At 52.6% G+C, this 135,150-nt stretch overlaps 10 protein-coding genes and 1 pseudogene across 28 annotated transcripts in view; 9 read left to right on the top strand and 2 right to left on the bottom strand.

Moving 5' to 3' along the window:
• ZNF865 (zinc finger protein 865) overlaps positions 1-10,372 on the top strand; it is a 10,731-nt gene extending 359 nt beyond the window's left edge. Inside the window, exons 2-3 of one of the 3 annotated variants that reach the window (XM_058706510.1) lie at positions 684-759; positions 6,292-10,372. In XM_058706510.1, coding sequence (XP_058562493.1) covers positions 718-759; positions 6,292-9,537 — 3,288 coding nt within the window. In that variant the 5' untranslated portion in view covers positions 684-717 and the 3' untranslated portion in view covers positions 9,538-10,372. Of the gene's footprint in view, positions 1-623; positions 760-6,291 lie in introns of those variants that run through there. The other 2 variants (XM_058706511.1, XM_058706512.1) reach the window with 2 other exon arrangements.
• A 1,738-nt stretch (positions 10,373-12,110) lies between these two features.
• Positions 12,111-15,353, bottom strand: ZNF784 (zinc finger protein 784). Its single transcript, XM_058707223.1, has 2 exons — positions 15,223-15,353; positions 12,111-13,997 (listed from the first exon to the last, which is right to left on the bottom strand). Exons 1-2 carry the CDS (start codon positions 15,298-15,300, stop codon positions 13,107-13,109), a joined length of 969 nt encoding a protein of 322 aa, XP_058563206.1. The 5' UTR covers positions 15,301-15,353; the 3' UTR covers positions 12,111-13,106.
• A 6,501-nt stretch (positions 15,354-21,854) lies between these two features.
• Positions 21,855-38,072, top strand: ZNF580 (zinc finger protein 580). 4 transcript variants are annotated; one of them, XM_058707671.1, is made up of 2 exons: positions 21,855-21,959; positions 37,127-38,072. In XM_058707671.1, the coding sequence occupies exon 2, from the start codon at positions 37,139-37,141 to the stop codon at positions 37,655-37,657; it is 519 nt and encodes a 172-aa protein (XP_058563654.1). In that variant the 5' UTR covers positions 21,855-21,959; positions 37,127-37,138; the 3' UTR covers positions 37,658-38,072. The 4 variants fall into 4 exon arrangements, with proteins under 4 accessions (XP_058563654.1, XP_058563652.1, XP_058563653.1 ...); XM_058707669.1 differs by lacking the exon at positions 21,855-21,959 and adding an exon at positions 34,090-36,111; XM_058707670.1 differs by lacking the exon at positions 21,855-21,959 and adding an exon at positions 36,218-36,341.
• On the top strand, positions 21,867-40,708 carry ZNF581 (zinc finger protein 581). 2 transcript variants are annotated; one of them, XM_058707667.1, is made up of 2 exons: positions 21,867-21,959; positions 39,181-40,708. In XM_058707667.1, exon 2 carries the CDS (start codon positions 39,200-39,202, stop codon positions 39,794-39,796), a length of 597 nt encoding a protein of 198 aa, XP_058563650.1. In that variant the 5' UTR covers positions 21,867-21,959; positions 39,181-39,199; the 3' UTR covers positions 39,797-40,708. The 2 variants fall into 2 exon arrangements, with proteins under 2 accessions (XP_058563650.1, XP_058563649.1); XM_058707666.1 differs by lacking the exon at positions 21,867-21,959 and adding an exon at positions 38,120-38,395.
• A 355-nt stretch (positions 40,709-41,063) lies between these two features.
• CCDC106 (coiled-coil domain containing 106) lies at positions 41,064-45,874 on the top strand. 10 transcript variants are annotated; one of them, XM_058707661.1, is made up of 6 exons: positions 41,237-41,349; positions 42,698-42,773; positions 42,921-43,028; positions 43,123-43,299; positions 44,380-44,586; positions 44,968-45,874. In XM_058707661.1, the coding sequence occupies exons 2-6, from the start codon at positions 42,743-42,745 to the stop codon at positions 45,282-45,284; spliced, it is 840 nt and encodes a 279-aa protein (XP_058563644.1). In that variant the 5' UTR covers positions 41,237-41,349; positions 42,698-42,742; the 3' UTR covers positions 45,285-45,874. The 10 variants fall into 10 exon arrangements, with proteins under 10 accessions (XP_058563639.1, XP_058563638.1, XP_058563644.1 ...); XM_058707663.1 differs by lacking the exon at positions 41,237-41,349 and adding an exon at positions 41,768-42,041 and having other exon boundaries at positions 43,125-43,299; positions 44,486-44,586; XM_058707660.1 differs by lacking the exon at positions 41,237-41,349 and adding an exon at positions 41,772-42,045.
• A 1,467-nt stretch (positions 45,875-47,341) lies between these two features.
• On the top strand, positions 47,342-64,130 carry U2AF2 (U2 small nuclear RNA auxiliary factor 2). 2 transcript variants are annotated; one of them, XM_058707653.1, is made up of 12 exons: positions 47,342-47,552; positions 51,400-51,535; positions 52,288-52,332; positions 52,605-52,708; positions 52,997-53,148; positions 54,443-54,559; positions 54,704-54,842; positions 59,327-59,406; positions 59,489-59,611; positions 59,926-60,024; positions 60,247-60,495; positions 63,373-64,130. In XM_058707653.1, the coding sequence occupies exons 1-12, from the start codon at positions 47,504-47,506 to the stop codon at positions 63,505-63,507; spliced, it is 1,428 nt and encodes a 475-aa protein (XP_058563636.1). In that variant the 5' UTR covers positions 47,342-47,503; the 3' UTR covers positions 63,508-64,130. The 2 variants fall into 2 exon arrangements, with proteins under 2 accessions (XP_058563636.1, XP_058563637.1); XM_058707654.1 differs by having other exon boundaries at positions 47,343-47,552; positions 59,926-60,012.
• A 499-nt stretch (positions 64,131-64,629) lies between these two features.
• On the top strand, positions 64,630-79,447 carry EPN1 (epsin 1). Of its 2 annotated transcripts, XM_058707650.1 has the most exons (11): positions 64,630-64,891; positions 67,712-68,037; positions 72,286-72,535; positions 73,488-73,612; positions 74,347-74,421; positions 74,873-74,956; positions 76,263-76,554; positions 77,160-77,270; positions 77,426-77,509; positions 78,476-78,733; positions 78,829-79,447. In XM_058707650.1, the coding sequence occupies exons 2-11, from the start codon at positions 67,810-67,812 to the stop codon at positions 79,035-79,037; spliced, it is 1,716 nt and encodes a 571-aa protein (XP_058563633.1). In that variant the 5' UTR covers positions 64,630-64,891; positions 67,712-67,809; the 3' UTR covers positions 79,038-79,447. The 2 variants fall into 2 exon arrangements, with proteins under 2 accessions (XP_058563633.1, XP_058563634.1); XM_058707651.1 differs by lacking the exon at positions 74,347-74,421.
• Positions 79,448-82,292: 2,845 nt separating this feature from the next.
• Positions 82,293-90,212, bottom strand: RFPL4A (ret finger protein like 4A). 2 transcript variants are annotated; one of them, XM_058707389.1, is made up of 3 exons: positions 89,993-90,212; positions 84,650-84,944; positions 82,293-83,192 (listed from the first exon to the last, which is right to left on the bottom strand). In XM_058707389.1, exons 1-3 carry the CDS (start codon positions 90,038-90,040, stop codon positions 82,615-82,617), a joined length of 921 nt encoding a protein of 306 aa, XP_058563372.1. In that variant the 5' UTR covers positions 90,041-90,212; the 3' UTR covers positions 82,293-82,614. The 2 variants fall into 2 exon arrangements, with proteins under 2 accessions (XP_058563372.1, XP_058563373.1); XM_058707390.1 differs by lacking the exon at positions 89,993-90,212 and adding an exon at positions 86,333-86,396.
• A 4,210-nt stretch (positions 90,213-94,422) lies between these two features.
• Positions 94,423-116,233, top strand: NLRP9 (NLR family pyrin domain containing 9). The gene is made up of 9 exons (XM_058707613.1): positions 94,423-95,241; positions 100,681-102,241; positions 104,382-104,543; positions 105,504-105,671; positions 108,728-108,898; positions 112,410-112,580; positions 113,969-114,139; positions 114,601-114,771; positions 115,719-116,233. Exons 1-9 carry the CDS (start codon positions 94,962-94,964, stop codon positions 115,849-115,851), a joined length of 2,988 nt encoding a protein of 995 aa, XP_058563596.1. The 5' UTR covers positions 94,423-94,961; the 3' UTR covers positions 115,852-116,233.
• A 4,127-nt stretch (positions 116,234-120,360) lies between these two features.
• On the top strand, positions 120,361-121,708 carry LOC131499544 (vomeronasal type-1 receptor 1-like). The gene has a single exon (XM_058707617.1). It carries the CDS (start codon positions 120,503-120,505, stop codon positions 121,409-121,411), a length of 909 nt encoding a protein of 302 aa, XP_058563600.1. The 5' UTR covers positions 120,361-120,502; the 3' UTR covers positions 121,412-121,708.
• Positions 121,709-133,980: 12,272 nt separating this feature from the next.
• On the top strand, positions 133,981-135,057 carry LOC131499691 (vomeronasal type-1 receptor 2-like; annotated as a pseudogene).
• The last annotated feature ends 93 nt before the right edge of the window (positions 135,058-135,150 follow it).

Genomic DNA, 135,150 nt, shown 5'->3' with positions numbered 1-135,150 from the left:
CAACGGGGGCGGGGGGTCCCGCCCTGGCCCGCTCTGGTCCCCAGAACGTCCCCGTCAGTGCCTCTCCAGCCGGGCCCTCGCCAGGGGTCCCCCCAGTCACTGCTCCCCCATAAGACCCTTCCAGACATCTGCCCCATTAACGCCCCCATGCAGGGCGGCTGCCAAAGCGTCCTTATTTGTGGCGATCCCTTAAACTGCTGCCAGGGCCCCCATGAATGCTTTCTCATAGGATCGCTTCTGCGTAACCCTCGTCATTGCTGCCTCCAGGACAGCCCCCCAAATGCCACCAGCACTGCCTTCCTTCATGGAGGGCAGCTGCCCGTGAACCCTCCGTTAGTATTCCCTATAGGCTGCCTCCAAAGAGTGTTGCATTAGTGCTTCGCTGCAGAACTGCCCCTCTTATCTCTGTCCACACACAACAGCCCCCAAATCTCCCACATTTCCACTCCCCCCCCACCCCCCCCCCCCCGCCTCCTCCCGATGTAAAAATACTTTCCATTCTGGTCTGCAGCAGAAAATACCTTTTTTTTTTTCTTCTGCCACCCCCCCCCCCCACCCGGTACCGTAGTGGTTGAGAATACCCCTTTCAACCCTCCCCCTCCCTCCCTCTCCCCCCCCCCCCCATAGAACAGCTAGCTCCCTCTAGAGTTCTGCTCTCACACCCACATCCTCTCCCCATTCAGGTGGAAACAGCTGCCTGTTTAGCTCCAGGCTCCAATGAAACACTTCTGCTGTACCTCCCTCCTCTCCCCAAGCCAGGTCAGCTCCTGTCCCCAGTCCTCCCACAGAGCAGTGCCCCACAGTGAGCCTCTCCCTCTCAGACCACCTCTTTCTGTGGCGTTAACCTCTCCCACTTCGCACCCAGCTTCATTTCATCCTCCTGGACGCCCTAGAGCAGACCCCCATCTTTACTATGGCCTGACCTCTTTTTTTCCCCAGGCATGTGTTCATTCATTCATTCATTCATTCACTGTTCTAGGTACAGGGCATACAGTGGTGAAGGAGAGAGATACACATGGTCTTTGATTTTGTGGGTTTTACGGTCTACTTGAGAGAGTTCAAACACAAGTGAACGAATAAGATAAATCCTGTTTTCTGGGTTCTCCCAGAGCCCGATGGTTTACCTCAGAGGTGAAAACTGAATTAGCAGAGGTGACTTAGCCATGTAGAGATCTGGGTGGACGGTTTCAGGCAGCGAGAATAGCAAGTGCAAAGGTCCTGAGGTGGCCGTGATCATGGTGAGTGGAGGAGCATCAGGGAAGCCAGTGAGGTTGGAGCAGAGGAAGAGAACAAGAGGGAGAGGGTTTGATGTCTTAGGGCACTGGGGATAAGGGCACTGTGATCAATTTTCTCGCCCTTGTCAGCTCTACCAAGCCCACACTGTTCTTCATGTGTTCATTCGTTCATTTGTTCAACAAGTGTTTGATGAGGACCTGTTACACGTGGGGGATGCAGCAGAGAACCAAACAGACAAAAACCCTTGCCCTCATGGAGTGCATATGCTAGCTGATGGGACAATTAAAAAACAAAATGTATGTGTGTGGATAAAATACAGCAGGATCAGGGTATAGTCACAGAAGAGGGTGGCAAAAAGGCCTTCTTCAAAAGATTCCCATTGTCATCTTGTCGCTCCCCAAAGCCACACACACACCTCTGTGTAAATCCCGACCCTCCTGGACAACTGTGGCCAACCGGGGGCTGCTCTTACCAGCTCCCCCCAAGAGTGAAGTGGTTAAGAGGGTGAGTCCGGGATTCCACTGTGTTCATACCTCTGAGCAAACCACTCCCTCTTTTCCTAGCCTCATTCATTCACTTATTTCATAAATATTTTTGGAGACAGGCACTGTTCTAGGTCCTGGGATAGAACAGTGAACAAAACAGGTAAAAAATCGTTGCCTGTATGGAGCCCACCTTCTAGAGGGGGAGGCCAGCAACAACAAGACAAGCAGAATATGTGGTTTATCGGGTGATGCTGACAGGTAAGGACAGAAACAAAGCAGGCTGGGAAGAGCCGGAATGTTGGTGTGGATGACAGGTTACAGGGGCCATGGAGAGCCTCACTGAGGAGACAGCCTTTGGGCAGAGGTGTGAAAGAGGTGAGGGAGAGAGAGGTATAGAGGTAGCAGTCAGAGGATTCCAGACAGAAGCAACAGCCAGTGCAAGGGCCCTGGGGTAGGAATGCTGGCACGTTGGAGGAGCAGTCAGGTGGCCATGGAGGGTATGTAGGTCATCATAGAGACTTTGACTTTAAGTGGGATGGGTGTCATTGCAGGGTTTGAACAGAGGAGGGACGTGGTTTGGCCTTAGTCCTCCCGTCTGTTAAATGAGAATAATAGTAATGTTTATCTGATGAGTCTGTTATGAAGTTGGAGACAAACCACATAAGATACGTAGTACGGTGCTTATTAGTGTTCAGAAAATCCTGGTGGCTGGTTCTGGGCTCGGGTATCAAGGAAGTGGGTGCGGCGAAGTGTATTTCTAGTATAAGGCAGAGTGGGGGGCCTTCCTTTATTTTGGAGAGAGAATGTTGAAAGACAGCATGCTGTAGTGGGTAACAGCACGCACTCTGGGGCCCTGCTGCTTGCCTCCTATTCCTGGCTCTGCCACGGCCTGTTACTGGTTATGACGTTAGGAGATGAATTTATGTCTCTGGCCCTCAGTCTCTTCCTCTGTGAAACAGAGTTGAGAGTGGTCACCATCTTCTTGACTCAGTAGGAAGATTCGTTGAAGGATTTAGAAGAGCAGTAGGCAGGTAGAAAGCACTTCACATTACACGGTACCGTGTGTCCACGTTACTGTTATTAACAGAGTACAGCTTCATCCCAAGTCGAACCTGTTGTAGCAGAATGGCCCACAGGTCCTGGTATCAGAGAGATTTGGAATCTAATACCTACTTTCCCCTTGACTGGCTATGTGACCTTGGGGAAATGACCCCCCCCCCTCTCAGTTTTCCCACTTAAAAAATGGAGCTGATAACAGTACAGGACCATCGTGAGGCCTCACGATGCTGCACCTCAAGCTGGTTGAACAATAAACACAAACATGAGCTGTTACGATTACGAGTGCCGTTGCTGGAATGACAAATACTGTAAAGGAGGTGCCCAGAGACTGCCTGCCATTGCACAGGAGGCAGGGAAATCCCCATTGTCCCCTTGGGACATGCCCCCATCATGCTTCTCTCCACAGGATGCGTCTCCCCTTAGAAAGACACCGATTTAAGGCTGGGATCCCCTGAAAGAGGAAATGCCTCTTATTTCCCAGTGGAAATACTGGGAGCGTGATCACTTCCACCCCCCAGTGCTCCTCCCTGCTCTTCACAGCAGTAGCCCTTCACATCTTCCCACTCACCTTTGGGTCCCTCCTTACAACATCACCGCCCTTGAATTCCTTCTTCTGGGGACCTCCACCCCGTGTCAACTCCATCTCTGCTAAACGTCCCCCTCCCTCCCTCAGGGGGTTCTGGTCAGCTCAGTCTTGTTCCTTTGCTCATTTAACAAACACTTATCAGCATAGGCTATCAGTTTACCTCTGAACCCTACTTTGGCTGCATCTTCCCTAAGTTTTGGTACGTTGTGTTTTCATATTTATTCATCTGGGGTTCCTTGTTTCTTGTGGTTTCCTCGTGGGTCTGCTGGTGATTTAGTTAGGAGGGTGCTGTTTAAGTCCCATATATCAGCAAGTACTTAATCAAACAACCGCACTGTACTGGGTGCTGTGCTCGGTGCTGGGGGCACAGCGGCAAACAAGACAGACCAAATCCTTATTCTGTTAGGTGGGGATACCAGACAGTAAACACACAGTCAAAGAAATACACACAGCAAGTGGTGGCAGTGACAGTAATGAGAAAATGCAGCAAGATGAGGGGTTAGGGAGGATTGGGTAGGATGGAGAGGACATCTGAACAGGGACCTGAAGCAAGCACAGGACTGAACCTTGAGATCTGAGGAATAGACTCACCACATCACTGCTCCATCCGTTCAAGACAGAGACCCCCTTCCCCTCCCACCCAGCCCCCTACATAAACTCCCATCACCTAGGTAACACCCCCCAGTAAGGCTCCAGGCCCCACAGTCCACCCCACCTTTGTCCACCTTAGGAAACAAACAACCTGGTGGGGGAAGTGGGGAGGCTGAGCCGCAGACTTGCTCTGTGACCTTGGGCAATTTACTTGACTTCTCTGTGCTTCTGTTTTGTCAAAAGGGGATAATAGTCCCTATGTCATAGTCTCATAGATTTTTGGGGGATTTGCTGGGAACACACTGGGCTTGTAGGAAATGCCCAGTCAACATTAGCTGTTATTTTTTTTTTTTTTAATTTTTTTTTTCAACGTTTTTTATTTATTTTTGGGACAGAGAGAGACAGAGCATGAACGGGGGAGGGGCAGAGAGAGAGGGAGGCACAGAAGCGGAAACAGGCTCCAGGCTCTGAGCCATCAGCCCAGAGCCTGACGCGGGGCTCGAACTCACGGACCGCGAGATCGTGACCTGGCTGAAGTCGGACGCTTAACCGACTGCGCCACCCAGGCACCCCAACATTAGCTGTTATTAATATGTACCCTGATGGAGGCAAGCCAGGGCGGTGGTTTCTTCCCTAAGACACCTCCTTCCCCTGCCCCTTGCACTCCTCTACCACGTGCTTTCTGCCCACCCAGCCCGCTCTCCCGGTCTCCTGGGTTTAGGTTTCCCCCACAGGCTCCCACCACCACTGCAGCCATGCCTTTGCTCCTTCTGGAGAGCAAATTAACCAGAGGGGGTGTGAAGGGCATGGGATGTTGAGTCTCGTCCAAGGACACCCAGAGCTAGAGGCTAAAAATATCGACCTCTTGGCGGAGGAGTGGAGGAGACACTCACCTTTCACCTGTGGGGGGGAGAGAGCCAGCTGGCTGGCTGGGGGCAGATGGGCCCTGGCCTTGGTAGGCATCGCTGACCCCTGTTGTGGGCACAGAGCCAGGCCCCCATGGGCCAGGGATTATGGACAAGAAGCATGCTACACCTTGGGGGCTCTTCTCCCACTGATTGTCCGCGGACTTGGTGGAGGTGTTTCCCCGGCCCCCTGGGTGGCTCAGGTTCAAAAGTCCATTGTAGGAGCTGAGGTTCTGGTGGGGGCCGGGGCGCAGACATGGACACCTGCCTTCTGGAATGACAAATACTGTAAAGGAGGTGCCCAGAGACTGACTGCCATTGCACAGGAGGCAGGGAAATCCCCACCTGGGGCGAGGACGGAGACCTGCACCCCTGGGCATCTGCTGTCGGTGTCCCCCAGGTGTGTGAAGTCACCGAAGATACACATAATGTTTCCTTCCGTGCAGAGTGAGCTCCCTAAATTCCCCCTGCAGCCTAGGGGTTACCGCCTCCTCGTAGAAATGGAGAAAGTGAGGTTCGGGAAGGAGAGGGAATGTGAACCCAGGTCTGCCCAGGTGCAGTGCCCACCTGTTTCCTGCTGCGTCAGGCTGCCTTCTCAGTGCCAGGCCTCCCGGTGTAACTTGCTTCTTCCAGGCAAACACCTTGTGGTAAAAGAACACGACCCTCCCCAACACTGATTTCATTCCAGTTCTCTTGGTCTGTCTTGACCTTATCTACTGCCAGTGCTGAGAGGGTATCGATATAATACCACTTACCACATGCTTGCAAAGTGCCAGGAAGCCTCCACCCAAAGGCCTGCTATTTGCTTGCTGGAGCCTCACATCGACCCTGAGCAGGAGGGGTGTGCTTTGTCACCTCTGTTTGTAGATGTGGAAATCCGGGCACAGAGAGGTTCAGGAACTTGCCTGTGGTCACACAGCTGGAATGTGGTGGGGCTCAGATTCCTATCTGGCACTCGAGCTCTAGAGTCCACCCTCTTATCATTTTAGAGGCAAAACCTGAGGGGATTGAGAACGGGGCTCGTGTGTGTGTGTGTGTGTGTGTGTGTGTGTGTGTGTGTGTTTAGGAGGGTGCTGATACCCAAGAGTTTGTAAGGGGACTGCCACCAGAGGCAAGGGGTGCTGGGAGAATTAGATTAGGGGTGCGGAGCTGAGGGCCTGGGGCATGGGGAGAAAGGATGTGGGAAGACCCCAGAAACAACAGGAACGTGGAAGGGATGGGAGGGCAGGAGCAAAGGGGCCCCAGCAAGGAGGCGGACGGCTGAGCAGGCGTCTGTGGTGTGCTAGAGCCACGAGGGGGGCTGCCCTGTGCGCTGGAGGGGCGGGGGGGCCCAGAGGAGCAAGGCTGGGAGGCAGACTGTGGCTCCGGCAGATGACCATGACTTCCGGCGCCCGGTCCCCTTTCCTCAGCCCTGTCCTCTTCTCCACAGGGTCTGCCGTCGCCCACCCCGCCCGAGATGGAGGCAAACGCAGCGGGCGGTGCCGCCGGGGGCGGTGGGGGCAGCGGCATAGGGGGCGAGGACGGGGTTCACTTCCAGAGCTACCCCTTCGACTTTCTGGAGTTCCTCAACCATCAGCGCTTCGAGCCCATGGAACTGTACGGGGAGCACGCCAAGGCGGTGGCCGCCCTGCCCTGCGCCCCCGGGCCGCCGCCCCAGCCCCCGCCCCAGCCCCCTCCACCCCAGTACGACTACCCGCCCCAGGCGACCTTCAAACCCAAGGCCGAGGCGCCGTCCTCGTCCTCGTCCTCCTCGTCGTCGTCCTCGTCGTCGTCCTCGTCGTCCTCGTCCTCCTCGCAGGCCAAGAAGCCCGACCCGCCCCTTCCGCCCGCCTTCGGGCCCCCTCCGCCCCCCCTATTTGATGCTGCCTTCCCCGCCCCGCAGTGGGGCATCGTCGACCTGTCTGGACACCAGCACCTTTTTGGGAACCTGAAGCGCGGAGGGCCCGCGACCGGGCCGGGGGTGACCCCGGGGCTGGCCTCTCCCACCGGGACCCCGGGGCCGCTTCCCGCCCCCTCACAGACCCCTCCGGGGCCCGCCGCAGGGGCGGCGGCCTGCGACCCGGCCAAGGACGACAAAGGCTACTTCCGGAGGCTCAAGTACCTGATGGAGCGGCGCTTCCCCTGCGGCGTGTGCCAGAAGTCCTTCAAGCAGTCCTCGCACCTGGTGCAGCACATGCTGGTGCACTCGGGCGAGCGGCCCTACGAGTGCGGCGTCTGCGGCCGCACCTACAACCACGTGTCCAGCCTCATCCGCCACCGCCGCTGCCACAAGGACGTGCCGCCCGCCCCCGGGGGCCCGCCGCAGCCCGGGGCGCCGCTCCCGCCGCTGGGCCTGCCGGCACCCTCGGCCGGCGCACCCCCCGCCGCCGCCGCCCCCGCCCCCGCCCCCGTGCCCTCCGGCCCTCCCGCCCCGCCCCCAGCCGCCGCCGCCGGAGCCGGAGCCGGAGCCGGAGCCGCCGTGGCCGCCAGCGTGGCGGAGGCGGCCGGAGCCCCCGCTGGGGTGGGCGTGCCCCCTCCCGCGGCGGGGGGCGGCGAGGGCCCGTTTGCCTGCCCGCTGTGCTGGAAGGTCTTCAAGAAGCCCAGCCACCTCCACCAGCACCAGATTATCCACACCGGTGAGAAGCCCTTCTCCTGCTCCGTGTGCAGCAAGAGCTTCAACCGCAGGGAGAGCCTCAAGCGCCACGTGAAGACGCACTCGGCCGACCTCTTGCGCCTGCCGTGCGGCGTCTGCGGGAAGGCCTTCCGCGACGCCGCCTACCTGCTCAAGCACCAGGCGGCCCACGCGGGCGCCGGCGCGGCAGGACCCCGGCCCGTGTACCCCTGCGACCTGTGTGGCAAGTCGTACTCTGCGCCCCAGAGCCTGCTCCGCCACAAGGCGGCGCACGCCCCGCCCGCCACCGCCCCGGACGCGCCCAAGGACGCGGCGGCCGCGGTCGCGCAGCCCCCGCCAGCCTTCCCTGCAGGCCCCTACCTCCTGCCCCCGGACCCTCCGGCCACGGACAGCGAGAAGGCCGCGGCGGCCGCGGCGGCCGTGGTGTACGGCGCCGTGCCCGTCCCGCTCTTGGGGGCGCACCCGCTGCTGCTCGGCGGGGCTGGCACCAGCGCGGCGGGCGGCGCGGGCGCCAGCGTCCCCGGAAAGACTTTCTGCTGCGGCATCTGCGGGCGGGGCTTCGGGCGACGCGAGACTCTGAAGCGCCACGAGCGCATCCACACCGGCGAGAAGCCCCACCAGTGTCCCGTGTGCGGGAAGCGCTTCCGGGAGTCCTTCCACCTGAGCAAGCACCACGTGGTGCACACCCGCGAGCGGCCCTACAAGTGCGAGCTGTGCGGCAAGGTCTTCGGCTACCCGCAGAGCCTCACCCGCCACCGCCAGGTGCACCGCCTCCAACTGCCCTGCGCCCTGGCTGGGGCTGCGGGCCTCCCGGCCACGCAGGGTGCGCCCGGGGCCTGTGGGCCGGGCGCCTCGGCCGCCTCTGCCGGGGCGGCCGATGCCCTGAGCTATGCCTGCTCGGACTGCGGCGAACACTTCCCGGATCTCTTCCACGTGATGAGCCACAAGGAGGCCCACATGGCGGAGAAGCCGTATGGCTGCGATGCCTGCGGCAAGACCTTCGGCTTCATCGAGAATCTCATGTGGCACAAGCTGGTCCACCAGGCTGCCCCCGAGCGCCTGCTCCCGCCCACACCCGGGGGTCCCCAGCCCCCGGATGGCTCCAGCAGCGCCGACGCGGCCAGCGTGCTGGACAACGGGCTGGCGGGAGAGGTGGGGGCGGCCGTGGCTGCCCTGGCGGGGGTGTCCGGGGGTGACGACGCCAGCGGGACGGCGGTGGCGGGGGGCGGCGGGGGTGCCAGCGCGGGCCCTGAGCGCTTCAGCTGCGCCACGTGTGGCCAGAGCTTCAAACACTTCCTGGGCCTGGTGACTCACAAGTACGTGCACCTGGTGCGGCGGACCCTAGGCTGTGGCCTCTGCGGCCAGAGCTTCGCCGGTGCCTACGACCTGCTCCTGCACCGCCGCAGCCACCGGCAGAAGCGGGGCTTCCGCTGCCCGGTGTGCGGCAAGCGCTTCTGGGAGGCGGCCCTGCTGATGCGCCACCAGCGCTGCCACACGGAGCAGCGGCCCTACCGGTGCGGCGTGTGTGGCCGAGGCTTCCTGCGCTCCTGGTACCTGCGGCAGCACCGCGTGGTGCACACCGGCGAGCGCGCCTTCAAGTGCGGCGTGTGCGCTAAGCGCTTCGCGCAGTCGTCCAGCCTGGCGGAGCACCGGCGGCTGCACGCCGTGGCCCGGCCCCAGCGCTGTGGCGCCTGCGGCAAGACCTTCCGCTACCGCTCCAACCTGCTGGAGCACCAGCGGCTGCACCTGGGGGAGCGCGCCTACCGCTGCGAGCACTGCGGGAAGGGCTTCTTCTACCTGAGCTCGGTGCTGCGCCACCAGCGCGCCCACGAGCCGCCGCGGCCCGAGCTCCGCTGCCCTGCCTGCCTCAAGGCCTTCAAGGACCCCGGCTACTTCCGTAAGCACCTGGCGGCGCACCAGGGCGGACGGCCCTTCCGCTGCTCCTCCTGTGGGGAGGGCTTCGCCAACACCTATGGCCTCAAGAAACACCGCCTGGCGCACAAGGCCGAGGGCCTCGGGGGACCTGGGGCAGGGGCGGGCGCCTTGGCCGGAAAGGATGCCTGACCAGGAGGGGGTTCCCATCCGCCACTCCAATCAGATGTCCCCTCCCAACCCCTCCCTTCCTTCTCTCCAGTTGCTGATCAGACTCTTAACCCCTCCTGGCTGTTGCCCAGCCATCCTTCAGAACTTCGGACAGACTAGCCTCCTTGCAGGCTCATGCCGCACAGACTCCGGTCCCGGACGTCTCTGGCCCTCCCCTCAGCCCGTCAGACACTGAACTTGACCCTCCGTCCAACTCCGTTTTGTAACCTTCATCAGCGCCCCCTCCCCCAGCAGCATTCTGTCCCCCGATAAGCTTTGGTGGAGGATGTGGGTCTGAACTGCCCCTCCCCATTCCTTTGGGATCTGGCTGGAACCGAGTATGCGTGGAGTTGGGAGGGCACAAGGGGGACTGGGTGCTCTTTTGGATTGTGGGGGTGGGGGCGGGGTGGTAGACGCGGCTTGTACAGAGCGGAGAATAATAAATCGTATCAACAGGGCCACCGGAGTCCTTTCTTGCATCCCAGGGAGAGGGGATTAAGCGCTGACGAAGTTGAGAACTTTTGTTTCCCAGGGATTTGGATTCCCCAACAACCTCTGCCTCACCCTCAGGCTTTCTGCTTTGCCTCATCCAAATGATAATTACTGAGGATTTACCGTATCCAAGCTTCAGTCTGCACGTTGGGCAAAGGGAGATGAACAAGACAGGTAAGTTTCTGTTCTCAGAAACTCACAGTGTGCCTGGACTCCTTCCCCCTTTGAGATGTTTTTGGCGTTTGTTCGCCTGGCCCACATTTCCAGAAGCCCTCCCCCACCCCCCAACGTCTGCTGGGTCCTTCACTGGATGGCGGGGAAACATGAATTGGACACGTTCCTTGCCCTCAATGGAGGAGAACCCCTGTGTTCCCGCGTCGCACAGACTCCTCGTCCATCGCACCCATCCGTCCAGGATAATTGGGAGGGGCTTCAAAAGCCCTTCCACGGCGCTCACTTCCGTTGTTGGAACAGTGAGCCAGCTATGTGCTCTCTGTGTTGTTATCCCATCTGTCAGAAGAGGAGGTGGAGGTCCTGGAGAAGAAAGAGGCTCCAGGGACTGCCAGCAAATCCACAGTAGAACAGAGACTGCAGGCCCAGGGTGCTCAGTGCTGGGACTGGAAGACAAAGCTGGTTAAGGGGGCATGGCCTGGGCGGGTTCGGCTTGACCCATTCCGGGGCAGCAACCTAGTATGGCCAACCTATGTCAATGCTGAAGACCAGGACTGAGAGAGTCCTTGTGCCAGGGCCCCAGGGTTCAAAAGTCCCAGGGACCCAGAGCCACACCACAAAACGTCCACAGAATTATCCCTGAGGGCAGAGAGCATGGAGGAGTTGCTTTGTGAGACTGGGGGGTAGCCAAGCTCCCTGGAGGAGAAAGTAATGCCTGAACAATAACAAGCCACAGAAGCTTGCCAGGTAAAGTGGGCACAGAATTCTGGGTGGAGGGTTGAGTGTGTTTAACTGAACCCAGCTGTTACAGAGAATTTCAGTGAGGAGTATGGCTGGGAGGTTGGGCGGGGGGGGGGGGGGGGGGCGGTGTGGGAGGCTGGATCCTGAAGGGCTTTGAATTCCAAACAGTAGAGCTTGGATGATCTTGTAGGCCAGAGGCCGGAAGCTGGCAGCTGCTGGAGGCAAGCCACTGACATGCTTTGTTTAGCCCATGCATTAAAAAATTAATAATAAAGTTTGATAGTTGCCGACATTTGAAAATCAAAGGATTTTGCATAATATGAACTAATGCAACTGCTGAAAAATTGGGGAGATCTAGCAACCCGGTCTGCACTCTCCCAGAGCTGAGTAACCATTGCCCTCTCTCTAATCTGCCACCAAATTCTGCCATTTCCCCTCCCTGGTGCTGGCACTTTGCCGTCTCACCCAGCCACCTCCCTCATACATTTACATTGCCACCCAGAGCCTACAAGCACTCAGGCTTGCGATCCCATCTTGAAGCTACAAGGAGTAGTGGATTGGTAACAAGGTGGGGATCTGTGTTTTTGGAAGAGCCCGTGCTGCCGCGTGGCTCTTCAAATGTGGGATCATTGTTGGCTTGGCCCACGAGAGTAGTGACAATGAAAGTGTTTAGATTCCAAAGATACTTAACCAGCTCAACAGCGGGGAAAGGATGAAGGCAGGGATTAGATAAGTGGATGAGGGATCAAGGCGACTTAAAGAGTCTGCCCAGGTCTCTAGCTTGGGTGGTGAGGCCAATGACAGGAAACACAGGTGTTTCTTTGGAGAAAACAGAATGAGTTCTGTTGGTGCTCTGACCTCTCGAAGGGCTATCTCGGGGGAGATGCTGGCAAAGAGGAAGGTGAGCAAATCCGGGGCTCTCCCTTGTTGATAAATATACTGATCACTGGAGTCCCTTCATTTTGTCAAACTTCCCCTGATACCCATTCCCACAGGTGAAGCACACAACATCTCTGAAGAGCCAGACACTGTCCACCCCCATTGTAAAGATGAGGAGACAGAGATTTGGAGAGAGATCTGCAATTCACTGCTCCTGGCAAGACCACAGTGCGGACCCTCTACTCCCACCCCCGAAACACAAGACTGACAGAGACCCTTCAGAAAGTCCTTTAATAGGAGAACTGGAGGCTCCCCACCTCCAGCTCCCAGGTCCTCCTTTTGCCCCCACCACAGTGACTCAGTTCATTCCACACCTGCCGTACACAGGCCAGCCCACCATGCTGCCTTCCCCAACACTTCCGTGGGATAGCATTGGGTCAGGCAGTAAGCTGTTTGCTTCAAACAGGGAGTGGAGGAGATCAGAGAAAACTGAGGCTACTCTGTAGCCCTGGGGGCCATGGGCTCTGAACCTAAAGGCCTATGATGGGGTATTAGGTGGCTGTTTGGTGTCTGTTGTAATGTTGTTGCCTCAGAGTCAGTGGGTTAAGGAGGGCCCACCATGGGAGCAGGGAGCAACTCTTAGAGTCAAGATCCTTAGGGTCATGCTTACATCCTTGAGGCTCAAGTGCTCTCAGCTAGGACTTGGGGACCCTCTGGCTTCGAGGTGATGGGATCCCAGAGTCTCTTCATGGAGGACCTGGTGGGTGTCTTCTGCCTGAGGGTGAGTAGGCATCCCAGGTTCAGTGCAATCCAGTGAGGTAGGCAAAAGATTCCATCCTGGTCCACCCTAGGCCCCCAAGATAGTCCAGGGTTCTGTAGATGAAGGACTGACCCCAGTTCTGCCCCTTCCATTCAACCCTGGCTCACCCTCTTTGGTGCCCAGGCTCTGTGGGGACAAACTGTGTCTTGCATGAGGACAACCAAATGAGCAGGCAGCTTGGGCATGAAAACCAGCCTGTGTTCCTCACACGTACCTGGGCATCCACAAGTCTGTGTCTGTGCCTTTCTGAGTCTCATGGAGGTGCTGTATGGGTTTGTGGGTGTCCCGAAACCTGTTCTCCTGTACTACTGCTCATGGCCATCACGGTTAGCTCTTTTCACCTCTACCCCCATCTCCTCTCTCCTGCCTCCTTTTCCCACCCACCCCCTCCCTTGCAATGTGCCTCCTATTTCCCACGTTGATGCCCCCATGTCCCTGCTCTCCCAGCCTACTGGGCGACCTCCACCTTCACCTTTGCCGTCTCCCCTTGGCCTTCTTCCAGACTGTCTCCTGCCCCACAGCCACTCCCTGGCTCCTCGGCCCCGGACGCCAGCTGGCTGCCAGAGTCCCCCACCCCCGGCCCTGGCCCGTGGAAGTGGGTGCGCTGGTGTTTGCGGAAGTTAGAGGAGTTGTTGAAAGTGCGATCGCACAGGGCGCAGCGGAAGGGGCGTTCCCCGGTGTGGATGCGTGCGTGGCCGCTGAGCACCGAGGACTGGGTGAAGCCCTTGCCGCAGATGCCGCAGTGGTAGGGCCGCTCGCCCGTGTGCACCCGCTCGTGGTCGCGCATGTCTGATGAGCGGCGGAACGGCTTGGCGCAGAACCTGCAGGCGAAAGGCTTCCCCACCGCCGCGCCCGCTGCCGCCGCCGCCATCACCACCTCCGACCTCTCCTGGGGCACCCCGGGCCTCTGTTCCCGAGCCGCCGCCGCCTCCGGGGGCCTCTGAGAGCTCCCCGGCTCCACCCCGTGTCGGTGCTGGTGCCGCAGCAGAGGCGCCAGGGCCTTGAAGGCCCGGGGGCAGAGGGCGCAGCGGTAGGGCCGCTCCCCCGTGTGCAGGCTGTAGTGCGCGCGGAGGCTGGCGGGGCCCGGACAGCTGTGGCCACACACATGACACCGGCTGGGGTCCCCACCCTGCCCGCCGCCCTCAGCCCCCGCCAGGTGGCCATGTTCGTGGAACAGCAGCTCAGACACCAGCCGGAAGGCAGCTGGGCACAAGGCACAGTGGAGGGAACCTGGCTCCGGGGGCTCAGGTACCAGCGTGGTGTCCGTCACCTTCACCACCTGGATCTCGATGAGGTCACTCGGGGGTGTGGCGGGCCGGCCATCATCTGGCACCAGGACCTGGGGTGAGGGGGAGAAAAAACCAGGAGCCTGTGGACCCTGCCTCAGGGCCTCACCCACAAGCCCCCCACTTATTAAAACATCCATCTCCTTTGTAGCGTGCTGGGCCCCTCAGTTTCCAGATCCTGCTCTCCATCTTCTAGGATTCTGCAGTATCCCTATCAAGACTTCCCCTCCGGTCTCAAATACATCACGGATCCAGCCATTTCTCTCCCCTACCCCAGTTAAAAGCCAATTATTTCTTGGCTTGACAACGAAAAAGCCTCCTGAAGAGAACCTCTGTTCTTATGTCTGCTGACTCCCCAAAGCAGCCTGAATGACCTTTTGAAAATGGAAATCAGGTCGTCATTTTCCCACTCAAAACCCTTCCATGGCTTCAACTGCACCTAACATCCCAAACCGCCATCACAATACCCATCGTGATCCGGCTCCTGCTTGACTCTGACCCCAGTGTAAATATAAGCCAGCACGCAGCTGACTTCTCTCATTTACATGTAGCTCCCCTTACCCCTCACTCTAACAGCTCACTCTTTATTTCCTTCATAGCGTGTATCACAATAAATATCCTCTATTGTCTCTCTCCCCCGCTGGGCTGGGAGCTCCAAGAGAATACAGTCCTTATCCGTCTTGTTCACCTCTCTACCTACTGAGCCCCAGGAAGAGCTCAGTAAATGTTTGTTGAATGAATGAGTGTCTGTTACTCTCCAGCCCCTAGTGGGGAAAGTTCCAAAGTGACCTGGAGCGGTCATTTCTACCCCTGCCCCCCAAATCCCCCCTTAGGCATTGGAGACACATCACTCGGACCTTTGCAGAATCATTACCCCACCCCAGCGCGGGTGCCCCGACCATAACCACCCACCCTTGTCTTTCAGGGTCACCTTCCCAATCATCCATCCAAGTTCTCTAGCCCCAGAATATAGGAGGCCCCGCCCCCTTAACAACACAAACTCAATCTCTGAGATTTCTCTCCCCTTACCTATCTCCTGCCCAGATGTTCCACCCAACCCCCTCCTTAGGCCACACCCCACACAGGCCACGCCCCGCATTCTCATAGGCTCCGCGTTCGACCACGCCCCTCGCCCACCCCGAGAGGCCCCACCCCCAGACCCGGAGCCCTAAATACGTCCCCCGCCCAGCCCTCATAGGCCCCGCCCCGGCCCCGCCCCCTGCCCTGAGCCCTCTTCCCGCCTCGAGTCCCCCGCCGAGGCCCCTTCCCCGCCCGCACCAGGTCCGGCGTCTCCGGGGATCGCGGCTCCGGGGCCGCTGAGCTCGGACTCGGGGGCTCCGGGCGCGCGGCAGCCATCTTGTGCCCAGGCCCCGCCCCCAAGCCCGTGGTCTCGGCGGGAGGGGGCGGGGCTCGGGCCGGCGTCAGAGCTGCTGCGCAGGCGCACTAGCGGGCGGGGGGGCGGGGTGCGGAGCTCTACGGAGGCCGAGCCCCGCCCACCCGGAGGGAGCTCTGGGTCCCTTCTAATCACCTGTCAGCCGGGGAGGACCGCACGGTTGGGGCTCTGGGTGGCGACCGGCCAAGCGGAATTTCTCCTTCTAACCAGCATTAGCAGGCTCTGGCAGTCAGCCGACTCTGGCCTGAACGTCACCTTTGTTGTTTTCTATTGTTTTCCTACAGCATGTTTTTGTCGCCACCTCCGCGTGGCTCCTCGTCACAGAGCATGGCAACGTTTACGAATGTCAGGGTTTTTCCAAGTCGGTTTACAGAGGGTGTTCGGCAAACAGCGACACCGGTGGAGACGCCTGGGACAGGCATATCAGGAGGAAAGAGCCCACAGACGGTGGGTTTGGGCAGCACGGAGGACAGGACTGGGGTCTTGATTCCTTCCCTGGCCTGGCTGTGTGACCGCGGAGAAGTCACTGCACTTCCCTGGGCCATGTGCACATTTTGTCATGTATAAAACTGTGCAGGTGTTGTGGAAAAGAGGAAAAGAGATGAGGAAAAAGGAAAAGAGAAAAAGAGATATGGAACACCTTTGAACACCCCTTAGGCAGTTTCCTTGGAGGGCAGGGTAGGTGATGCTTAAACATCATATTAATTCCTGGATTTGCTGTTTTTCCTCCTTCTGGGTACATGATAAGATTGCACTTTCCTTTGAAGGTGGACGTAGCCCTGTGGTTCTCTTTGGCGAATGGCCTGTCAGGGACAGCGATGTGCTTCAACCTCAGTTGGTCGGGAGAGCCATCCAGCCCTTGGCCAGTTTCCATCCTGCCGTTTCAGGCCAGGGATCGGCTGGTTGAAATGGTTTCCATTAGGCCGAGTTCCAGAGTGTCTACAATGAGCAGAACCTGGCGCTGAGCTTCCTTGGGGATGTAGCATTTATTTATTTATTTATTTATTTATTTATTTATTTATTTATTTATAATGTTTCATGTTTTATTTATTTTTGAGAGAGAGAGACGGAGCATGCGCGGGGGAGGGGCAGAGAGAGGAAGACACAGAATCCGAAGCAGGTTCCACGTTCGGAGCTGTCAGCTCAGAGCCCCACACTCGAACGAGGGTTCGAACTCGTGAACTAGGAGATCATGACCTGAGCCAAAGTCGGACGCTTAACCGACTGAGCCACTCACGCGCCCCTAGTTTTATTTTTTTAAGCTTATTTTTATTTATTCTGAGAGAGAGAGAGAGATGGAGAACAAGCAGGGCAGGGACAGAGAGAGAGGGGGGCGGAGAAAGAGAACCCCACGCAGGCTCCACACTGTCAGTAAAGAGCCCAACGTAGGGCTCGAACCCACCAAACGTTAGCAGACCTGAGCATGACCTGAGCAGAAGAGCCACTTAATTGAGCCACCCAGGCGCCCAGGAGATGTAGCATTTAAAATAAACGTTTTATTTTGTGAGGCCCCTGGGCCATTGCCCTTGTTACTACAGCATAACTTAGTCTTCCTACACAGAGGGGGTCTTTTCTTTACATTTATTTTATTATAAACTATTTCTATATAAAAGGTGTTCAGAACAAGGGGTACCTGGGTGGCTCAGTCGGGTACGCATCTGACTCTTGATTTTGGCTCAGGTCATGACATTCGTGGGATTGAGCTCCGCCCAGGCTCTGTGCTGGCAGAGCAGAGACTGCTAGGGATTCTCTCTCTCCCCCCGCCGCTGTCCTTCCCCCCGCTCCATTTCTCTGTCTCTCAAAATAAATAAACCCCCCCAAATTTTTTTTAAAGTAAAAAAATAAAAATAAAAATTTTCTAATTGATTCTGTAATTTCAGTCTAACCTCTTTTTTTTCCCTTCTCCCCTTTTTATATTTGTATACATTGATACATGCAGTCTAGTTATTGCTGGTATCAATGCTGGTATGATAGCCCACTGAGGACAATGTCATGTTACATTTATTCGTTCTCCTATTGGTGGACATTGGGTTGGTTCCAAATTTTTATTATTATAAACAGCACTGCCGAGTGCATTGTTGCTTACGCGTCCTTGACCCCCAAAAGAGAGCTTTCTCTATATTATGCAACTGGGAGTTGAATTTCTGGATCAAAAACTATTACCACGTTCAGCCACTCTCCTCACTTTGGTTGCTATCAATCTCTTGCCTTTGTAACACCCCGCCACTAACTACCCGGGAGCTCTTCAGATCATTTAACCAGTGCTTTCTCCAGTGTGGTTTCATGAACCCTGCCATTTCTGCCTCCGTGGGCCCCTTCATTTCAAAAACTATATTTAAGATGATATTTTGTGACTGGGTTGGTGTAAAGATGAACATAAGCCAGGCTGGATTACATTTCTGATTTCAACATTAACATGTTTTTCATGGGCACCCAGAAGTGTCATGGGCCCTAGGCACTGTGTGTACCTGCTGTGTCTAATGAGAAAGGCAGTCCATTCTGTTTTCTTGCTTGTAAAGCAAACATAACACAGCAGTACTTATTTAACAGCTAAGTGCTGGGTGCTCTGCTGATCAGATGAGTCATTATATGTAAAGTGTCTTGCAACACAAAGTAGGCACTATGTCTTATCTATAATTACTACTGACTTCCACTTCCACCAGCTATGAATCGGAGCTCATGTTGCTTGAAATCTTTACTGCTATTTGATAGTCAAACTTAAATTTTTGCCAATCTGATGGGTGTAACATGGTTTCTCATTGAAATTCCTTTTATTAAATGAGATAATTCATGATACAGCGTCTAGCACAGAGCTCATCCCTGTTGTCCTTTCTCATGGGTGGGGTCCATTTCATCTCTGCACCCTCAGAGAGAAGACATATACATGCCTCAGTGAATGTTTGGTGAATGAATGAACAAACGGATGAATGAATGAGTAGCTAAATTAACGGAGATAGAAGAATTTATGTATCAGAGCTTGAGAGAATTAAATGTTGGAGAGGAGACAGTAGTTCAGTGAGATGAACATAAACTTTCAAGTTGGACAAACCTGGGTTCATATCCATGCATCCATTTGCTATGCAACTTTGGGCAAATGATGTCCCTTCTCAGGGTCCAGTTGTCATCGACAAAGTGGGCAGCATATTGCTACCTAGCAGGACTGTATTGAGAACACCATAGGTGGAGAATGCTATGGGTCTAGCGTAATTCCTGGAATGAACTGGTGCTCAATACACGTGGGTTCCTTGCCTTTTCCCCTATGTGCCTCTGAATCCATCAGAGCCTGACACTACATCAACAGTCTATTGCATGGTCTGATGCTAGAAGTCTATAAAATGGAAGAAAGAGTCCTGAACTTGGAAATAGAAGATGTGGGGTCTAGCCTCGCTTCTTCCTATCCCTACTGTGAGCACATCACTTCTCCTTGCTTCTTATTAAAAATTTAAATTTGTTTTAACAATTTATTTATCTTTGAGAGAGACAGAGACAGAGTCTGAGCGGGGGAGGGGCAGAGAGAGAGACACACACAGAATCTGAAGCAGGTTCCAGTCTCTGAGCTGTCAGCACAGAGTTCAACACGGGGCTCGAACCCATGAACTGTGAGATCATGACCCGAGCCAAAGTCAGATGCTTAACTGACTGAGCCACTCATCCCTCCCCCCCCACTTTTTTTTTTAATTTAAAAAAAAATCTCCTTGCTTTTTAAATGAATTGGCTGTTAGGGTTACCATATGACCCAGCAATTCCACTCCTAGGGATTGAAGAGAAATGACAATATTTGTCTACATAAAAACTTGTAAGTACATGCTTTACAGAACCATTATTCATAATAGCCAAAAGTGGAGACAACTCAAATGTCTATCAATTCATGAATGGATGTGTATATATATATATATATATATATATATATATATATATCCACATATATATATATATAACACAATAGAATATTAATTTCTATCCCATAAAAAGGAATGAAGTACTGATACATGCTACAACATTAATGAACCTTGAAAACATTATGCTTAGTGAGAGAAACCGGACACAAAACCCCGCATATTCTATTGTTCCGTTCATACAAACTATCCAGAACAGGAAAATTTACAGAGACAGAAACAAGATGTGTGTTTCCTTAGGGCCAGGTGATTGCTGGAGTAGAGTTGAGGGAATATAAGATCAATAGCTAGGGGGCACAGGGTTTATTCTGAGGTGATGAAAATGCTCTAAAATTGTGTTGATGGCTGCACTTATCTGTAAATATACCAAAAACCATCGAATCATCAATTAAATGGGTAAATTGTATGGTATGTGAGTTATGGCCCAATGGAGCTGTTAAAAAAAAAGAATTAGCTGACCATGATATTTTAGGATCAAACTGTAGATGATATTTAAAACTTATAAGCCTGTATGGTAGGTATATAGATGTGCAATTCTTGCAACTTTTCTATATGGTTGTAAATTTCCACAAGAAAAGTGTGGTTGGGGGAACCTGTAGATGATTTTCATTTATGTGTTAGTTAATTAATCTCTACATCCAATGTGGGGCTTGAACTCATGACCCCGAGATCAAGAGTTGCATGCCTGGGGCACCTGGGTGGCTCAGTCGGTTAAGCGTCTGAATTTAGCAGAGGTCATGAGGTTCACAAATTCAAGCCCCACACTGGGCTCACTGTTGTCAGCACAGAGCCCGCTTGGAATCCTCTGTTCCCCTCTCTCTCTGCTCCTCTCCCCCTTTCTTTCTCTTTCTCTCTCTCTCTAAAATAAGTAAACATAAAAAAAAAAAAACATAAAAAAAAAAAGAGTTGCATGCTTTTCCCAGTGAGCCACCAATGCACCCTGTAGATGATTTGTAAACTCTGACTTTTGAAAACGTCACATCAATTCATCAGACTGTAAGCTTTCTGAAGGTAGAGACCATGGCTGTATCATTTCCCACTGCATCTCCAGCACCCACACTAGTGTCTGGGATGTTACAGGTATTCAAAAAACATTTATTAACGAGTCATTACATAAGTATGTGAATGAATAAGTCGCTGGTGATTCTGGCTATCCGAAGTCTAAATCTAATTGTAATCACCCAAGAATAGATCATCCTTGCACCTTCCTATTGGGTCTCCAGATTAAAATAATAATGACAATAATAGCTAGTATTTATTGAGAGCTCACCGAGTGTGAGAGCAGGGGCAGATCCAGGTTTTGTGGGGTGTGAGACTTACAAACTGAGGATACAAAAATTTAAATATGAAATAAGGTATGCATGTGAATATTTCTTTAGCATGAGAAAATAAGTTCCAACCACTTACAAACTTAAAAGGTGACAATGACCACAGACAACCCCCCAATTTAAAAGTGGATATGGGGCACTGGTCTCTTCTGTCTCTTCTCTCTGCCCCTCACCTGCATGTGATGTCTCTAAATAAATAAATAAATAAATAAATAAATAAACAACAAAAAAGGAGAGATCAGATTATCTTTCTGTTCTGTTGATAGAAAATATTACAAAACTGTTGTTGTCATATAAAGAGCCAGTCAAAGAATATAGGGGGAAAGGATTATAGAGCTGAGTCAGACAGTAAATTCATAAAAATATTGTATCCATTTTAAAAAATGGTTATTTATTTTGAGAGGGGGGAGAGGCAGAGAGAAAGGGAGAGAGAGAATCCCAAGCAGGCTCCGTGTTGTCAGCACAGAGCCCAAGGTGGGGCTCGATCTCACCAATCAGGAGATCATGACCTGAGCCCAAGTCAAGAGTCAGGAGCTTAACTGACTGAGCCACCCAGGCACCCCTATGATCTCTCCTTTGATGTGGTTGATCAAAATTTTATTATTGGTAACTTAAGAAACCTTCATTGCAGACTCATCACTATTTTAGCTGTGTTGACAAATTTGGGAAAATCATAAGCAAGTTTCTTTCAAGTCTCAGCTTCATTAGCTTTGCGGTAAATCCACTTGGCGGATTTTTACCCACTTTTAAAGGAAAGAGAAAAAGAAATCAGCTCTGCCATGTGTGAAGGAGAATCCTGGTAGATGAGTCTGGGAACCAGACAGGACCCTGACCGTGAGGGCCCTGCACTGCCTCTTTTAGGAGCCCTCCTGTCACTTTCTACCTCAGCTATTTCAAGGGAGAAAACCCACAGAGATTCCGGAAACTCAGGGGCAAGGGCTTGAGATCCACTTGAGTCCTGGCTGACCACGTCTGAGCGACTTCCTTCCCCATTCTTGGCCGCATTTTCCCTGGTCTGTGTCACGAGGTGGGCATTTTCCCGATTTCCCTGCATGTCTCCAGCGCCGTCAGAACAAAAATGAAACAAGAGGTGGGAAGATCATCTGGAAACAGGGATCTTTCTTGGGATACCCAGTTCCTCAGGGCTGGGCAAGCGGAAAGCGGATCCTTCCTCTGTGCTTCGTGTTTCCAGCCGGAGCATTTTCGCAAAGGGCCTGAACGGCGCGCAGGCTTCCCAGGTTCTCTCCCTGGAAGTCACGGTCCTTCCTTCCCCGGGCCCTTCTTGCAGGCGCTCTCCCAGTGGCCGCCGCTTCCCGCCGGGCGGACCAGAGAGGCTGCCCCAGCTCGTCTTCAACGGGCGCTAGAAGCCGACGGCCGGGATTGAGTTATTTAGAGAAAGTGGGTACGGGGAGCGTTGCGGGGAAGGCGAACCATAGAGAGAGTGGCGACGGGTAGAGAGCAGCCAGGGTGGGAGGGAAACGAGAGGAAGCGTGTGTGCAGAAGGGCTGGAGGAACACCATAGAGAGGCAGGCGGAGGCTGGAAGGGCCACGGTGGTGGAGGGAAGGCGATCGGCCTCCGAAGGCCGGAACCAAAGCTATAACCACGGACACCCTTGGCTTAAGGGATTGGGGGGGGGGGGGGAGCGGAGGGGGGAAGGTCACTACCAGTGTGCGCTTGAGCAGTGAACTCCCTCTCTCAGCCTCAGTTTCCTGTCCTGTAAAGCGGGAATGGTAACGCGTTACCTCGCAGGGCAATCAAGTAGAACCAGGTATGAAAGCGCCAAGTAATGCCTTTGCACGGACATGGTGGGACACGCAGGGGCTAATGCCGTTATTGTTCTCGCGTGACGAGTTCCTCTCTGCAGCTCTGAAGTTCTTGAGGACATTAACATCAGCCTGGGTGGCTCAGTCCGACTCTTGGTTTTGGCTCAGGTCATGACCTCGTGGTTCATGAGGTTGGCTCTGCAGTGACAGCGCGGAGCCTGCCAGGGATTCATCCATATTCTCTCTCTCTCAATAAGTGAACTTAAGAAAAGAGTCTCTAGGGGCGCCTGGGTGGCGCAGTCGGTTAAGCGTCCGACTTCAGCCAGGTCACCATCTCGCGGTCCGTGAGTTGGAGCCCCGCGTCAGGCTCTGGGTTGATGGCTCGGAGCCTGGAGCCTGTTTCCGATTCTGTGTCTCCCTCTCTCTATGCCCCTCCCCCGTTCATGCTCTGTCTCTCTCTGTCTCAAAAATAAATAAAAAACGTTGAAAAAAAAAATTAAAAAAAAAAAAAGAGTCTCTAAAATCAGCCAATGGAATCTGAAAAGTGAGAATTTAGGGCTCCTCGTGTAATCGTTCTTGAAATCTCTCTATGTCTACCACCCTTTCTCTAGCTTGGACCTCATGCTTTCTCATGTTTGGATTTCAGCATCGGCCCCCCTCTGGCCTCTCAGCTTCCACTAGCCCACCAACACAGTCTGGTCTGGCAGAGCTTTCTGAAACTCAGATCTGACCTCATTCAGCTCAAGCCCCTTGCATGGCTCTCTTGAGTCAAGACAAAAATCCCAGCTCCTTGGCTTGACATTTAAAGCCCTTCTATGAAGTGTAGTGCCCACCAAGCCTTCTAGCCCCACCTGTTACTACTTTGTGCCCTGGTCAAATGCAGCATTTCATCCCCCCCCCCCCCAATTGAAATCTCACACTTTCATTCCTCAAGGTGTTAGGTCTCCATCTGTGACTGCCACTTGGGGTAACCCTTCTGGTGGAGCCTGGCGGGTTTTTTCCCCTCACAACTTACCTCCTCTGGAAAGCATCCTCTGACTCGTAACTGTTCATGTCTCCAGCCAGTATTGTCCCTGGCTTAGTACATTATGCTTAGTCACTCTGGAAGATGGGTAGTTCTCTAGGCTTATTCAGCCTTGGCTGAATAATAACCCTTGGAAAGGATATACTTACATAGGATTGAACTACTTCTCAGATGTTGATGGACATTTGTTTATATTACCCACATTTTGGCTATTATGAAGAATGTTGCTCTGAACATTTATGCCTAAGTTTTTGTGTGAACGTGTTTTCAGGTTTTTTTGTTTGTTTTTAAGGATTTTTTTATACTTTCCCTCAAAATCAATAAATATTTAAAAAAGATTTCATTTTTAAGTAATCTCTCCACACTCAGAGTCGGGCTCGAACGCAACAACCCCGAGATCAAGAGTTGTATGCTCTGGGGCGCCTGGGTGGCTCAGTCGGTTGAGCGTCCGACTTCAGCTCAGGTCATGATCTCACGGACCGTGAGTTCGAGCCCCGCATCGGGCTCTGGGCTGATGGCTCAGAGCCTGGAGCCTGCTTCTAGTTCTGTGTCTCCCTCTCTCTCTGCCCCTCCCCCATTCATGCTCTGTCTCCCTCTGTCTCAAAAATAAATAAACGTTAAAAAAAAAAAAAAAAAAAAAAGAGTTGTATGCTCTACCGACAGAGCCAGCCAGGTGCCCCCTGTGTTTTCAGTTTTGTTGAGGATTTATCTGCAAATGGAATTGCTGGGTCATATGGTAACTTTCATCTTTAACTTTTGGAGGAAACACACCACTTCTTATTCCCACGAGCAGCGTCTGAGGGTTCCAGTTTCCCTACATCCGCATCAAGCTCTAGTGTCTTTGGGTTTACTAAACACTTTTCCTTCAAGTCCTGCAGCACCTCCCACTTGGACTTGAACTATGCAAGTCCAAGTGCTCTGGAAGCACCCACTGTCATCTGTCCTGCTTCTTTTTCATTCTTGCCCTTTGGAGCACATCTGCTTCCCAGATTCTTGGTAAGTGCATTCAGTTGGGGAACACTTAGATGGGGCAGTATCTGGCCATATTCAGAGACCATTAGAGACTCAGGACCTAGCATGTAAGTGCCTGCTTTACTGTTTCCATAGACTGAATGTTTGTGTCTCCCTGTCCGCATTTAACTTATTGAAACCTAATTCCCAATGTGATGGTGTTAGGAGAGGGGGCCTTTGGAAATTGACTGGGTCATGAGGGTGGAGGCTTCATGAATGGGTTTAGTGATCTTATAAAAGAGACTCCAGAGAGCTTCCCCACCCCTTCCACGTGTGAAGGTGCTGTCTGTGAATCTGGAAGGAGCCCCTCAGCGGACACTGAATCTGCTGGCATCTTGGTCACAGTTCTTGACCTCCAGGACTGTGAGTACATTTCTCCCACCAGGTATCTGGTATTCTGTGATGGCAGCCTGATGGACTAGGAATGTTGTGTCACACGAACAAATTGTTCAGCTTTTCCAGACCTTGGTTTCTTCAACCCTCTGGGCCTCCTTCCTGGCCATCGAGAGAGATCCCTCAACTTAAAATGGGCCAAATATTTCAAAAGACATTTCGGAGAAGAAGCTATGAAAGTGACCAGTAAACACAGGCAGAAGTGCTCAGCATCATTTGGCATCAGGAAAGTATGAAATGTGACACTCTTCCCATCCATTAGGCTGAGGTTAAAAGGACTTTCGGTATCAAGTGTTGGGGAGGGTGTGAGGCAGCTGGAACCCACGTACGCTGCTGACAGGAATGTAAGTTGCTGCAGCCACTTAGAAGACTATTAATACCTACTGATGCTAAGCGTACATTTGCTCCAGGTCCCAACATTTCTGATCCCAGATACACACCAGAAGAAACAAGTCCTTATATCTACCAAACGACACGTACAGGAGTGGGTGTATTCTTAGGAGCTTTATTCATGATAGGCCAAAACAAATGTCCATTGACAGTTAAAGAGAAAAAAGAAGAGGGACACCTGGGTGGCTCAGTCGGTTGGGCATCCTTCCGACTTCAGCTCAGGTCATGATCTCATGGTTTGTGAGTTTGAGCCCCGCATCGGGCTCCATGCTGACAGCTCAGAGTCCGGAGCCTGCTTCAGATTCTGTGTCTCCCTGTCTCTCTGCCCCTCCCCATTCACACTGTCTCCCTCAAAAAAAAAAAAAAAAAAAAAAAAAAAAAAAATATATATATATATATATATAGAGAGAGAGAGAGAGACAGAGAGAGAGAGAGAGAAAAAGAAATTGTGGGATAGCCATACAGCAGAACTTACACAACATTGGTCATTGGTGGGGGGCGGGGGGGGGGACTATTGAAAACAACAGTGTGGCTGAGATATTGATGAGTGAAAGAATCAGTCACAAAAAGGTACAATACAATTATATTTACATGAGGTTTAAATTATAGAGAGAGGGGCGCCTGGGTGGCTCAGTTGGTTAAGCAGCTGACTTCAGCTCAGGTCATGATCTCTCAGTCTGTGAGTTTGAGCCCCCGTAGGGCTTTGTGCTGACAGCCTAGGGCCTGGAGCCTGCTTTGGATTCTGTGTCTCCCTCTGTCTCTGCTCCTCCCCTGCTTGTGCTCTATCTCTCTCTGTCTCTCAAAAATAAATAAATGTTAAAAAAAATTAAGTTATAGAGAAAACATGTGCAAGCAGGGGAGAGGCAGGAGCGGGAGAGAGAATCTTAAGCAGGTCCCACGATCATTATGGAGCCTGACTCAGGGCTTGATCTCACGACCCTGGGATCATGACCTGAGCCAAAATCAAGAGTCAGATGCTCAACCAACCAAGCTACCCACGTGCCCCTGTTTACATGAGTTTTAAAAACAGGCCAACGCAGTCTTTCGGAATTGAAATCAGAAAAAGTGGAGGCGCCTGGGTGGCTCATTTGGTTGGGCGACCAACTTTGACTCAGGTCATGATCTCATGGGTTGTGAGTTTGAGCCTTGCATTGGGCTCTGTGGGGACAGCTCAGAGACAGAGTCTGCTTTGGATTCTGTGTGTCCCTGTCTTTCTGCCCTCCCCTTCTCTCTCTCTCTTTCTCAAAAATACACATTTACAAAAGAAAAGAAACAAATAAAAAGTGGTTACCCTCCCTGGGGATTAATGGCTGATAGGAAGCATTTTGGGGGGCTCTCTCTGGGTTGCTAGTTATACTGCTACAAATACATGTGAAAATCCACTGATCTGTAACCTTAAGGCTTGTGTACTTTGTGTAATTTACGTCTTATATGTATTAAAACAACAACAAAAAATGGTGGCCTCTACATGACAAAGGGGGAAACGGAGTCACCAAATGGCCAAGGCTGTCACACAATGCTTCTCAGATTCACCCGGAGAGACTTGGAGTCTGATTGTTTGGAGACTCAATTGGGATCCTATCATTGCTAAACTGTTTGATTAAAATCTGAAGTTTGCCACAGAATCATGATGGAATGCTTAATCTTTCAAAACACTTAGCATTGAGTCTAGGTCCCGCCGTCTGGTTTTTCCTTGCCAACACCCACAGCTGGCATGTATTTGGCCAGGATCCACCTCTCTGCGTCACACTCAGGGAACTCTTTCCTGGAGGAAGCTCCCATTTACAATCTGAACTTTCTAGTTTCACCCCTTGTACCTCTCAGGGGCCATGGAACAATTTCCCTAGAATGAACATAATGGGATGAGAAATTGTATGGACTCCCAACTTTGAGTTGCCATCCCAGCTCTGGCGTCCACTTGCTGTGTGACCAACATTTCACTTAACCTCTCTGGGCTTCAGTGTTCTCTGCAAAACGGTAGGGCTGAGTTTGAGACACTAAAGGACCTTTGAAATTCCAGTCTCCCCTACATAAGATCCATTAGTGATGCTTTCAGTGTCCTGATTGTCATCCGTAACTGCTTCCACGTGCTTAGGTCGCTTGGGTTCAATGTTTTGGTCTTTGTCGCCCCCACGAGGCCCACAAGAGCGCCTTGCTGCAGCAGGTGCCCAATAAAAATAAGATTTGTCGCCTCTAAAGGGAACGAAGGGACGGACTACTTCGATCTGGTTTGCTCACTTTTATCCCCAGAAGCTGGCATGAAGGAGACACTTGACAAATATTTGGTGAGCGATTGATCGAACAAAAGGCGTTTGGAACCTTTCCTTGGAGGGCGTGTGTTTCCGCCCAGACGGTTTTCATGTGAACACCGCTCCCCTCCTTTCCGGTCTGAGTCGATGGCTCCATGCTCCTCAAAGACTCAGTTGGGCCGCCTCCCGAGAACCTGGGAGCACCCCTCTCCCTTCCCCGGAGTAGGGGCCCCGAAGCATAAGGACACCGGTAGGAATCGGTTGATAGATGCAGGAGGCCCGTATGAGTCCTGGCAGCGCGGAGAAGTGGTACAGTTAGCCTAGCGTTTGGCGCACAGAGGGCCACGGAAAACCCCCCAGCCCCTTGTCAAGATGGGGGGTTTAAGGACTAGAGGATGGAGGATGACATGGGTAAGCCACGACTGGGGGGATGCAGAAAAGGTCTTTGGTCACCACAACCCTTAGCTTAATTCTCCGTGCCTTCACTTAATGCAGTTTTTCCTCCTTTAGCTTCTCCTCTGGATTCAGTGATGCCCATGGCTTTGTTTTCATCGCAGAGGCTTATGTCCTCAACCAGTACCCGTCCCCTGAGTTTGCACCCCCCCCCCCCCCTCCTCCACACCCTTCTCCCCTCTCTCCAGGCTTTCAGGCTCGTTTCCTGCTCTGAGTCAAGGCCAGTACCTGTTCAGTGACCAGAAGGACATACCATACACCTACATATACACAGTGGGAGTGGAGAAGCCTGATGACAGCCTGGAAGTAAGGGAGCTGACTCCCACCTGGTTTTCAGCTATCCTAAGTGCCTGCAGGTTTTCAAGAATGCTCTCTGTCTCCAGGCTCATGGCCTCTTCCTCTTGGGTGTCTGGAACTTCATCTGTGAGGCTCGTGGCAAGGCCTTCAAGTAATCAGGCTTCCTATAAGTGTTCCTTCTGCCGCTGGTGGTTCAGGATTACTAGGGAGCAGGCGAAGCACATCCTCGTGCATTAGGGGAAGCTGAGTCTCTATTATTGACAGGGACAGAAAACTGATGCCTTTGTCTTCAAATTTTTAATTAAATCCTAGTCAGTGAACATACAGTGCAATCTTGGTTTCAGGAGTAGAATTTAGTGATTCATCACTTACATACAACACCCAGTGCTCATCCCAACAAGTGCCCTCCTTAATGCCCATCACCCATCTAACCCATCCCCCCCCCACCCTCAATTTTTCCCTATTAAGAGTCTCTTGTGGTTTGTTTCCCTTTCTCTTCTCCCCACCCCTCTCATATGCTCATCTGTATTTTCTTAAATTCCACATATGAGTGAAGTCATATGGTATTTGTCTTTCTCTGAGTTATTTCACTTGGCATAATACACTCTAGCTCCAGTCATGTCATTGCAAATGGCAAGATTTCAATCTTTTTTTTTTGTTTTATGTTTATTTATTTTGAGAGAGAGAAAGAGAGAGCACGAGCCGGAGAGGGACAGAGAGAGGGAGAGAGAATCCCAAGCGAGCTCTGGGCTGATAGTACAGAGCCCAAGTGGGGCTTGATCTCATGAACCATGAGATCATGACTTGAGCTGAAATCAAGAGCCGTATGCTTAGCCAGTTGAGCCATTGAGGTGCCCCTCACTTTTTTTTTTTTTTTTTTGATGGCTGAGTAATATTCTGTTGTGTGTATATATGTATGTATGTACATACATACATATATACACATACATATATACACACCAAATCTTTTCTCGTCCTCCACCAGTGGGTATACGGACTCTCCCCATAGCTTGGGTATTGTTGATAATGCTGCTATAAATACTGGGGTGCATGTGCCCCTTCACATTTGTATTTCTGTGTTCTTTGGGTAAATACCTAGTAGTGCAGTTGCCAGGTCATAGGGTAGCTCTATTTTTAATTTTTTGAGGAACATCCATACTGTTTTCCAGAGTAGCTGCACCAATTTGCATTCCCACCAATAGTGTTAGAGGGTTCCCTCTCTCCGCATCCTTGCCAACACCTGTTGTTTCCTGAGTTGTTAATTTTAGTCATTCTGACAGGTGTGAGGTGGTATCTCAGTGTGGTTTTGATTTGTATTTCCTTGATGATGTGTGATTTTGAGCATCTTTCATGTGTCTGTTAGCCATCTGGATGTCTTCTTTGGAAAAGTGTCTATTCATGTCTTCTGCCTATTTCTTCACTGGATTATCTGTTTTTTGGGTGTTGAGTTTGATACATTCTTTATAGATTTTGGATACTAACCTTTTACCAAATATGTCATTTGCAAATGTCTTTCTCCCATTCCATAGGCTGCCTTTTAGTTTTGATGATTGTTTCTTAAAACTGATGTCTTCAGTGAGCAGTGTGCCGGGAATCTTTCCCCAGCTCTTCCACATCCAGCTTGAGAGATGTCAGTTGCAGAGCTTGGCTCTGGCATCTCTACTAGAAAAGGCAGCATCCTTTTCTGGGTTGTTCTATCCCAAACTGAATGATCTCCAACCTTGAGGTGTGCTGGCCGTCTATAGGTAGTGAAAGCAGGAGAAATAATGAAAAAGATGCTTTCACCTCGTAAGGTGATGAATTAATCTTTTTCCCATAGGCCTCACCCAAGAGGGAGGGACCCTGGGTTTTAATTCTGTACCGGGCGCGATTTATGACAGGGGAGTTCACTCTCTGGCTTCAATAATCCCTCTGTAAATCACCAATGAATTCTCTACTTCCTGTCCTCAACCAGATGGTAATGTTTTGCCAAATCTGTTAGGACATCTATTTTATTGTCTTGGTCTTTGTTTCTTCCTCTCAGTTTTGAAACTGGGAAAGTCCTGGGACCCATCCCAAACCAGAGCAAGTGTGTCACCTATTCTGTCCTCACTTGTGCCCCCCACACCCAAGGAGTCATTTACTTATTGATTTCCATGAGGTACTCCCCACATGTCTTGTGGCTGTAGGAAGCAGCTCAGGATGCAAAGGGAGGTGGGCCAAGTCCCCCCAGGGTTCTGGTGTGCTTGCAAACCTGTAAGAATGCACTCCACGCCACCAGCACATGTCTCACGCTCGGTATTCTGGCCCTAAGTGTGTGGCCCCTGTGTAAAGACCTTCAAGCGCTCCAGCAACCTCTGCCAGCACTGACTCACCCAGCTGGGGTGGGACTGCAGGCCCCCTCTGCCCACCCCTGACCTTCCCAGGAGGTGGCCCAGCAGATCCGGGAGTATTCCTCAGGGAAGGGCTTCCCTGCTGGCTGTGCGGGTGGAGGCCCAGAGTTCAGGTGTGCTCTAGATCAGGGGGTCGTTTGCCTCCAGCGCTCCAGACCTATGGAGGAGCTGGCATTACCCTAACTGGCCCTGAGAAGCGTGTGACCCAGGGCCAGTGACGACCTCTCTCCGGCCTTGGTTTTACCAGCTGCACAGGGGGAATACTATTTTCTTACCGTGTGAGGTGTTAAGTGTCAAGGCCTGGGTTTCCTCAGCCGCCGCGGGGCATGAATAATTCCGGCCCTCGGTCTTTGCTGTGCGGCAACAGAGACACTAACACCCCTTTTCTCAGGCCGTTTCCCACTGCGCCGCCGGAACCGTTGTTTGGGGAGATCATTTCCGGTCGGGGCGGATTTCCGGGGCGCCATCCGGCCACATGGCGGCGGGAGCGGGCCCGGCGCTGCCGGCGCGTCCCCCCCCCCCCCCCCGCGCGGCGGGCAGTTTTGGGGGGGCCCCCGGAGCTCGTCCCACCGTGCGGGGCGCCGGGCGGTGCCGAGGAACCTGTGGGGCACCGGGTGGCGCGCGGCCGGGCTCGGGGCGCCGGGCCCGGGGCCGCGGGCCGCACAGGCTCAGAGGCGGTGAGTTGCGAAGGGAGAACTCTCCGAACTCCGTCCGTCCTGCCCCAGGTTCGGCGCCCTGAGGTCGGCCTGCCCCGGCTCTCCTCGGGGTGGCCCCCGCCGCTCAGCGGGTTCTCTCCTCTTCCTGCGCCCCCGGCGGCCTCGGACCCTCTCGGACCGCCGGGGTGCGCCCTACGCGAGCACAGGGAGGAGCCCCCCAAGCCAGAGCCCAGGCCCCGCCAGCGTGATCCGGCTCTTCCAGAGCTGCGCGCACCCGAGGAGCCACGGCGCGTCAAAGCCTTCGTCGCGCACCCGCTCGGGCGGCGTCGCGCTCGCTCGCCCGGCTCTGTCGGCTCTGTCCGCGAGTGTGAAGGATGCCCGGCAGCCGGCCCCGTACGTCCGGGACGACTAGGCCGGAAGGAACTTCCGGGACGGTGGAGAGGCCACGGAGGCTCCATAGCACCTCTTGTTTTTGGTACAGATGGTAGAGGCTTGCTGTGTGACCTGAGCCTCAGTTTCCAAATTCCTGAAATACGGAATGGCTTGTGGCCCCCAGCCAGCTCTGGTCAGGGGTGACAGGCGGGAGCCTCTTGTTGGATCCCGGACTCCACCACAACCCCCCTTTGTCGCCTGGGATCGATCACTGTCCCGCTCAGGAACTCAGTTTCCCAATCTGTAAATGGGATGGAAGTCTCATAGGCGAGCTACAAGTGTGAGGTACCGTTCAAAGGCAGCACGTACTGCTCCATTCCTTATTTGTGGCAACTCATGGGGCCTGCTGAGACAGGCTCAAATCAGTGTGAATTTTGAGTCTTCTTGAGTTGCTGGGGTCGGGCTGGAACCCAAATGGTGTAGGGACATTTCCTTTGTGGGTGTGAGTTCTTGGCCAGAGAACTTTCTTAGGCACACCTCCCTCTGCTTGGGAGGTTGGAAGCATCCTGGAACTCATCGTTGCAGCCCACACTGTCGACTACACCAGGGTAGGATGGCTGGGCCAAGGCTCGGAGCAGTGGGTCGGGGTAGGAGATGTGGCATTGTTAGGATCCTGCCCAATGGAGCGATGAGGGTTTGGGCGACTTAACGGTCTTGGGGCGTGGGACAGAGTGGCCCCAATGGCAGTGAGCCTTGGAAATTGAGAAGCCTTGTGAGGCAGGGTGTGGGGACCTGGGATGGGGTGCAGAGAGGAGGGCAGGAAGCCTGGTGAGAGTGGATTGCTAAGACCCAAATTGGCCCAGAGGCACAGGCTCGGCAGTCACTTTATTCCTAAAGGGGAGAAGGGCTTGTCGCGAGGGAATGCAAAATAATGTGGAATGGATGGTAGACGTTGAGAAGAGATTGGTCCAGGAACAGTTCCTGCAGGAGGCAGGGCTCAGACTGTAGGCTGGGGAGGGAAGTGGGGATACTGGACACCGGGTGTGAGTGCCGGCTCTGTCACTTGGGCTGGAGACCTGATGTAAGCCTCTTGCCCTTCCTGAGGCTCAGTGGAGGGTCTGCCTGACCAGATTACTAAGAGGATTTAGCAAGGCCCCATATGTGCTGTGTGAATGGAAGTTTGGGGACACGAGGAATCGGTTGCAGATGAAGTGGGAGAGATTGCTGAGCGCCAGGGATTTACTTGCTAGCAGAAGGGGGGTGAAAATGCCAGACAGTCAGCACCAGCAGAGACACAACGTTCCAAAATGTGAAGCGTGGACCAAGAATGGTTCGGTGCGGCTGACTGGTCAGGGTGGCTGGGGCACGTGGGGAGAGGCCTGGAATGCTGGGTGGAGCCAGGGAAGGTCCCGAGCAGACGAGGTATAAGAAGTCTCCTGGAGCTGACAAGCAGGGCGTATAGGAGGTCAGGACACACAGGATTCTGGAAGACCGAGGAGGAGGCTGCCAGCAGAGGGAAGGGGAAGAGTTCTAGGTCAAGAAAACACATGAGCCTTTGCACCTGGAGCCACAAAAGTTCGGGGTCTGGTCGGAGGGCTTCGAGGTGCTGTGTGCGGTTGGAGCTCTGGAGGGTGAGGTGAGGTGGCTGGGCCACTTCATGAAGGGCCTCAAATGCCAGCGCGTGAGGGATGTGGTCACACAAGTTTGACCTCAAACACAGCAAAGCTTCCATGAAGAAATATCTGAGCAGAGACCAGAAAGGGTCCATCCTCATGAGGGGCTAAAAATAACACTCCAGAGAGAAAGAACAGCAAACAAAGGTCCTGGACATGGGAGAGGCTGGGGGCTGCACTGTGCTTGATGGGTTTCCGGGTTTTCTGAGTGCAGTGAGGGGGCTTTAAGTCAGGGGATGACATGATTCTGTAGGTTTAAAGAATATATATTGTTGCACTATTGCCATAAAAAGAGGGTGCTGGAGGAGGCAGAGGGTGGGTGGGGGGCTTTCACTGTAAGCAGGGGGCAAACTGGTTTGCAGTGCTGTAGTGGTGGTGGTGGGGAGGTGTGAACTCCTTGCAGACAATGGTCATGAGCTCTGACTGGTAGAGTCAGGCAGAAGCAGGAACTGTCCTGAGGACAGTATGAACCCAGGCCAATCACATGATCTTGCCCAGCTTCAGTTACCCCATCTATGAAAGGCATCTTCACAACCCCTACCTCGTAGGTCTGCTCTGAGGATGCAGTACACTTAGCAAAGGCCAGCGCCGCAGTCCTGGCTCAGTAAATGTTGGTCATTGTCATTTCCAGGGATGGGCGTGGCATGGGGTGGTGCGGTTCTCATGGACGCAGGTACTATATGGGTCTAAAACTCAGAAAGACGATCTGGGCAGGAGACTCATTGGGTGGTTGTCTGTGTAGACCAGAAGCAGTGTTGCCCTGGGGGACATTTGGCATGTCTGCCCTCACAAGAGGGGGGTGGGAATGAGGGAGGGGGCTACTGGCTTCTGGAGGGCAGAGGCCAGGCACGTTGGCCTGCAATGCAGAAGACAGCCCCTGACACCAAAGGATGATCCAGCCCCCAAATATCAGTAGTGTTGAGAAACTCTGGTGTAGATAGACAGTGTTGTTGCCCTTTGAACCAGGCATGCCCTCAGTTCAGGGTCTCCACTGTCCCTACTGCCTGGCTCCTTGTGAAATCACAAGGGGAAGAATCTCCAGGACAGCGCTGTCCCGTAGAAACAGAATGTGAGCCACATTAAAAATCTTGAAAAGAAACAGGTGAGATCAATTTTAATAACATACCTTACTTAAACCAGTATGTCCAAAGTATTCTCATGTCCAAATGTAATCAATATAAAAGTCATTTGTGCAAGAGTTGATAATCTTTTTTTTTGGAACTAGGTCTTCAGAATTTGTTGGGTGCCTTGCATTTATTTACAGCACACCTCAATTCAGCCCGGACACTTGTCAAGCCTCCAAAAGCTATGTGTCACAGGTGGCTGCTGTTTTGGACAGCACAGTTTTAGAGGGTCTTTAATTTTAGCCTAATATCACAAATGTTGGGGCATTTGGGAGTTTCTGGAAGGTTTTCTGAAGAATACTTTCTCAGTTCCAGCTTATTGCCACACCTAGACATTTTTTTTTCCCAAGTGTGTCTGGAATTATGAATTTGTGTGTACATTTTCTGGCTTCTTAAATGTTGCCCCCAGTAAAACACTGAAAAGTAGCATGTGGTCCAAACCGAATACTACTGTGAGTCCTTTCTGGCCCTCTGGTCTCCAGTTTCCAACTGGCTGAGGGTAGCTCAGGGGCTGCCCCATACTAGGCAGCCACTAGCCACGTGTGGTTATTTAGATGTAAATTAAGAGAAATACCATTTAAAATTCAGGTCTTCAGCCACAATGGCCACACCAAGGGCACAGTAGCTCCACTCGGCTAGTGTCTGTCCCATTGGGCAGCGCGAAGGTCAGGAATTTCTTTTTTGATAGCTCTGCCGCTTCCCACCTCCCTCAGGTCCTGGGGCTGGGCACAGCAATAACACCCCTTTCTCCTCTGTGCCCTACCCCGCCCTGCTGTTGCTGTCCCTTGTCTCCCGCACCGCTTCCCTGCTCTTTGACAATTCCCTGCATGACTGTAGGACGAGCTGTGGGTGCCCCACATGCGGCTATCGTGCCACCACATGAAGCTCCAGATGCGGCCTGTGCTGCCTGGCCCTTCTCCGTGGCGACGCGCACATGCACCGGGGCCCTGCAGCCCGGCCTCGGTTTCCCCCTTGGCACCACGCTTTGTTCAGGCGCCATCAATCCTCAACTTCCCTTCAACTTGACGTGAAGAGCCACCTTTCTCCAACTCCACATTCAGCACCTTCTGGCCTTCTGGCTCTCGGTTTCCCCATCTGCCCAGTGGGGAATGCCCCAGCTCCTCATCTCTGTCACTGGTGACATCTGGTCTTCTGTGGGCCTCGGTTTCCCCCATTTGCTGGGTGGGAGAGTAGTGGCTTGTGCCACATTCTGATGGCTGGCCTCTGGACCTCGGTCTCCCCGTTTACCCGATGGACAGAAACCCCCTCCTTCCACTCCCTGCATCACCGGGCCGGGGGCGCAGGCGGGACGGCCCAGTGGCAACAGGACAGACCTGGGCGCGCCCCTTCCTTCAGGGACATGGGGCAAAGACAGACCGCCTAGACGGTTTATGAGTTGATCTCTGTCGCAGCAGCCGGACAGTTCCTGTCGGGTGCGGAGGGGAGCCGGGGCAGGGGCGGGGCTGTCTCCGTAGAGCCCGCGCCCTCCGCCCGCAGCCGCGGGGCTCACGGCAAACGGGCCGTGGGAGCCGCCGGCTCACGGCCAGCGGAACCTTCGTTGCGGCGTGCGCGTTTCCGGGGGGTGCCCTTTTCCAGCGACGCCGCCGCCCCTCGCGCCCCCGCGCCCGCGCCCCCCGCGCCCGCGTCCCCGGCGCCGCCGGCCCGGAGCTCCCGGAAGTCTCGGTCCCGCCGCCGCCGGCACTCGCGAGGGGAAGCCCGGGCCGCCCGGGACCTCGGCCCGCTCCTCCGGTCCCGAGAGGCCGCCGCATCGGGTACGGGGGCCGGGACGGAGGGAGGAGCCTGGCTCCGGGACGGCGCGAGGCTGGGGGAGGGGCAGGCGCGCCGGGGGTGGGGTGGAGTGGGGGTGGGGCGCGGCCGGGAAGGAGCCCGGGGCGGGGGGACCGGAGGGAGAGAGGGGCCCCGAGGGTGCGGCGACGAGGGGGACGGAGGGCCTGGGCGCTGGGGGTGCAGAGGAGCGGGCTGCAGGGATGGAGTAACAGAGGTGCCAGATGCTCACGGAGAGGAGGGGGAAGGGGGCTCGGGGGCCCAGGTCAGAGCAGCGGGGAGTAGGAGGAGGCCCTGAAGGGTAAAGACAGAACAAACAAGGATGGGGCGTGGGGGTGGGGGGTTAGATGGTAGCAGGGTTCAGGGTGTGGGGCGCACAGGAGGCAGGCGGTCGAGGCGTCCTAGGGATGTGTACACGAACTGCAGACAATGGGTTAGGCAGGGGTGAGGGTGTTGAGACTTGGGGGTGGGGGGGATTACGTGCAGGGTTAAGTGCAGGACCGTAGAGAAGCCCAGAGTGGAAGGCGGGGAACTGTGTTAGTGGCGTTCTGGACCCGCACCAAGAAAGGGAGCGAAGCGAGGCCACGGGCGTGTCTAGAGGTGGGCAGGCCTTCCAGGGACCCTGGTGCCCCCACCTGGGCCTGGGAAGAGGAGAGGACCCGTTAGAAATAAAAGAGGCCACGAAGGTGTGAAGACAGGAGGCCGACTTGGAGACCGGCAGGCTGTGGGGGAGTTGCGGGGAAGGCAAGGGGCGGGATGGAGGCCTCTGGTGCGGCTCGGGGGCTGAGAGGAAGCTGCAGGAGGAGAGAGGCAGGGATGTGCCCGGCCCAGTTGGAGGTGTCCTGGAAGCGGCTTGATGGAACACGCGGTCTGGCCTAGAGTCGGTTTCTGTTTTGCAGGAGAGGTAGGTCAGTGGTGCAGAGGGCATGACAAGCAGTAATAATGGGGACACTTCCTCCAGGAAGCGGCGATTTTAATTTCTCTCCCCTCCACTGCTCCCAGCTGACACCCCAGATGCTGCTGCTGCCGCCTCGGCCGCCCCACCCTCGGTCCTCCTCCCCAGAGGCCATGGACCCACCGCCCCCCAAGGCTCCCCCTTTCCCCAAGACGGAAGGCCCTTCCTCCACTCCATCCTCGGCGGCAGGGCCCCGACCCCCGCGGCTCGGCCGCCACCTGCTCATCGACGCCAACGGGGTCCCCTACACTTACACGGTGCAGCTGGAGGAGGAGCCCCGGGGCCCGCCCCAGCGCGAGGCGGCGCCGGGAGAACCCGGCCCGCGCAAGGGCTACAGCTGCCCGGAGTGCGCTCGTGTCTTTGCCAGCCCTCTGCGGCTGCAGAGCCACCGCGTGTCGCACTCGGACCTCAAGCCCTTCACGTGTGGCGCCTGCGGCAAGGCCTTCAAGCGCTCCAGCCACCTGTCGCGGCACCGCGCCACGCACCGCGCGCGCGCAGGCCCGCCGCACACCTGCCCGCTGTGCCCGCGCCGCTTCCAGGACGCCGCCGAGCTGGCGCAGCACGTGCGCCTGCACTGAGGCCCCGACCCGGGCCCCCGGGCCTCGCGAGCCACACAGCGTCGCTCCCACACACGCTCCCTGCCTCTCTGAGGTTACTGCCTTACCCTGGGCCTCAGTTTCTCCATCTGTCCAAGGGGAGAAACATTGTTCCTTCCTTACCTTCCTGTCTAGCTGTGTGATGTAGACCAAGTCGTTGCCCCTCCCTGGGCCTGGGAGCCAGCCTCTGAGCTGGGTTCCGGCCCAGCTGTGCTGTGTGAGCCTCTGCAAGTGACGCGACCTCTCTGAGGCTTGGGCTTCCGCTCCTCCGAGGCGGTGAACGGTTGTCTGCGCGGAAGATTTGACAAAAGAGCACGGCGCGGTCTGGCTCGTTTCTGTATATCCCCCTTCCCACCCACAACCCTCACCCCTTACTCAATAAACATTCCACACTCCACTTTAGGGCTTTTATTTGCGTGTGTGTGTGGAGGGGCGGCGGGTGGGCGGCAGGGTGGGAGGGGGCGGCCCGGACCGTTAGCACCCGGGAACCTTTCTCTCGGCGTGTGTTTCTGGCCGGAACCGTTTCCCGAAGGCCCAGGCGCCCCGCCCCCACCTTCCTCCCCTGGACCCTCTTCTCTGGGCCCCGGTCCTCTCTCCTGTTACCGGTGCTACCAGCTCCCGGGGGACACCCAGAGGCTCCCGCCCCGCCATCACTTGCGACCACGGGGGTAGCCCGGGGCCGTTCCGGAGTCGCCCGGACCCGAGAAGCTGCTGCACCGGGTACGGGGGCCGGGAGGCGGGAGGGAGCAGGGAGCGGGCCGCGGAGAGGGGCGGGGCCAGGAGCGGGGACCTGTGCGCCGAACGGGGCGGGGCCGCCGCGGGGGCTCGGGAGGGCATGGCCGGGAGCTCGCCGAGAAAGGCTCGGAGGCCGGGCCGCGGGCCGGGGGTGGAGCCCTAGAGAGCGCTAGGATCTAGAGAGAACCTGGGGGGGGGGGGGGGGGAGGCAGTGGATGGGCGTGGACTGGAGAGAATCTGCCGGTAGCCGAGCTAGGAAGGGGGGCTCAGGGGTGTCCAGGGAGGTTGTTGGACGGTGGGTCAGGACCTGGGGGCCTTAGAGCTTAGGCGAATACAGAATGGGTAGAAAACACTCCTGGGCGGAGTGATAGGATGGGCTAACACCCAGACCTGGGTCAGGAGCGTAGAGAAGGAGAGACCTGCAGGTCTACGGGGTGGGGGGTGGGGGGGAGTAGAGAAGCCCTGCGGGTGGCCAGAGTAGAGGGGCACCTAGTGACCGGAGGAGGGTACGACTAGGGAAGTTAGAGCGAGGACCTGCTTGTGCCTGTGTTTACAGTGGGTGATGGAACAGGACAGAAGAGGCTTTCCTACGACGGAGACGGTAGAAGGTTCACAGAAGGTCGTAGAGTCCAGGGCAGAAGGACTGGAGAAGTGACGGAGGCTGGGGGGTGCAGAAGTTCTGGGCAGGGCACACAGAAGGTGAAGGAACGGAGCTGGCGCCCCTGAGCTTCCCTCGTCTGTGTTATCTCATCCTCTCTCCCGTCCCCCAGGCCTCAGCCACCCCTCCGGATGCTGGTGTTGCCTTCGCCCCCCTGCCCGCAGCCCCTGGCGCTTCCCTCCGCAGAGGCCATGGAGGCCCCTCCTTCTCGGACAGGCAGGTCCCCAGAGCCCGGACCTTCCTCGTCCACAGGACCTCCCCAGCCTTCCTCCCCTCCGAGGCCCAACCACTACCTGCTTATTGACACCCAGGGCATCCCGTACACCGTGCTGGTGGACCAGGAGTCTGAGAGAGAGCCCGGGGCAGATGGGGCTTCAGCTCAGAAAAAGTGCTACAGCTGCCCCGTGTGCTCCCGGGTCTTCGAGTACATGTCATACCTGCAGCGACACAGCATCACCCACTCGGAGGTGAAGCCCTTCGAGTGTGACACCTGTGGGAAGGCATTCAAGCGGGCCAGCCACCTGGCTCGGCACCACTCCATTCACCGGGCTGGTGGCGGGCGACCCCATGGCTGCCCGCTCTGCCCTCGACGCTTCCGTGAGGCTGGTGAGCTGGCCCAGCACAGCCGGGTCCACTCGGGGGAGCGCCCGTTTCAGTGCCCACACTGCCCGCGCCGATTTATGGAGCAGAACACCCTGCAGAAGCACACTCGGTGGAAGCATCCATGAGCCGGGCTGCCGGGTACCCCAGGTGCCATGGGGTTCTGGGGGGAGCCCGGACTCTTGTGGCCCTCAGACACGTGGCCAGTGCGGAAGGCTGGCTTGCAGCCCTGGACACAGACACAGACACAGACACACTTCCTGCAAAGGCCAAGCCCTGCCTGAAGGAGGAGCCCCTGAGTAGCCTTTGGATACTTTGGAGATAAAGGTGGAAAGGAGACCTTGCCTTCCTAGGGTGGAGCCCTCCGGCCTCAGGCTGAGCCTGACCAGGTGCCCAGGAGACAGTGCTATGTGTGAAACTCCTCCAGCCTGAAAATCGTGGTTGGGAGCCATCAAGCATCTGCATCGGCTTCCTAATGCCCCCTTGTTGATGCTGGGGGAAGGGGCCCCAGACCTGCCTCGCAGCCCCCAGCCAGGACTTGAGACTGGACACCCAACCAACACCTTTCCCATTTTGAGCACTTGAGATTTGTTTTTGGGCACAGCGGTTTGGCCTGCCTGCTGCCCCGCAGGGAGACTCAGCAAGTGCCTGGCCCACCTCTTCTTGGGCAGAAGAACAAATCGGCCACGTCTACTCTCCGGAGAGGGAAAGAGCTTCTCACTGCCTGACCTCAAATAACACTAACAGCGCCCAGGATCTTGAGCGTCGCCTGTGGCCAGGTGCCGGGCTGAGCATTTCACCTGGGTCATCCCAAGTGCATCCGCACAGTGCTTGGCTTGGCTGGCCGGGGATGGGAAGGTTGGCCTTCTGCACTGGGATCAGTCCTAGCTTGACCCCTCACAATGGGTGTCATCTAGGTAGAGTGTTGTTAAACCTTTTTTTCCTTAAAGCTAGGATCTCCTGTAAGAAACACATTTTATATGGCAACCCAGTAAACATACACAAAATATATGTGCAACAAAAGTTCAGCAGTACTTAAATCTCTGCCACATGCAATTAACTTTTTTCCTTTTTGCTAATTCCATTCTACTATATTGAATTCCCTGCCCATGAACCTGTAGTTTGCAAAATACCTATCTAGGGCAGGTAACTCCCCCTGGACGTTTTGACCTAGGCTACAGTTTATCTATGATGTGAAGCAGGTAGGAGAGGAGTGTGGCCACAGCTTTCTAAATGGTGCAGACCTTTAAATTCTCCTGCAAGGTTACAGCCCTGCTCTCATAGAGCTGGCCAAAATTCCAGTAGCAAAAAAAAAAAAAAAAAAAGAAAGAAAGAAAAAGAAAATGAAAAGTCCAGTAGCAACTAGTGACTGGGAGGAGAGACTGGGAGCCGAATAAACATGTCTTCTTAATGAATTTTCTTTGCGCGTCTGTTTTGTGCCAGGCACTGTACTGGGCCTCATTTCTTCTTCCGACCTCTTTTTGGGTGGAAGAACAAATTAGCCATCTCCACTCCCCAGAGAGGGAAAGAGCCTCCCACTGTCTGACCTCAAATAACACTAACAGCACCCCGCTGTTGGGCCTAGACTAATGGCCAGGCCTGGGCTGAGCGTTTTGCCAGCACCCTATCAGTACATCCTCACAGCGAACCTAAAAGGGATCATAATCTCCCCACTTTGCAGGTGAGTAAACTGAGTGGGGTTTGGGGGAGGAGCGGCCAAGATTGGGTGGGAATGTTCCAAAACCAGCTCGTAATCACTACCACCGTGCTAGTGGTGGTGGTGTTCCAGATCCCCGCCCCCCTCCCCCCCTCCTCCGGGCCTGGGAACCGTGTGGTCGGGCTGTAATGGTGGTGCACACACGGTGGGAGAAGTGGCGGGTTGCGGGGATCCATATGGCCAGTTCCCAGGGTTTCGTTTAAAAGGATTCTCCCGGCGCTTCAACTTTCCTGGTTGTCTCCTTCCCTTTCCCGGGCCCCACTCCGTGCGTCGCCATCCACTCCGGGGACGCCCGGAGCCTGCTGCTCTCCAGGAATTGGGAGTTTCTTGACGTTCCCTGCCCGGGCTTCGCGGGGGGCGGGGTAGCGCGACAAGGGGCCGTCGCGCAAGTGCAGCCCGGGCCTTTGCCGCAAACGGCGGGCCTCACCTGGGGCCGGAGACTCCCGCAGAAGCGCAACGACCCGCGGACCGAGCGAGCGCCGGCGTCCCTGCCCGCCCCTCCGACTCGCCACCCCGCCCCTACACTCGGGGCCTCTGCCGCCCCGCCCGCGGCGGGTGGGCGCTTCCCTCCACTCCCCGCGACACTTTGCAGACGCTCCCCGGCGCCGGGCATGGGCGCCGCCGCCGTCGGTCCCCTGGCCGGATTCCGCGCGCGGGTGGGTGAGCGCGAGGCCTGGCCCCTCCGACCCCGGGCACCTGCGGGCGGGGGGATGGTGGCCACATCAGCACCCGCGGCCTAGCGCATCTCCCGCTGGGACCCCCTGGCAACATCGCTCCCCCTCCCACCCGGGGGACAAAGGGCGGGGGCGGGGGCGCATCCCCACGCGTGACCTTCCCCCGCACTGCGCACGCGCCCCGCCCCCTCCACCACGGGGGAGGGGCCCTGTTCGCCCACACGAGTGCGGGGGAGGGGCGTGGGAAGGCGCTCGCGTGGGCCGGACCCCCACCCTATGCCTGGAAGTTGGGGCACGGTCTCCTCCCCCCCGCACCTCTCGCCTCTTTTGGCCCCGAGGTGACCCGTGATGAGGGTCCGACCCATTCAGGCCAGGATGTGTCCGCTCTGTCGACCCCGCGGGGAACCCACTCCTCCTTCCCTCAGTAGCCCGGGGTCCGGGTCCCCAGCCCCCTCATTCCCTGGGAGCCCTGGAGTTTGAAACCCCGGGTGTCCCCGCTCGGTCCTGAGGGTATGGGTCCCCTCCTCCCTCAGACCCAGGAGTCCCAGCCTTCAGCACCCCCATTTCCCCAGCCCTAAGGAGTTGGGCCCCACCTCCCGCGGGATGTCCCTCCATCTGTGGCTGCCGTTTCTGTCCAGTGCCCCTGAGGCGCTTAGCTGCCCGGGTCCGCCGGAGGTCGCGCCATGAATGACCGAAACAGCCGGAGGAGGACACGTGAGGAAGCTGGGACCCTGCCCCGACCCTGGTCCCACTGCTGCCCTACCCATCCCTGCCCTTTCCTCCCCAGGGCTGCTGTGGTTGGGGGCTGGTCCGAGGCGCCTGGGGCCTTCCCTGGGGTGACCCCTGGCCTCTCCCCTCCAGTGAAGAAAGACGATGAGGCCTTCGAGATCTCCATCCCCTTCGATGAGACGCCCCACCTAGACCCACAGATCTTTTACAGTCTGAGCCCCTCTCGGGGAAACTTCGAGGGTGAGCTGGGGGGCAGGCTCGGAGGGACCCCAGGCAGCTGGGGTGCAGGGCCCTTGAGGCCTGGGGTGTGACCAAGCCTCCCCGCTGTCCCTAGAGCCTCCGGAAGCCGCGTCCCCAACTGTGGCCCTGATGAATGGGGTCAGGGCCCAGCTGCATATGGCCCTGGAGAGGAACTCCTGGCTACAGAAACGCATCGAGGACCTGGAGGAAGAGAGGGATTTCTTGCGTTGTCAGCTGGACAAATTTATCTCCTCTGCCCGCATGGATGCAGGTGAGGTGCCTGATGATCTAGTCCCTTGTCCCATCCCTGGGCCCTGACACCCAGCTCCGGCCCTTCCTGGGGATCTGGGACCCTCCTCACCTACACCCTTCCTTTTGGTGGCCCAGTGGGGAGCTGGCATCGTTATCTCCTCCTTACTTTATGGTGGTCTCCAGGACCCCAAGCCCAGCTTCCTTCATGCTTGATTCCTGCTTCTGCTGATGGGCAAGACCCTGTGGCCATCCCTTGCCCCAGATAGTCAGGGCTTTTCTTTCCCAAAATTTAGCTCCTATTTTTGGAGAGTACAACTTCTGTTCCCTTCCTCATGATGTTCAGCTCCTGACTGGCTTCCTCGCAGGACCCCGTATTCCCCTGTGATTCACACCTGACACTTTGGGCAAGGGGTCTGTTTCCCCCCCCCCCCCCCCCCCCAACACCTGTGTTATTGAGGATCTCTCTGGTTTGGAACTCCCTGTGGCCTGGGTTGCTGATGGGAACCTATCTAGGATGTTTGGCCCAAGGGCCTCTGGATTTTCTTGGTGAGAACCCCAATACCGGATGTCCCCCCAGCCCACCTTGTGGTGGTGGCCCCTGCATCAGAGCCTCAGATGCTCACACTGTCCAGGTGAAGGTGGGTGCCTGACTTTCCCAGCGCACTAGACCCAGAGCCTGGGATTTCTCTCAGGGTCTGAAACCTCTTCCCCAGCCAGGGTCTTGCTTCTTGGATTTCTAGAGTCTACTCTTCTGGAGGTCCCACAGAGACTCTCCTGAGGTCCTGTCTTGGTCTTCTCAGTTCCTCCTCCAGACTTCTTGCTGTCAAGTTGGAGTCAGAGGAGCATGAAGCCATGCCCCACTCAAGATCTCTGCCCCCAAATCCAACCGCCTGCACTGTACTCAGCCATCTTGGTGGAGACTGCAACATCTATATGCACGGTCTCTTTGGGGATTCCAGCCCTGGTTGAGGCCCCCCCTCTCCTGTGGACCTGTGTGTGGTGTGACATCTGTCTCCACCTTGCAGATGGACTTCCTGCCTCCTCTCCCCTGTTCTGGAAGTTCATGTGTATGTGTCCCTCTCTCTCTACCTCTCTCCAGAGGACCACTGCCGGGTGAAGCCTGGGCCCAGGCGGGCTGAAGGGGATGGCCGGGGTGGGGCTGGGGGTGAGGCCTCAGACCCTGAGTCTGCGGCCTCCTCGCTCAGCGGAGCATCTGAAGAAGGCAGTGCTGTGGAGAGGAAGAGGCAGAAGGGAAGTGCTGGCCGGAGGCGCTTCGGGAAGCCCAAGGCCCGGGAGAGGCAGCGGGGTGAGCAAGGAGCAGGGATGGGGGGAGGGGCCTGCTGTGATGCCCCAGGAGGCCCTCCCTTCTCCCCTAGCCTGGTTGTCCCAGCCTGCCCGTGGGGTCCTGCTCTGCAGTCCCTCCTCACCGGCTTTGCCTCCTGGGGTCACCCTGCCCTGAGCCTCAGGCTTCTCATCAGTAACATGGGGAGGGGAGAAGGCTCCTCCTTTTCCCCTGGTGCCACTGTCTCACCATGGCTCCCAGCTGCTGCTCCTCCTGATTCCCATTTTGTTCTGTAGTTCTTCCTGTATTGGGCTCCCCACCTGCCCTTGCCCTTGCCCCATCTGCCTCCTGTGTCCACCTCTGTCCCTCTCATGTCTGTCTCTGTGCCCCGGCCCGGCCCTGCAGTAAAGGATGCAGACGGTGTCCTTTGCCGATACAAGAAGATCCTGGGCACCTTCCAGAAGCTGAAGAGCATGTCTCGGGCCTTCGAGCACCACCGAGTAGATCGTAACACGGTGGCGCTGACCACACCCATCGCAGAGCTTCTCATCGTAGCCCCCGAGAAGCTGGCCGAGGTGGGCGAGTTCGACCCCTCCAAGGAGCGCCTGCTCGAGTACTCGCGCCGCTGCTTCCTGGCCCTGGACGACGAAACCCTTAAGAAGGTGCAGGCCCTCAAGAAGAGCAAGCTGCTGCTTCCCATCACCTACCGCTTCAAGCGGTGATTCTGCCCCACCTGGCCCGGGACACGCCCTTCGGCCCCCACGTCCCTCCCTCCTCTGCCCCTCGTGGCAGTGGCAAGCGTGTGCATGAGTGGTGTGCTCCTCCAGAGGGCCTGGGGGGTGGGCGGCATGTTTCTGCGTGCGCCTCCCCTCCCCTCGTCCTGCAGATCCATCCCCACTCCTGCCCCGGGTCCCTTGTATATAGATCTGACTCCCTCCTTGCCTCTCACGTTCCTAGCATCCTCCCCTTCCTCTGCATCCCCTGGGGAGGAGTTCCAGTTAGCCAGTCTCCCAAGAGCTACTGCCCAGGGGGTCGGTGTCTGCGCTTTCCTGAACGTGGGCACTCCTCCCCCGTGAGCTGCACCGTCCTGCCCTCACCGGGCCCTTCCTCGTGGAGGAGGGGGTGGGAGGACTGCGAGACTCTCTGCGGGGCCGGGCCCTGTACATACCCCGTGTCAACCCTCAGCCCCGAGGAGAGGCTGGCCCACTCTGCCAGGAGCTCCCCATCCGCATCCCGGACTGCCCCGAGTCTACGTGAGAAAGAATTATTCAGAGAATTTAAATTAAAGAGAGAAGATAAAATTTGGAATAAAGGAGGCCCGGTCTCTTCTTGGAGGGGGTGGCCGTTGCCTCGGAGACCGTGACGGGGGCTCCGGGGAGCTACGAGGAGCGGGCGGTCAGGCAGGAACCCGGAGGCTGGAGAGACAGGGTGTAATTAGCACCCCCGGAGGGAGGGCCGGGAGGAGCAAAAGCAGCTGTGCCCCGAGGAGCTTGGAGGGGCAGAGCTCGGGAAGGGAGGCGTCAACACCACCCGCGGGCCTATCTCGACTAGAGGCGCTGGGGCAGGAGACGTGGACTCAATGACCGCTGGCAGGAGCGACCGCGGAAGGGGGAAACTGCACATCCGGGCGGAGGCTCCAGCGTCCGCCCGCCAGGAGGCGGTAGTTAGATTACTGCCTTCCGGAAGTGCCCCCTACGTTGCCTGCTGCGCCTGCGCTGCGGGAGGGGGCAAGTGCGCTGACGCGGTTGCCACAGCAACCAGGAGCGAGCGGCTTTGCCTAACGGTCTGGAGTTCGGTACCCTTCCCGGAGGAAGGGAAAGCCTCGCGCACGCGTGCTAGGGGCTCTGGAACCCACTTGCCTCCCGGAACAGTGAGAAACCTCGCCTCAGACTGATCTCTACGCAGGCGCAGAAGGCCATCTCGCGCCCCTCCTCTTCCACCTGCGCAGGCGCACAAAGCCGCGCTGGCAGCCTCCGCAGCGGCCGCGCGCACCCTTCACCTCGCTGGCAGCTTTTGTCTCGCGCAACCTTCTGAGGCCCTCCGCGAGATCGGTCCTTCTTTTCCTCCACTCTCCCCACCCGGAGAGCCAGGTGCAGAGAGCCGGGACTCCGCCCTTTTTCTGTATCCCTTCTCCTGACCAACCTCGCTTCTGTCCTCCCTCCCTTTTCTCTTCCCGAAGCCGGAAGGAGCCGAAGCGTCGCCGGAAAAAACCGAAGCTGTCTCCCGGGAGTGAGGCCTTTCCCGAAGTGGTGGCGGAAGGAGCCGAAGTTCTCCGGCCGGGGAGGAGCGAGTGAGTGCAGTGTCCGGAAAGAGCCGAACCTTGGCATAGGATTTAATCCTCTGGCTGGGTCCGAGAGCGAGTGCTGGAAATCTACAGAAAGTGCAGAAGTTCCGCACGGTTAGGATTGATTGTTGGAAGTAGCTCGATAGGGTCAGCGGAGAAGAGCGGGGGAAATCTGCTGGAGCAGCCAAAGACTGGGACGGTTTGAATTGTCGGAAGAAGCCGAACCCTTGGGGTGGGGGGGGGCTGGGCGCAGAGGAACGCGCGGACCTACGGAAACACCCGAACGTTGAGGAGCTAGTTTCCGAAAAGTTACGATAGCCTGGGAAGCCGGTGAAATCTTTGCTTCGGGTGTTTTCGGAATCAGCCGAAGCAGCCGCTCCCGATTTCTTCTACGGTCCGGAAATAGCCGACGCTATTTGGAGCCAGGCTCGGGCAGGGGGGAGGGACACCTCGTGGGCGGGCGGGCGGGCGGGGTGAGGGGCGGAGGCGGGGCGGGGCGGGGCGGGCGGCCCGGGCTTGATTAGGTAGGAGGCGGCGGAGCGCCGGCGGCGGCCGGAAGTAGCCGAAGCGAGCGGCGGAAGTAGCCGAAGCGGCCAGAGCGGGCGGGCGGCAAGGCGAGGCCAGAGCTGCACAGGGCCCTTACGCGGCCGCCTCAGCATGTCGGACTTCGACGAGTTCGAGCGGCAGCTCAACGAAAATAAGCAAGGTGAGGGCGCTGGGGGCGCGGGGCGGAGGGCGGGGCGGCTCCGGGCCTCTCTCCGTGTCCCCCGCCATTTTCCCCCCCTCTCTTCCCCCTCCTTTCAGGGCCGCGCTGCGCACCCCCCCACCGCTCCGTGGCGCGCGCCTGGTTCACGTGACCACCCGGCGTGCCGCCGCGCGCTGGAGGGGAGGGGAGGAGAGAGGAGGGGGCGGCGGGCGCGGGTCCTGGACGCATGCGCGGCGCGCGCCCTTCTACACCCCACGTGGTCCGCGGCAGAGGCGGCGCGGACCCGCCGGGTGTTCCCTCGCGGACTCCCCGTTCTCTTTTCTTTTCCGTTTTTTTTTTTTTTTTTTAAACTGAAAGATTACAGGTATCAGATTCCGCAAAGCCTCCTTTCTTTCCCGCTGCCCCGGCACTTCCGCTTCCGGCCGGGCCAGCGGCCCGGGTCTCCACGCCCCCTTTGTTCCAAAATGGCGGTTGCTAACCCCCTTCACGTGGGCCCCGGCTGGGTCCCGGCCCGGGTATCGGCAAGCGTGACGCGGTGTGGCTCGTGAGAGAGGACACGCGTGCGTCCTTCCGACACGGGACTTCTGGGAGTCCCGACGGTCGCGGGGTGTTTGCGTCTCGTCCCCTCCCAGCTAGAGAGCGGCCCCCGTGTCCGGTCCAGTCTCAGGGCACAGATTAAGCCTCCTAAATCTGGTCGCCGTGGAGATGAGGGCGGGGGACGTTGCCCCCGGTGGTACCGAGTAAGCAAGGCGTGGGGTCGTGCTGGTGCGAAGCAGCACAGGGGCTGCAAGAACGTCCGGACGACGACAGTCGTTAGGCGCTGCAAAAATTCGTCCTGTCTTTAGGTCGTTTTGAGAGCGAAGGTGGGGGGCTTGAGGCAGAAGCTGCCCGCGTTGGGAGGCCTGAACGGGGGGCGCAGCGAACCCTGTCCAGAAGTCGGTCGGGTGGCTGGCCTAGGAGACAGCGTCTGGGGATAGCGCACATGGGGTGTCTGTTTCTACGTGATGTGGGCTTTGGAGTTGGGCGTTCCTGGGTTCGGACACCTTTGTTGCCCAGCGGCTGTGCTACCTCCGTATTTCTGTGTTTTGTCGGGGTTTGTACGGTGACTCTTTGTTTTGTCACTGCGATTTTGGAATTAACGAGGATGGTAGTAACAATCCTTGATAGTTAAACTCTGGGCGCTTGTCAACTGCCAGGCACTTTGTTAAGCCCTGTGTAGTTTTTCTAAATGGATCCTTGTAATCGCCACGTGATGCTGATGATTTCCTTCCTTTTGCAGACGAGAAAAGTGGCTCAGAGAGTTTAAACACTTCTCCCAGGTTTCAGCTGGTGAGAGGCAGAGCTGAGGTTAAATGCGGGTAAACGTGTACGAACGTGTGGCGTGTGGCTTGGCATGCGTGAAGTGCCTAGTAAGTGACGCCTCTTCCATTGTGAAAACGTCCTTAGTGTAATACTGAGGAGAGAGGCGTGTCTTCACTCTCCCAACTGGCACCGTCAGGGAAAGGTGTTTTTCAGATGTTTTCTGCCAGGTGCTCCCGCACTTGGGGTAGGTACAACCTTTGTCTAAGGAAAGGTTGGGTGGTTTTTCCGGGGTTTTATACACGTTGGTAAGGCAAAAAGCTGAAACCCCTCCTGAGACTGGCTGGCTGCGAGGCCAAGTTGCAGTAGGCCGGGCTGCCAGGTGGAGCTGATTGAGTTCTTCCGCGAGGTGCTGGCGCGTGTGCTGCCTGGGTTCTCCCTGGGTGTCCCCACTGGCACTGGGAGGCCACGCTCGCAGCCCTGGCATGTCCCCTGGGTTAGTGGAGCTGTTCCCACAATGTGCCCACAGCATTTTGAGCGGCGAAGCTCCTTTTCTCATGTTGGAGGCAGGAAACTCTGTCCACGTGTTGCCTTGCCTGTGGATCTTTGTCTTTGTGGGCCGGCCTCTGAGCTTTAGCCCCTGCCTGTGTGTGCCGCACCTGTGTCTCCAGGGAATTAAGTTCCTTGTCTGATCTCAGCCGCCACCCCTGCAGGCATCACCATTTCCTGTTGGTCCCTCTGCCTCCTTGTCTGTTTCAGAGCCTCAGCAGCAGGAAAAGTGCTTGGGGCTCACGCCCTGCTCCTCTTACAAGCGTGAAGCCAGCGGTCCAAGGCCACAGCTCCTCCCTGTGCCCAGTGCCAGGCCTCCGTGTTTGTCTTCTACTTCGTGTTGCTTCCAGTCTTTTTTTTTTTTTTTTTTTTTACTTCTTTAGTTTTCTTTTTTTTTAAAAATTTTTTTTTTTTCAACGTTTATTTATTTTTGAGACAGAGAGAGACAGAGCATGAACGGGGGAGGGTCAGAGAGAGGGAGACACAGAATCGGAAACAGGCTCCAGGCTCTGAGCTGTCAGCACAGAGCCCGACGCGGGGCTCGAACTCACGGACCCTGAGATCATGACCTGAGCCGAAGTCGGCCGCTTAACCGACTGAGCCACCCAGGCGCCCCTACTTCTTTAGTTTTCAAGGAGATAATGATGTTGTCGTTAGTGGTTCTAGGCAGACCCTAGTGAGTTCTGCCTGCTTTGTGTTAAGATGTGTGCCCAGGTGTTGATAACTGTACTTGCTGATGTTACGTTGTTCACATTCAGGCTTCACTCTTTTGTTGCTTTTTGGCCACAGGCAAGTTACACGAGCTCCTTGTGCCTCATTTTTCCTATTGAGTGGCCACAGTGTTTTCTCAAAGCAGTGGTGAGGATCGAGAGCAAGTGGGACTAAGTACGGAGCCTGCTCTCAGGAGCATTCTGGTGTTTGCTGCTGTGTGTTTTCTGAGGTGCTTGGAAGGAGCACCTTTCCTGAGTGGTTCAGGAATTGACAATCTACAGAAAGTTCACATTTAATTGTCTGAAGAAGCGTACAGTATAAAGTAGTACGGGTGAGGCCAAAGTCCACTTTAACGCCCTGTCCTTATTGTCTGTTCCTTTCTCTGTCCCTGGACATGGGTAGTTGGGGAGTCCGGGGTGTCTTTGAACTAAGGGTGAGGAAATATACTGTGACAGGGCCTGCACCTCCTTCCCAGGTGAGAGGTCTGTTGAGCAGAGGTGTCTGGTTTTACAGGCAAGGCTGTGCTCTGTTCTAGGCGCCACCCGAAAAGTATGAGCCAACTGGGGGCTGGACCCTGGTTTCTCTTGTACTGGCTTTGAGGGACAATGGGCAGGTAGGGGTGGTTTGGGATGCCAGCCTACGAGGGGCAGTGGGCCGGAGTGGGCAGGGCACACTCCTCCTGGCACCTCCTCTTTAGCCCAAATTCAGGAAGGGGCACCTCCCTAGAGGAGGGACTCTTGTATTCTTCAGCTGGTTGGGAAGGGACTGTTGGGTGTCTTGGCTTTGTGGGGCTATCAGATCTCTGTCTGGTGCCTGGGGCCTGATGGTGGGGCTGTGGGTGCCAGCTGGTTGAGGAGGTCTTTCCTGAGGGGTCGCCAGTTTCCTTCATTCAGGAAAACATCATTGGGTCTCTTGATTCCCCAGCCTCTAGCCCTGCCCCTCTCAGGGACGACCCTGGGGTCAGGCCCCTCAGCCCTCGAGGGGGACCAGGAGCCAGCCTCCTCTGTCTTCTCTGGCTCCCCAGCTCCTCCTGAGCGTCCTCAGGTATCTTACACCCCAGGGGCATTTCCAGGCCCTCTCCCCTCAGGTAACCAGCTCCCGTCCCCTTGGTCCCCTAAGGTCCCTGGATTCGCTTGTGGACCCAGGAAGCCTGCTATCTCCCCTCCTCCATCGAATCCCTTCCCCTTGGGGGTGGCCTCCCTGGGGCTTGGGGCATAGCCACCAGTGAGCGGGTGGGCTGGGCCGTGTCCTCCCTCAGCTCAGTCTCCTCCCCCTCCCCCTGGCCCAGAGAGAGACAAGGAGAACCGGCACCGGAAGCGTAGCCACAGCCGCTCTCGAAGCCGGGACCGCAAGCGCCGGAGCCGGAGCCGCGACCGGCGCAACCGGGACCAGCGCAGCGCCTCCCGGGACAGGCGGCGGCGAAGGTACCAGGGCTGGGGGACCCCTGGCTGGGCACAGGTGGGGGTGGGCTAGCGTGGGTGTAGGGTGTCCCTGCACATGTACCTGGTGTGCCTGGGCCTCTGTGGCTCTTCTCTGTGTCTGGGGGAGGGGTCTGGGGCTTGTCTGTCTTGAGTTCAGTTGTTTCTAGAGTTTAGTTTCTGATGGGTCGGTGGGGGCAGTAGGTTCTTGGAGGTGAGTCTAGCGTCAGGGCATCGACTGTTTCCTTCTTCGTGAGGGCTGCCCCAGCCCCTGTCTCCTAGGGCCCCTTCCTTTTTCGCCCCCTGCTGTCTTTCTGTGGTTCTCTTGGGATGGTCTTCTGAGGCCTGTGCTCTGCCTTCTGAGAACAGGGAGTTCTGGGGGGGGGGGGGGGCAGCGTCTCCCCCCCCCCCCCCCCTTTAGCTGTCTTCTGCTCTTCTAATGCCTTTTCCCTTCCCAGGGTCCCCTGTTTGTTCTCTGTCCCCTTAGGTGAGGAAGGGTGGGCAGGTGGAAGTTCTGCTTCGTTCCATCTCAGTTTCTCCAAGTAGAAAGTGGTCTGTGTGGCCCTTCTCTCGTAGTTCCTCTTTCCTAGGATGGGGAGGTTGGGGGGAATGGCAGGGCCGAGGGGGCCTGCTTGTTGCTTGTTCACCTCGGCCCTGCCCCCAGCCCTTGGGCTCAGAGCCCTTGGGGAGGTGTGGTGTGTGGGGAAGACAAGGGTCCCCAGTCACCCCTCCCCATACCTTTCCCTCCCACCCCTCAGCAAACCTTTGACCAGAGGCGCTAAAGAGGAGCACGGTGGATTGATGTGAGCTTCTCTTCCTGCCCCTTCTACTCCGACGTCCCCTCCCTTTGCCCTCTCCCCCCTGAACCCTGCCCTGTCCTTGTCCAGCCCTGGCCCAAGCACTGCCTTGAGACCGGCACCTCCCCCAGGCCTGGGCGCGGCCCTGACCCAGATCCTCTCCCTTCTGGAGAGTGCTGCACTGCTGGTGGGGGGCTGGGGGGCCTGGGGGGGCTCACAGGCCCACCTTTGGTCAGACTGAGGTTGTCCTGCCCCACTCTCCCCTCCCGCCCTCCCAGTCGCTCCCCCCGCCACGAAAAGAAGAAGAAGGTCCGTAAATACTGGGATGTACCTCCACCTGGCTTTGAGCACATCACCCCCATGCAGTACAAGGCCATGCAAGGTGGGCTGGGGCCGCCGCTTCCTTACTTTAACTTGCTGGGTGGTTGAGAGAACAGACCCTGTTCTTGGTGGGTGGGGTGGTGAGGGACGATGAGGTTTGTGCCCTGGGCTCTCTGGCTTCTGCCTTTCTGAAGCCTCCCGTGGAGTAGGTGCTGGGGGCCTGGATGAGGCCTCGGTGGGACTGGTCCATGTGGAGCCGCCCTCCCAGGTGTGCGGTGGTCCCTGAATGGGGTGGGGGGTGTAGGGGATTGCCCTGTTGCCATCTAATCCTGTTGTTCCCCTCTTGAAGCCGCGGGTCAGATTCCAGCCACCGCCCTTCTCCCCACCATGACCCCTGACGGCCTGGCTGTGACCCCGACACCGGTGCCCGTGGTCGGGAGCCAGATGACCAGACAGGCCCGGCGTCTCTACGTGGGCAACATCCCCTTTGGCATCACTGAGGTACTGCCCGCCCCCTGCCTTTTCCCTGCCCCTACCCTCTCCCCGATTCCCGTACCCATTCCTCCCCTCCCCCCCTTCCCTCCCCCTACCTGCACGGGTCAGATTCTGCTCCTGCAAGGCCCCCCGGCCCCCTCCCAGATGGACCGATGGAGTTGAGCCAGCCAGGGGCCGGGCTGGGGGTGGCCCTCTCCCTCCCTCCTCTTCCCCTCTCCCGTCTCCCCTCTCCCAACCTCCTCCAGCAACCCAGGGATCAAGCACACACATAACGAACCTACGAAAATCCACGAGTCCGTTTCGAGAGAGACAGAGAGGGAGACTCTCACGCGCGCATACACACACACACACACACACACACACACACACAGACGCACGCTCCCCTCGGTTTTCTCTGACACGTCTCTGGTTCTCTGCCGCCTGTTCCCATCCTCTCCCCACGTCCCTCCCATGGTCGCTGCTCTTTTGTTTTTGATGGCCCTGACCTCCCCTACCTTCCCCACCGCTCCTCTCCCCTCCCCCTCTCCCCAACCCCTTCCCATGGCACCCCGAGAATCCCGAGATCAAAGAGTTGTTTCCATTTCTCTTTAAAGTGAAATATTGTGGGGCTGAGATCCCTCGTAGCAACAAAAAGTTTGCTACCGTCGTCGAAGGCAAGTAAGGTCCATTCTGACTTTCTCAACCTGCACTTTGCTACGTTTGATAAAGCAGCCCCCGGACTCCAGGGCCAGATCCCGCCACATCACTCTTTTCTCCTCCCCTCCCGCCCGCCCTCCCACCCTTGCCCTCCTCTCCTCCATCTTCCCTGTCCCTGTCCCTTCACTCCTCTTTTTCTCTGACTTGGTGCTCTGTGTCCCTGCTGGGTTTTTCTTTCTTGCTTTCTTACTGCTTTCTTCTTGTCGCTATTGGACGGTTTTTTTTTTTTTTTTCGTTTCGTTTTCTGTTCTCTCTATCTCGTGCTTTTTACTCTCTTTTTGTTGTCACTGTCTCCCTGCACTTTTCTTGAATGACGTTTCTTCTCTGGTTGGGGCCCCTGTGGCCTGCCCCACGCTCCTGGCCTCTGGCTGTCCTCTTGCTTCTGCCTCCTTCCTCCCTGTTCTCCCATTTTTCTACTGCTTCTGTTCCTACTATTGATCTCTCTGCCCCCATTTCTATTTCACTGTTCCCTCCCTTCTTCCACCCTTCCCCACCCCCTCCCTTCCCCTCACCCCCAAACCCGTCTGTGTCTCCCTCTCTCACCCTCCCCTCCTCTCTCCACCTCCCTTCCCCCGCCCCCCCCTGTCTCCTATTCCCTCTGCAGGAGGCCATGATGGATTTCTTCAACGCCCAGATGCGCCTTGGGGGGCTGACCCAGGCCCCTGGCAACCCTGTCTTGGCTGTGCAGATTAACCAGGACAAGAACTTTGCTTTCTTGGAGGTGAGTTGGGTGCACGGTGGGCTCAGGGAAGTGTGTGTTCCTCCTGGTCCCTGTGGCTCTGTAGCAGCTCTTGTTTGCCCTAGGCCCTTTTGCAGGCTGTTGTCTGCTGGGTTCCCTGACCCTCACCACCCGCTTCTCTTGCAGTTTCGCTCCGTGGATGAGACCACCCAGGCCATGGCTTTTGATGGCATCATCTTCCAAGGCCAGTCGCTGAAGATCCGCAGGCCTCATGACTACCAGCCCCTGCCTGGCATGTCGGAGAACCCCTCTGTCTACGTGCCTGGTGAGTGGGGGACTCGTCCGCCCTTCTCTCCCTGACCCAGCCAGAGCTGCTTGGGAAGTGGTGTGAGTACTTCTCATCCGTTTCCCCAAATCTTTAGAGCTTGGTGTCCTCCCCGCTTGAGGATGCACAGCTCATAAGTGGCAGAGCCAGGGTCGTGGGAGGCGTCGAGGGAGGTGAGGGGCTTGCAGCCTGCCTGTCCTGTCGTTCCTTTTCTGGGACCTGGGAGGTCAGTGTGAGCACAAGCAGGTTAGCGGTTTGCAATTGAGTTCCCAGTGTGAGGTCGGCATCTGGGTGTTCCCTCCTATTTTGGTCCTAGTTTCTCTTCAGTCTCGTGCTCCGGGCCGTGCCCCATAGCTGTGTCCGGTCCTGGTCAGTAGAGAGCACGGCAGACCTGGGGCCAGCAAGCTTATTCTGCAGAGGGTTGGAGAGTGAATGTTTTTGGTTTCGTGAGCCGTACATTTTGGTCACGACTGTTCTGTGGCGATGGTGTAGTCTGCACGCAGCCTCCTGTGATACCTAATTGAACGGGCCTGGCTGTGCGCCACATCCTTTATCAGTTACGCTCGGCAACGTTTTGGTTTCATAAAATACCCACGGGTCCTGCAGTAGCGGGAAGTACAGAAACAGACAGCAGGCCTGACTCCACCTCCAGGCTGTTTGCGGGCCCCTGTGGGCAGACGGGTATAAGTGAGGGTTGGGGCCTCTGTGGGAGTGTTGTGGGCTTGGGGGAGCCAGTTCTGTCGTCTCAGGCCCCTGGCGTTCTCCCAGGAAAGGTAGGTGAGCACTGGTGCTCTGGGTGGGGAGCAAGTAAGCAGCTGGCTGAGGCTTTGCACCGAAGGACACCTTTTAGAAATTGAGTCCACCCTTGGCAGAGTCGGGGACTTGGAGTCCCAGGGAGGCTGGCAGGCGCCTCAGGACTGAAGGCTGGTTCCCCAGCTTGTCTCCAGTGTCTTCCGCTGTAATAATTTGGTAAATTCAGTGGATTTCTTTAATTCTTTCAAGAAATGACGCATGACACATGCTGACGCCCTCTAAATGCACGGCCTGATGACCTTGTTTTTGTGCACGCATCTGTGGGACCGTTTCCCAGGTGGAGCTATGGAATATTGTTTTTTGTTAAGTAAATTCAGGGTGTTATATTTTTATAACCGGTTGCTGCTGCCTGCTGCATCAGGCTCTGCCTCAAGTGGGCTGTGGATCGTGTTAATATTTGTGACAGCCCTATAGTAAGTACATGGTCAGCAGGTGACAGGTAGGAGGCCACGCGTAGCTTTCTGTTTGTTTCTTTAAAGTGGGCTCCTGGGGCACTTGGGTGGCTCAGTCGGCTGAGCGTCTGACTTTGGCTCAGGTCATGATCTCACGGTCCGTGAGTTCGAGCCCCACGTTGGGCTCTGTGCTGACAGTTCAGAGCCTGGAGCCTGCTTTGGATTCTGTGTCTCTTTCTCTGCCCCTCCCCAACTCGCGCTCTGTCTTTATCAAAAAGATGAATAAATACTAACAAAAAAAATTTTAAAGTGGGCTTCAAACCCAACGTGGAGCTCAAACTCATGCACCTGAAATCAAGAGGCACATGCTGTACCAACTGAGCTAGCCAGGTCCCCCCTGCCTGTTTTTTAACGATTTATTGGCGCATAGCCCAGCCCACTCATTGCTTATTATCTGTGTTTTTGTGTTGGAGTGGCCAAGTTGGGTGACAGAGATCCTGTGTCAGGACTGTGTGACAGATTGAAAATATTTGCCGCCTGGTTTTTCATTGAAAGGTTTGCCTGTTGCCATTGTGGGGACTGTGAGCCCATCTCGGAAGGCCAGCAAGGCAAGGGCATGATTAGTGGTCTCCCAGGGGACCTGGCTTGTGTCCAGAGTCGTCACTCGGCCATCTTGTGCTGCCTTCTGCGTGTGTCCTTCACCCTGTGGGAGTGGACATCTCCCATCCAGGGACAGCGGCTCGGGTGGTCTTCCCCTTGATGGAGGGGCTGTTGCTGTGATTAAACAGCTGAAGGGTCACTCGTGGATCTTCTCACTTGAGGTTTGCCTGTCCAGAGGGGCCTGGGCGGGTAGTGGGACGTCGCAGGAAGTGTGAATCTGTCTGCAGGTTAAGCATCCTCCGCTCGGGCTTTTTCCATGGTGAGGTTCACGTTTTGATGTTTGCTTTTCAGAAGAAAGTAAGTCAATCTTATTATATAAAGAGGCTAAAAGGGAAAGTGTTTGATAAAGTTCAGGTATTTGTGGTTGGAAGAGAAACAATTCAGGAACCTGGAAAGTGACTTCCTTGTCTTGATGGAATTGTGTTGACTTGAAAGTAAATATGCGTCACCTGGAGTCATGAAACGTTAAATTCGTTCCCACCAAAGTCAGGCCCAGCTGTTCAGGGCTGACGTGGGGTCCTGACTGTCCTTTAAGATAAGAAGGGGGGCGGCAGGGAGAGCCAGAGCTGTCTTTGGAGGCAGGAAAGCACAGAACCCTTTGAGTTTGTGAATTCAGTTTGGCCCTCCACACCTTCCCGCTGCCAGGCTTTGTGCTTGGTGCTCTCCCCTGCTGGACTCCTGCCAGTGGGGCTTTGCCTCTGCACCTGCTCCCTCAGCAGGGCCCTGCTCTGCCAGGCTCTGTGGTTAGCGCATGTAGCAGGGTCCCTCTGCTGAGGAGGAAGTGCACGAGAAAGGATTGCTTGGTCGTTGGTACAGCATGGCCTTTGGGAGGAGGTGAGGCTTCAAGATTGAGGATGAGAGGGGAGTGCCCCGTGGCCCCTCTGAGGGAAGCGGTTGTGTGATCAGGGAGGAGCCTGCCCATTGTGTTGGGAGGGGATGTTGTCGAGGGCTTGATTTTGGGCACCAGGACTGACCTGGGCACCCAGTTGGCATTACCCTCGCGTGAGTCCTTCTGCCTAGCTTCAGAACTATTGTCCACACGGGGTCTGCAGCCACTGGGACCTTGGCATCTCGCTGGTCCTGGCCAGCCTTGCCTCAGGCCCCGTTTTAGGGGTGGGCCTTGTGAGCCATTCTCTGTCGTAGGTGTGAGGTTTCTCCCTGGTTCATAGATGAGAACACCAAGGCTCAGGGAGGCTCACTTGGGGCTGCATCCTGGGTTTGAGCCTCCATCCCCAATGCCCTCGCCACTGTGTGCTTCCCTGGGGTGCCTGGAACAGCCTGGGCCTGATGGCTGAGGCGCCCCTGGCTCTGGCACTGCCCTGTTGGGGTGATGAGACTCCTGCCCGTGTGCTTGTCTGCCGTCGGTCAGAGCGGCGGTGCCTGTGTAGGCAAAGCCCGTAGCTTGCTGAGAGCTACCTGTGGGGTCGTGATTGATGGGGGTGGGGGGGGGGGGGTGCTTGGAGGCCCCTCTTTCTGGGCGACTGCAGGGGACTAATTCCTTCCTGTGCCTTAGTCTGTCGCGTCTTGCTGCGATACGGCTTTGGAGAGCATCAAGGCATCGGGTTTCATGAGTTTGACGTGCAGGGCCTGGCCTGTGGCCTCTGCTTATCCTCTCCTTCGGACACCCTGGTGGTGCTCGGCTCTGGTGGTCAGAGTGGCTGGGGTGGTGGGAGAGGGCACACCCTGCTTTGGGTCTGAGGCCCCCCCTGTCCCTCCCCAGGTCAGGAGGAAGTGGGGCGCAGCCACTTGGTGCGGACTGCAGAGGAGGGCCAGGCCATGCGGCCATTGAGGGAGGGTCCGGACTTGGAAAGTCAGGAACCGGTCAGGCTGGGTGGGTGGTGTTTCCCTTCCTTCGAGCCCTGGGTAGCTCACGCCTGATGGGAGCCTCCGGGAGGTGTTAGGACCCTGGGCTGAGCCGCCTGGCAGGCCCCTGAATCCAAAGACGAGTGGAGATGGTAGGGTCGGGGTAGACGCAGAGTGGTCGTTAAAGGCATTCTGCTGGTGTGACTGCACTGTGACAGCCCTCCTGGGCTCCAGGGTCTGGGTACTGCGTGAACTGGGCACGTCCCTGCCCTCGTGGACCCTGGACCCTGAGCAGCAGGCCTCTCCGAGGCACTCCCTGGTCTGCTGTGTGTGACAGTGCCGGGCTGTTGTAGTCGTGAAATGTGCAGGACCACAGAGGAAGGGACCGAGGGTCAGCCGGAGACCTGAGCTGGAGACCCGAGCTAGACATCGGGTGGTAGGGAAGGGGGTGGAGCCGTGGCCTGAGAGATGTGGAAGGGGGGTGGGTGTGCCCGTGGGATGAGCGCAGACATGACCTGCCGTGGTTGGCGGGTTTGGGACATGAGCTTGCATCTTTGGGGCTCCCGCCGGGGCTGTCTGCTGTCGTGCCGCCACGCGCCCCAAGGAGAGCTGCTATTGGGGCGCACGGAGGCTGGGCAGGTGTGGGAGACCCGTTTCTGTCAGCCGTGGCTGGGCTGCTATGCCTGGGGTAAGCTTGTGGATTGCGGGATGTGGGCCTGTTGTCACCACAACAGGCGTAATGGGCCTGTCCCTGTGTGCTGGGTAAAGCTCCTGCCTTGGGGACCAAAGCCTACTTATACTCCCCTTTTCCCCCAGGAGTTGTGTCCACCGTGGTCCCGGACTCTGCCCACAAGCTGTTCATCGGGGGCTTACCCAATTACCTGAATGATGACCAGGTAGACCCCTCGCCGCCTCCTGACTGCTCCCCTCCCAGCCTTTACCCAAACCAGCCCTGACAGAGTTGCGGCCCTGTCTCAGGTAAAAGAGCTGCTGACATCGTTCGGGCCTCTCAAGGCCTTCAACCTGGTCAAGGACAGTGCCACGGGGCTCTCCAAGGGCTATGCCTTCTGTGAGTACGTGGACATCAACGTTACAGATCAGGTGAGCCCCGGGCCCCTGGTGCTGCTTCGTCCGTCCTTGCCCTGCACCTTGCTCCGTGTCCACACTGGTCTCCCCTCCTCTGGATGGGCGGGAGGAGGCCGGCCTGCAGCGGGGCCCTGCGTGGGGGACTTGAGCCCTTACCCTCGGTTCTGGCTCTTTCCAAGCTCTGACCCCTTTGCCTTCCCCTCTCCCCCACCAATGCCCGGCTCTGGGGTATTGGGGCTTGTGGGGAGGTGTCAAGCTCCTGGCCCCTAACCCGCACCTCTTCGCCGCACCCCCCCCCCCCCCCCCCACCCCTCGTCCTTCAAACACAGGCCATCGCAGGGCTGAACGGGATGCAGCTGGGGGATAAGAAACTGCTCGTGCAGAGGGCAAGTGTGGGAGCCAAGAATGCCACGCTGGTGAGCCCCCCGGCACGTCATTTTCCATTGGCTAGAGGGATACCTGGGGGTGGGGTGGGGTGGGGTGGGGTGGGTGGGGCTGGGAGGAGGTCCTTCTAAGTCTTTGGCTCTGGCTTTTTGGTGGTGCTGAGTGGGCACCTGAGCCTTACAGGGGCAGGGCCTGGTTTTCCCTGGGTAGGCCTCTGGGCAGCTGGTGTGGCCTTGGCTGTGACTGCTCTGCCCTTTGCCCCACAGAGCACCATCAACCAGACCCCCGTGACCCTGCAAGTGCCAGGCCTGATGAGCTCCCAGGTGCAGATGGGCGGCCACCCGACTGAGGTCCTGTGCCTCATGAACATGGTGCTGCCTGAGGAGCTGCTGGACGACGAGGAGTATGAGGAGATTGTGGAGGACGTGCGGGATGAGTGCAGCAAGTATGGGCTCGTCAAGTCCATTGAGATCCCCCGGCCTGTGGACGGCGTCGAGGTGCCCGGCTGTGGAAAGGTGCGTGCGTGTGCGTGCGTGCGTGCGTGCCCACCCTTCCCCTCACCTTTCCCCGCGTGGTGTGGGGTCCCCAGGGAGTGTGGCCCGCAACTGTCCTAGCTTCGGTCTGTCTCATGGTCTCTCGCAAGTGGTTTGGTCTTGTCTGTGCAGTGGGGAGAAAAGTGCTGACCATTGGTCTCAATAGCAGCAAGCACGCTTGTGTCTCCTGGGTGCCAGGTACTCACTAAGCTTCCCTGTGCGACTCTGGACTCCCACAGCAGCCTTCTGGGCCCTACCTCAGAGGACACAGGCCATATACAGTCACATTTCCCAGCCCACTGAGGCATGTCACTTCTGGCCCCCTGCCAGGAGTCTGCACCTTCCGCTCTCCTTGGGAGGCATGAAAGAGGGGGTGACTTAGGTTCATCCAGCCACTCACCTAGTGATTCAGGCTTTAGCTGGCCAAGTCCTTGGGGCCAGCCTTGTCAGACAACATATCTGCCACCTTAGGTGGTACCTGGGAAGGGAGGAGGAATGCTCTGGATGCAGTGTTGAGATTGGAGGCCAAGAGGCGGTATTAAGCAGGCCCAAGTGACACCAGGTTATCCCAGCAGGCAGGTAGGGTCCTGGCCAGGGAGCCCAGTGAGCATAGATTTCCGGGTATCTTTGGGAACAGTGACCAGGCCGGTGTAGCCTGAGCAGAATAAAGCAGATGGGATTGGGGGTTGAGGCCCAGGGTGGCAAATCGGCCCCAGAGGAATGTTGGGTGTTCTCTGCAGTGAGCAGAGGAAGCCTTTGAAAGGTCCCAACTGTGGTCTGTGGCCTGGCACATGGAGACGGTTCGTTAGAATAAGGTAGGGGTGGCTAGGGATTACAGAGCCGGTACCTCCTCTACCCTGCAGGGCTGGACTCCACAGCCTGGGAATTTGGAGGGGGCAGAGGGGATAGTGGTAAGATCTCTGAAGCTTTGGCAACTAACAGCTTGTGATCAGCTCGGTGAAAGATGGTGATCAGGAGGACGGAGAGAAATAAGTCCATGGATTTGAGAAACACATTACCTGTAAATGCCCACTGATTTGAGTTATGCTGCAGGGGGAAGAGGAGTCCAGTAAAACGCTCAGACTTGTGGCTTTGGTGATTGGGTGGAACTGGCAGGTGAGAAGGAAGTGAGGGATTGAGCAGGTTTGTGGGGGAGGGGGTCAGTGTCGATGGGCAGGTTGACACCTCAGCAGAGATGTGTAGGAAGCTGTGAGCAGGACAGAGCTTCGTCCCAGGCATGAGGTCTGATGGAAGTGTAGGTGTCGTCAACATACTGACCCCTGTTTTGGTGTCAGCTGGATGAACTTGCCCAGGAAGCAGTGGAAAGAGCATCTGGGGGCCAAGGGACGATAGGGCTTGGGTGAGGGGAGGGGGCGGATGGGCATTATGTCCTCTCCCGTTTTCCTGCCCAGTCCTCACGGTGTGGCAGAAACACCCACTCCCCGCATGTCCTTTGCAGTCAGTGCTATGACAGATGCTGGAATGGAGGCTGGCTCTTGAGAGGCGGAGTAAATACTTGTGGGAAGGATGAATGGGAAGACCTGGCTGGTCTCTGGGATCATCCTGCCTCTTTTGTTTTGAAACTTTTCATTCTTTTCAAACATTTATAAGAGTAGAGTTATCATAGTGGCGTATATAGTACATCATTTAAGTTGTATTGAGCATACATAGCGTTGTGATGCTTCATCACCCAGCTTCAGGTTATCCATATCTAGTCATTCTTAATTTCTATATTTAGCTTCCCAGTTTCCCTTTTTTTTTCCTAAAATAATTTAAAGCAGATTTCCAAATTTTACCTGTGACAAGGGCATTTCTATAATATCTGAACTATTAATATTTGGGGCCTGGTAAAACTTGCTTTAGGTTCTGTGCTGTGTGCTTTTTGGATGTTAAGCTCCATTCCCAGCCTCCACCCAGTAAATGGAAGCACCTCCTAGATGGTAGCATCGGATCCCCCTTTGTGACCACCAAAAATGTCTCCAGACATTGCAGAATGTCGCCTGGGGACACACAAGCTGGTTTTGAGAAGTGCTGCTCTAAACGTTTTAACAGATCATTTCTAAAAAAAATCTTAATGAAGCTACAATACTGTTATTACAGTAACAAAATTATCCTGAGGATGTATTTAAGTTTGTGTTCAGATTTCCTTTACCGTCTCAAAAGACTTTTTTATATTGTTTAAGGATCCAAACAAGGATTCATGCCATTTTGTTTAATAAAACTTTATCGAAATTTATCAGTTCTACATAATTGTCTCTGCCCCCCCCCCCCCCCCGCCATTTTGTTGAAGCAATAGGTCAGATTTGTATTAACAGAATCCCATATTCAGAATTAGGCTGGTATTATCCTCTCCCTCCCTCCACTTCCTGTAAACTGGTGGTTTAAACAAGATGAGAAACTTCATTGGGTCAAATATCTGGGATTTTTTTTTTTTTTTTTTTTTTTTTTTTTTTATCACCTTGGGTTTGAATCTTAATTTCTGAGCTTCCCTTCATCCCTTCATAGTGTGTCCTCTGGGGAGAACATGGCCCTTGGGGGGAGCTTGGGGAGCACCTGGCGCAGTGCCTGGTACAGGGAAGACATTCCACACAAGTGACCTCTTTCCTTGGCGAGCATGCAGGTGTCCCATGTGACTCTTGACTGTAGCTCCCCTCTGTTCTTTCTCACTCTGCATGCCTCTTTGATCCTGGGGTTCTGCAGGATGTTGGCCAAATGCTCCCAAACCTGTAGCGAGGCCCTCTCCCTCCTGTGGAGTTCTGGGTTTTGGGTAGATGCTGGCTGGTTGCTCTGACTGAGTCAGTTTGTCCTTGGAGGCTGAAAGGCCACCTTGCCTTCACAACCGGTCTCTTATCCCTGCAGATCTTCGTGGAGTTCACCTCTGTGTTTGACTGCCAGAAAGCCATGCAGGGCCTGACGGGTCGCAAGTTCGCCAACAGAGTGGTTGTCACAAAATACTGTGACCCCGACTCTTACCACCGCCGGGACTTCTGGTAGAGGTGGAGGGGGAGGGTGGGGGCAGGGCTGGCTGGGGGCTGCTCCCCCTCCCACCCCCCCTCTTTTCTCCCTCTGAAGAAGATGGGCAGAGGAGTGACAGCCGAATGACAGCCGGCAGCAACTGGAATGGCAGCAATTAGGGTGGGGTGGGGGTTGGGGTGGGGAGGGGAATTGGGGAAGTGCGCGCACAGGCCCACACAGACACATGCACCCAGACACAGAGGGAAGGGGTCGGGATGGGGAGGGGGTGCACAGCAGGGCGGGGTAGGACCCCCAGAGCCCCTCCCCAAAACAGCCTCTCCTCCCTTTTACCCTCTTTCTCCCCTTCCCCACCGTAGAAACATAGTGTGTTTATATTTTATGGCCAAACTATTTTGAATTTTGTTGTCTGACCCCCAGAGCCCTGCCTTCTCCCTTTCCAGGACCACAGCTCCCGTCCTCTTGGCCTCTGGTCCTCTCCCTGGTGCCCGCCCTCCCCGGTTTCTTACGTAGTTGATTCTCTTCTCCTTAGTCTTCCCCGACCTGTGCCCCAGCCCCGTGGTCCCGTCCCTCTCCTCTCTGTGGCAGTTTCATATTTGCTAAGACGAATTTGCTCATTAAACATTTTGTTGTATTTTACTTTACGGAGCTGCTGTGTGTCCGGTGTGTGTACCCCGCGCCCCCACCCCGGTCATTGGCCCTAGGCTGCGGGCGCCTGGCTGTCCCTGCCCTCCGGCCCCGGCGCCCTTGGCGCGCCCTGCAGGGCACACCCCCGCCTGCGTGGCCGGTTGCCCGGGGCAGGCGCTTGGGGGCGGGGCTCCGCGTGTGCGCCCGCTGGGCAAGGAGAGGGGGCGCCTAGAGCACCGCGGGGTGCCGGGGTGTGGCCTCGCGGGCCGGGCACAGCCCGGCCCCTTCCTCGTCTCCCCGACCTCCCTCGGCCGAGTTTGCCGGCCGGGACTCTGAGGCCTCCACCACTCTTTTCAAGGGCGTCCCCAAGGCCTGGCAGCCGCGTCTGGCCACGGCGCTCGCGCGCCGGAAGTGACGTAGATGGGCGGGCGGGGCCGCGGAAGCGGCGACTGCGCAGGCTCCCTGTGGGCCGAGTCGCCGGGGCCAAATGCGGCGCAGAGGGCGGGGCGCGCCGCCACTTCCGCTTCCGGTCCGTCGCCTCCTTCGGTTGCTTCCCGTCCGCTCGGCGGCTCCCCTCCCCCGCCCGGCTCTCTGCGCCCCTCCCGGGCGCCGGGGCGGCGGGGCCGTCGGCGTGCGGCCCTCCGTGCGTTCGCGCGTGCGCCCGAGTGCGCCTCCGTGTCCGCCGCCCGCGGCCAGGCGCGCGCCCCGCGACACCGAGGCCAAGCGGGGCAGGGGGCTGCCCGCCATGACCCCCCGGAGCCCGGCGTGAGAGGCCGAGGTGAGCGCGGGCCGGGGTACGGCGGTACGGGGGCGCTCGGGCGTCCGTCGCGTGCGGCCCCTGGCTCATCACCGCGGCCTTTGTGTGTCGGCGCCGGCGCCTTTCCACCCCGCGGTGTCTGTGTTGGTCCGTATCCCGCCGGCCTCCGCCCGGGCCTCGGCGCTGCCCGCGTCCCCTGTGGCGCTTCCACTGGGCGCCGGTCCCCGTGTGTCGACCCCTGTCAGTGTCGGTGTGTGGTGTTCAGGATTGGTGGTCGTGCCGCTGTCTCTTTCTCTCTCCCTCTCCCTCTTTGCCTCCTCTCTTCCTCTGGGCCTCCGTGTCTGCAGTTCCCGGTGACCCTAGTCCCCATCTCTGTGCATCTTCCTCCCCTCCGTTTTCCCATTCATCGTCCTCGCGCACATCCCCGACCCCGAGGTCCCTCTGCGCGTCTGCTCCTTGGTCTGGAATCTGCCCCCTCCCCCAGGTCCTGGAGTCTCCGGAGGGGTGGGAGGTCGAGAGCCGGGCTGTAGAATCGAGGCCCACTCCTTGGCCAGCCTGTACTGGTTATCAGGTGACTTCTTTCATTTCCAAACCTCCGCTTCCTAGTGTTTAAAGTTAGGGTCGTTCACAGTTCCTGCATCCTGGCGTCGCTGTGCGTGTTCCTGGAGGCGGTAGCAGTGAAGCAGCTCGCCCCGCAGTCAACTGCTGGGACCCCTGCATTCCGCTCTTACAGGTTTTCAGCTCCACGCAGCACATGTTTGACATCAGTCATTTGAGTACCCCTTGAGGGTTTTGCCATATCGTTCGTTCTCTACTCGATCTAATACTTCTCTTTGTGAGTCCGTTTGTGTTGAAAAACTTGTTCTCGTTCTGAGCAGCATGCGTGCACTTTCGTGGACTGTTTTTTCTAACACAGTTTAGTGTAATTACCCGGCGTTAGAGTAGTGTGTTTTCCTTTACCGGCCCTTTGGAAATGTTCTTTTTTTCTGATAATAGCAGGCAGCGTTACTGAGCCCCTACTATCTGTGGGCAGGGCGCCAAGCACTTTATGTACCCATCTTATTTAATCAGCAAGCCTGCCGGGTAGGAATTCTTTCCTTCTTTTCAGAGTTGAGCAAACTGAGTCTCAAGGAGGTTGTTCTGCTGGTAGCTCATGGCCAGGATTTGGGCCCAAGTTACTTGTTCTTTGTTTCACACGTTAGTTTTTCTTTCTCTGATGAGTTTGTAGTGCTGGGTCGCTGTCTCTTTCTTTTCCTTCTAGGGCCTTGATCCTTTCTCTTCGTTGTCTCGCCTCACTGTCTCTGGTTGTGATTCGGTCTCTGAGTACTGTCTCTGCCTGGGTTTCTCTGTGCCTCTTTCTCTTCTTGTTGGTCTTGTTCCCTTCCCTCTGTCTCTTCTGTGCTGGTCACATCAGCTCTTTGTCCTGGTGCATCCAGCTGGCCTGCTGGGCCCCCTGACCGCCTCACATCTGCCTCCCTGTGCCTGGGCTCTCCAGCTGGAATTCAAAGCTGGGGCCAGCCGGCCGTCCCAGGAGGTAGGTAGGTTGTGGGAGGGCTTATTGGAGTGGATGTGGACCGAGGTGCTCAGTCTGCTCTGCAGCCAGGGTGAGGCCTGTGTCCCAGGGCAGGAGAGTCTCTCTTCCTGTGCCTCAGTTTCCTCCCCCCGTGAGGTGCTGTGAATCACGGAGTTGGGAGGATTAATTGAGTCACTGTGTGTAAAGCATGGAGAAGAATGCCTAGCATGGGGTAAGGCTCATGCCACTGCTTGCTGTGATCGTCACCTTCCACCTGGTTCCCGCCCTTCTGTTCCTTCCCATCATCTTGCTCTCAACACGGGTTAGTTTAAAAGTATAGGTTTTGGTGTCCAAGCAGCCAGAGGTTGAGTCTGTGCTGCCGCGCTTAGCGTGTGACCTGGGCTGAATTGTTTGGCCTCCGAAAGCCCTGCTGGTGGTGTTGAAATAATGGGCATCTCTTGGTCAGCGAGCACCTGGCATGCGGCTCAGACCCAGTGGGCATCCGGGCTCATCCTTATCTCTCCTCCCCGAGCCTCCCGCCCCCCCCCCCCCCTTGGTACGCCTGTCCCCCTGGCGTTCCCTGCCTCTTGCTCCATTCCCTTTAGCGGTCTCCCTGTGGGTCCTTGTTTCTGCCACAGATTCTGCCCCTTCCACTCCAGCCCTCCCTCCTTCCCTTCTTCCCAGCTGTTTGTTGAATGGCTCTTCCGGGACGGCTGTCCCCAGAGACGTGGTCTCTGTCCCCATGGGGCTATTGGGTTGGCCTCAGCCACAGAATCAGACCCACGGGTATAAAATACTGATGGGGCCCCTAGGGAACCATGACTGTGGCATTTGGGTGTGTAACATCTGGGAAGCTTAAGCAGAGCCCTGGGGGTGACGAGGAGTGACCTGGGTGCTGAGGAAGAGCAGGATGACCATCTCGTGACACCACCCACGTTGATAGTGCACTGCCCACGTGCCGGGTTCTTAGCCCCCTGGGTTGTGGAGAAAACCCCACCCTACAGGGGAGAAAACAGGTGTGGAAGTTCCTGGCCCACCCAGGGCAGTGGGCTCGGAAGTACCGAGCTGCGGTGTCCCGTCTGTGATCCATCACTGCACACCCTGCCTCACTGAGCAGGGGCCCCAAGCAGGAAGGAGCTGGGCATGTTTGAGGAACTGAAAGATGGACCTGGTGACTAAGATGGGGGTTAACGAGGGCAGAGCCTTCTAGGCTATGGTTAGGATCTCGTCCTTGACTCCAGGGTGGGGGTGGGGGGCCACGAGGACGGGGCTGCAGGCTGGACAGCCCCAGGTCCCAATTGTGTTTCTAAAGGGCCTTTCTTCCTCAGATGCGGTGACCCCCAGCCCCTGCTGCTGTCTTTTCCTCCAGTCGCCCCTGTCTCGCCACATCCCGGGGGGCCCACCACCCTCACCATCACCCGCCGCCATGTCGACCTCGTCGCTGCGGCGCCAGATGAAGAACATAGTCCACAACTACTCGGAGGCCGAGATCAAGGTCCGAGAAGCCACGAGCAACGACCCCTGGGGCCCATCCAGCTCCCTCATGTCTGAGATCGCTGACCTCACCTACAACGTTGTCGCCTTCTCCGAGATCATGAGCATGATCTGGAAGCGGCTCAATGACCATGGCAAGAACTGGCGGCATGTCTACAAGGTCAGTGCCCGGGCCTGCAGCCCGGCCCTCACACGCACGCGTGCTCGAGGGCGGGCGGGCGTGCGCGCGGGGCTCTGGCGGGGGTGTGCCCGAGGACTTGGAGTTCTGGGTGTTTATGTGAATCTCTCTCCCTCCCGCCCTCCTTTTCACCTAACGAAGGCAGCAAACGGGTAAGGGTCTTAGGAGTTTTGAGTCATAGGGTTTAAACTTCTTGAAAACGTGGCACAGTTGCAAGATTCATCTGCACAGAAGGCCTAGGCAGGTGCACGGTGTGCGTCCCCCTGCGTGCCCAGAGCCCAGGTCCCTCTCAGAGGCAGCTGGTGTCCCCCGCTTCTGTTTTTCCTCCGGAACAATCTGTGTGCGCATGTCCCCTGGCACCAGGGAGTTTGGGGGGCCGTGGAGCCGCAGTACCACTGCAGCGCTGGATACGTGGCCGTGTGCAATTATCAGGGCTCAGGACTGCGGTGGAGGACGGTGGGTTGTAGCAAGTGTAAATCGTACCCCAGTTTTAAAAAGGAAGGTGAAGCCACATCTCAGAGGTCATTCCTCTTTAGGATATAAAAGATTCGTTACTTTGTTTTCTTCCCTTTTTTACTTTTTCAACAAGTGCTACCTGGTGACGGATCGTTAAGTGATCTGTGACGTTTTGCTTTTGTGAACAAGACTGCCGCGAATCCCCTTGTATGTTTGCCATTTTCTAGAACTGGAACTTTTGGGCGGAAGGACACACGCAGGTGTCACGTTGAGAAACGTGGACACAGTGCCCACCACAGAAGTGGTCTGTTGACTGGTTCCTGGTGGCGGATGTGCGCGTCCTCACCCAGCGAACAGACAGATTGGAGGCTTTGGTCAAAGGGAACGTGTCTTTGGGGAGTGCCCGTGAGTGGTTTTTCAGCTTACTGGTCTGGGGCCTGGCATCTTCCCCTTGGGCCAAGAAGCGACGGTGGGCACAGGCTGGCACGGGCGGCCGGCCCCCACTCCCGGCAGTGGGGCTCAGAGCGGCCTGTGGACGTTCTTGCGTGTGAGGGTCCAGCTGCTGGGGTGGGAGCTGGAGAGCGAGGTTCAGGCAAGTCCTCTTTTCGACATTTGTTTGGGGAACCGTTGGCCAAGGGCCTGCTGTGTCTGTGGTGGTAGATGAGGCGGCCGAGGTCCCTGGTCTCATGGACTCCAGCTGGGACCTGCACTGCGCCCCAGGGCACGGTGCTCCCTCGTTTCTCAGACCTGCAAATGCTGTGTTCTTTCTCACACCCACCCTGACAAACCCGGACTGGGGTCTCAATTCCACGGACCCCATGTTGGGTCCGAAATTTGGTGGTTTGTTGTGAAGGACTGGGTGGCGTTTGTCTAGCTGAGAATCGGGGAAGGGGTGGGGGGTCTGGGTGAGCCCTTGTGTGGAGGTGAAGGGAGGGGATGGGATTTGGAGGGCCTCTTGAAACTGCAAGGGAAGCTCACTGGGGCTCATGGACCAAGTGCAGCCGGAGAAACACTGCTGTAGGCAGAGAACCACGAAGTACTTTTCCTGTCCCCACTTTTCAGGTGAGGAAACTGAGGCACAAAGAGGCTTGGGGCCACCCAGGGGGCAAGGGGTGGGAGGGGAGCCTTGGAACCCGTTCTCTTGACTGGGTTGTGTCACCTCCCTGCTCCGAGGAATGCAGGGTCTCAATTTTTATCTTTTAAATGTTTACTTATTTCTTAATGTTTATGAGAGAGAGCGCGAGCACGAGAGGGGCAGAGAGAGAGGGAGACACAGAATCTGAAGCAGGCTTCAGGCTCTGAGCTGTCAGCACAGAGCCCAACGTGGGGCTCGAACCCACAAACTGCAAGATTGTGACCTAAGCTGAAGTTGGACGTTTAACCGACTGAGCTACCCAGGTGCCTCTCAGTTTTTATCTTTTAAAACAAGAGGTCAACAAACTATGGGCCAGAGGTTGAATCTGGCCAGCCACCTGTGTTGGTGGGTGAAGCTCTATCTGTCGTGGCCAGGCCCGCTCATCTGCGGCTGCTTCCCCTATAGCACGGGGGCCATGTGGCCTGAAAAGCTGGGTTATCTAGCACCTGGCCCTTGGAGAAGTTGTTTGCGGATTCCTGTTTTTTTTTGTTTTTTTACTTTCGTAAACAATGATTTTTTATTTAAGTTTATTTATTTTGAGAGAGAGAGAGAGCCCAAGAATGCATGTGCATGTGCACAGGCAGGGGAGGAGGGGGGGAAAGAGAATCCCAAGCAGGCTCCATGCTGTCAGTGCAGAGCCCGACACGGGGCTCGAACCCACAAACCGCGAGGTGATGATCTGAGGCGAAGCCAAGAGTCAGACGCTCAACCAACTGAGCGCCCAGGTACCCCGTGTGGCTCCTTGATGCGTGTTCTGGTGTCCTGGGGGATCCAGGAGCAAGCTGTTTCAAAAATTAGCAGGGACTCTTGGGCTGTCCAGTTGCTTACTTTTAAGAATAGGTTCACGTTTTCTGTTGTGGCACACATCACGAGCGTGCAGCCCGGTTAGTGCTCACGTGTACGCACACCTGTGTAGCCACCATCCCGATGGAGAGAGAGAGAGGATGTCCCCGCCTCCCCCAGCAGCATCCTGTCCTGCCTTCTGTCTGCCACGTTTGTTCTAGAACTTTCCACGGACCCATGCTCCTGGTGCTTTGCACCTGCGTATGTTGCTCACGGCCGCATCTGGGAGGTTGGCGTGTGCGGCATCCGCTTACGTGTTTACGTTACGTTGCTGTGCGTGTGCTGCTCCCGCACCACGGGCCCGCTGTGCTTCACACGTATGCGTGTTACCCGTGGGGTGTTTGGATTCTTTTTGGGTTCACAGGCCATTCAACTGCAGCTCCAGAGCTTTGAAAACGAGTTTTTGTGAGTTGTTGGGTGCAAGTCCCATCCCAGGCTGAGGGGAGGTGGTCTGTCTGCCATCTGTGGGCCTCGGGTAGCTTGACTGTTGGTGGGACCGTCTGCTGGGAGATCTGTTTTATGTGTCGTGTGGCCTTTCTGGTCTGAACCCGGGAAAGCTGAATTCCAGAGCGCGGCTGGCCCAGGACCTTGGGAGCCTGCCTTCCACCCTGTCCCTCCTACCGTGAAGCGTAAACACCTCGAGGGCTGGTTAAAGACTAACCTCTGATTACTGGCGTAAATACCGTTCACACACCTTCAGGAAGCCTGTGAGGTTCAGGTTTGGCTCCCCAGGAAGGTTGGGGAGACGTCAAGCCCCCACAGCGGGGGTTCCCTGGCAAATCGCGTAGCTCTTCAGACAGCTCAGCCGAAGCAGAAGGTCCTCTCTCTGTTGCTTTGCAGTGGTCTGGGTGACCTTCAGGGGCTCCGGGAAGCCCCCGGAGTCCCCTGCAAACCGTAAGGTGCGCTGTCGTCCGACGACCAGAGTCTCTCTTCCCCTGTTTTGTTTTAACTTGTTGGAAAGAGAATTTGTTCTTACCTCTTAAAATGCAGAAGCTGTCACAGGGTGTTTCCTCCTCCTGTCCCTTTGTTCCTGCTGTCCCAGTGCACGAGTGCCCTGCAGAGAGCCCTGCCTCAACAGGCCCTGCGGGCCCGGTGCTTCCCTCCCTCCCTCCCTCCCTCCCTCCCACCTCGACGAGCAAGTCGCTTCCTTGTCTGCAGAGGCACGAAGCTCTACACGGGCGGTAATGACACACGTTCCAGACAGACAGGACGGGAGAGAAACCAGTCTGGCCGTCCGAGCACTGGGTGCTGTCAAACGTGACTTAACAGGCGTATTTTTGTGGTTTCAGAGAAATAGAGTGGGGTCTGCTCGGCTGGGGGAAGCCTGGGAGGGGCTGCAGCGACCATACCTGCCTTTTCCCCGTTTCTGGATTTTTACTGACCTGCACACAGATCCCGTGCCGTACGGTTCACCCTTGTAAAGTGTGAGGTTCAGTGGCACAGAGCACCGGCCCGGGGTTGGGTGACCACCACCACGGCCTGGGTGCGGAGTATCTTCGTCACCTGCACACAGATCCCGTGTCCAGCGAGAGTCTCCCAGCCCCGGCAGCCCCGAATCTCCTGTGAACCACATCCTCTGTGGATGTGCTTGTCGGGGACGCCCGCCTCGCGTGCTCATTGGTGTCTGTGGGGTCCCTCCAAGTGGCTGCACGTGGCCGCGCTGCGTCCTCTCTCGCGGCCACGTAGTCACCTGCCGGGCCGCGCGTGTCTGTCCGTGTGCGGCTGACGTGAGGGTTGGCACCGGGATTGGGATCCTGGCCGCCGTGTGTGTGACCGGTGTGCCCCCCGCCCCGAAGGCCATGACGCTGATGGAGTACCTCATCAAGACCGGCTCGGAGCGTGTGTCCCAGCAGTGCAAGGAGAACATGTACGCGGTGCAGACGCTCAAGGACTTCCAGTACGTGGACCGTGACGGCAAGGACCAGGGCGTGAACGTGCGTGAGAAGGCCAAGCAGCTGGTGGCCCTGCTCCGTGACGAGGACCGGCTGCGGGAGGAGCGCGCCCACGCGCTCAAGACCAAGGAGAAGCTGGCGCAGACCGCCACGGGTGAGGCCTGCCTCGGGAGCCCCCTGCGCCTCTGTGCCCTCACTGCTCCCTCCCGGCCCACCCCCGTCCGTCTTGAAGCTTCCTGTCGTTGCCAGGCACCCCGTGCCCAGCCGCTGGGCTCTCCCCGCCCCGTGCCATCATTTCTGTGTCCTCATCTGAGGGGTGACGGGCCGTGAGCCTCCTCTGCACTCCTGTGTCCCTTCCCTCTTGCTGTGGGACCCTAGAGCTGAGAGGTACCCTGTTCACCTGCAAATACTAACCGAGGGCCACCTGAGGGCCCAGGTGTGCCCCTGCCTGAGAGCGGGCAGTGCCGAAGACGGAGAGGAGTGACCTGGAGGGGGTTGCCGGAGGTCTGAGGTCAGGGACGGCAGGCACTCTGGGGGGCCTGCCGACAGTGAGGGGCCAGCTGCGAGCAGCAGGCAGGTGGGCGCTTCCCCTGGCTCAGCATTAGGCCCTGCATCCTGTCCGTGCCTCCTTCCGGGTAGTCACCCCCTTCCCGGTCACATCTTGTCTCAGCCACACCCACGGTGGGGGTGGGGGCCGAGGGTGCAGGTTCCCTTCTTCCCCCGACACCCAGCTGGTCCCAGCCACGCAGCCCTGGACCCGTGGGAGCACGTGGGCCTGGAGACCGGTGTGCCCTAGGGCTCTGAGCAGACCCTGGGCATGCAGCTCGGGAACCAAGGTCGTGGGTTCTGAGGCTCCCGCACGTCCTCCCTCTGCTGCTGGCTTTTGTTCTTGGGCCCACGGGGCTGTCCTTCCTTGACCCCCCCCCACCCCCACCCCGCTCCTTATTCCCTGTTCTCCCCGGTGGGGGGAGGGGGGGCTGGACAAACCTGGCTCACAGTCTGCCCCCCCCCCCCCCCCGGAAAGGAAGCCTTCCCCTCCCCCCCGCCTGGGCTGTGTGGTCCCTTCTCTTTGTCCAGCCGGGTCTCACTGCCCCTCCCCACCGCAGCGTCCTCAGCAGCCGTGGGCTCGGGGCCCCCACCTGAGGCGGAGCAGGCGTGGCCACAGAGCAGCGGGGAGGAGGAGCTCCAGCTCCAGCTGGCCTTGGCCATGAGCAAGGAGGAGGCCGACCAGGTACTGGGCCTGGCCGGGCGTGCCAGTTTGACTCTGGGGGTTTGACTTCCGTTCTCATCCCATCTCATGCCTCAGCCCCCCCCCCCCCCCCCCCCCCCACCTCCTGAGGGCCTGTGTGCTCTCTCTCCCCACCCCCAGCCCGCTCTCTGCTGGCCCTCCCACCTGGTCTTCCTGTGTCCTCGTTCTGACCACTTTCGTCCCCTTTACTCGGGTGTTTGTCCCGAGTGGCTCCTTCCTTGCTAGTCTTTCTGCTCTGTCTCTGCCCGTCCCTCACCGGTTTGGGTGACCGTGTCTGTGCCTTTGGTTGTGTCCATCCTGGCTCTGTTTCCGTTTCCTTTCCTTTTCTCCTTCCCTCTCTCTCCTTCCCTCTCTCTCCTTCCCTCTCTCTCCTTCCCTCTCTCTCCTTCCCTCGTTCTTTCTCTCTCCCACCCCCCACCTCATGTCCCGTCCTGTCCTGGACCCCTCACACTCTCTCCGTCTCTCTCTTTCTCTCTCTCTGTCTCTCTCTTCCTCTCTCTCCTCCTCTCTCTCCTCCTCTTTCTCCGTCTCTCTCTTCTTCTCTCTCTCTCTCTCTCTTTCCCTCCTTTTTTCTCTCCTTCCCTGCTTCCCTCTCTCTCCTTCCCTCTCTCTCCTTCCCTCTCTCTCCTTCCCTCTCTCTCCTTCCCTCGTTCTTTCTCTCTCCCACCCCCCACCTCGTGTCCTGCCCTGGACCCCTCACACTCTCTCTCCCCCAGCCCCCATCCTGCGGCCCTGAGGACGACGTCCAGCTCCAGCTGGCCCTTAGTTTGAGCCGTGAGGAACACGACAAGGTCAGAAGAGCCCCCTCCCCTCCCTAGGCTCCCCTCAGACCCTCCTCAGGTCCCCGACTCCTTGCACCCCCTTGCCCGCCCCACAGCAGCCCTGCCCCTGCCGTACACATGTGTCAGGTGGGTCCTCCGACGGTGCAGTCGCAGCACGGGAAGCAGATGCCTTGTGGCCACTCCGTCCCCTCTGCCACAGCCCAGGCCTTGGTCACCTCCACCCAGCGCAGCAGACACTGCAGAGTCAGACGCCTGGCCCCCACTTCCCGAGCCTGTCAGAGTAGTGCCTGGCCAGGCCCGTGTCCCCAGCCCAGACCGCACGGGCCTCCCCATCCTCCCCTCCCACATCGTCCACATCCCATTTTAATTTTCAGTCACCTTTGTTGGGTCGGGGGTGGGGGGCAGCCGTGCCGCTTGTATTCTGACCCACCCTTGTTGCCTGCCTCCATGACCCAAACAGGAAGAGCGGATCCGCCGTGGGGATGACCTGAGGCTTCAGATGGCCATAGAGGAGAGCAGGAGGGAGACTGGTGGCCAGGAGGAGGTGAGCACGGGGCATTGGGCGGGGCCCTAGGCGGCTGCGGCTGAGGCTGCAGGGAACCGTTTTCTCGTGGAGATGTGTGGGGGCTGGAGGGCGCTCGAGTGTGACCTCGCCACGGAGATGTTTCGAGTGCCGGTCGGTGCCTGTAGCTGAGCGAGACCAGAGCGAGATACAGTGAGAGCACTGGCCTGATCGGGCAGGAAGGGGGTGGCGCACGTGTGCCCAGGCACCTCCTGAGCGTCCTCCCGCACCCGGGACACTGAGGGTCAGCAGGCGAGCGACACAGGGCTGGTCCCTGACCTCCGGGGTCCCCAGTCCCCCAGTGCAGACGTGATGTTTGCTGGCAGTTCAGCTTGTGCTCTTCATCCCGCCTCTCTCGGCCTCACGGGTGAACGAGGCGTGGCCGTGCACATCGAGGCCAGGGTCCCTTGCGTGGCCGGGCATCCAAGCCGGCCTCGTTCCGTGGCCTCCCTCAGGTTGCTCTGGGTGTCCCAAGTGTCTTCACTGTGGGACCGGCCTCAAAGATGGTGGCCTGGGAGGGTAGCCGCCTTCCTGATGGGCAGGTGGAGGGCGGGTGGCCGGGTGGCCAGAGCTGGCCCTGCAGCCACAACAGGGCACTGGATAGAGGAGCCTGCTTGGGCTAGCCTCAGCCGGAGGGTCTCCCTGATGCCCCACCTCTCGAGAGACTGGAGGAAGGGGGCGCCAGGCCTGTGCCCGCTGTCCTGTGGGAGGTGGGGCACCTCCTTGTCCAGAGAGGCATGTGCTCTTGGGACACAGGATCGTTGTGTGAGAGTGCATGTGTGTGTGTGTGTGTGCGTGTGTGTGTGTGTGTATGCTCACAGGTGCTCCAGGTTTCCAGGGCTATGGGTTAGCGCCTGTGAGCGCGTACACACACACAGCCCTGGAAGCCCGGAGCATGCTCCAGGTGACCTGGGACGTGTGCTGGGCTTGAGGCCAGGACTGTTCAGGGTGACCCATAATCACCTGACACTCAGTGGGCGACCCCAGTGGGCCTCCCATGGGCAGGCCTGGGGTGGGCTCCTCTGGGCTCTGGTCGCTTTCCTTGTTCTGGTGGGAACTGGGGAGGGCTGAGTGGTGGGGGTGGCGGACAGCAGGGGTGTAGTGGGTGGGAGATGGGGAGACTGCTTTCTTCAGTCTCATGGCCACAGCACCTGGCTCTTGCTTCTCTCTTGCTCTGCAGCCGTTTCCCCCCCCCCCCCCAACCCCAGGGCCCTCCTCCCGGACCCCTGGGGTCCCGTGGCCCAGCCTGCTCAGGCCTCATGTGCTTTCTTTCCTCTGTACCCTGCAGTCCTCCCTCATGGATCTTGCTGACGTCTTCACGGCCCCGGCTCCACCACCAGCCACGGACCCCTGGGGAGGCCCCCAGGCGGCACCCATGACTGCCCCCACGTCGGACCCTTGGGGAGGGGCCCCCGTCCCTCCAGCTTCTGATCCCTGGGGTGGTCCGGCCCCTACACCAGCCTCCGGGGACCCTTGGAGGCCTGCTGCCCCTGCAGGGCCCCCAGTTGACCCTTGGGGTGGGACCCAGGCCCCTGCAGCTGGAGAGGGGCCCACGCCTGACCCATGGGGGAGCTCTGATGGTGAGTGCTGGCTGCCTGCCTGCTCTGGCCCCACATCCAGTGTGTGATCCCAGGCTTGCCTTAGGGATTGGGACAGATGCAGTACAGTGGGTGGCTGTGGGGGTCAGATAGAACAGCCCAGGGGAGCGGGCGTGAGGGAGCCTGCAGGACCGTGGCGGGGTGCCAAGGGGCGCGGGGTAGAGAGGTTGCTGCAGTGGAACCAGGGCGGGTGGCTGGTGAGGCTGGGTGCAGGAGGGCTGGGACGGGGCTGGACGCCCTGGGGGGTCTCAAGGGAGCCATGGGGTTTGGGCAGGTCTGGGTGAGCCATACTGCCTTACCCAGCTGGGGAGCTCTTTTGGGGCTTCCCAGAGGCCTCATGGCCGAGGAGGGACGCGTGGGCAGAGGCCCCGCAGCGTGTGTAGCCATGGCTCATTCGTGGGGACGAGGCGGGAAAGGCTGGGGGTGGGCCCACGCTGGGGTGCCCAGCTGCGTCCCAGGACACGGCAGGGCAGGGCGAGGCTTTGGGGAGGTGCGGGCCTAGAACTGAGGCTGGAGGGAGTGGGCACAGGTTCTCAGAGGTAAACCGTCCACCCAGCAGCCGCATACATGCCTCCTTCCTCACTCAGGTGGGGCTCCGGTAGGCGGACCCCCAGCCTCTGATCCCTGGGCTCCAGCCCCGGCCTTCTCGGACCCCTGGGGAGGGTCACCTGCCAAGCCCAGCACCAATGGCACCACAGGTACTGGGTGGGTGCTGGGGTCAGGCTGACGGGGCCCAAGGGTGTGGCGGGTGTGCAGGGGAGCTTGGGGGTGTCTGGTCTCTGGAGTGCCAGGGGCTGGGCAGTGGGAGGTGGGTCCCCATGGGGAGCTGAGTGGGCATCCTGGACCCCCACAGCCGTCGGGTTTGACGCGGAGCCAGATGAGTTCTCGGACTTTGACCGCCTGCGTTCAGCCCTGCCAACCTCCGGGAGCAGCACGGGTGAGCCACCCTCTGGGCTGGGTGGGCCGGCACCCAGACCCTCTCATTGCAGTTATAACTGATCCTGAACGTCTTCAAAAGAAAGTTTGATCTTGGTTTTGAATAATTTCGTACTCAGAAGAGCTGCAGAAGTAGCATAAGGAACTGTGTTTTTGCAGCTTCTCTAGACTCCGAACTCTGACTTGTGTCCCTGGAATGTTCCTCTGGTGTTTCTGGGGGCCTGGCCGGCTGTGTCCTGCATTACCAGCAGTGTGGTGACTGCGGGGGCCCGCCCCCCTGGCCTGGCCGCTGGTGCCTCAGCGCCCAGCGCCTTCCCCACCTGGCGTCCCGTCTTTGGGGCACCTTGCGTTTGGGCATCCTGGCTCTTGTGTCCCTCCCTTCCTGGCACGGACTGGACTGGCTTGTGTCTGGAGAACATCCCGTCTGTGCGAGGTGTTGGGAGGGCACTGGGCCTGTCCCCAGGAGGCGCCGATGTGTCTCCCTGCGCCGGTGGCCTGAAGCGGACCCGGGAAGCAGAAGCGGGAATTCTTGGGACTGGCTGGGCAGGCCGGGCACCAGGGATCCCTCCCTCCCCTTGGGCCCCCTGAGGTTATTGTCCAGTCCCCCGTCCGTCCGTGGTTTGCTACCTTCCCGGGTCTGTTTTCCTCTCTCCCTGCCGATTTCGTGCATTTCCCAGCGGCAGGGGGGATTCTCGGATCTCAGAAACAAGCAGACAGTCAGGCTCACAGATGCTCTCCCGTCTGCGGGGCCGTTGTGCTTCTCCGCCGTGATGTTTTTGTTGGGGACGGACGCTGGAGCCAGTGGGGTTTTGTGGGATTGCGTGAACGTCCCTCGGTAGTTTTCTGCCCTGGAGACTGTCCGCCGGAGTTCCCTGAGTGGGTCCCCCTGGCTTGGTGCTGGGCTGGGCCTCCCAGTTTGAGGCCCCCGCTGCCCGCCCTCCCCTGACCCCTCTCTGGCTCCTTGTAGGGGAGCTGGAGCTGCTCGCTGGAGAGGTACCCGCACGCAGTCCCGGGGCGTTCGACATGAGTGGGGTCGGAGGCTCTCTGGCCGAGGCTGTGGGGAGCCCCCCGCCGGCGGTTGCCCCCACCCCGCCGCCGCCCACGCGGAAGACGCCAGAGTCATTCCTGGGGCCTAATGCAGCCCTCGTGGACCTCGACTCACTGGTGAGCCGGCCGGGCCCCACGCCGCCAGGAGCCAAGGCCTCCAACCCCTTCCTGCCAAGCGGTGAGTGCCAGCCTCCCGGACAGATCCCACCCGTTGACCTCCTACCTGGGCAGGCCCCTGATTCTGCTCTGCTGTCTCCTCTTCTCTCCCTGTAGGAGCCCCGACCACCGGCCCCTCCATCACCAACCCCTTCCAGCCCGCGCCCCCTGCGACGCTCACCCTGAACCAGCTCCGGCTCAGCCCTGTGCCCCCGGTCCCTGGAGCACCACCGACATACATCTCTCCCCTTGGTGGGGGCCCTGGCCTGCCCCCCATGATGCCCCCAGGCCCCCCAGCCCCCAACACTAACCCCTTCCTCCTATAATCCAGGAGGGAGGGGGATTTGGCCTGGCCCGGCTTCCCCCATTTCTGCTCCCTGGGAGACCAGTGTTGTGAGTGCATGTGAAGCGGGGGACCCCTGCCCCCACCCCAGCACCCTCCCCTCCTGGGGCCCACTCACACTACACCCTCTTCCATGTCCCCCACCCCACCTCCCCGGAGAGAAACTGGATGTGACATGGGGGATGGGGAGGGGTGCTGGCCGGAGGAGGACCCCTTTCCTGTGGCATTAGAAAGGGGAGGGACAGCTGGGGGTCCCCCACCCATTCCCCTCCCTCCCAACTCCTGACTGGCCCCTCAATCAGTGTTTGAGCCTCCTTATCCCTATGCGCACCCCTTGGTGAATCCTTGGTGATAATTTTGGCAACTTCGGGAATAAATGGCAATTCTCTTGGGTGTCACTCCCCCAAGTTCCCATCCGTGGTTCACACAACCCCCTCCCCCGAGGGACCCAGGGCTCTGGGCCTCTTTGTTGCCCCTTGGGGCAGCTGAGAGCCGGTGCGTCTCAGAAGTGTCAGTTCCGGAGGCTTCAGTTACTGTGGGCGGCCGTGTTGGGGCGTGGGGGGTGCCTGAGTCCCCGTGGGCGGCAGCCCACTGGGGGCTGGAGAGCTTCATGAGGGTCTTGGGTGTGGGTGCTTCACACATGCTTGCGGCCACTGGACCCCACGTGGGGGTCAGGGGTCTCGCAGGGCTGGGTGAGCTGTGGATGAGCAGGTGAGGGTTCCTGAGACGATGGCGGGGTGCACTTGACACGCGGCGGTGCTGCCGTGCTGTGACCAGCGCGCATGCCCATCCGGGTACAGCCGGCAGTGGTCTATGCTGCTACCGGAGCAGAGGGACACCGGGTCTGAGCTCTTGCTCTTCCGCCCCCCGCCCTGCCGTGGGTCCCTCTCCCATGGTGGTGAGGGCTGTCTGTGTCTCACACTCCAAGGAGGCGGCCGACATGAGGGGATGGCTTGTGAGCCCCAGGGACAGCCACGGGGACAGCAGGTCAGAGACAGATGGCGCAGCGGGAGTGAGCTTGCCGGCAGGGCGGCTGGACTTCTGTCCTTGCTGTGGAGGGGCGCGGTGGCTGAATGCATGGGGCAGCGGCAGCTTCAGCACCCAGAGAAGGGAGGGCCTGGGGTGCTGGGAGCACGGGGGCAGGTGGGTGAGCCCCGGTCTTGGTCTTCCCGGGGCTCCAGGGACCCGGCGGGCTGGACCCTCCTTCCATGGGGCGGGGAGGGGCGTGGGAGACAGAAACACGACCTGGGTTTGCTGTCTAGAAGTCCTGAGGGTCTGTCCCCAGACGGCGGCCGCAGCACTTAGCGCGTCCCCTCGTTCTCTCGGTATGAACGCACGTCAGCTCCAAAGCCCCGGTGCCCCCGCCTCGTCCCTCTAAGAGCCCCGACCCCTGATTAGGCCTGCACGCCGGGTTTGTAGTGACAGGCCCCCACCTGAGCGCTGAGGAGCCCAGCCGGCCGTTCCTGCCTCACTGGCTTGCTCCTCCTCCTCCTCCTGCGAGTCGCTCGGACTCCGGCCCCAATGTTGTGGGGGCTGGTGGGGGTCCCGGTGGGTGTGTCTGCAGGGGCCTTGGGCCACCTGTGCCAGGGCCGGAGGGGACAGGTCGGCCGGGGCTTGTTTGCTGGGGAGTGTGTGGGTCTGTGACCCGCCCCGGGCACCGGAGGCCAAGATGGAGGCAGAGGCCCCGCCCACTCACAGGCCAGCCCCCCCCCCCCCCCCCCCCCCACCCACCCAGCGTCTCAGGACGTGTGCTCGCTTGGCCCACTGCGCTAGCTGCTAGCGCTCAGGCTCCCTTGCGTTCGGTGTCCCCGCCTCTCACCTGTGTCCTAGAAGCTCGACACAGAACCTGCTTCGGCCAGCCTCTGCCTCTGCCTCACCTTCCCTTCAGAACTCGTCCGCCCTCGATGCAGAATCCTGACCTACTTGGCCCCCCTGCCGCCTGGCCCGGCACACGGGACCCCGCACCCCTTCCACGCTCTCAGTGTGCACACACCCCGCTCTGTGCTGCACGGGACCCATGTGCAGTCAGCGCATGACGCCCCAACTCAGGTGGGCAAACTACGGCCGCGGCCGCTGCTTATTTTTGTAAATAAAGTTTTATTGGAACACAGCCGCTGTTGTTTTCCTATTGTCTGTGGCAGCTGCCACTTACACAGGCAGCCTTCCGTACGTGTGGGCGACACCACGTGGCCCGCGAGCCTAGTGTACTTACTGCCGACTGAGGAAAGTTAGCTCCCTGCACGGCCTTGTGCTTTGAGTGACTTCCAGCCCTGCAGGCCCGTCGGGCCCCAGCCCCTGGGACAAGGACACGCCTGCCGTGGGCCGGTCTCTGCCCTCTGTTGCTTCCTACTGAGTATTTCTGTTTTTTCTTTCTGTGTTTAAGGCTAATTCTTTTTCATCACTCATGTATTTTAGTTTGCACATTTGTAATTTCAGAGTTCTATTTAATGATTCCTTCTTAAACGCGTCTTCTGGACACTTTCGAGCAAACACGACTCTAGACAACGGTGCTCTAACTTGCTTGCCAACCCTTTGATGCCGGCCTGGCTGTACCGGGCCGGCCCCCCTCATCCTCGGCACCCTGGAGGCCCCTCCTGAGAACTGCACACGGGTGGCCCCCTCTACTGCCAGGGGATGTGCTAGCCTGCGTTGATGTGGGGCCCTGTAACAGTTAACCGCGTCCGGTGCTCTCCAAGGGGAGTGGACTGCAGGGGGAGAGGCCCTGTGTCAGTCACCTGGGGGTGTTCTCACCGGTTCACTTACCATCACTCCAAGCCTAGCCCTAACTAGGCGGCGATAACTGAACATTAGAAAATAAAGTAGGATGACTTCGGCACACAGAAAGGAAATGTTAAAAATGGCGCTGTATCGGAAAGGGGTGGATCCTGCCGGGGTGACAGCCCCGCCCCCTGCCCGCAAAGAACCTCCCTGGGCCGACAGTGGTATGTTCGATGTGTGTGGAAACCCGGGGTGGGGGTGGGGGGGGGGCGTGCAGCCCAATGCAGAGTGACCGGGGGCGAACCTCTTGCTTTAAGCTGGCACTCCGGTGGTACCGAGTGCATCCGAGCCCCCGTGATGCCAGGCTGCCACCTCCTGGACGGCCCTATCTGCCTCCTTCCCGCGTTCCCAGACTGGTGTGCACTTGAAAGGAATGTGTGCCTTTCAGCGGTTGAGTAAAACCGAAAACACACACACACACATTTTTACTCTTTACATAGGTCTTGGTCCACACATCACCTAGAAAGTCAATTAACCCGTTGGGTCACATCCAAGTTTTTACTTCGTTTATAACCTCCATTACACACTAAGTTAATACTGCAGAAAATAAAAAACACTCAGAAACTGATCTGAAAACTCAGAACCCAGTCAGAAATAGGAACAAGTCCCCAGAGAAACAACTGTGCTGACGCTTAAATGCTTTGATGTAATTAGCGTTCACGATTCACCAGCCCTTGCGTGTTTTCCTGCCACGTCTGCACCACGCACGTAACTGGCAGGAGAGTTCCCGGCTCCGGCTGTGAGCACACGAGAATTCTCTACAAATGTTCTGTATCGGAGGTTCATTTGCTCTGCCCAGAACCCGTGGGGTTGCCGGCAACGCCTGGGCTCCTCACAGAACAGATTCTCAGGACTTCTTGACCGTCCGTGGTCGGATTCCCAGGAGCAAAAAACGGACGCAGCGTCTCCGCGGCAGGAATTTCAGTGAATGTGAAAATGTGGGATCCGTCGCTAACGTGGTAAAAGGAAACGGTGCCAAAATTCATATCCAGGAAGACCCCTACGCGGTGTAACCGGGGGCTCACCGAGAGAACAGTCACAGGCATGGTGCCGGCTTGGAAGAGATCTGTCCTCAGACCCACCGTCCAGAAGCCAAACTCTGAGGACAGCAGAACCGGCCCTTGCCGATGAGCAGAGTCTCTGCAAACACCCACATCCCATTCCTTGCTGGTCCCCACGTCCACCTCCCAGTAGTGGCGGCCAGAGGAGAACCCAGGGGAGCCCAGCACACAGAGGGCATAGTCGAATCTCTCGGCCCGGGGCGTCCGGTTCTGTCTGGAACACCCACAGTGGACACTCTTCAGGTCCTCAGAAATGACGAGGTAGCCGTTGGCCGTGTCAACGTCCAAGGTCACGTCCACTGTGGGAGAGAGAGAAGCCAGTCAGCAAGCACACGTGCCCGGCAGCCCTCTGCACGTCTGCTGCAAAGGCCCAGACGTCTCGGCCGCGGTCACCCCTTCACCCTCTGCTCCGTGCTGCTCGGAATTTCCCCGGGGAAACTTCCCTGGCCCCTGAGGAGGTCGACTTTATAGACAGAGTGGGTGACGGTGCTCAGAACTAGTCCCTCTGACTCCTAGCGTGTGTTCTCTTCACACCAAGTGATCCGACCGAAGACGCCGGGCGGCGTGGTCTCAAATTATCATGCAAAGTAGTGCGGGGACGGAAACTAGTGCACTTAGTGCAGAATAACAGTAAATATGCAAGTTTTTCACATATTTCGTTGTCTTGGCCGGTACCTTCCTTGTCTACCGATGTTGAGCAGACAAGTGCATCCCAGGCCTTGCTCCCTGGGGTCGTAATCACACAGAGGAGTAAGGCTGGGGGTCCCGAAGGAGACAGGTGAACTCTGGACAGTCCAGGCAGAGGAAGGGACCCCCGTGGACACCAGTGGGGACGTGCTGGGCTCTGGCAGTGACATAGACACAGGGCAGTGCCAGAGGGGCAGGGGGTGGGAGGAAAAGGACTGTGGGTGCTGCCCACGTCTCTGGCTTGCCCTGTAGGGAGGCCAGGTGACCGCATGGGTGGAGCCAGGAGCCTCAGAAATAAACCCTCTGGACCGAACACCAACTGCTGCACTTGGCGTCCCAGCACACAGGTGTTTGGAAGATGCCCAGACCCTCTGACCGCCACAGGGGACGTGTCGAGACCGGTCACGTTTCTGGGACACGGCTCACCATCTCAGATTCAGGTTGCAAGGAGCTGGAAGTAAACTCCGGGAACACAGAGACCCGTGTCCTTGGCACGACGCTGTGGGCTGGCGTGCCCACCCCAGCACCCTCCTCACAGCCCATTCACACCCACGGGACCCGCCACCCCTCAGGACCTAGCACAGGAGAGTCAGGACAGAGTCGGGACAGAGCCAGGAGGAACAAGGGCTCTGTGAGCTCCAAGGAGCCTGGGAGGTCCCTCCTGGCATCCTTGAGCACGTTAGATGTGCAGCTGAGCCGTGAGAGTCCACGGTAACCCTGGCTTGGGAGAGTTAGGCGTGACTACTCTCGGGTGCAGGCCACGGCCGGAAGCTGAAATTGTTTTCTCATAGACCGCGCTAATCTGTACTTCCAGGAAAGCACGACCGGGCCTTGCAAAGCTATGTTTCAGCTCATCCCCTTAAGGAATGGGTAGGCAGGGGGCGCCTGGGTGGCTCAGTCGGGTTAAATGTCCGACTTCGGCTCGGGTCGTGATCCCCATTCGTACTCTCTCTCCCTCTGTCTCAAAAATAAATAAACCTTAAAAAAAAAAAAAAAAAAAAACATTAGAAGAAACGGGTAGGCAGGCTGCGTCTTCCAGGGCATTTACGTGTGGGGACAGGCTGTATACCTTGGAACTTGCGTATCTTTGGGTTCATCCGTAGAACAGCTCGCAGCTGGGGCTCTAACTCCTTGATCTTTGCAACCAGCCTCCCAAGCTGGCTTCCGGGCCTGATGTCCTCCTTCTGAGAGACCACGGAGCAGGAGGGGCACAGTAGGCCCGCCCCGTCGGGCTCCCTCTGCAGCGAATCCAGGCACCGCAGGCAGCAGACGTAGCCACATTTCAGGTACATGGGCGTTTCGAGGTAAGCCAGGCACACGAGACACCTGCTTACTTCTTTAAAGTGTTCGGCCATGGCCCCTGTCTGGGGAGAGACGTGCACGTTGGAATTTCCATGAGGCCTTGGGCCACTCTCCCCTTTACACCCGCGGTGATTTGCAGTCACTATTAACCGGCGGCAAAGGTCCCGCACACGTACAAACATAAGGGGCTCACCGCCCTTGGGTTCTGAGGTTTAAGATGCTGGACGGGATGAAGGACACGATTCACCCTCAGGCCCTAAGTGGGTGGTGAGAGGGGCCCTACCGCACCCGAGCTGTCCCAGCTGGTGGCCGGCCAGCCACCCCCGGCTAGGAGCACCCGGGGTGGGGCTTGTCCACACAGAAAAGTGCCGTGAGCGTGAGACACGCACGCGCGTAGCGGGGAAGACCCGACGATACGCACAGAGTGTGTATACCCTCTCATGCAGAACTTCCAGAAACCAGTTCATGCTGGGAGGCTTACATTTTGCTAAGGTCGATTAGATTTGCCTCATTGTCTGTGAGGCTGCCAGAGAAGGAGTTTGATCCACAGGTGGGTCAGCTCCTGGGCAGCCAGGACCGCACCCCCCTCCCCCTGCAACCCCACCCCCCTCCCCCTCAATCCTCCCCCCCCCCCCCCCCGCCAACCCCTAGCAGCTACCCCAGCTGCACAGGACAGAAGCCGCAGCAGTGGCTGGGGCTTTGCTCACCACGTCTGCGTTGGCCAAGCTCTGTTCTGGCCCAGCACGGGGCTACCGTCCCGAATCTGCAAGGTGTGGGGAACCTACGTTCTGCCTGCCGCTCCCTTCAGAGGGGCCCAGGACCCCAGGAGCACACGCTGTGCCTGCACTGAGTTGGCATCAGACGGCACTGGCTGCATTTATCGATCGCTCCCTTCTGAGACTTTGCTTTCTCCTATGAGTTCTTGCAGATATTTAATATTTTTCAAGTTTTCTTTTTTTTTTTAATTTTTATTTATTTTGAGACAGCATGAGCAGGGGAGGGGCAGAGACAGAGGCAGAGAGAGGATCCCCAGCAGGGTCCGCACTGTCAGCACAGAGCCCGATGCGGGGCTCGAACACCCAGACCGTGAGGTCGTGACCTGAGCTGAAACCCGGGTGCCCCCAAAGTTTGAAAAAATTAAAAAAATTGGCTACAGTTGGCACGCAAAGTTATGTTAGTTTCAGGCGTACAACATAGTGATTGGACGGGCGTGTAGTTACGCTGGGCTCAGCAGGAGGGTCCCCCGACCACACTGTCAGAAGCTCACTGACCATGTTCCCTGCACCTGCCTTTCCTCCCCGTGACTCACTCCCTAACTGGAAGCCGGGACCCCCCTCTGCCCTTCACCCGTGCCTCCCACCTCCACCCCAACCCCCCTGGCAACCGCCCGTTTGTCCTCCGTAGTTATAGGTCTGTGTAGACACTTGGGAGATAAGAAGGTTGTACGCACCTCTTCTGCTCTGGCCCCAGGTCTTGTCCCAGCAGCAGTTCTGAAGTGAGATCTCCCAGGAGGGGCTTTTCATTAGCACTGCTCCCCGCCCATCCCACCCATTTCCTCCCCTCTAATCCAGTCAGAATTGGATGAGTTCTAGCATCCGTGGGACTTTTCTCTGTTAGAGAGGCCACCGAAAACAAAGGAGGTTAACTTCAAAGTGTTACTTTTAATGTGATAAGACCACAAGGTTGTCTCGGGATCATTCTAGGCAAATGTTGCATCTTTCCTCTGTGGGTGGTAAGAATTGGGGTTAGGGTTAACATTTTTTAAAGGTATGTCATCCTTATTGATCCCTATACATGAATGAGGCTAGCTTCAAATAGTTTTTTTTTTAAACATTTTCTTTTTCTTTTTTTTTTTTGTAATGTTTATTTTTGAGAGAGAGACAGAGCTGGAGTGGGGGAGGGGCAGAGAGAGAGGGAGACACAGAATGGAAGCAGGCTCCAGGCTCTGAGCTGTCAGCACAGAGCCTGACGTGCGGATCAAACTCACAAACTGTGAGACCGTGACCTGAGCCAAAGTTGGATGCTCAACTGACTGAGTCACCCAGGCACCCCATCAAATAGTTTTGGTCATGAAGGTGAATCCCCCCATTTTGGTCCACACAAATGGTTAAGCCCACTCAGAAGTCTCTCCCCAAATCACACGGACTAGGTCACAGCCACTTCTCCACAAGGGTTTTCTCCACAAACGTGAGGACCCTTGCTTAGAAGTTCGATAAACATGGGGCGCCTGGGTGGCTCAGTCGGTTGAGCGTCCGACTTCGACTCAGGTGATCTCATGGTTCGTGGGTTCAAGCCCCTCGTCGGGCTCTGTGCTGACAGCTCAGAACCTGGAGCCTGCTTCTGATTCTGTGTCTCCCTCTCTCTGACCCTCCCCTGTTCATGCTCTGTCTCTCTCTGTCTCACAAATAAATAAACGTTAAAAAAAAATTAAAAAAAAAAAAGTTCGGTAAACAGGGGCGCCTGGGTGGCTCAGTCAGTTGAGCGTCCGACTTCGACTCAGGTCATGATCTCATGGTTCGTGGGTTCAAGCCCCACGTGGGGCTCTGTGCTGACAGCTCAGAGCCTGGAGCCTGTTTCAGATTCTGTGTCTCCCTCTCTCTGACCTTTCCCCGTTCATGCTCTGTCTCTCTCTGTCTCAAAAATAAATAAACATTAAAAAAAAAAAAAAGTTCTGTAAACAAACCCCAAAGCCCATCCCTGACGACAAGTGAGCCCGTGAAGGTCTGGCTTCACGTTCTTTACAGAATCAAAGACTGAAGATGTTTTACAATATTACCATGGGATGTGCTCCATCACAACAGAGATGAGATACATAGGAGGAGGCATTTCTTTTCAATCACGTGCAAAAGCTGTCCCTTGCAGTTTAGAGAACTCCGTGTTGATCACAGATTAAGGGGCAGGATGAGAAAGTGGGAGACAGCGGGGCTGGGAGGGGGTTAGGCTGTGTCTATGTGGTTACGTTAAGTATCATTCGGTTGCTCACTTCCACAGAATCCCTTGCTGGCACCTACCGGGCGTCTGTATCGCTTCTCATGGAAACTGAGGCACGTCCCCCAGCCCACGTTTGCCATCCCTGCTCTCCCGCCTCCCGGGTTCTTAACCACACCTCCTCCTCAGGGTCCCTCCCGGGACCCAGCCTGAAGGGAGACCCGTGCAGATGGCGAGGGGAGGGGGCAGCAAGGCCCCCATGTCTGCTCTTTGTTTCCTCACAAGATACTTGACGGCATTAACATTATCTTGTCTCTTAGACTCGCGGGGAAAAGAAATCTCTGTAATTCTAACTTGTGGTTGAGCGGCTGATTTGGGAAACAATTCAGTCCAGTTAACACGAGGCGTTAACTCAGTCCTGGCTCCGGAGCCAGGAAAGATTTCTGCGGCAAAGCTTTGGCAACCACAGCCTGACAGACGATAGACTGGATGAAGTGCACCGGGGGCATTTGGGCCACGGGGTCTGCCCACTCGTGGAAGTGCTTCCTTCTGTCCACAGTGGATACGACCCTGCCTGGGGCACAGAAACCCCCACCCGGTCATCTCTGATGGCCCAGGAGTGTGCCACGGGGCGTCTCCTCCCGATTCCAATAAAGCACGTGAGACTTCAGTATTGTACTCTGTGCCCTGGACTTTGCTGGGTTCATCTCAGACACCACCAGGGAGGTGGGGACCAGCCATGAGTGGGATCGTGGCCTTTGCAAATAACATGTTTCCCCATGTGTGAAAGTCAACGCGTCTTTGGGAGTTGGGACTCTGGGCGGTGATGGGGACTGTCCTGGACGGGGACCCCAACCTGCGCCTGGTGAGGCTTCTCCTTTGGAAATCATTATTTTATTTCAACATTAGCAATGGATCTCATACCTTCACCTTGACCACATTTTCTGCTCCTGAGGAGATATAAGTCCAAGCTGACAGAGGAACAACATAGTCGCTAAGTAATCACATTGTACTGTGGTCCAGAGTAAGGTGAAATGGAATTTCGCTGCACATTATCCCCTCATAGGAGATCCCCTCCTCCCCCCCCACCGACCTCCCGTATTACAGCCAATCACTGACTAGAGAAAAGAAATCCCTTCTTGTCATCCGTCTTTAATGCACATTAAAAACATTTTTCTAATGTTTTAGTTTTGAGAGAGAGAAAGAGAGAGACAGACAGAGAGAGAGAGAGAGACAGAGCATGAACAGGGGAGGGGCAGACACAGAGGGAGACAGAATCTGGACAAAACAGGCTCCGAGCTGTCAGCACAGAGCCCAAAGCCGGGCTCCAACCCACGAGCAGTGAGATCATGACCTGAGCTGAAGTCGGACGCTTAACTGACTGAGCCACCCAGGCTCCCTACTGCACATTTAAAGTAAAAAAAAAAAAAAAAAAAAAAAAAAAAAAAAAAAAAAAAAAAAAAGTAAATTGTGTGAAAAATCATTTAAAATATTTTTGAAATTAAAGATGAGTCATGGGGCACCTGGGTGGCTCGGTCGGTTAAGCGACCGACTTTGGCTCAGGTCGGGATCTTGCCGTCTGTGAGTTCGAGCCCCATGTCAGGCTCTGTGCTGACAGCTCAGAGCCTGGAGCCTGCTTTGGATTCTGTGTCTCCCTCTCTCTGCCCCTCCCCTAGTCACGCTCTGTGTCTCTGTCTCTCTCTCAAAAATGAATAAACGTTAAAAAAAAATAAAAAAAAAAGATGAGTCATAACAAATAGCTCATAAATATAAATATAAACATAAATATAAAACATATATTTTCGCAATTAAATTTGGGGTTTGGTGTTTGTTAAATATTCTCCTACTTATTTTGTCCTTGATTCTCCATATATAAAAAGCCTGGGCAAGATTTGCTTTGTGAGTGTCTTAGGCTTCTAACAACCTCTGATAAATGAAGTAATTCTAGAACCTGACTCTGGTCAGCTCGCCGCCACCCCCCAGGAGGCCCCCTTGTGCCTCTCGGTTCTGGTGCAGGCTTCCTGCCCTCCACCCTGCTTTCCCAGACAACCTGGAGAGGCCCGGGACTCCCCTGCTGCCAGGCGGCTCCGTTTAGCAAACGTCCATGCCTCCTGATGCCTCGGGACACCTTGACGGCCTGCTCTTCACAAGACTATTTAAAATCACCGCAGTGTAAACTCACAGGTACATGATGTCCCATTCTTCCTTCAGCGTGGAAATACTTCAGCATGTTTGATCTGGCGAAACTCCAAGAAAGTCACAGCCCCTTGGTTGTTCCTTCCTATCGGGACCTTTCCTCTGGTCCCAAGACAAATCTTTCCTCTACCTTGTGTTCCCAGGACAGTTTGTAAACCCTTCTCCTGTAAGGGTTAAATTGTAGTGTAGGGCTAACACTTAGCTTGAAAAATAACAGCTTTGTTCTGACACTGAAGGTCAAAAGATAACAGCCTTGTTTTTACTCCAGTAAATCACGGCTTCATACTCTTGTAAATCAGGCTTCACCAAGGAAGGAAACAAAAGCTCAAAGAAAAGAGCATCAGAGACAAGGTCAAGGAGATCCACCGGTGGCAACTTAGCGGCAGAAAGTCTAAAATAAACACCTCATTCGGCAACTGTTTCTAACTCATCTGGGAACTGTTTCTCTGTTCTGTTCCCAGGTAATGATAAAACGATGTGATCGGCTTTAAAAACTCTGTACCCCAGATGTTCCGGGCCGCACTCTTATCAAGAGTGTTGGTCTAGATCGGTCGGCCTTGCCTCTCATTGTAATAAACTTTGTTGTGACTGTCACTGGTGCCCATAGCATTCTGTTTCAGGAGTCGTGTGGATGCAACACTCCTAGAATCGTTCTCCGCAGACTCGTGTCTCGATCTTCAGGTTTCCTTGTTGAGACAGCCGCTCGTGAAAGCTGGTACCGCGGCCTTGATCTTTGACATTAAATAGCAGAGTATTGGCACATCATTGCATAGGAATGACGCACAATGTCATTTAATGCTTGAACTGTGATCATTTACACTTGATTTAGTCACTTAAACTTTAAATGATTAAGTCTAAATTTTAAAGTCAATCTTGTCTTTTTCATTTTTTTCCCCCGATTAAAAAAAAATTTTTTTTTAATGTTTATTTCTGACAGAGACAAACAGTGAGTGGGGGAGGGGCAGAGAGAGAGGGAGACACAGAATCTGAAGCAGGCTTCGGGCTCTGAGCCGTCAGCCCAGAGCCCGACGTGGGGCTCAAACCCACGAACCACAAGATCATGACCTGAGCTGAAGACAGATGGACACTCAACTGACTGAGCCACCCAGGTGCCCCAGAAAAATGGCTTTTTAAATCACATGTAAAAGCACGGGAAACTCCTCTGAGTTTTGGTAAGGCATGGTAAAAAGGAAACATTAAGAGTACATGCAAGGTATTTGTGATACATGTCTCGGGTGTAAAGATTACATTTCACATGAGGAAAAGGAAGGAGAGCTTTGAAAAACAGATTTGGGGGTGTCACAAACTGCACATAGTACAATGTCACTGAAGGATACTCACCAGACTTCTGACAGCCTGAAGCCCAGGAGAATCAAGGTCTTACTTTATCCTGTGTTGAATCTCACTGTTCTGTAAGGTGCTTACTGCCACTGAGCTTTGTTCTTTATTGTAATGCCTCCGTTTTCCTCGTCATATAAATAATAATTGTTCGTTTGTGAAAGTTTCCAAACCCAAGATAAGCAAATAGAAAATCTGAAACAGACAAATAAAATATCAAACAGGGGAAAAAAGTGGTCACAGTGGAATATCATTTCAATCTATTACAGATACATGAGTTTTAGAATTTTGTAAAGTTAAGGGGTGCCTGGGTGGTTCCGTTGGTTGAGCGTCCGACTTCGGCTCAGGTCATGATCTCACGGTTTGTAGGTTTGAACTCCAAATTAGGCTCTGTGCTGACAGCTCAGATTCTGTGTCTCCCTCTCTGCCCTTCCCCTGCTCATGCTCTGTCTCTCTCTCTCTCTCTGTCTCTCAAAAATAAATAAACGTTAAAAAAAACTTTAAATATCTTTTGGGGTGCCTGGTGGCTCAGTTGGCTAAGCACCTGACTCTTGATTTCCACTCAGGTCATGATCTCACGGTTCATGAGATCGAGCCCCGCCTCGGGGCTCAGTGTGAGCCTTCTTGGGATTCTCTCTCTTCGTCTCTCTCTACCTCTCCTCCCCTCAAACTAAGTAAGAACAAAAAACTTTAAATATCTTTTACTTGGGGCAATATTTATGGCAAAAAAGAATCAAAGGAATGTTCTCATTGACCTAACAAGGCATCCCAGATAGTTTCTAGTTTGTTTAATGAACCTCTAAAAATAAATTTCTGCAAACATAGAGAAAAACATGTCTGAGGAAATGATTCTGTTCACTGACGAGGCTTTACAGAATGTTCTGAGTAGGCTTTATTCATTTTCTTTATCTGAATATAAGACATTTTATCACTTTAGGTATCAAAAGGGCTTACAACTAAATAAGTTTGTTACATGGGGGTAGGACATAGTTTCTCAGTTCTCACCCACACCCTTAATAGGTGTGGTCTGAGTAATATAACCTCTGCCTGGGTGGGAAATTCCAACTTCTGCTCGGATGAAATAAAAATAAACCAGATCAGAGAGGCATGGTGGGTGTGCCCAAGGGGTGAGGGGTAGGAGTGTCCAGTGGAGGGCCAGGTGTTTGTGCATTTCCCACCAGAAGGGGGCGTCCTTTGTAACTTTTGGAGGCCCAAAGACAGAAGCAGCCAACAGGAGAGGTGAATCTGGAACCCAACAATGGCTTTGCCTTTGAACTTCTGCAGAGTTCTAGAAAGGATGGCTTGAGGTAGCTAGAGGGAGAGAGTTTACTCACTCATTGAGCTGTTATTGGCAAAGCTTTGACTATCTGCTTTGACTACACACTTTTTAAAAAATGCTTTTTTTTTTTTTTTTTGAGAGACACTGCAAATGGAGGAGGGGCAGAGAGAGAGGGAGACACAGAATCCGAAGCAGGCTCCAGGCTCTGGGCTGTCAGCACAGAGCCCAATGGGGGGCTTGAACCCATGAACCGTGAGATCACGACCTGAGCCAAAGTCAGACACTTAACCGACTGAGCCACCCAGGTGCCCCTCTAAATTTTTTTTTAATGTTTATTTTTCGAGAGGGAGAGAGAGAGAGAGACAGAGACAGAGCACGAGCAGGGGAGGGGCAGAGAGAGAGGGAGACACAGAATCTGAAGCAGGCTCCAGGCGCTGAGCTGTCGGCACAGAGCTCAATGGGGGACTCGAACCCACAAACCGTGAGATCATGGCCTGAGCCAAAGTTGGACACTTAACCTACTGAGCCACCCAGGCACCCCGGAACACTTTTGTTACAAGTCAACTCTCCCCTGTAGGAGGGCTGGTAGACTTGATTTTCAGTACCCAGACTGGAGTCATGTGTTTATGTAAAATAAAGTATCATCTGATACTCCAAGCATGGTTGGCCAACACCCTCTATGAAAGTCCAGATAGAAGACGTCTTTGGGGGCGCCTGGGTGGCTCAGTCGGTTGACCGACTGAGAAGGACAAACACTGCATGATTCCACTTGAATGGGGTATCTAAAAGAGACCCAAGGAAGCAGAGTAGATTGGTGGTTTCTGAGGGCTGGGGGAAGGGCAAGGATGGCGTTACTGTTCCGGGGGTATAAACTTCTGGTTATGCAGGATGAGTGAGTTCTAGGGCTGTGCTGTGCAACATTGTGTCTACAGTTAACAACACTGTATTGTGCACTGAAGACTTTGTTAAAGGTACAGGTGTCGTCTTAAGTGTTCTTATCACAGTAATAAAAAGAAAGACATTCGTAAGATCTAACTTCTGCCTTTTCCATCCCTGGAGAGTTATTCGAGAATACTCATCGGTTTCCTCATCTATAGATGCTACCCATTGTAGGTGCTGTTGTGGAAGCTTAAGAAATTGCACAAGATGATGGGACAGCAGAAGTCAGATATTCAGATCAGGAGAGAGTGGCTCCTGTGGGAGAAGATTGCCCACAAAAGCCCGGCGGTTATATCATACAGGGGGATGTAATTAGTAGTGTCATCAGAAAAATCCATCAGTCAGCAGCTGTCAGCAATGCCTGAAGGAAGATTGCTCACACCTGAGGTGGAGAGAACATGCCTAAATGGTTTCCTATCACCTCCAGAGTGTAGACGATCAAGAGTCATGCCAACCAATGGGGAAGGAGAGATTTTATGGCCAATCAAAGTTCACGCACAGACTTTTAGTGTGGCTTCCACAGCTGTTCTTTGATGGAGACCAGCCAGGAGGACCAGGGGCCAGATTGGGTGAGGACGTTTTCTCCTTGATCTTTCTTTTTCCATCGTTTCCCCCTTTCAGCACTTAGTGTAGATCTGGTGTGCATAAAGAACCAGGTAGAGGGGTACCAGAAATGCTCAAGCCTGCCCCCTAGTTTTGGCAAGGATGTACCAATGTGACAAACATTTTAGGTCACAGAGAGGTTGTCTATCCTCCCCCCCCCACCCCCCCGCCAACTCTAGGTGACAGAACGGGACTCTTCAGGCTGACCCGGGGCCCCCTGTATTTCTAAAATGTAACCGGGGACATGGAGAATTGGAGCACCTCACGTATCAGATAACTAAGGAGAAAGGGTGAAAACACCAGAGAGCTATTTCTCAGACTCGGTTGGTCTGTCGGTTCTGACTTGTGAGATGCACATGAGGGGAGAGATATGAAAAACAGAATTTTAGCAAGGGGGATTTATGAAAGAGGGAGGAAACTCTGGGTGCCCCAGAGTTTATTTTATTTTATGTTTTTAATTTATTTTGAGAAAGAGAAAGCGAGCAGGGGCGGGGCAGAGAGAGGGAGAGAGAATCCCAAGCCGACTCTTGGGAGTCAGTGCAGAGCCTGACTCACCGCTTGATCTCAGGAACTGTGAGATCATGACCTGAGCCGAAATCAAGAGTCTGACATAGTCGTATGCTTAACCCACTGAGCCACCCAGGTGCCCCAGCAGGATTATCAATAATTTTAAGCCACTCTCAACTGCAGATTTATCTCTGTAATCACATCATTCTCCCTCAGGTACTACTTATTCCTTGTTTTTGAAGAATTTTTTTCTCTCTGGAGATTTCCAAGTTCACAACCCCAGGGCAAGATGGCTGAATCCTTTTTCTCGGACTTTGGCTTATTGTGGTATCTGGAGGAGCTCCGAAAGGAAGAGTTCTGGAAATTTAAGGAACTCCTCAAGCAAGAACCTCTGCAACTTGAGCTCAAGCCAATCCCATGGACCGAGTTAAAGAAGGCTTCAAGAGAAGATGTAGCAAAGCTGTTGGGCAAACACTACCCAGGAAAGCAGGCATGGGAGCTGACACTGAACCTGTTTCTACAGATTGAGCGGCGTGACCTCTGGACAAAGGCTCAGGAAGAGATCAGAAGTAAGTGTAGGAGGGATGAAGGGGGCAGGGACCCGTGGAAGAAGCTTGGTTCACTGGAACCTTGTGAGAACGAAGGGGATAGTATTAAATTAGTGGCTACTCTCCATCAGTTGAGAATGCATTGTGGGTCAAGGGAGCCTTGGAGGTCATGGAATTGTAAGGCAACTCTGGCCATGCATGGGCCAGTGATGGCCTGTGGGCGGGTAGTGTCCTGTTCATCTAAGGGGTGTCTCCCCATTTTCCTGTCGGGAGCTGAGCCCGTGCTCTTATGAGGGATGCTCCGGGTGTTCATCACCAGGTGTGCTGAGATAGAGTTGCATTATGGTAGTTGACTGCCCTTTTGACTAGACCTGCTCCAGGGACGAGGCAGAATCCTAACATTAGGAAATAATCAGAGAGAGCTTATGTCCCCGGCACTACAGAAAGTGCAACTGATGCCTAATATCTTTTTATTCCCACCACTATCCTGAGGTTTACAAATGGGAAAACCGTGGTCCCAACAGCATTTCCTCATGTTAGATGACTTTTTCAGCAGGGACAGGTCTGACTTGACATCAGTTATTTTTTTTTTAATTCTTTTTTTTTTTAATTTTTTTTTTAACGTTTATTTATTTTTGAGACAGAGAGAGACAGAGCATGAACAGGGGAGGAGCAGAGAGAGAGGGAGACACAGAATCTGAAACAGGCTCCAGGCTCTGAGCTGTCAGCACAGAGCCCGACGCGGGGCTCGAACTCACGGACCGTGAGATCATGACCTGAGCCGAAGTCAGACGCTTAACCGACCGAGCCACCCAGGCGCCCCATTTTTAATTCTTTTTTATTTTTATTTGTTAACACTTATCCATTTTTGAGAGGCAGGGAGAGACTTGAGAGACAGGGCGCGAGCAGGGGAGGGGCAGACAGAGAGGGAGACACAGAATCCGAAGCAGGCTCCAGGCTCCGAGCTGTCAGCACAGAGCCCGACGTGGGGCTTGAACTCATGAACCTCGAGATCATGACCTGAGCCAAAGTTGGACGCTTAACCGACTGAGCCACCCATGTGCCCCCAAATTAGTTATTTTTTTTTTTAAATATAATTTGTCAAGTTGGTTTCCATACAACACTCAGTGCTCATCCCAACAGGTGCCCTCCTCAATGCCCTTCACCCACTTTCCCCTCTTCCCCACCAGCCCCCCCCCCATCCACCCTCAGTTTGTTCTCTGTCTTTAAGAGTCTCTTATGGTTTGCCTCCCTCCGTCTCTGTAACTTTTCCCCCCCTTTTCCTCCCCCATGGTCTTCTGTTAAGTTTCTCAGGATCCACATATGAGTGAAAACATGTGATATCTTTCTCTGACTTATTTCACTTAGCATAATACCCTTCAGTTCCATCCATGTTGCTGCAAATGGCATGATTTCATTCTTTCTCATTGCCAAGTAGTATTCCATTGTATATATAAATCACATCTTTATCCATTCATCAGTTGATGGACATTTAGGCTCTTTCCATAATTTATCTATAAAAAACTCACAAAACTCCACACCTGAAAAGCAAATAATCCAGTGAAGAAATGGGCAGAAGACATGAATAGACACTTTTCCAAATCAGTTATTTTTTGACTCATTGATGGCTCATTTACACCCTCTGCTGGAAGGATACGCTTTAAAAAAAAAAAAAGAGACAAAATGTCAGACATTTTTTAAAAAAAGTATTTCTTTTTTTAAAAAAGTTTATTTATTTATTTTGAGAGAGACTGAGACAGCACGTGCGGAGAAGGGGCAGAGGGAGAGAGAGAATCCCAAGCAGATTTCGCACCATCAGTGCAGGGCCCCTCGTGGGACTTGAACTCACAAACCATGAAATCATGACCTGAACCAAAACCAAGAATCAGTCGCTTAACTGAGCCACCCAGGTGCCTCCAGACAAGTCATTTTTTTTTTCATTTTTAAAAAATTTATTTTTTTAAAATTTACATCCAAGTTAGTTAATATATAGTGTAATTATGACTTCAGGAGCAGAATCCATTGATTCGTTACCTACATATAATACCCAGTGCTCATCACATCAAGTGCCCTCCTTTTTTTTTTATTTTTAAATTTTTAAAAAATGTTTTCATTTGTTTTTGAAGGAGAGAGACAGAGCATGAGTGGGGGAGGAGCAGAGAGAGAGGGAAACACAGAATTTGAAGCAGGCTCCAGGCTCTGAGCCATTAGCACAGAGCCCGATGCGGGGCTCGAACCCACAAACTGTGAGATCATGACCTGAGCTGAAGCCAGATGCTCAACCGACTGAGCCACCCAGGCGCCCCTCAAGTGCTCTCCTTAATGCCCATCACTCAATTAGCCCATCTCCCCACTCACCCCTCCTCCAGCAACCCTCAGTTTGTTTTCTGTATTTAAGAGTCTCTTATGGTTTGTCCTCCTCCCTGTTTTTATATTACTTTTTCTTCCCTTCCCTTATGTTCATCTGTTGTATTTCTTTTTTTTTTAATTTTTTTAACATTTATTTATTTTTGAGACAGAGACAGAGCATGAACGGGGGAGGGTCACAGAGAGAGGGAGACACAGAATCTGAAACAGGCTCCAGGCTCTGAGTGGTCAGCACAGAGCTTGACACGGGGCTTGAACCCACGGACCGTGAGATCATGACCTGAGCTGAAGTCGGACGCTTAACCGACCGAGCCTCCCAGGCGCCCCATCTGTTGTATTTCTGAAATCATATGATATGTATCTCTCTGAGTGACTAATTTTGCTTAGCATAATCCACTGTACTTCCATCCATGTTTTTGCAAATGGCAAGATTTCATTCTTTTTGATTGCTGAATAATACTCCATTGTGTGTGTGTGTGTGTGTGTGTGTGTGTGTGTATATATATATATATATATATATATATATATATACATTTTCTTTATCCATTCATCCATTGATGGACATTTGGGCTCTTTCCATACTTTGGCTATTGCCGGAAAAGTCATTTTTTTTTTAAATTTACCTTTGATACAGTAACTCAAAGTTGCAGGATGCTTTGCCCAATTTTACATGTTAATCTCTCATTGATTTTTATCTACTTGTGGGAGTAGACTTCCTATTCTGGTAAGTAAGCCAAGATCCAGATGGATTATAATAGTCCTAAAGTCTCACGATGCAAAGTAGTTGAACCAAGCCATGTCTCCTGGGTTGCGGACCCATCATGCAGTGGCTGGACTCTCAATTGCCACGGCAATTCCTAGGCAGCAAGCTGCTGTTGGGCCAGCGTGCCACATGTCCATAAATGTGGTCCGTGAGGACAGAATGAGCCCAGATGGATTTAGAAGATTCATTGCTCCCTGAATAACAGGAAATGAGATTTATGTTCACATTAGTTTTTGTCCTTTGAGTCTCCCTGGGGGTGCAGAGGGAGGGTTTGGAGGTGGGCTCAGATAGATCTGAGACATAGTTGAGGAGCCTGGAGAGTCAGACATCCCGACCTTACCTAACACCCCTTGACAGCCCTGCCCTCTGCCCTCCAGGGACTGACACTAGCTTTATTACACTGGCAAGTCTCCGGGGAGCGAGAGACATGTCTACATTTCTCCAGAGGGGAAAGAAACATCCGTTTTTATTGTGAAAACATTTTTAATTATTATTTTTTAAAGTTTGTTTATTTTGAGAGAGAGAGAGAGCGCTCAAGCAGAGGGGGAGCAGAGAGAGGAATGGGTGGAGAGAGAGAATCCCAAGCAGATTCTGCAATGTCAGTGCAGAGCCTGATATGGGGCTTGAACTCACTAACTGTGAGATCATGATCTGAGCCGAAATCAAGAGTCAGATCCCTTCTTTTTTCTTTTCGTGCAAAAAGGTGATTTTATTAAAGCACGGGGACAGGACCCATGGGCAGGAAGAGCTGCACTATAAGTGTGGGGGGCACTGTTGGTGGAGTCCAGGGAGATAAAGTCTAGGGGGAGTTTCCAAAGAGACTTTCACATGCTACAGACTTACTGGAGGCCTAACTGTTGTCAAGCTAAGGTTGTTTTTCTCTCTAGCAAGGCATTAACATTGAGACAGTAGGGAGTTCCTGGACTTTAGGCTATGATGGGATTGCCTTTTTCTGGTAAACTGGTGGAGACTGTTATCAGTTTCACCATTTGTTTTTTGTCCTTTCTTGTTTTTGGGTAGCTGGGAGTGTCCAAGGAATATCACATATGTCCCACCTGGGGGAGGGCGGTGCTATCTTGTGTTTTGCCCTCAGCCTGCTTTACACTGTCTTGTCATATCCCTGCCGGACAATTTTGACCTTTAAATCTTTAAGGTTGTTGGGGCGCCTGGGTGGCGCAGTCGGTTAAGCGTCCGACTTCAGCCAGGTCACGATCTCGCGCTCCGTGAGTTCGAGCCCCGCGTCAGGCTCTGGGCTGATGGCTCGGAGCCTGGAGCCTGTTTCCGATTCTGTGTCTCCCTCTCTCTCTGCCCTTCCCCCGTTCATGCTCTGTCTCTCTCTGTCCCAAAAATAAATAAAAAACGTTGAAAAAAAAAATTTAAATCTTTAAGGTTGTTGAAGGTAGAAGCTCTCATCTTCCATAGCTTCTTCCTTCTGAGTAGGGGCATAGAAAGAGTCGGATCCTTAACCGACTGAGCTACCCACATGCCCCGAAACACCTGATTTTAGAAACAAATCTTCCTTTGCCCCAGCGAGAGGAGGGCCATCGCTACATTCCAAGAATGTTATCTAGTCCTATATCCTTGGACAAAACCATCAATGCCCTTTGCTTGGAAAACATGCAGAAGAACCTCCCCTACTGTGGTGTAGATTAGGCTATGGTCCTTGACCACATTTGTCATTTTATTTAACCTCCTGTAATGTGTTGCCTTGAACATGGAAGGTACATCGTAAGGGTGGGTTGGAAGAATGATGATTCAGGGGTGTGTTTCTGAAATTAACCTGCAGTCAGCATGTCAGAACAGAAATAGCTTAGACCTTATGGTTTCAAATCAGACAGATGTGCGACAGGCACCTGACCCTAATAGTTATTCACTAGCGCAAATTAATCAAGAGACACATTCTCCCTCTCTGATTTTTTTGGGTAAAGTGGGAGTAGAACAAATCTCGATGGGTTGTTGACATGAAAGACATAGTAACCATAGTAACATTCTCAGCCCTGGTTCCTGGCAGACACTCAGTAAATGATAGTGGTTATGGGATTCTTCACTGGGGAGGTTTTGAATGTGACTCTGAAGCATTCACACAATATATTGCCTTGTAGCTCTGAGATAGGCTTCTGGTTTGGGCTAGGTGCTTACATGGACGTGATTTGAGATAGCTTATGGTCCTAATAAAAACTAAGTTAATTAGCCTGGCCATCCATGGACATACCGTAGTCTTCATACAGGTGCTCAAGTAAATCTCTAGGGATCATTCTGGGTGTCAAAGAATGAGTGCACTTTTTAAAAAAATTGTTTAACTATCTGGTATTCTACCCCTGTCTACGCAGATAAACCAAACCCATACAGAAATCACATGAGAGAAAAATTCCGTCTCATATGGGAGAAAGAAACCTGCCTTCCAGTTCCCAGTGATTTCTATAAAGAAACCACAAAGAATGAGTATGAAACCCTGAAGGCTGCATATCCTGCCAGCCAGGCTGGAGAGCCCACACCCACGGTGGTCTTGCAAGGTCCAGAAGGGATTGGCAAAACCACCCTTTTGAGGAAAGCCGTACTGGAATGGGCAGAGGGCAACCTTTGGAAGGACAGATTTGCATTTATCTTCTTCCTCAATGGCTGTGAAATGAACGCCATTGCAGAGACCAGCTTAGTGGAGCTCATCTCCAGGGACTGGCCTCAGTCTTCAGAGCCGGTCGAGGACATTTTTTCCCAGCCAGAGAGAATCCTGTTCATCATGGACGGCTTTGAGGAACTCAAGTTTGATTTGGAGATTACGACTCAGCTGTGCGACGACCAGAAGCAGCGGAAGCCAATGCAGATTATCGTGAGGAGTTTGCTGCAGAGAAAAATGCTTCCAAAGTCTTCTCTGCTTGTCGCATTGGGAACAGTGGGCATGAGAAGATATTATTTCCTGTTGCAGCATCCAAAATACATAGTCCTCCCAGGATTCTCTCATCATGAAAGGAAGCTGTATTTCTACCATTTCTTCCGCGAGAGGAGCAAAGCCATGAAAGCCTTCAGTTTTGTGAGGGACAACGTCCCGCTCTGTATGTTCTGCCATAATCCTCTTGTATGCTGGCTGGTGTGTACTTGTATGAAATGGCAGCTGGAGAAAGGAAAAGACCTTGAGGTTGCGTCTGAAAGCACCACTTCTTTGTATGCATCCTTTTTAATTAATGTATTCAAGTCAAGAAATGAAAACTGTCCCCCCAAGCAGAGCAGAGCCCGACTGAAAGGCCTGTGTACCTTGGCTGCAGAGGGAATATGGACGCGCACATTTGTGTTTTGCCATGGGGACCTCAGGAGGAGTGGGGTATCTGAGTCCGATACCTTGATGTGGGTGGGCATGAGACTCCTTCTCAGGAACGGCGACTGTTTTACCTTCATGCATTTGTGCATCCAAGAGTTTTGTGCTGCCGTGTTCTATCTGCTCAAACAACCCGAGGACAATCCTGACCCGGCCATTGGAAGTGTGACCCAGCTTGTAACAGCAGGTGTGAGTCAGGTCCAGAGCCACTTGTCCCAGATGATAACATTCTTGTTTGGAGTTTCAACTGGAAAAATAACCAACATGCTGGACACGTCCTTTGGTTTTCTCGTGTCCAAAGAGATAAGGCAGGAAATAACCCAATGCCTTAAAAGTTTAAGTCAGTGTGACGCCAATCAGGTTGTGGTGAATTTCCAGGAATTGTTCAGCGGTTTGTTTGAGACCCATGAGAAAGAATTTGTAAGACAGGTGATGGATTTCTTCGAGGAAGTTGATATTTACATTGGTAACACTGAAGAATTGGTAATATCAGCATTCTGTATGAAACATTGCCGAAATTTGCAGAGACTTCACCTGTCTGTAGAAAATGTCTTTTCAGATGACTCTGGATCCATCACAAAGTGAGTCCCTCTATTAATCACCCCTATCCCCACCCTACACACACCATACTTGTATCTTGTTTTAGTTCCCAATGGGTCCTCCATGGATGTTTACATGTAAAAAACATGGCTTTTGCAATCAGAGACTTTTCACGGTTGCATTTTTGGTTTTTAGTTTTTAAATTGAGGTATAATTGACATATTATATTAGTGTCAGGTGAACAACTTCATGATTCAGTATTTTTTTTAAAGGTTATTTATTTACTGAGAGAGAGAGAGAGAGAGAGAGAGAGAGAGAGAGTTGGGGGCGGGAGGGCAGAGAGAGAGAGAGGGGGAGAGAGAATCCCAAGCAGGCTCGCACTGTCAGCACAGAGACCAACACGGGGCTCAAATGCATGAACTGCAACATCGTGACCAGAGCCTGAATCAAGAGTCAGATGCTTAACCAACTGAGCCACCCAGGCACCCCATAATTCAGTATTTTTTAAAAAAACATTTTAAATGTTTATTTATTTTTGAGAGAGAGAGAGAGAGCACAAGCAGGGGAGGGGCAGAGAAAGAGGGTGACAGATATCCAAAACAGGCTCTGCACTGACAGCAGATAGTCTGACACAGGGCTCGAACTACAAACCACAAGATCATGACCTGAGCTGAAGTCACACGCTTAACCCACTGAGCCATCAGGCGCCCCTCAGTAATTTTTTATGTTGCAAAATGATCACCTCAATATGTCTAGTTAACAGCTGTCACCACACATAGTTACAAAAATTTTTCTTGTGATGAGAACTTTTTAATTTTTAAATTTCTTATTTTTTAAACAATAAATTAAAAAAAATATTTATCTATTTTTGAGAGAGAGAGAGCAAGAGTGAGAGCAGGGGAGGGACAGAGAGAGAGGGAGACACAGAATCCGAAGAAGGCTCCAGGCTCCAAGCTGTCAGCACAGAGCCTGATGTGGGGCTTGAACCCGTGAACTCTGAGATCATAACCTGAGCTGAAGTTGGATGCTTAACTGATTGAGCCACCTAGGCACAACTTATTCTTATTTTTTAACGTTTATTTATTTTTGAGAGAGAGAGAGAGAGAGAGAGAGAGAGAGGAGAGAGAGAGAATCCCAAGCAGGTTCTGCACTGTCAGCACAAAGCCTGATGCGGGGCTTGGACTCCCCAACCTCGAGATCATGAACTGAGCTGAAACTAAGAGATGCTTAACCTACCCTGCCACCCAGGTGCCCTGAGAACTACTTTTTTTAAAATTTTTTTTTCAACATTTTTTATTTATTTTTGGGACAGAGAGAGACAGAGCATGAACGGGGGAGGGGCAGAGAGAGAGGGAGACACAGAATCAGAAACAGGCTCCAGGCTCAATCAACATTTTTTATTTATTTTTGGGACAGAGAGAGACAGAGCATGAACGGGGGAGGGGCAGAGAGAGAGGGAGACACAGAATCAGAAACAGGCTCCAGGCTCCGAGCCATCAGCCCAGAGCCTGACGCGGGGCTCGAACTCACGGACCGCGAGATCGTGACCTGGCTGAAGTCGGACGCCTAACCGACTGCGCCACCCAGGCGCCCCGAGAACTACTTTTTAAAAGTGAACTCTACACCTCACATGGGGCTCAAACTCAGTCCCAAGGGTCAAGAGTTGCACGCTCTATGGAATGAGCCAGCCAGGCGCCCCATGATGAGAACTTTTAAGATCTGCTCTCTTAGCAACTTCCAAAGATGTAATACAGTATTATTAAGTGTAGTCACGCCCATGCTGTACATTACATCTCCATGACTTTATTTTGTACCTATATGTTCATATTTTTGGATGTAGTTTCCTGTTTCACTGATGGATCACCAAATCTCAACCTTCATTCATACAACAGTCAGGTATTGTTGCCTAAAGCTGGAAGAAAAGGAGGCTGAATAAGACTGAATAGCTTGTCTAGGGTCACTCAGGTAATAAGTGGTTCAAATGGGGTTCGATTCCCATTGCTCTGGCCTCAGGGTCCTTTCCTTAGCCACTTGACCTGTTAGCTCAGCCAACCTGGCCTTTCTTCTCCTTGTTCAGGCCCAGGTGTCTTTTGGGGGCTCTGGGATGGTGTTCTGCCTGTTTTGAGAATGTGTTGAGTTGTAATGAGCCACTGGAGAGTCACGGTCTTTGTTCTCCCACAGTGATGAGGAGAAGCTCTCCTTCTGGAAGGACCTTTGTTCTGTGTTCACGGCCAACAAGAACTTTCAGATGTTAGATCTGGACAATTGTATGTTTGATGAGCCCTCCCTGGAAATTCTCTGGAAAGCCCTGGCTCATCCTGTTTGTAAACTCCAAAAGTTCGGGTAGGTTGGATGTTGACCTGTAAACAACTGAGTTTCATCCTTTCTACTCTGAATTTTTTGGGAAATACCAATGCACAGAGCTGCAATCCAATGGCTCAAGAAAAATTTGGGGAGCACTTTCCTTGATACCAATATTTTATTGACAAGAAGCAACTGTGAGCAAACTGGGGGACTTTAGGATTGAACATGGTCAACAGGGTAGGTCCCCAGCCACTATAGGTCAGTTTCATTCACAAATGGGGAAGTGCTTTGTTTTCTGGCGTGGGTGGCTGCCATTGGTTACCCCTTCTTTTTTTTAATGTTTATTTACTTTTGAGAGAGAGAGAGAGAGAGAGAGAGAGAGAGACCGAGACCGTGAGTGAGTGGAGGGCGCAGAGAGAGAGAGGGAGACACAGAATTAATTACAAGTAGGCTCCAGGCTCTGAGCTGTCAGCACAGAGCCCTATGTGGGGCTTGAACTCATGGACAGCGAGATCATGACCTGAGCTGAAGTCAGACACTTAACCGACTGAGCCACCCAAGTGCCCCAAAACCTTAGTTTTTAAACAAATGGATCCTTTCCTTGGGAAACATGTTTCTTCTTGGAGAGTTAACTCAAATACGTGCATCCCCGTTGTATGTCAAGCTCCAGCCTGGACCTGTGGGTGCAAAGATGCACAAGCATCATGTCCCCATCCTGACGGTGCTTAGAATTTAATATGGGATGAGTTTGGTTCACTCCCTTCCAGTATGGACAGTGGTGTGTGGGCATGCAGGGACTAGCAAGAAGGAGAGAACCGAGCAGCTGAGCCTCTGTGTCTGCTGTCTGAAAACCCCAGGTAGAGAGAATTTACAGGTGGCAGTAACGGGATATCTACAGTGTTGTGAGCCTAAGCATGGTAGACAGGTGGGAGGAATTGTGTAAGACGTATCTTCCTTTGTGCTTGGACTCTGCTGCATGAGTTTCCACATTTTTTCTAGGTATAATTTTGCATCTTATGTTGGAAATGGCCCAGACTTCTTTGAGGCCATTCTTCACAACCCTTATCTGAAATGCCTGAACCTGCACGGCACTAGACTCTCCCTTGTGAACGTCAGGCAGCTGTGTGAGACGCTGAAGCACCCCGTGTGCATCGTGGAACAGCTGATGTGAGTCTCGGCTTGTCCTCACTCAGTGACGTTTCTTGTCCAGCATGGAATTTTCCGTGGAATGTGCCCATTTCTTTCCTGCATCAGTCTTTTGTCTCTTACATGGTAAATTTTCCATCTCAGCCTCTCCAGACCTCAGAAGAGCGATCTTCAGACCTCTCAGAAGGCTTGTTACAGCTTTCCCTCCTTTGGTAGTCACTTGGATTACTTCTCGTGGACACCTTACCTTCCTCTTCTTGGTTCTGTCCTCAACCACCTGTGCCAAAACCAAAACTCCATTTTTTTTCCCCTGAAGATATTCATAGACACTTAAAATGAGAAATCATATCAATGACCACAATTGTACTTATGTCAATCTGGTTGGTGACAACATGAAAGCCAGAGGGAAAGCGATTTGCCTCAGATCATTTCTTCCTCTTGAAAATTATCTGGGATGCCCCTACCTACCATAGTTGGGTGGTTTTTAGACAGGATCAATCCATTTTTTTAGCAGAAAGAAAAGGGGGGGTGTAACTGAGAACCAACTCATTAAACCCACCTGGAGAATATGCTCTTCTCTCCCCTGCTTCAGAGTCTCTTCTTTGCTGGAAAAGTTGCAAATGTAATCAACAGATTCACATACACTTGGTTAACTGTAACTTGGTTGAGATCCATCAGGAGAGAGAGGTGCATTCCGTACATGAGTTGTTTGAACACACAGGCTTTCTGTAGATCCTTTTCCTCATTTGAACTCTTTCCATATCATGACTTTTTTTTTCTACTCTAGCTCTCTCTAGTGATGGGGAACTTAGAAAATTCCTGAGTATTTTGCTCCATTTCATGTTAGGCCATTTGCACAGGGTTTTAATATTCCACATTAGCATAAGAATTGGGGAACAGATCTAGGAAACCAGGGGTCATTTGTAGACATTTACTGAGGGAAACTTTGCCTCTTTGGGGCAGACCAATTGTAATCTTGACTTCAGTTTGGTATTAGGGGTGGGAGGTCCCCCAAATCAGGTTCCCCCCAGACCATTAGTTCTCAACAGAGGGCAGTTTTTTTCTCTTAGGAAATGTCAGCATCTGGACATTTTCAATGGTCATCATTGCCTTGGGAGGATGCTACAGGCATGTAGTGGGTGGAGGTCAGGGGTGCTACTCTAAGCATCCAATAACATCCAGGACAGGTCCCACAACAAAGAATTTTCCATTTCAAAATGTCAACAGTGCTGAGATTGAGAAAGCCGCTCTAGCCTATGATATGTCCTATTTTTTAAAAAATATTTTTTATTTTTAAGTCATCTCTACACCCACCAGGGGGCTTGAATTCACAACCCTGAGATCAACAATTGCATTCTCCACCAATTGAGCCAACCAGGTGCCCCCACAAGATGCTCTTTTCAGCTGCATTAAGGCTCAGACCAGGGCTTCTCAACCTTAGAACTATTGACGGACAATCAGATTTATTGAGCTCCAGATCATTCTTTGCTGTGGGAAGAGGGGCTGTCCACAACAATGTAGGATGTTGAACAGCATCCCTGGCCTCCATCTACTAGATGCTAGCAGCACCCCTCTCCCTAGTTGTGACAACCAACAATTTCTCCAGACACTGACAAATGTCCCCCTGGGGTAAAAAATCATCCCCCTGTTGAGAACCACTGGCTCTGATTTTTTTTTTAAATTTACATCCAAATTAGTTAGCATGTAGTGCAACAATGATTTCAGGAGTAGATTCCTTAATGCCCCTTATCCATTTAGCCCATCCTCCCTCCCACAACCCCTCAGTAACCTTCTGTTTGTTGTCCATATTTGAGAGTCTCTTCTGTTTTGTCCTCCTCCCTCTTTCAGTATTATTTTTGCTTCCCTTCCCTTATGTTTATCTGTTCTATGTCTTAAAGTCCTTATATGAATGAATTCATATGATGTTTGTCTTTCTCTGACTGACTAATTTCGCTTAGCATAATACCCTCTAGTTCCGTCCATGTAGTTGCAAATGGCAAGATTTCACTCTTTTTGATTGCTGAGTAATACTCCATTGTGTATATATACCACATCTTCTTTATCCATTCATCCATCGATGGACATTTGGACTCTTTCCATACTTTGGCTATTGTTGATGGTGTTGATATAAACATTGGGGTGTGTGTGTCCCTCCGAAACAACATTCCTGTATCCCTTGGGTAAATACCTAGTAGTGCAATTGCTGGGTCGTAGGGTAGTTCTATTTTTAACTTTTTGAGGAACCTCCATTCTGTTTTTCAGAGTGGCTGCACCAGTTTGCATTCCCTTGCAAAAGAGATCCTCTCTCTCTGCATCCTCACCAACATCTGTTGTTGTCTGAGTTGTTAATGTTAGGCATTCTGACAGGTGTGAGGTGGTATCTCAATGCAATTTTGATTTGTATTTCCCTGATGATAAGTGATGTTGAGCAGTTTTTCATGTGTCGGTTGGCCATCTGGATGTCTTCTTTGGAGAAGTGTCTGTTCATGTCTTTTGTCCATTTCTTCACTGGATTATTTGTTTTTTGGGTGTTGAGTTTGATAAATTCTTTATAGATTTTGGATACTAACCCTTTATCTGATATGTCATTTGCAAATATCTTCTCCCATTCCATTGGTTGCCTTTTAGTTTTGCTGATTGTTTCCAGATTTTTTCCTAACTTCAGTGGAAAGCAATAGGGATAAATAAATAGAGTCATGTAATTACATTTGTGCTTTTATTTTTATTTTATTAAAAAATTTTTTTAAATACTTCTTTATTTTTGAGAGAGAGACACACAGAATTTGATTGGGGAGGGGCAGAGAGAGAGGGAGACACAGAATCTGAAGCAGCCTGCAGACTCTGAGCTGTCAGCACAGGGCCCCATGTGGGGCTTGAACTCATGAACAGTGAGATCATGACCTCAGTCGAAGTCGGATGCTTAACCTACTGAGCCAACCAGGGGTCCTGCCACATTTGTGCTTTTCAAGTCTGGAATGTAGATGGTGGATTTGCTGGTGTAAGGCTGGAAGCTGGGATATGGTCCGTGGCCGCTCAGAGCCTGTGGTCACATCCTGCAACATGTGTCTCACATGCAGGTTGGGGAGGTGTGACATCACAGCAAAAGCTTGTGACGATATTGCCTCGGTCCTGGTCTGCAACAAGAAGCTGAAGCTTCTGTCCCTGGTGGAAAACCCCCTGAGGAACGAAGGCATGCTGATGCTGTGTGACGCCCTGAAGCACCCAGACTGTGCCCTGGAGACACTGCTGTGAGTCCATCTGGGGAAAGTGGGCTCTGGGGAGACTGTGGACAGGTACATGCGGACCCATCAATAGTGGAGGCAATCAACTGCCCACTGAGGGAGACTGCAGAATGCAGAGTCTATAGTCAGACCTGCCTCTCCATGCCTCAGTTGCCCTGTCAGTAAAATGGAGCTGGTACAACACCTCCTCCATAGCGGCACCATGAGGTTGAATTCGAGAGTTGGAGACCCACCCTTAGGTACCTCGTGTCTACTTGAGAGCCCAGTAAATCCTGGTTATTGTGAACAAGGACCATGCCTTAGATACAATTGGTGCTGGGGAGAGGGAGCGTGTAAACATCGAAGACAAGCCATTCATTTGGTCCGTTTTAGGAGCAAGGTTTGCATGTTCTAGGTTATTACTGGGGCCCTCCAGAGCTGCCATTTCTCTCATGCTGCAAATATGCACAGTGGAGTGCTTCCTCTGTGGTGGGCGGTTGGCCAGGGCAGCGGTAGAGTGGGACCCCTGTTTGCCCAGTGAGGCCACATGGGAAACTTAGTGTTAAATCAGGTGGAATGTCGTGGTGGTTCCACGTGGGGGCAGGTGCAAGAACGCCAAATCCGTGGGTGTGCATGAGCAACCCAGAAACAGCTGTGTTGTGTGCACACACATGCATGTATGTGTGCACATAGGCCTGTGCATCACACTCACACACACACACACACACACACACACACACAGTGGCATCTAAGACAGGAAAGGGAAAGAATACTACCACTGAGATGACATTCTAGACTGTATAGGAAAATCAACAGTGAAATATGTTCCAGGAACATTAAACACTAAAACCAAACCATGAAAGAAAGAAAGAACCACCCCCCCCGCAACTTTGATCTATAAAGATTAGAAGGAAAAACCATCGGGGGTACAAAAGAAATGACATACTGGAAGGTGGAAAGATTTGGCTATGAAATAAGTGGCTGATGTTATACAATGAGTAGAATTAACATGTACTTGATGACCAGCAATTAAAATGGGCTGTATTTTTCTTTCTTAAAAAATTTTTTTTTAATGTTTATTTATTCTCGAGAGAGAGTGACAGACAGAGACAGAGTGTGAGTGGGGGAGGGGCAGAGAGAGAGGGAGACACAGAATCCGAAGCAGGCTCCAGGCCCTGAGCTATCGGCACAGAGCCCAATGCAGGGCTCGAACTCACAAACTGTGAGGTCATGACCTGAGCCGAAGCACGATGCTTAACGGACTGAGCCACCCAGGTGCCTCTCAAATGGGCTGTAGTTTTCTAAAGGGTTCTTCAAGATCCATCACTTAACGCGTTTTTTTTTGTTTGTTTATTTGTTTGTTTTTACACCATAATCAGTATTCCTTAAAAATAGGTGGAATTTGGGCCATCTGGGTGGCTCATTTGATTGAGCATCTGACTTTTGATCTCAGCTCTGGTCTTGATCTCAGGGTTGTGAGTTCAGGCCCTGTGCTGGGCTCCATGCTGAGCGTGAAGCCTATTTAAAAAAGAAAAAGTAGAAGTTAAGAAACAAAGCAAACAAACAAATGAATGAAAAAAGAGAGAAAATGCCAGACTCTTAAAAAAATAGTTGTTTATTTTTGAGAAAGAGAGAGCATGCACACAAGTGAGTAGAGAAGGGGCAGAGAGAGAGGGAGACACAGAATCCAAAGCAGGCTCCAGGCTCTGAGCTGTTGTCACAGAGCCCGACGGAGCGCTTGAACTCACAAACCATGAATTCATGACCTGAGCCAAGGTTGGATGCTTAACTGAGCCACCCAGGTGCCCCTAGATTCTTAAATACTGAGAACAAATTGGTGGTTGCCAGAAGGGAAGTAGGTGGCGGGATGGGTGAAATAATGAATTATGTGATGGGGATGAAGAATACATTTACCGTGATGCTCACTGAGTAATTAATATACAGAATTGTTGAATCATTTTATTGTACATCTGAGGCTATTATAACCCTGTATGTTGATTATACTTCAATAAAAAAAACTTTTTTAATGAAAGACTGCTGAACATGTACAAATGTCACTAGTAATTTTAAAAGTAAAAATGTTCAACAAAATAATGCTCTTTATAACGAATGCTCAAAAATTTAAAATATATTCCACTTGGCCAGGATTCTGCCAAATAGACAGATTTATACAATGATTGGGAGTATTAATTTGTTGAGGTTTTTTGCAAAGTATGTTAGCAAATAAAGTGAAATGAAGGGCGCCTGGGTGGCGCAGTCGGTTAAGCGTCCGACTTCAGCCAGGTCACGATCTCGCGGTCTGTGAGTTCGAGCCCCGCGTCAGGCTCTGGGCTGATGGCTCGGAGCCTGGAGCCTGTTTCCGATTCTGTGTCTCCCTCTCTCTCTGCCCCTCCCCTGTTCATGCTCTGTCTCTCTCTGTCCCAAAAATAAATAAAAAATGTTGAAAAAAAATTAAAAAAAAAAAAAGTGAAATGAAGAGTCTTAACAGTAAGCCTTAAAAAAGCATTAAAAAAAATTTGAGGCAAGGTAGTAATTCAATATAACTTAAAATGGCAGAAAGTATAAAGAATACAAGTGGAGATATTTAGGAAATATATACAGTAGTGAAGCCACTGGAGATTATCTTATGCAACCATTAACGTATTAATGAATTTTCAAAATACGTATCAGTGAAGTTTCAAAATTCAAAATACTTATTTCATTGAAAAAAGTTTGAAGTACTTGCCATTGGCTGATCTTAAACACGAGAAGATGGGAAGAAAAATCCATCATAGATGAGCAGTGTTTGTTTATCAGAGACTTGTGCTTCCTTCCTGCCAGAGGTCGTGCTTAGGGGTCCCCTGAAGCCCAGGCAAACAACCAGAGTGAGTGAGGGGCTGGGTGGAGGTGCTGGTGAGTTGGACAAGGCCTGTCCCTGCCACATGGGAGTTTCTGTTCCCCGCCGTGTGTCTTTGGCTGCGTGACCACCTGCCACGGAATTTCAGGTAGCTGGCTTGTCTGTGGGAGGTAGAGGTAGGAAATTCCATGTGAAATCTCTTGGTTCTTACATGTTGACCGCTAATTAAAAACAAAACAAAACATGTCAAACATAATATCAACTAAATTCACTACATCCAGGGGTAACATTCATTCGTGAGCTGCTGGTGTCTTACGCTTCCCCTTGCTTTCCAAATTTCCAACAGTGGGTATAACCAGAGAAATCATGTTAAATACGGCGTCATCCAGCACATTCCACCACATGATAAGCACAAGTCCCTAGAAGGGATGACTTTGGCTAAGGTCACCTAGCTGGTGGTAACCTGACTTGAAGCTGGAATCTGAGATTCTGTTGCCCAGTTTGGGATGCCCTATTCCAGATCCCACATTCTTGCTTCTGTGTTTGTGCAGCTGTCGGGTGTTCTAATTCTCTTACTTTTCTCAAGTGACTCTGGAGTATGAGGAATAACTTGCATGTGGCTTCATGAAAAGGTTACCAGATGGAGCCTCAGCGGGTTGACAAGTTGAGTGTGTGTGTGTGTGGGTGTGTGTGTCTTTGCAGGCTGATGTGCTGTGGCCTCACCTCTGTGGCCTGCGACTACCTCTCCCAAGCCCTTGTGTGCAACACATCCCTGTCCGTGCTCGATCTGGAGTCAAATCTCCTGGAAGATAGTGGAGTGGCATCTCTTTGTGAGGCACTGAAGCATCCAAATTGCAACATCGAGCAGCTGTGGTAGGTCTGGCTATGATTTGCATGAATGTCAGAGTATCCTTTTTGGATATCAGCACCCTGAAAAGGAAACAGGAAGGGGGAACATCACGGGGTCTGCTGAAAAAAGCAAGGCCCTGCCTGATACTTGCAGGGGTGTCCAGTGGTACTCACGTGTGTCTTGACCAAAGAGCTTGACAGGTCTTGGGTAGGACACACTGCTCTGGAGTTGGGTCTCTGGCCTCAGGAAGGCCAGAAATGGAATCCCCTGTGCCTTAGGCTAGCCAATGAACATGTGAGGATGCCTCACCTCTCCTCCAGTGTGACGTGAGGATAATTATGTTTCCCATGTCAAAGAATTGGGGTGACCAGTGGAAATAGTGCACATAAAGAACTATTACCAATGACTTACCCAAAATAAACAATCGATAAATGATGGCAGGAGGCATAGTATTATTGCTTCTACTGGGCACTGGAAACTCTTCTGGGTAGATAAGATGATGAATTAGTAAATGAAACACTCTAATATCTCTGTTTCCGTGGAAGTCAATTTTATGGGGTCTCTCTCTCTCTCTCTCACACACACACACACACACACACACACACACATACATGAGTGTGGGCTGCAAGTATATGTGTATATATCATGGTTTCTCAATCTTAGCACTATGACATTTGACCTGCATCATTCTTTATTGTGGGGACCGGCTGTCCTGTAGGATCTTTTATAGGATGTTTAGCACCATCTCTGGCTTCTACCCACTAGATGCTGTTGTACCCTCTTTCCCAGTATGGCAGACCAACATTGTTTGTGGAGATTGCCCAAAGTCCCCTGGGGCAGGAGGGAGGGACAAAAATCATTCCTGCTTGAGAACCACAGAAACACATACACACATATATCAGACAGATACATACATACACACACACACATATAACATATGTATGTCTAGGTATGTCCATACATGTGTATGTGTCCATACAGACTTATGAATATATGCATACATTATATAAGACTTATGAACATATGTATACATATGCTGTGGGTGATAAATACTGTGGAGAGCTTGGAGGTAGGACAGAGACTGGGGACATGATGCTATATAAAATAGTGAGAAAGGTCCTCACCAAAGGTGATGTTAGTGCAGGGAGTTGAAGGCAGTGAGGGAGTAACCCCACTGATACTTGGGCAGGAGCATTCAACCAGCAAGAACAGGTACAGAGGCCCTGGGAGAGCAGAGACAGGCAGCAGAATCACAGCCCAGCATGTTGGGCAGGAAGGTGGAGGAAACATCACCACTGTCATCTCAGAAATACTCGGGGACATCTTCCTTCATATGCGTAATTGAAAACAAGCTAAGCTGTGCAAGATGGGACCTCATGATTGTATCTCATGGTGTGTATTTTCTCCCCAGGTTGTCGGATTGTTACCTTACTCCTCTTTGTTGCAAGCACCTCTCTGCTGTTCTTGTTTGCAATGAAAAACTAAAGACCCTGAAACTAGGAAGCAATGACATACAAGACACCGGAGTCAAGGAATTATGTGAAGCTCTGAAGCATCCGAACTGTAAAGTAGAGACTCTTGGGTGAGCGTCACGGAGTATCTTTATGAGAAGTCTTGCCCATTTCAAGAATAAGAAAGGCTGGAGGATTAGTGGTACTTAGGGGAAGCAGGTTTAAAACCATGTGTGTCTGGAATGATCTGATTAGCAAAATGCCATCCTGTGAGGCCAGAGCTTACTCAACTTTGGCTCTATTGACATTTGGGACTGAGTAGTTCTTTGCTGTGGTGGGGAAGGGGCTGTCCTGTTCACTGTATGATGTTCAGCTGTATCCCTGGCTTCTTTCTACCTGAGAGATGCCAGCAGCACTGTCCAGGTGTGTCAGATGTCTTCACATGTTGCCACATGTCCCCCAGGGGACACAATGGCCCTGGTTGAGAACCAGTGGTCTAGACTCTAAAGTTTCCTGCTCAGAGGTGTGGAATTGGCATCTCACAGTGGTGTGCCTTCTGGCCTGCCAAAGCTGCTGTGTTTCCCTGTTGCAGGCTGGAAATATGTCACCTCACCACTGCCTGTTGTGAAGCCCTGGCCTCGGCCCTCACTGGCTGCAAATCACTGAGGAACCTGAACCTGGACTGGATTAGCTTGGACCATGATGGGGCAGTGGTGCTTTGTGAAGCCATGTGCCACCTGGACTGCACCCTGCAGCGGCTTGGGTGAGTGGACGCCGTTTCCCTTGTTGGTGAGACACCTCAGAGTGAGTGAGGTTAGTCTACGGTAGGTTTTTCTCACTCTTGGCGTGACTGACATTTGGGTTGGAGGGTTCTTTGCTATGGGGGTATCCTGTGCATTGCAGGATGTTAAGCAGTGTCTCTGGCCTCTTCCTGCCCATTATGTGCCTGTAGCACCTTCCTCTGGTCATGATGATAAAAAGTGGAAACGTTGAGGTTGCTGAGAGCCAACATTTTAATTGTTCTCACCACAAAAAAAGGAAATTATAATAATGTGACATGATGGATGTTGCTAACGCTAAGTTGGCAATATATAGATGTATCAAACCAACGTTGTACATTTTAAGCTTATCCAATGTTATGTATCCATCGTATCTCAATAAAATAATAATAATTTGAAAATTAATAATTAATGAAAAAAGAATAGCTATGACATCCGTTCCCTGAAGTAAAACACAAATGTCTCCTGACCTTGTCACATGTCCTCTGAGAGGCAAAATTGCCCAGGTAAGAACTGCCACCTTCCTATAAACACCATCTCCTGCCTTGTATTGCCTGTAAAGATGTAACCTCATCATGGACGTGACAGATGGGTCTATAAAGGGCTGAGCAGTTTTGACTCAGAAGCACTTTCCTAGAAGAGTAGCAGTCAGTGTCATTCTGAACATGATATTTGCATGTACAGTGTATGTATTTGGCATCTGTAGAATGAATATTTCGGTGCCCTCCATATGCCAGGCCCCTGGATGATATGCTGATGAGGAACAGAATGATTCGCAACCCCGTTCTGCACATTCCTACCCTTTCTCCACTCATTCACAATGATTTTCCCAGTCACTTCTAGGAAAGAATGGATTGGGAAGCAGCACTGGGATGTAGACAGGCAAACGATGATGCATGAAGTCAAGAAAATGTGGTTTCCATTTTCCCAGGCTGGACAAATCTGCGTTTGATGAGGAGACTCAGATGCTACTGACCGCTGTGGAAGAGAAAAATCCCCAGCTGACCATTTCCCACCAACTTTGGGTCAACGAAGAGTACAGGGTCAGGGGTGTGCTCTCTTGATGGGGAACACCTCAAGTAAATGTCTCACAAAGGCTTCTCCTCAGTCACAGTGGGTGTTCTCATCCTGACATACCCTGTCCTATAAACTGTAATTCATGGAGGTGGGGGCTGTGATTTCAGACCTGTACCTTTACAGCGTCCTAGCGATATGACGGTGGAATGTGACTCAGTTTATAAGTGCCAACTGTGCCTAAGTCCCCACCCCATCTTTAAAATTCCCACCTTCCCTTGCAGTATTTAGAGGAATACATTAAATGGATAAACACTTTGGAAAGCATGACTTTATTTTCTTAGTGGGTGTCTTGGGATGGAGGTAGGCGCTTGGATTTGAAGGAACCATAATCCTCTGACAATTTTGACTTAGAAGTGATGGTAGAATGTGTCTATAGGTTTTAGGTTTTTTTTTTTTTTTTCCCAACGTTTTTTATTTATTTTTGGGACAGAGACAGAGCATGAACGGGGGAGGGGCAGAGAGAGAGGGAGACACAGAATCGGAAACAGGCTCCAGGCTCCGAGCCATCAGCCCAGAGCCTGACGCGGGGCTCGAACTCACGGACCGTGAGATCGTGGCCTGGCTGAAGTCGGACGCTTAACCGACTGCGCCACCCAGGCGCCCCTATAGGTTTTAGGTTTTATTTGCTGTCCCTACATCCAGCATCCACCCAAACTTTCCATTTTTAGTTTGTGCAAATTGAGATTTGATCAGTTTTGTGGTCAAATAATAAAAATACATTTCCAAATCTCGACTTATATTTTATTTTTTCAAATATTTCTTTATTTTTTGGGAGAGTGCAAGCAGGGGAGGGGCAGAGAGAGGGGAACAGAGGATCTGAAGCGGGCTCTGTGCTGACAGGTTGACAACAGCAAGCCTGATGTGGGGCTTGAACTCATGAACCGTGAGATCATGACCTGAGTTGAGGTTGGATGCTCAACTGACTGAGCCACTCAGGTACCCCTCTACTTATCCTTTAGAATATGCTACTCCAACAGCTTTTTAAAAAAATTCAGTATTCTTCAGGCACCTGGGTGGCTCAGTTTGTTAATCTTCTGACTCTTGATTTTAGCTCAGGTCATGATCTCACGGTTCATGAGATCGAGCCCTGTGTCAGGCTCTGCACTGACAGTGTGGAACCTGATTGGAATTCTCTCTCTCCCTCTCTCTCTCTGACCCTCTCGCTCCCTCTCAAAGTAAATAATAAGCATAAAAGAAAATTCAGTATTCTTTTTTTCACTTGCATATACAGAGTTTAATCCAATGTTTTCTTTTTCAAATATACACAAATACATTGCTTAGTTAAACATGGCCTGGTTTTCTGTTGCCTCTACCATAAATTATTCATGCCTTATTGACCCTATATAGAACTCAATTTTGGTTGAATATTAAAAATTTATTTATTTTTAATTTTTTCAAATTTATTAAAATTTTTTTTTTACATTTATTTATTTTTGAGAGAGTGAGACAGAGGACAAGCAAGGGAGGGGCAGAGAGAGAAGGAGACACAGAATCTGAAGCAGGCTCCAGGCTCTGAGCAAGTGTTCAGCACAGAGCCCGACACAGGGCCTGAACCCACAAACTGCGAGATCATGACCTGAGCCGAAGTCAGTCACTTAACTGACTGAGCCACCCAGGTGCCACTAAAATTTATTTATTGTTTAATTTACATCCAAGTTAGTTTGCATATGGTGCAACAATGATTTCAGGAGTAGATGCCACTTACCCATTTAGCCCATCCACCCTCCCACAAACTTTTAGCAAACTTTATTTTTCAGAGCAGTTTTAGGTGCACAGCAAAATCAAGAGGAAGGTACAGAGATTTCCCATACATCCCTTGACTCTATTTATGCCCCCATACATTGACAAATCTCAGTCCTGACTCCCTCCCACTTGTGTTGTATTTGTTCTTGCCATTGTTGAAATTGGCAAGCTTATTCTAAAATTGTTAAAATGCAAAAATATATATATATATATATATATATATATATATATATATATATAGAATATCCAAACCGATCTTGAAAAGCAACTAATTGACTTGCCATAATTAACGTTCATAGGATTGAGGGCCGTCTTCTCATCTATCTTGTGAATTTTCTCTTTAATGTTTTGCCCAATTTTCTATTTGCTTTATGGCCTTTTCCTTGATTTTAAAGAATCTCATGCTACCCTACCATCTGTCCTACATATTACTTCTCCCTGAATCTTGTGTGTACATCTGGGAATACTTCTTCCCAGGGCAAAGTCTGAAAATAAAGGACAGCCTGGTTGACTGATGAGAGACGAGGGAGCAGTGCCCTCTGGATGATTTGGGAATCAGGTCATGACCTCCTGTGGAGGTACATGGACATTGGGGCTGCCCATGGATTCTGAAGCAGGATAGACTAGCTTCAAGTGGGATATTCTACAGGAGTAAAAGACATGGGGCCATAAATGGTAAGAATTGTGGTATTTAAGTCAGAGGAGACTCTAGGTACCAGATCAAAGAGAGATGCTCAGTTTGAGCCAATTGCGGTGTTGGCCCGATTCTGGAAACACGAGAGCATTGAGGAAAATGCCCATTTGGAGATATTATGAAAGAGACCCTTGACCCAGCCTTGAGTTTCAATTCTATGGATGGCAATGCTGACTCTGAACTTAGATTTTTCCACAGGGAACATAGAAACAGCTACTCTTCAGGAACTTCCCATCAGTTACCGAAAATTACCATTAATTACCAGAAGTGGCTTGTAAAGACTTGCAGTGGGATGAAATCCTCTCGTTAGAGATGCCCCAGACTCTCCATGCAGGCAGTGTCACCTAGACTACACATGACATGGTAATGGCATCTCTGTGGGGAGATCAGGTCTAGGGGCCCTAAAACTATGGCTCATCCTGGTTGACACTTCTCTGCACAAAGCTCTGGAGCAAAGACCAGCCAGGTGAGTGCTTCTTTATGTTCAGTCTCAGGGAAATAACCAGGAGACAAGGAGTCTGCAGTAGGACAAGAATTCAAAACTGGGTTTGTGTAGTAAGGTTGTAGAGGTGCTCTGGCTGGGCTGGTGACTAGTGGATATGTGCTGGGGAGTGTCCCTGGGTGGGACTACAATGGGGAGATTCACTGCAGATCTCTGTGTGCTAGGGTCCCTGCCAAGTAGAGAGAAAGAAGATGGGGATCTTGTTGGGCTCTGAGCCAAGCTTTGGATGAGGAGAGCCACTGACCTTAACCATGTTCAAAAGTCTGCTAATTTTCTCAGACCTAACAGATTTTTAGGCTTGTGTGTATATACAAGTAGAGACTTCATGTGTAGAGCTTGGGTTATAACTTCAAAATCCTGACATTAATAAGATCCGTTGACACACACATTCATGTACAAACAGATATTCCGAGAGAAAAACAGTCTGTGGCGTAATGATATTATGATTTAATGACCCTATTTTTTTTTTTCTTTCTGAAATCCTGCTAGAGGATGCCATTGCCTCTTTTATTCCTCCTGAGATTTTTGGGGGGGCCATTTTTTTGGTTTTGTTTTGTATTGTGTGTGCATGTGTGTGTGTGTGTGTGGCATCGAGAGAGAAAAAATGTTAGATGAATTATATTTAATTTTCAAGTCTCAGAAGTAGTTTGGAGGAACATACCTGATCTGTTCCTCCCATTTAACATAGTAATACATTTTCTTCATATCCCTGGTAGTGGTAGATACTCAAAACAAGGGAAAAAATACTACCTACCATAATCAAAATTTCTACTCTTACCACTTTAAAAAAATTATTTAATGTTTATTTATTTTGGAGAGAGAGAGAGAGACAGAGACAGAGTATGGGCAGGGGAGGGACAGAGAGAGAGGGAGACACAGAATCTGAAACAGGCTCCAGGCTCTGAGCTGTCAGCACAGAGCCCGACGCGGGGCTCGAACTCACAAACCACGAGATCATGACATGAGCCGAGGTCAGACACTTAACCAACTGAGCTACCCAGGCACCCTGTCTACTTTTAACACTATATGGGAACTAACTTTCTTCTGGTCACTGTGATCAACACTTGACATGGAAATCATATTGTGTGTTCACTCTGAGGACATTTTAGGGTCATACTGTATATTCAGAAGGCTACTGATTTTTTTCCTTCTGTCTAATCACTCTGATGAATAACGTTAAGAGTTCTCAAAAGCTGACAGTTGATTTTCTTGCAATTTTAACGAGTTATATTATCTTATATATTTGAACATGGGTTTGCATTTTCCTACTTCATTATCTTAGGTTAATGAATTATGGTGACAGGATAATTGTGAACTCTAAAAGGGGTACAATGTGCCTGTCTCCTCTCACTCATTTATTCACTAAGTGTATATTTATTTAACACTTTTTGTGGGTCAATCACATTTTTTTTTTTTAAACAAGGCAGGCATGGTGCTTAGATTCATGGCAACTTACATTTTGGCGAAGAGTCAGATTATAAAAGTAAACAGAAATACAAAGTAATAACGTGAAATTGTGAATTGGTGTCCATGACATGCTCTCAAGGTTGAGTTGCCTGTAGGATATGACTGTGTCTCCCTTTTCAGAAGGAGAAAAGGCCCAGGATCCCTTCATGAGGTCATGTAAGTATAAGAAGAGTCCTTATGCCAGCACTAACACAGCCTGCTGTTCACTCCAGACCGCCCTGAAGCATTCACCATGTCTTTTCAGAACAATGTCCAAAGAACCACAGGGGAAGTGGCTCTGACAACCATCTTGCTTTTCCAGATGGGCATTGGGACTCTGGCCAATGTCACCCTCTTCTTCTTTAATGTCTCTCCAATCTTGTGTGGACACAAGCAGAGGCTCCCCAACACCATTCTCACCCACAAGGCTGTAGCCAATGTCTTAGTTCTTCTCTCTGCTGGGATTCCCCACAAGATGGCGGCTTTTGTTTTGAGGAAGCCCCTGTCCAGTCTTGGGTGTAAATTTGTATATTATGTACACAGAGTAGCTCGGGGCACCACCGTGTGCCGCACCTGCGTCCTGAGCACCCATCAGTTCTTCATACTCATCCCAGAGAGGGCGGTGTGGAGGATGCTCAGAGGAAGAACCCCCAAGATCATTGATCCTTCCTGCTGTATCTGCTGGATGTTCAGTGTCTTAATGAATATCTATGTTCCTGTGAAAGTCACTGGTTCACAGGACACAGGAAACAGTAGTGACATCCTCGGGAAGTGGTTCTGCTCATCCTCAACTCCGAGTGCAGGCACTGTCATCCTGTGGTTTGTCTCCGATGCCATATTTATTGGTCTCATGATCTGGTCCAGTGGCTCCATGGCGCTGTTCCTGTACAGGCACCACCAGAGAATACAGTATATTCACACCCCCAATGGCTACCGCAAATGTTCCCCGGAGACCAGAGCTGCCCACACCATCCTGATGCTGGTGGCCACCTTTGTGAACTTTTATGCGCTGAATTCCATTTTTGCGTTTTATGTCACTGTCTTTTTAGATTTCCGTCTATGGTTGATAGAGACTTCTAGTATTTTGGCTTCATGTTTCCCCACTTTTAGCCCCTTCTTGCTGATCCTTCGGGATTCTGGGGTTCCTAGGTCCCACTCTTGAGTTGTTAGAAATCAAATGTAAATATGCAGAAGACAGCTTTGATAACTACCATGATCACTGTATTCAGTGACCGTTTACTCAGCACTGTTTTTTTACGTAATATCCACAGTGATCTTAGAGGGTGACTTTGATACTGGGGTTGCACCAAGAGACCTCAAAGTCAATCTGCAAATTGTGAGCTTGAAACGGACACACAAAGTTGTTGAGGAAACATGTCTCCCCCTTGACCACTGCAGCTGCTGAAACGAATCTGTTTTCTTCAGGAGTATTCGAAGTGTTTCTGCAAATTTTATCTCAGTGTGGGCATGCCGGACACACTGGCATACATTGGTACATAAATCCAATATTTATGTAGACAAATACAACTCCATGGAGGGCAGAGGCTTTATTTCATGGATGCAGGTAAGAAACCTGGCAGATGGAGGAATTTTCTATGTGACTTTCTTACTGTATTTCACTCCTGTTTCCCTAATATGCTGTAGTATTACACAGAAAATCAATGTTGTCCAATGGGTTGCTTTGCCTTTGAACCTTGCAGATTTTCTTTACATGGTTGAGTTCATTGATCAGATAAACAAAGTAGGAGTGCCTGGGTGGCTCAGTCGGTTGAGCATCGGACTTCAGCTGAGGTAATGATCTCGCAATTCATGAGTTCGAGCCCTGAGTCGGGCTCTTTGCTGAGAGCTCAGAGCCTGGAGACTGCTTCAGATTCTGTGTCTCCCTCTCTCTCTGCCCGTCCACTGCTTGGGACTCTGTCTCTTCAAAAATAAATAAACATTAAATACGCTTAAAAAAAGATAAAGTAATATTGAGGGTTAAAGCTACCATCTGTAGATTTGTCATTCAGATTTTTTAGTTTACCACTGAAATATAGAAACTGGGGACTTAATTTTGTCTTTGTCCCATCTGCTTTTTTCTTTGTTTTTCCTTTTGCCTCTTTTTGGGATGTCTGATATTTCTTTTTTTTTTTTTTTTAATTTATTTTTTTGGGACAGAGAGAGACAGAGCATGAACGGGGGAGGGGCAGAGAGAGAGGGAGACACAGAATGGGAAACAGGCTCCAGGCTCCGAGCCATCAGCCCAGAGCCTGACGCGGGGCTCAAACTCACGGACCGCGAGGTCGTGACCTGGCTGAAGTCGGACGCTTAACCGACTGCGCCACCCAGGCGCCCCAAGGATGTCTGATATTTCTAATAGTTCCTTTTAAAAATTAGTGGTGACAGGGAGCCTGGGTGGCTCAGTTGGTTAAGCGTCCAACTTCGGCTCAGGTTATAATTTCATGGTTTGTGAGTTCAAGCCCCATGTTGGGTTCTGCTCTGACAGCACAGAGCCTGCTTGGGATCTTCTGTCTTCCTTTCTCCCTGCCCCCTCCCACTTTCACTTTCTATCTCTCTCAAAAATAAAGATTGAAAAAATTAATGGTGTTAAGGTATAACTATTTTTAGTGGTTGTTGTAGCTGTTTTAAAGCAGCTTTCCAGGGCACCTGGGTGGTTCAGTCATTAAGTGTCCAGCTTCAGCTCAGGTCATGATCTCACAGTCCATGAGTTCGAGCCCCGTGTCAGGCTTCGTGCTGACAGCTCAGAGCCTGGAGCCTGCTGCGGATTCTGTGTCTCCCTCGCTCTCTGCCCCTCCCCCACTCACACTCTGTCTCTCTCCCTCTTTTAAAAATAAGTAAGCATTAAAAAAATAAAAATAAATAAAGTGGCTTTCCAAAATGTTATATCCTAGTGAGAACTACTGTGACCATTTCACAGAATATGTAAGAATATGTAAGAATTTTGCAATAGTGTAATTCCATGTATCTTATAATTTTTATATTATTTTTATAAATTTTTATTCTACATATGTTATTACCCACAATTAATGCTATTATTTTTTGCTGTCATGAGCCAGTTGTCTCTTATAGAAAATAAGGAATTATAATATAGTATAGATTACACATGTATCCACATGATTGCCAATTCTGCTGATAATAATTCTTTTGTGTGTATTTTCCTCTGGTAGAATTTTCCTTCAGTATTAAGCACCTCCTTCAGCTGTTTTGGAATACAGGTTTGCTCTGTGTGAATTGTTTCAGTGTTTATTTATTTAAATATATATTTATTTCACTTGCTGTTTTTCCTATTGTACAAAATGTCTATTTGAAAAAAAGTAATAAAATATGATCAATGATAAAAATATTTAGCAATATCCAATCTCATTTTAAAAATTGAGAAATTCAATGCCTTTGAATTATTTTTATTTTTAAAATTATTAATTTGAAATAATTTCAAATATACATAATTTTCTTTCTTCCCCAGATACCCCAATAGTTAACATTTTACCACACTTATTTATCAACTAATTTCTGTGTGTTTTATTCTGTTATCACTTTTTTTTTCTGACCTACTTGAGAGCAATGTACATACAAGGTGTACATCATCCCAAACTCACTAGTGTGGTTTTCCCTCAAACAAAGACATGACTACATAACAATATTCTGTCCTTTGATTTAGAAAATCAATGTAGATACACCACCACTGCTGTATCCATGGGTCATACTCAAATTTTCCAAGAGATCAAAAACATCTCCTTTTCCTTTCTGGTTGGGATTCCCAACTGGGAATGTGTGCTATGCTTCGTTGCCCATGTCTCTTCCTTCTTCTCCAGGCTCAAACTGTTAGGATGACTTTCCCTTTCTTTTATATTCTCACCCTGTTTTGTTCTGTTGAATGACACTCCCCTGGGTCTCTCTGGGCTTCTTACGACCAAACTCATCTCACACTTCCTTGGTAGCAGGACCTTGGAAAAGAGGCTGTCCTCTTCCCAATGTTTCTCATCATGGCACATTATGGGGAGATGTCTTTCCTTTTTTAGGTTTATTTATTTATTTTGAGAGAGCAAGAGAGCTCAAGTGGGGAAGGGATAGAGAGGCAGAGAGAATCCCAAACAGGCTCCACATTGCCAGCGCAGAGACTGATACAGGGCTCAAACTCACGAACTGTGAGATAACCTGAGCTGAAGTTGGACATTTAACTGACTGAGCCACCCAGGTGCCCATTTTTTTTTTAAGTAGGCTTCATACCCAGAGCAGAGCCCAACACTGGCTTGAGCTCAAGACCCTGAGATCAAGACCTGAGCTGAGATCAAGAGTTGGATGCTTAACCAACTGAACCACCCAGGTGCCCCAATGGGGAGATATCTTGAGACTATCCTAATATGCTGTTCCTCGTCACCTTATACTCACCTGCCTTAGCTGTCACAGCTCCCATGGGAATCAATAAACAATAGGATGGTTCTCTCATATCAGCCCTCAACATTAGTAGGAATCTACTGAAGAAAGAGGCTTCCCTTCACCCCATGTATTTATTTAATCATTCATTCATTCATTCACTTCTATTCCTGTCAAAAGGATCCCTAAATTCTTGTATGATTTAATAGATTGCATTCTGATACAGTCATTTATCTGTTTTTATGTTCATGTAGTCCCAGATTGGCCAATAGAAGATCTGTATAGCTGCACGGTTTAAAAAAAGGAGTCGTTGTAGGCTCATCTTGTGCTGTTTTCCATGTAGCCCTTGCATCCATCATTTCACCAAAGAATACTGATGCCTTCAAATGGAGGTTGGTTGCTAGACACTAAGACCTGTGTTTATCTTTGTACATTGCTCCTAGTATGCCATTCCTTCTGGGACCTCCCAGCAAAAAGCTCATGATTAGGTTTCATACACATGCACACATGCATGTCCATAATGAACTATGAGTTACTCACATTTGAATTACTCCAATTCAAAACTAACCCCCAGGATTAATTCTAGCTTCTCTCTGTTCTCTGCTTATAAACAGTGACAAAGCTGTGCTACATTCACTTCAATATATTTCTTATTTGCTCAACCGTGATTTACATGCTCGAGGATCCCAATGTCGTAACTACTCTGCTTGCGTCCTCTGTCTGCTTTCTCCCATCCCCCCAGCACTCTCATGCAATGCAGGTTTCTTGCTACTGTTCCTGACATGGCTCTCCTATCTCCTCACCACCTGCGTCCCTGGATTGGTGGTGACTAAAACACTCAACGACATGGTTGCTTTGCCTACTCCTGCCCTCACTGCCCTGCATTCTAGAAGGATTCCTTCTACTACCTCTACTCTATTCTACCTACTACCTCTGTAGTTCTGCCAACTGCATGGCAGCCCGAGAGGGGAAGGACATGGCAAGAGAGGGATGAACATGGGAAAGAGGAGAGAAGAAGGTGTCACCCGAATTTCTGAAGGGCTTTCTCACTGGATGCAAAACTGTACACTGACCCTTGGCTTCTTTCCTTTCATTCGCCCAAGAATGCAGAGCTGGAGTGGGACAGGCTACAATCAAAGATAGATGGGTCTGGCAGCAACTTGTAAATGTAGAAGAATGATGGAATTAGAGTATTGTTGACTGGCAATTGCCATAGAGAAAGATTATTTGATAGTTGTTTTTTTGCTTTTGTTTTTGTTTTTTTTTTTTTTTTAGTTCTGTGGCATTTTCATGTGGCCAGATCCAGAAGGATCCCACTTTACTTAAGCCCAAAGTTGTTTTTGGTGGGAATTAATTTCAGTCCCCCAAAGTCATGACAGTTTCTGCCCTGACTTCCACCCTCTTGCATATCCTGCACTTTCCAGTCTACAAAATATGCTACTTTGAACCATCCAAGGACAGGTCTTGGGCTTAGCATTTTTGTGTGGCTGTGACAGGCAGGCTCTCTCTTGATTCCACACACAATTTTACTGGAACCAGAGGCCTTAACTCTTGAAAGAACCCATCACTTCAAGCACCAGGGGAAGCATACATGGAGATCACCAAAACTGTGGCACAAAGCAAATGACTTGGATAATATAAGTATCTGGAATTGACACCAAATCCTCTCTCTGAAAGTCATCATCTCTGTAAGAAGGAAAATGAAATGGGAGTAGCTCTGTGGAAAGCAAGTGAAGGGAACTGAGGGGGGGGGAAGGCAGAGGGTCTGAACACATCAAATGTTCCCACAGGAAAATCAACATCTGCAGAACCTAAATCTTTGCTGTTGATTTAGATAAGTACAGGTCTACAATTGTTGGGGAAACTGTTCTCTTTACAGTGACTGTAACAAATTACTTGCTTGTTTATCCTTTTTATCTTTTTAATATATTTTTTAATGTTTTATTTATTTTTGAGAGAGCAAGCAGGGGAGGGGCAGAGGGAGAAAGAGAGAGAGAGAGAGAGAGAGAGAGAGGATCCCAAACAGGCTCTGCACTGTTAGCACAGAGCCCGACATGGGGCTTGCACTCATGAACTGTGAGATCGTGACCTGAACTAAGGTTAACTCAGAGGCTCAACCAACAGGGCCACAGATGGCTTGTTTATCCTTTCTATTAAAGCATACAAATTTACTTCTGGGCTATGAGATCTTATGCTCCTAGCAACCTGTTGGGTCATTCAACATTTTATGAATCAGAGCAGACATCTAATCACATCAACCACGGTGCCATTTTTAACATTTCTGCTCTATCCGTGCTCTTATATAGTCATTATCTTTATTATAATGCTTGTGGTTAATGAGTCTACAGGCTTGTGTGCTTGAAAACATCCATTAAAATTTCTATTTTAATGAGCAAATGCTAAATAGTGCTCTTTGAAATGATAAATGTTCAAACCGGTATAAAATATTGTGGGTGAAACATAGTGTTAGAGAATTAGCCCTAGGGGCACCTGGGTGGCTCAGTCTGTTAAGGATTTGACTCTTGATCGCAGCGTAGGTCTTGATCTCAGCGTTGTGAGTTCAAGTCCCACATGGGGCTCTGCACAGGGGGTGAAGCTTACTTTAAAAAATTAGGGGTGCCTGGGTGGCTCAGTCACTTGAGCGTCGGACTCTTAATTTTGGCTCGGGTCGTGATCCCAGGGTCATGGGATCAGGACCCATGTTGGGTGTCACACTGAATGTGGAGGCTCCTTGGGATTCTCTGTCTGTCTCCCTCTGCCCCTCTGCTCCTCTCCCCTTCTTGTCTTCTCTCATTCTCTTTCTAAAATAAAATTTAAAAAAGAATTAGCCCTAAAAGTAGAATAAAAAACACGAAGACATACTCGATAGTAAACAAAATCTGATAAAAAAGAACAATTTCTGGGTGAAAAGACTGTTGGAAATCCATGGAGGGGGTGTAAGGTTGTCCCAGAGGTTGGGGGCACTACAGGCTTTCAGATACAGGGTGCGTTGCTGGCACTGGAAGTCTGAATTCTTTTGTTATCATATTATATTTCCCATATGGCTTTGCTCTAAGCCCAATGCATAGATAAAGGAATGCTTTATCCCTGTGCAAATGATCCAGGAGGGGAGTCTGGTTGCACAATGAGAGGCTCAGGAGGCAGGGCTGAGTGGCTACTTGGAAGGGAAATTATCTTCCTTTGGAGTCATGTGGGCATTAGGGATACCCGTATTTTGACGTGGGGAAGATGGTTTGAAAATGGGCTATTTTCCAGACTGGAAAGCCATAGGGTCATAAATAGCAAGAAGTATGGAATTTAAAGTCATGTTAAGACCAGAGCCCTGACCCAGTGATCACGGTCAGTATTTTGGAAAGCTGAAAAAGCACCGAGGAGCACCCCCCCCTTGGAAATCCAGCAAAGGGAGTCCTGTAGAAACTTTCCTGGTGTGATCTGAAACTGGCCCCCATACAGAGAGGGCAGGGACAGACCAGAGAAAGACGCAAGCACCTCCAGGTTAGTAGGTGGCCATTTTAACAGCAAAAGGAACTTACACACGAGACTTGTCTTGGGCAGCAGCAAGACTAACGAATCCCCACATCTGCTCTCCAACACTTAAAGGTTTGTAAAGAGACATTAACTGGGCTCAGGCATGTGTACTGTGCAGGTGTTTTCAACCTCACATTACTCTGTCAAGGCTACGTCCTTGGAGCAGCCTCTGGTGTGGGAAAACCAAGCAGATCCTACATTCCAAGGTCAGAGGAGAGAATGAAGTGCCTCTGAGTATCTGGGTTCAGCTCATGGGTAAGTCACTAGTCACGTCTTCTTGATCATGTTCCCTGATGCACTTTTGGGTATCCCTTTAATGCCAGGTTACAACTGGTTCTGAGCTACAGTTTTCCACAGAGAATGTAGACAAATTTTCCTGCTGTTTGGCTACCCATCCCCCCCATGGGGATCTTCTCATTAATTGCCAGAAGTTGTCCTTAATCATGAAAAGAGGATGGTGGTGATTTGCACTGGGGATAAAATTTATGCTCTGTTGGAGACACCCCAGATGTTCTATGCAGGTAGTGTTACCGAGACAACAGGTGACATCTGTGTGGGGAGATCAGGTCTAGGAACCTGTCTCTATAACTATGGCTAGTCCTGTCTGACACTTCTGTGCACAGACTCTGGAGCAAAACCCGCCAGGTGAATGCTTTCTTATGTTCAGGGCAAAATCCAGGAGAGCAGGGTCTCCAACAAGAGAGATACTTGAGGGTGTGGTTGTGCACCAACATTGGGCAGGACACATGCCCACCGTGTCTCACTCTGAGGGTCTGCATCTGTGCCACAGCTGGGTGGAGGGTGTGTGTGTGTGTGTGTGTTGGGGGTGTCTCAGAGTGGGACTAGATTCGTGTGGTTCATTGCAAATCCTGTGCCTCGGATCCCTGACCATAAGAGAGAGGAGGCCCTGGTCTCTTTGGAATCCGTGCCAAGCCCTTGATGACCAGAGTCACTGAGTTCTTTCCCATTGTTTTTTTTTTTTTATAAAATTTTTTTTAACATTTATTTATTTTTGAGACAGAGAGAGAGCATGAACAGGGGAGGGTCAGAGAAAGAGGGAGACACAGAATCTGAAAGAGTCTCCAGGCTCTGAGCTGTCAGCACAGAGCCCGACGCGGGGCTCAAACCCACGGACCGCGAGATCATGACCTGAGCCGAAGTCGGACGCTTAACCGACTGAGCCACCCAGGCGCCCCTCTTTCCCATTGTTAAAAAGGAATTATTTGGGGCGCCTGGGTGGCTCAGTCGGTTAAGCATCTGACTTCGGCTTAGGTCATGGTCTTGTGGTCTGTGGGTTTGACCCCATGTCCGGCTCTCTGCTGACAGCTCAGAGCCTGGATCTGCTTTAAATTCTGTGTCTCTTTCTCTCTCTGCCCCTGCCCTGCTCATGCTCTCTCTCTCTCTCTCTCAAAAATAAACATTGAGAAAACATTTTTTAAAAAAGGTATTGTTTTATTGGCCCTGAACAGATTGAGGCTTGCATGTGAAACAACTCTCAGTGTCTCTCTATCCAGGGCCTTTTCCCCTGTTGTCCACAGCACGTGATGATGCCTCTAGGAGGCTCTTCTGGGCTCTACGTTATCACTTTACTACAAAGCAGCTCTAGGGTCTGCGTTCATCTGTGATGAGACTCTGCCGGCTCAGCACCACAGTTAACTCTGGCTGCTTCCATATACTGTATGCACCTAGTCACAGAAGCAAGAAGATTCTGGAAAATACGAGGAAGCTAGTGGAATAGAAAGTGTAGGCACAAGAGACACAGCTGCCTTTAAATTTCTTTTTCTTTCTTTCATTCTTTCTTTTCTTTTCTTTTCTTTTTTTTTTTTGCCTTTAAACTTTGTTTTAGTGAAAGTGGAGCTGTATCATCGGAAATGTTGTTGCAAAAATAGGGCTTCAGGGTCTTTTCTTTCTTTTTAGGACCGGCTGGCATGCAGTTTGTCCTGTTATGTGGAAAGTGAGTCACTGAGGCTACAGTAAAACCCAGCACCCTGGCGTGCCAGGGAATTTGCAGGTAATTAATTGTAAGTCAAAGGAGACACCAGAAAGCGTTCTGTCTTTTGCGATTGTGGCTCACCGTGTCCAGGTGGTACGGTTTGAGCATCTATCAGGAGCATCTATTAGGAGAATACTTCATGCCCTCACAAAGCTCAGTGCAGGGGTAGAGAGAGAATGAAGGAGTAAATAAGGCAAGGGATACGCCCCACTTTGAGATGAAGAGAAGAAGCAGGTGTGGTGATGGAAAAGGACCGTCAGGTGTCTGGGCAGGTGAAGTAGAGGGCATTGCAGCTAGAGGAGGTGGGAGATGTTTGGGGTGCTGGGTGGAGGGGCATCCAGGAGGAGAAGGAGGAACGTGGGTTCCTTGCGTGATGAAGTGAAAACACGTTTCTGGTTCTTTCTAGGGAAGTGAGTTCAGCTGGCTCCTGTAAGAAAAGGGATGGAGGGCGAGATAGGTTGGAAATGTAATTGGCTTCCTGGCCAGAAATGCAGTTGTCCTCCTGTGTGTCCCTGCCAGCGGTAAGTAGTGACAGCTTTGGGCTGCACTGCTCTTTTCTATTGTTTTGCTGGCTTCTGTTTCATTATTTATGTTCTGCTATTTGTTATTTGCTTCCTTCTACATACTTTGGGCTTCATTTGTTCTTTCTTTCTTTTTTTTTTTTTTTTTAGTTCCTTGAGGTATAAAGTGAGGTGGTTTATTGAGCTCTTTTTTTTTTCCCTTAAGGTAGGCGTTTATCCCTATAAATAGCCCCCTTAGAACAGTTTCTGTTGAATCCCATAAGTTTGGTGTATTGTGTTTGCGTTTATGCTGGTCTCAAAATATTTTTTTGGCTTCCCTTTTGGTTTCTTCTTCGCTCCATTGGATGTTTGGGAGTGTGTGGTTTAATCTGCACATAAATGTGGATTTTCCAGGTTTCCTGCTGTTACCGATTATTAGTTTCATGTCATTGTGGCTCGAAAAGATACTTGATGCAATTTCAGTCTTTGCAAGTCTGTTAAGATGTGTTTTGGGTGGTAACCTAGGACGTCTCCGGGCAGATACTCTGCATGTGTACATGGAGGTACGTGTATCTGCTGCTGTGGGCAGGTGGTCAGGATATCTGTAGGTCTAGCTGGTCTGTATTGAGCTCTGGGGGCAATGCTTCTAATTGAGACTCTGTCTGGTGACCTATCCACTGAGGAACGTGGGGGCATTGCTCATACTCTAAATGGGTAGAAAAGGGCCCTTCTACCTTTAACTTGGTGCAGGAAGAGGAGAGAGAAAATTTTAGTGAGATGAACTCTGGTTCATTTTCAAGTCTCACACAATAGTGTGAGTGTTGGAGTATAGTTGATCTGTTCATTTCATTTTCCATGTTATTATTCTTCCCTCCTATCCCTCGCTGTGGCAGGAAATTAAAACAAGGGAACAAATAACACCTGTCATAAAAATAGTTCCTACCACCACTTGAGAATTTTGTTTTACCTGTTGTGATCTCAGACATGAAATTGACCTTGCATATCTACATGTGGTTTACGAACGCTGGTCTGTGTTGATGCAGACTTTACTTTTCTATAGTCTTTAAAATATTTTTTTCATGTTTATTTATTTTTGAGAGAAAGAGCACAAAGTGGGGGAGGGTCAGAGAGAGAGGGAGACACAGAATCGGAAGCAGGGTCCAGGCTCTCAGATCTCAACGCAAGGTTCAAACCCATGGACCATGAGATCATGATTTGAGCTGTAATCGGATGCTCAACTGACTGAGTCACCCAAGTGCCCCACCCAAACTTTACTTTTAAGTGAGAAAACAGATGCACAGAGGGTGATGCTCCCCAGGTGGGATTAAGCTCATAAGTGGATAATTATAACACACCATAAGAGCTTCCAGGATGCAGAGTTTGGAATCTTCCTCTACTCAGAGATTAAGCCTCTGACCCAAGGTTATGTCATTCCTATATCCCCAATGATGGAACAGGTTCTCAGAGCTCAAGGCTGTGTTCTCATGTCCCAGCACCATTAATTACCACTGATGACTGGGGAATAAGAGATAAGACCTGAACTGGGTGAATCCAAAGCAGATGGTAACAAACTTTTCATGGTGTGGCTTCTTGTGCTGTTTTTTTTTTTTTTTTTTACACAGTAGTTCCATAACATGGTCCCAATTTTCCCCTAGAGCAAGAAGGATTAGTACCACAGGGATTTTTAAAAATTTATTTTACCTTCTGACAGTGGGTTCTCAATTCTGCAGTAATAATTAGGATTATTGCTTTTAGAAGGCTTCACACCTTTTCTTGGAATAAATCCATTTTTCTGTTGTAGGTAATAGAGTCTTCATTTTCACTCATAAAGCTTCAGATCAGTTTTTATTTTAATGCACCACCTAATGTGTGCTATGGTTGCTTTTGAGCTCAAGTACCTATTTTGATTCTCATTTATAATATCTAGAACGAGAACGCGTGGGTGGCTCAGTCGGTTGTGCGTCCAACAGGGTCATGCCCCTCGTTGGGCTCTGTGCGGAGTGTGGAGTCGGCTTGAGATCATCTCCATCCTCCCTCCCCCTCCCCCTCCCCTCCTCTCGCTCCCCCTCCCCTCCTCTCGCTCCCCCTCCCCTCCTCTCGCTCCCCCTCCCCTCCTCTCGCTCCCCCTCCCCTCCTCTCGCTCCCCCTCCCCTCCTCCTGCTCTCTCTCTTAAAAAAAATTAAAAAAAAAAATCCAGAACCAACTAGTCAGACAAAATGCAGGAACTCAAAAACTACTGAAGATGTAAAGCAATCTGTGTGTGCAATTTACAGATTTATGATTTAATGATTTAAATTAAGGTTTAATGATACTCTTTTACTAGCTTTACTGAGGTATAATTGACTAACAAAATTGTCTCTACTGAAGGTGTACAACTTGATGTTTTGATCGGCTGTTTTGAGTAGTGTTTACTTTTTGGTGTGGACTGAGGTGTGCTGAAAAAGCTCTCAAGGAACAGAGTTCTCAACAAGTTACAATCTGTGGAATTATTAATAACTAGAATTCTTTGGCCACTAGGGATATTTTCTATACTGAGTAGCATATCTGAGGACATTTCAGGGACATGTGTATTCAGGTGGCTACTGAGTTTTTGAAAATTGCTTTAATATATAATACTGAGTTCTCAGAAGTTGAATGTGTATTCTTGTAACTTTTAGATAATCTTATAATTTGTGTATTGTTTTTGCATTTCCATTTAACTTTTTTTTAATGTTTATTTATTTTTGAGAGAGAAGGAGAGACAGAGTATGAGCGGGGAAGTGTCAGAGAGAGAGGGAGACACAGAATCTGAAGCAGGCTCCAGGCTCTGAGCTGTCAGCACAGAGACCGAGGCAGGGCTCGAATTCACAGACTGCAAGATCATAACCTGAGCTGACGTCCTAGACTTAACCGACTGAGCCACCCAGGTGCCCCTCCATTTAACTTTATTAATGTATTATAATGGCAGACAGGATGATAATGAATTATAAAGACCCTACAGTAACATTCTTGTTGTCTCCTTTCACATGTTTATTTACAAAGTACACATTTATGTCATACTCATTATGTGTCAACCATATTTTTGACCAAGACAGGCATGCTTCTTAAGTTCATGGATTTTATATTTGGGCAGGGGGTCAGAGCATGAAATTAAAGAGACATAACTACAAAGTAATAACGTGAAATTGGGAAATTGGTGTCCGTGGTATGTCATCCAGGTTGAGTTGCCTGTGGAATATGGTCACATCTCCCTTGTCAGAAGAAGATAAGCCATAGGATACCTTTACAAGGTCATAGAACTACGAAGAGCCACCAATGAGCCTACTCTTCACTCCAGGCCACTCTGAAGTGCTCACAATGTCTTTTCAGAACAATATCCTAAGAACCACAGGGGAAGTGGCTCTGAAAACCATCTTTGTGGTATAGATTGGGGTTGGGTCTTTTACCAATGTCATAACATATCTCCAATCTTGCGTGGACACCAGCGGAGGCTCCCCAACATGATTCTCCCCCACATGGCTATAGCCAATCTCTTGGTTCTTCTTTCCACTGGGACTCCACATGATATGGCATCTTTTGTCTTAAAGCAACCCCTGTCCACCTTTGGGTGTAAACTTGTCTGTTACACCCTCCAAATGGCTTGCACCACCTCCCTGTGCTCCACCTGGGTCCTGAGCACCTTTCAGTGTGTCCCTCTCTTCCCTAGGAGAGCAGGGAGGATGATGCTCAGAGGAAGAGCCCCCAAGGTCCTTGGTCTTTACTCTTGAACCTGCTGGATTTCCAGTGTCTTAATTAATATCTATGTTCCTGTGAAAATCACTGGTTCACAGGACACATAAAACTATACCCAAGGCAAATGGTTTTGTTCATCCATAGGACCTACTACAGGAGTTGTCTTTTTTAAAAATGTTTTATTTTTGAGAGAGAGAGAGAGAGAGAGAGAGAGAGGCAGGCAGGCAGGCAGAATCTGAAGCAGGCTACAGAGCCCAACACGGGGCTCCAACTCACCAACCGTGAGATCATGACCTGAGCCAAAGTCGGACACCCAACCGACTGAGCCACCCAGGCACCCCAGGCTTTTTATTCTTGTTGTCCGTCTCTGATTCCATCTTTATTGGCCTCATAGTCTGTTCCACTGGTTCCATGGTGCCACTCCTGCACAGGCACCACCAGAAAATACAGTATATTCATAACTGCAAAGGCTACCACAAATGCCCACCAGAGACCAGAGCTGCCCACGCCATCGTGATGCTGGTGGCCATCTTTGTTGTCTTCTACATGCTGAATTCTATTCTTGCTTTTTATATCATTACTTTAGTAGGCTCTTACCTATGGTTGATGTATACTTCTCATACTTTGGCTTCATGTTCTCCTACTATTTGTCTCTTACTGCTGATCCTTAGGGATTCTACAGTTCCGAATTTCCACTCTTGAATGTTGAAAATGGCTATTAAGAATCTAAATCTATAGAAGTCAGCTTCAACAATAGCCATGATTATCCTGTTCAGTAAATCATTCCCTGAACAC

The sequence above is a fragment of the Neofelis nebulosa genome, chromosome 17, assembly GCF_028018385.1.
Source record: "Neofelis nebulosa isolate mNeoNeb1 chromosome 17, mNeoNeb1.pri, whole genome shotgun sequence".
NCBI classification, from domain to species: Eukaryota; Metazoa; Chordata; class Mammalia; order Carnivora; family Felidae; genus Neofelis; species Neofelis nebulosa.
This window is presented reverse-complemented; position numbering and strand designations above follow the sequence as displayed.

Bases quoted from the DNA above. Each gene is read 5' to 3' on its own strand.
- ZNF784 (XM_058707223.1), bottom strand. From the start codon at position 15,300: ATGGCTGCCGCGCGCCCGGAGCCCCCGAGTCCGAGCTCAGCGGCCCCG. The intron at 13,998-15,222 runs GTGCGGGCGGGG...CCCTCACCCCAG, and splicing joins CCCCGGAGACGCCGGACCTG to GTCCTGGTGCCAGATGATGG.
- ZNF580 (XM_058707668.1), top strand. From the start codon at position 36,981: ATGGAACACGCGGTCTGGCCTAGAGTCGGTTTCTGTTTTGCAGGAGAG. The intron at 37,029-37,126 runs GTAGGTCAGTGG...CACTGCTCCCAG, and splicing joins GTTTCTGTTTTGCAGGAGAG to CTGACACCCCAGATGCTGCT.
- ZNF581 (XM_058707667.1), top strand. From the start codon at position 39,200: ATGCTGGTGTTGCCTTCGCCCCCCTGCCCGCAGCCCCTGGCGCTTCCC.
- CCDC106 (XM_058707655.1), top strand. From the start codon at position 41,258: ATGGCCAGGCCTGGGCTGAGCGTTTTGCCAGCACCCTATCAGTACATC. The intron at 43,029-43,122 runs GTGAGCTGGGGG...CGCTGTCCCTAG, and splicing joins CTCTCGGGGAAACTTCGAGG to AGCCTCCGGAAGCCGCGTCC. The intron at 43,300-44,379 runs GTGAGGTGCCTG...ACCTCTCTCCAG, and splicing joins CTCTGCCCGCATGGATGCAG to AGGACCACTGCCGGGTGAAG.
- U2AF2 (XM_058707653.1), top strand. From the start codon at position 47,504: ATGTCGGACTTCGACGAGTTCGAGCGGCAGCTCAACGAAAATAAGCAA. The intron at 52,333-52,604 runs GTGAGCTTCTCT...CCGCCCTCCCAG, and splicing joins GAGGAGCACGGTGGATTGAT to TCGCTCCCCCCGCCACGAAA. The intron at 60,496-63,372 runs GTGCGTGCGTGT...TTATCCCTGCAG, and splicing joins AGGTGCCCGGCTGTGGAAAG to ATCTTCGTGGAGTTCACCTC.
- EPN1 (XM_058707650.1), top strand. From the start codon at position 67,810: ATGTCGACCTCGTCGCTGCGGCGCCAGATGAAGAACATAGTCCACAAC. The intron at 74,422-74,872 runs GTCAGAAGAGCC...TGACCCAAACAG, and splicing joins GCCGTGAGGAACACGACAAG to GAAGAGCGGATCCGCCGTGG. The intron at 74,957-76,262 runs GTGAGCACGGGG...TGTACCCTGCAG, and splicing joins AGACTGGTGGCCAGGAGGAG to TCCTCCCTCATGGATCTTGC.
- RFPL4A (XM_058707389.1), bottom strand. From the start codon at position 90,040: ATGCTGAAGTATTTCCACGCTGAAGGAAGAATGGGACATCATGTACCT. The intron at 84,945-89,992 runs GTGAGTTTACAC...GTCTCTCCCCAG, and splicing joins GAATGGGACATCATGTACCT to ACAGGGGCCATGGCCGAACA. The intron at 83,193-84,649 runs GTATACAGCCTG...TCTCTCCCACAG, and splicing joins AAAGATACGCAAGTTCCAAG to TGGACGTGACCTTGGACGTT.
- NLRP9 (XM_058707613.1), top strand. From the start codon at position 94,962: ATGGCTGAATCCTTTTTCTCGGACTTTGGCTTATTGTGGTATCTGGAG. The intron at 95,242-100,680 runs GTAAGTGTAGGA...CTGTCTACGCAG, and splicing joins GGCTCAGGAAGAGATCAGAA to ATAAACCAAACCCATACAGA. The intron at 108,899-112,409 runs GTGAGTCCATCT...GTGTCTTTGCAG, and splicing joins TGTGCCCTGGAGACACTGCT to GCTGATGTGCTGTGGCCTCA.
- LOC131499544 (XM_058707617.1), top strand. From the start codon at position 120,503: ATGTCTTTTCAGAACAATGTCCAAAGAACCACAGGGGAAGTGGCTCTG.